At 51.1% G+C, this 143,172-nt stretch overlaps 1 protein-coding gene and 1 long non-coding RNA gene across 3 annotated transcripts; one reads left to right on the top strand and one right to left on the bottom strand.

Annotated features, from left to right (window-relative positions):
- The first annotated feature begins 50,654 nt into the window (after positions 1 to 50,654).
- CASTOR2 (cytosolic arginine sensor for mTORC1 subunit 2) lies at positions 50,655 to 114,493 on the top strand. The gene is made up of 9 exons (XM_004439512.3): positions 50,655 to 50,989; positions 89,654 to 89,724; positions 100,715 to 100,908; positions 101,596 to 101,728; positions 102,281 to 102,404; positions 103,519 to 103,629; positions 104,131 to 104,213; positions 108,432 to 108,526; positions 108,607 to 114,493. Exons 1-9 carry the CDS (start codon positions 50,877 to 50,879, stop codon positions 108,670 to 108,672), a joined length of 990 nt encoding a protein of 329 aa, XP_004439569.1. The 5' UTR covers positions 50,655 to 50,876; the 3' UTR covers positions 108,673 to 114,493.
- Positions 114,494 to 120,905: 6,412 nt separating this feature from the next.
- Positions 120,906 to 136,401, bottom strand: LOC147913645 (uncharacterized). Of its 2 annotated transcripts, none has more exons than XR_015548574.1 (3): positions 136,053 to 136,401; positions 134,300 to 134,384; positions 120,906 to 121,936 (listed from the first exon to the last, which is right to left on the bottom strand). It is a non-coding gene; the product is annotated as an uncharacterized LOC147913645 (long non-coding RNA). The 2 variants fall into 2 exon arrangements; XR_015548575.1 differs by lacking the exon at positions 120,906 to 121,936 and adding an exon at positions 130,343 to 130,505.
- Positions 136,402 to 143,172: the final 6,771 nt, after the last annotated feature.

Consider the following 143,172-nt stretch of genomic DNA (forward strand, 5'->3'; position numbering starts at 1 on the left):
TTATGGTCTGAATGTTTGTGCCCCCCCAAAATTCATACTGAATTTGAAGTTTGATTTGAGTTGAAGCCCTAACCCCCAGGGTGATAGTCTTTGGAGGTGGGGCCTTTGGGAGGTGATTAGGGTCAGACAAGGTCATGAGGGTGGAGCCCCTATGATGGGATCAGTGCCCTCATGAGAAGAGACACCGCAGAGCTTGCTTCCCTCTCCTCTCTGCCACGTGAGGACACAAACCAGGAAACAGGCCCTCATCAGCCACCGAATCTGCTGGGGCCTTGATCTTGGGCTTCTGGCCTCCAGAACTGCAAGAAGTAAATTTCTGTCATTTAAGTGACTCATTCTATGGTATTTGTGATAGCAGCCCATACAGACTAAGACAGGGGAAAAAACATTGTTTTAAAAATCAATATATGCAAACTCGAAACCACGGTTGTGTGCAGGGAGATAGATGAGATGGGGGCCCCATCCCCCTACTCGCTTTCCCGTGCCCGGCTCTGTGCCTGGGCTAGGCTGTGGGACAGAAGAGACAGAGCCCCTTCTGGAGACCCAGGGTGGGGAGAGGCAGCTATGTGAGAAATATGTCACATGGGGAGCAGGCGAGCACTGCAGGCCCAGAGAGGGGCACAGAGGGCTTCGTGGAGGAGGAGACACGTGAGCCACACCTGAGATCTCCTCCGAGGCCAAGGAGAGGAGGCTCAGAAACAGTGTGTGCAGAAGCACCTGGACATGAGGGAGCCCAGGTCAGCAGGGGCTGGGACAGGGGCGGAGTCCCTCACAGCTGGGACCTGGGCCCAGGGAAGGGAGTGACAGTGGCCCTGCCTCTTGAATAGTGAGATGATCTGAGAAGCACACGCACACCAGTTGGTAGCAGCAGATCTGATCCACCTTCCCAATGGCGTGGAGATGTGGTCAAGCGCAGCAGGGGTCCTCCAGACCCCACGGCCCAGGTTCAAGTCCAGACCCCCACACGTAGTACTGAATGTAGGTACTAACCTCTGTGTGCTGGAGTTTTCCCATCTGTAAACTGGGGATAATAATGGAACTTACCTCCCAAACTTGCTTCAATGATTAAATGAGACATACCTACAATACATAGTACTTCAATGAAGTGCGATTAAAATCACTTTAATTAAATGACATATTTTAATAACAATGCCAGCACATAGTAAGCAAGAGCTCAGTAAACGAGAGTTACTGTTATTGAGGCAGGGACCATGCTGAGCATTTCCATGTTTCACTTCATTTCATCCTCATAAGAACCCTATGGGGGGTCACCATTATTATCCTCATTTCACAGAGAGGAAACTGAGGCAGAGTGAATCCCACGTGCAGAGGTTCAGAGATGTGGAATCCATTAGGAAGAGTTGAGTGTGAGGCAGAGAAGCCCCAGCCTAAGCTTAAGCAACAGGGACACAATGTAAGAAGTCTAGAGGTGGGTGATTTCAGAGTGGGTGGAGCCAATTGGTGATGTCATCGATGGCCCAGGATCTTCCCGTCTGCCCTCTCAGCTTGGGGCTTTTTGTCTTTAGACACTTCATCTCGTGGTTCCAAGATGGCTGCCACAGCTCCAAACATCACATCCTCACACAACCAAGTTAGAAGCAGGAAGCAGGAGACAGTTGGACACTGATAGAGCTGTCCTCACACGACTTTCTCCTTTTATTAGGAAAGAAAATGCTTTTCTAGAAGCCCCAGCCAATTTTCTCTGACATTGGCCAGAACTGTATCAAAAGCCCAAACTTAGACCAATCACTGGTAAAGAGGAATGGGATTACCATGGTTGATTTAGAACAATCACAAATCATCTCTTGGGCTTGAAGGAGGGTTCCAGTTCCCTGAGCACATCTGTGGCCCACCCTATACCTGAAGACGGGGTCGGGAGGTGGGGCAGAGGGCCTACCACAGATGGGAACAGACCAGCACATCTGCGGAACTAAAGTGGTTACAGCAGTGAGCGAGGGATGGGAGGAAGAGGCTGGGCATGGGAGAGCACGATTGTGAAGGTCCCTGGGGGCCTGCAGACTCGTGTAACCCTGGAGGGTGGGGGGTCGACAGAGGAAAGAAACTTGCCCAATCAGAGTCCAGCGTGCTCCTAACCCAGCAGCTCCCCCTCCCCCATGAATCCTCTGCTCCAGCCAACCTGGTTCACTGTGTCCCCTGCACACCCAGTCCTCACTCCCTCACTCACCTCCCTCCCCACCTGGACCACCTTCCTATCTCAGGTTCACCTCCCACAGAGGCCTCGCCAGACCACCCGACCCTCTCCGATCTGCCCCATCTTGTCTTCCCAGCCCTACCCCCTTGAAGGGGGGTCCTCATCTGCCACCCACCCTGATGCAGTGCTGCCACTGAGAATCTGAGAAGGGGCAGACAGAGCCCCCACCCCTGTGAACCCTGCAACCTGAAGGGGAGGGGAACAGGGGCATGGATAACCACAGTGCATTCAGGAAAGTGAGTGCATGGAGATGTGTGCACAGCAATGGGCCATCTAGGGGCTCAAGATGGGCTTCAGAGAAGAAGGTTTTGAAGAGTTTATAGGAGTTCACTGGGGGCCTCCTGGACCAGAGACTCCCATTCCATTCATTCATTCAATGAACATTTACTGGGAGCCTACTATGTGGCAGGCACTGTCCTGGGCACTAGAAATGACACGGTGAACAAAACAGACCACAACCTCCACCCTCATGGATGTGACATTCTATTGGGGTGGTGGGGGAGGGGGGCTTACCAACAAGTCAACATAGTTAATAAATGAATAAATGATACAGTGTGGGAGAAGGTAACAAGTGCTTCCATTAGTTTCCTAGGGCTGCCATAACAAATGACCACAAACTGAGTGCCTTAAAACAGCAGAAATGTATCCTCTCACAGTTCTAGAGGACAGAAGTCAAAATCAATGTGTCCGCAGAGCCGCGCTCCCTCGGAAGGCTCTAGAAGAGAATCCCTTGCCTCTTCCCCTGGTGGCTCCCGGTGGTCCTTGGCTGGTGGCTGCATCTCTCCCATCTCTGCCTCTGTCTACACGGGCCTTCTGCTCTTCTTCCTGTGGGTCTCTCCTCTGGGTGTCCCTTATGTGGGTGTCCGGTGACACTTGCCATTGGATATAGGCCCCTCTCAGATCATCCTGGATGATCTCATCTCAAGATCCTTAACTTAATTACATATGCAAATATCCTCTTTCCAAATAAGGTCACAGTCACATGCTCTAGGGGTTAGGATGTAGACATATGCTTTGGGGGGTTAAACCCACTACAGTGTTATAAGGAAAAAAACAAAACATGATAAAGGGAACCAAGGGTTTGAGGGAGAGGCTGGAATTTTAATGGGGGGTCCAGGTGGACCTCATTGATGAAAGCAACAGTTGTCCACAGACTTGATGAGAGAAGAGGGTAAACCATGCCGATACCTGGGGAAAAGCTCTCCAGAGAGACAGGCCAGTGCAAAGGCCCTGAGGCAGAGAATGTCAAGGGTCTTTCAGGAACAGGGAGAAGGTCCATAAGACCAGAGCAGAGTGAGCACAGGGGCAGAGAAGTAAAGTCAAAGAATAGTGGCGGGGTGGCCCTGCCAGCCATGAGAAGGACTTTGGCTTTTACTCTGAGAGAAATGGGGAGCCACCAGAGGGCTCAAACCCAGCTTTCTCCTGACTCAGCCCTCCAAGGCCATGTCCTGGCCCAGGTGGGCAACAGACTGCCTGGGTCCCCCAACTAAGCTACTCACGTATATACCAAAGGATGCCATGGCATGAAATTCATGGGCAATCTCTGGGGAATTTCCACCTTTCAACTCAACCCAGGGAGGCACAATCTTTTAACCTATGCATGCCTCACATTTTGGGTCAGGCAGAGTCCTGTATGGCCATGGAGGCAACTGAGTGCAGCCCTCCCGCCTGCACTGAGAGCCCTGGGAGTGAGGGCGGGTGAGCACCTCCTGTGTCCCAGACATTTCCACATATACTACTGAATTTAACCCTCACAACAACTCTCTAGGGAGGAACTATTAGCCCTATTTCATAGATGTGGAAACTGAGACTCAGAAACAGGAAATGATCTTGTGGGGGCTTTAAAATATGGCTGCAAATTCTTTGCCACTCCTCTCATCAAGAGGTGGGGCCCATGTCCCCTCCCATTGATTCTGGGACGATCTTAGTAGCAGGACGTTCCTTTGAGTAGGGTGGAAGTGATGCTAGCTTTCTAGAACATTCACGCTGCAGCCCTGAGCTGCCATGTAGACAGCGACTGCCCTGAGGCCACTGAGCTGCGAGGAAGCCCAAACTGACCCTGCTGATGTGCCTACGTGAAGAGACATCCCCAGCCACCCGACCTCCTGCTCCTGCCCCCTCCCATCCCCTCACCCCTCCAGCCCCCACCTGCCTGGAACAGCACAAGAGACTCCTCACGCCCAGAACTACCCAGCCCAGCATGTCCGGAATCCCTGACCCATAGAAACCACGCCATGCACTAAGTTTGGGGTGACCCATTTTATGCCAGTACATTGAGGTGTTGGTTTGAGCAGCAATAGACAACAGAACACCCCTCAAGGTCACACAGTGGGCAAGATGCGATTTGAACTTCACTCCACACTGCTGGTCGCATTCACAAGCAGGGGAGGAGAAATCCCTCTTTGAAATCCCAGAAAGAAGTTTCACATCGTCATGGATCATGGGATCACATGCCTCAGAGAGAAAACCCCTGTCAGGCAAGGAGAGGAGGAAAGGAGAAAAGGTCAGCGGTAGGACAAAGAGGAGTGGGCACAGGATGCGCGGTGAGCGCCGGTTCCTCGGGGCGAGCCGCCGGGAACGGCTATGTGGCTTTGGAATAAAAAGTAGGTTAATAAGGCTGATAAAAGCGAGGCGGGTCTGAAGGCACTACACCGTGAAGGATGGCGGCTTTAATGAGGAGAGGGGTTGGGAGGGAGGCGGGGGAGAGAAACCCTGCGGTCAGGCCCCAGGTTCCGGGTCAGCGTCCATGCTGCCATCGTCTTGGGAGGAAACTATGGCGGGTTCAAGGTCTTTGACCCGTGTGTTAATGATCCGTGCCTTCTGTTGGGAAAGGAGCCACATGCTGCCAGGGCAATGGCAGAGGGGTGGCAGGCCTAATTGGGAGGAGGGGACAGAGCCAGGCCTGCAGGCTGTACCTCGACAAAAGGCACATTGATCACTCTCCACCACAAAGGAGAGTCCCATGAGACTAAACCTGCTGAGGGGCTCAGGAGTTCATGAGATCCCCATTAAGCCAGCCCCACGGAGGCCAAGGGAGGGACAAGAGAGGCCAAGAAGCCCCTCGGCATGCTGCAGCCTGCCCCTCTGCTCACCCCTAACCTCGGCTTTCTCTCTTCTTTGGGTCTCAGACTCAGCCTTTCTGAGGGGCCGGGGCTGGCCAGCAGGAATAATGTTCTCTGCAAGTCCAAGCAGGTATAGTCAGTCCTGAACAGGCCAGTGCCTGTGGACTCCACCCTACACTCCAGTCTTGGACTCAGCATAGGGCAGGGGGCTTTCCCATTGGTCTAGCATCTGTATTAGTTTCCTGTTGCTGCCTTAACGGATTACCACAAACTTTGTGACTCAAAACACACACATTAGAATTTAAAGCAGATATTCAAACAAACGCTTGCCCCCAAATGTTAGTAGCAGCACTGTTCGCAATAGCCAAAAGGTAGAAACAACCCAGACGGCCATCAACCAGATTAACAAAATGTGGTGTATCCAGACAACGGAATATTATTCAGCCATAAAAGGAGTGAAGTACTGATACATGCCACAATGTGGATGAACCTCGAAAACACTACGCTTAGTGAAAGAAGCCAGACGTAAAAGATCACAGATTGTATGATTCCTTTTATAGGAAATGTCCAGAACAGGTAAATCCATAGAGACAGAAAGCAGGTCGGTGGTTGCCAGGGGCTGAGGGGAAAGGGGAGTGGCGGCTTCCTTTTGGGCTGATGAAAATGTTCTGGAGCTAGATAGAGTTAGTGGTTGCACAACATGGTGAATGTGCTGAATGCCACTGCATTGTACACTTGAACATGGCTAAATTTACGTTCCATGAATTTTACCTCAATATAAGTAAATAAATTCTTTATTTTTTATCTTGGCATTCTGGAGGCCAGAAATCCAAAATCAGTCCCATTGGACCAAAGTCAAGGTGCTGGCAGGGCTGGTTCCTTCTGGAGGCTCTAGGGGAGAATCTGTTTCCTTGTCTTTTCCGGCTTCTAGATTCCCCGTCTGCATTCTTTGGCTGGGGGCCCCTTTCTTTCTTTGTCTTCAAATCCGCAGTCTGCCAATCTCTGTCTCCACTTCACATCACTTTCTCTTGACTTTGACCCTCCTGCTTCCCTCTTACAAGGACCCTTGTGATTACACTGGACCCACTTGGATAATCCTGGATAATCTCCCCAACTCAAGATTCTTAACTTAATCACATCTGCAAATCCCTCTGCCATGTAAGTGACAATCACAAATTGCAGGGATTAGGAGGTGGTTATCTTTAGGAGGCCATTATTCTGCCAACCATGGGATCAGAGTCTTGTTTCCTTGCTGTTGACAGATCCCTCAGTAGCGGGACCCTGTCCGTCTTTCGGCATCAGCCTGTGTCAGCTTTGTCCCAGCCAGCAGCCCGGCCCCTCCTCCTGAGGCACCAGCGGGGCAAGGTGGGAGTCAGCCAGGTGAGCAGCAAGGAGGGCTTCAGACCGGAGGCTGGGCGCATGGGAGGCTGGCAGTGGGAGTTGGCTGCTGGCAGCACTGTGCTGATAAACCAGCTTTAGGAGGAAAGCCCTGATGGCTAGTGTGCCAAGGTGTAATTACTCCCACCATGGCCAATTGCGTGCTACCAGCACAACGTCACTGCACGCAGCATCGGGAAGAGATGTGCATCATCATGGGCCATCGGAGTGGCTGCCACCCACCACTGCCCACAGGGATATAAGGTTGGCCAAGTCCAGCTGAAGAGACACAAGTGAAATGGGGAAGTCAAAGCCAAGGACCTGAGGCAAGCGACGGGGTTTGGACACAAAGCCAGATCACCATCAGAGAACAGAGCAAGCCGTGCTCACGGGATGTCTCATCCAAGGAGGCTCACAGGCATTTACATTCTTGGATCTGTCTACTGAAGAGGACAGACTTACTCTTCTGATTGTTCTTTAGACCCCAAAACTACACCACTGAACTTATGAGTTCTCTATACAGCCATGTGCCACTTGACAGGAATACATTCTAAGAAATGCGTCGTTAGGCAATCTCGCCACTGTGTGACCATCATAGAGTGTACTTACACAAATCTGATAGTTAGCCCACTACACACCTAGGCTATACAGTACTAAGCTTATGGGACCACTGTCTTTTATGTGGTCCGTTATTGACCAAAACGTCATTAGGCAGTGCGTGACTGTAGTTCCTTTCTGAGGATAGGAGTGGAGTTGAGTTAAGGCATCTTTGACCTACTGTATTAGTTTGCTCGTACTGCCATAACAATATACCACAGACTGGGTGGTTTAAACAACCGAAATCAATTTTCTAAGATCTGGAGGCCAAAGTCCAAGTCAGGGTACCAACAGGGTTGGTTTCTCCTGAGGCCTCTCTCCTTGGCTTGCAGATGGCCGTCTTCTCGCTGTGTCCTCACATGGTTGTCCCTCTGTGTGCACACATGTCTGGGTCCTAATCTCTTCTTATACGGACACCAGTCATATTGCCTTAGGGCCCACCCTAATGACTTCATTTTAACTTAATCACCTCTTTAAATGCCCTATCTCCAAATTCAGTCACATTCTAAGGTATTGGGGGTTAGGACTTCTACGTATGAATTTGGGGGGACCGTGACAGATGCTTACAATGGGCTTGATGCTGTGACTATTACCAAAGCCACTCTGAGACTGCCCTATCGGCCCCTCCCTCCTACATCCTTGTGCTCTCTCCTGCCACCTGTTCAGTGGGCTTCACTCCCTCCCCTCTCCTTCCTTCCAAGAATCAAAGCAAAGGGTGGCCCTCAGAGGGGCCCACATCGGGTTTAACTGAGTCTAGAGGGTGGCTCGGAGCTAGATCAGGACCAGGAGACTTGTTCAGTTTTGGGATATGGTCTGGGGTTGAGAGACCACAAACAAGGAGGTCTGTCCACGGGTGAAGCCAGGGTGGGGGGCCCATGGTGAGAATTTGCTGATTGTGTAATCAGTGTTAGGACCTGGCAACTGACAGGAGGAAGTCACTGCCTTTGCTTTTACCATTTGCTCCATTACTGGACACCAGTGTAGGGGACCTGAATTCTTCTTTGAGCAGGATGAGCCTTGGGGCCAACTCTGAGCCTTGGTTTACCCATATGAAAACAGGCCAGTGCAGGCCCCTGTCCCTTATCCAAAATGTCAGGGCCCAGTGTGTTTCAGAACTCAAATATTTTTGATTTTAGAAAGATGATACAGTATATGTACCCTATGTTACATAGTACATATGTCTAGAGTTGTCTCCCGCAATCTAATACATTGACAGTCCTGCAGTAAAGTGGATGAATATTCACATTATCCGTATTATTAGGGATACATAAAGACTAATTAGCCTCACATCAGCCCCACTCAGGTTTTACAGCCAAATCCATAAGAAGAAACACTGCGTTTAAAGAGCTCTTTGGATTTCAGAATTGAAAAGTAATTTTAGACCTATAACTTATATTTTGGAGGATTGCTTAGAGAGTCAATAAAAAATGAGAGTGGGGAGAGGGAAGTTCAAATAAAACTTGCTAGAAGACAAAGGAAGCCTCTCTGTGCAGCCGCTATGGAAAATGGTATGGAGGTTCCTCAAAAAATTAAAAATAGAACTGACATATGATCCAGCAATTCCACTTCTGGGAATTAAAACAGGATCTTGAAGAGATATCTGCACCCCCATGTTCATTGCAGCATTATTTAAAACAGCCAAGATGTAGAAACAACCTAAGTGTCCATCGACAGATGAATGGATAAAGAAGATGTGGTATATACATGCAATGGAATATTATTCAGCCATGAGAAAGAAGGAAATCCTGCCATTTGCAACAGCATGGATGGACCTTGAGGGCGTTGCGCTAAGTGAGATACGTCAGACAGAGAAAGACAAACACTGCTTGGTATCACTTATATGTGGAATCTAAAAAAAAAAAAAATGTCAAACTCACAGAAGCAGAGAGCAGAAAAGTGGTTGCCAGGGGCTGGGGGTGGCAGAAATGGGGAGAGGTTGGTAAAAGGGAATAAACTTTCAGTTGTAAGATGAATAAGGTCTGAGGATCGAATGTGTGACATGGTGACTATAGTTGATAAAACTCTATTGTACAATTGAAATTTGCTAAGAGAACAGAACTTAAATGTTCTCAACAACAAAAAAGATAAATATGTGACGTGATGGATGTGTTAATTAACTAGAGGGGTGGATCCTTTTGCAATGTATATGTGCATCAAATCACCACGATGTACACTTCAAATACCTCACAATTTTATTTGTCAGTTATATCCCAATTAAGCTTAAAAAGAGTCTGTTGCTTCTGTCCCCCTCTAGCTCAGAGGTGGGTTCTGGGGACCATTTGCTGACTCCCGTGTCTCCAGTCCCTCCCTAGGAGCCTCCCTATGGCCCACCTGGCACCTGCCATGGAGGCTGCAGACTCAGGAGGTCTGGCCAGCAATGTGGGGTCACAGGGCCCTGCTCACCAAGGCCACTGCCCTCCTGTGTGCTGGCCCCTGGACACAGTCAGCCAGAAAGACACCTCCTCTGCCTCCATCTCCCACAAGGCCTTTCTTTCCCTATCAGGGTGGCTGAGCCCCTCTCCCGCCACCTCTCAACCAGCTGGTCAGAGTCTGGGCATAGGCCTGGCCACGGAGGAGCTGCCTGAGGCCCAGGAGCCCAATGAACCTGCAAGTCAAACACGGAGATGCAGTTAGACCTAAGCCCGAAGCCCAGGCAGATCAGGCAGAATCGGCTGCTGCCAATCCCTTACCTCCTGAGCCACCCTGGGGACAGACTGGGGGCAACGCTGATTGGATTCTACTGTGAGGACCTTAGGACAAATCAGCTAATACCCTATATCCAGGCTGTTTGGTACGTTGCTTCTAAAAATAAACAAGCCAACAATGGGTAATTAATTGGACTTCATTAAAAGTTAGAGAGGGTGGAAATTTTTTGATTTCTACTTAGAGTCTGCTTTATACACTTAAAAGAGCTGCATGGGGGGCCGGCCCTGTGGTGTAGCAGTTGGGTGCGCGCGCTCCGCTGCTGGCAGCCCGGGTTCAGATCCCGGGCGTGCACCAATGCACCGCTTGTCAGGCCATGCTGTGGCGGCGTCCCATATAAAGTGGAGGAAGATGGGCACGGATGTTAGCCCAGGGCCGCTCTTCCTCAGCAGAAAGAGGATGACTGGCATGGATGTTAGCTCAGGGCTGATCTTCCTCACAAAAAAAAAAAAAAAAGGCTGCATGGTCTTGGGCAAGTTCTTTACTTCTCTTGCCTCTCTTTGCTCACCTATATAATGGGGGCAATGATGCTCCCCCTCCCCTGGACATGTGCGAGGATTAAGGGAAACTGAATGTGAAGGACAAACACGCTCAGCACCCACCACCGTTGCAGCTGTTATCCCCAAAGCCCTGTGCAGCCAGGGCCGGCCCTCCTTCCTGCAACCCCTGCCCCACCACCCCACTCCTACCCCTCTTTGTGGGAGCCTCAACAGCCTCCTTTTGGGGCTCTGCAATCACCAAGCTCTTTCCGACCTCAAAGCCTTTACACAGCCTCTCCCCAGCTTCTTCATGTCGCCCAGGTCTCTACTCAAATGTTCCCCCATCTGTGAGGTCCTCCCTGACCCCACCTCGATTAGCATCCCCACCATGGTCACCCCCACTCCCTGGCGATGAGTTGTGAGCCTGACGCAGCCTAGAGCTGACCCACCATGAAACTAATCAGGTAGGATTTTTTGTGCACGACTTCAGGCAGACATCATCAGGACCGAGGTCAAAGGGCGGGGGACAGGGGGCTGGAATACACACCAGGAGTCAGCAAATTTTTTCCATAAAGAGCAGAATAGTAAATACTTTAGGCTTTATGGGCCATATGGTCTCTGCCACGACTATTCTACTCTGCTATTGAAGTGCAAAAGCAACCACAGAGGATGGGGAAGAAAGGAGCATGCCTGTGCACTAACAGCACTTTATTTACAAAAACAGACAGTGGGCTGGGCTCAGCCCACATGCAACAGCTTGCCACCCCTGACATAGATATTTAGTGGAGGAATTAGTTCATCCCCAAGAACAGGATTCCCAGGATCCAAGTATGTGAAGAAACAATGGAAAAAGAGGGAGGAAGGACATACGGAATCAGAAGATCTAAATGTGCTTTAATATGCATTCAGTAGCGTGCCAGGGGCCTGCTCACAAGCATTTCCACTTGGTCTGCTGGACAATTTCTTTTATGGAAACCTAAATCTGATTTTAGAATTATGTTAGAATTTAACAGGAAGACAGGATTCAATTTACAGATATTTATTTTACAGCAGACTTTGTAAAGAGCCATCACAGAGTTGAACTTCCAAGCACCTTCAGAATCAATCAGGGCTTGAATTCCTCCTCTATAATTCCTCTAAGTGATTGGCCTGCCTGTGCTTGAACATCTAGTGACAGGAAACTTGTGTCCTGGCAGAGCAGTCCATCACACAGTCGGATGCTTTCATAGTGACAAAGTGGTCCCTGTCACTGAACCTTCTCCCCACACCTCTTATAGATTGACCCTAGTTTGATGCTCGGCTGCCTGTGTTTTTCGGCATGATAAAGGAATGTCTTCAAGGACTGAAAGACCATCTCCTATTACCCAAAATGTTATTCCTCCCTGTTACAAACATCTCGACAGCAACAAGCAAGCCCTGGCTCCCTGGCCTGAACTGACCTTTTGGTGGCTAGCTGCTTGAATAACCATTTCATGTCCTTGCAGTGGGCTCACCAATATCAGTTAAATTCACGTGGATGACTAAAGCAGACACTGAGAAATTCTTTAGCCCTTCCATAAAGGGGATCAATGATGAATATTTCCAAATTCCTGCCTAGAAATTATATGAGCTGTCCAGTAAAGCAGCAAGATTAGTGTTTCCAGAAGCATTTGTGCAGAGGCAGGAGAAGCATCAGTCAAGGGGTGGTGCACAGGGCATTCCTATGCTGAGTAAGAAGTTTGTATTAGTCTGTATTACTTATTTACAGCCGGGTAACAAAGTGCTCCGAAACTTAGCAGCTTAACCAACAATAAACATCGATTATCTCTCGTAGTTTCTGGAGCACAAGAATTTGAAAATGGCTTGGGTGGGAGTTTCTGGCATGAAGTTGCAATCAAGTTGTCAGCTGGGCCTGGCATCACCCAAAAGCTTGACTAGGGCCAGAGGATCTGCCTGGCAAGTTGGTGCTGGGTATTGGCAAAAGGCCTTGGCTTCTCCCCACATGGACCTTTCCACAAGACAGTTTGAGAGTCTTCATGACACAGCAGCTGGCTTCACCCAGAGTAAGTATTTGAGAGAGGCCAACACGAAAACGCCAATGTTTTTTACTGACCCAGCCTCAGAAATTATACCACTGTCACTTTCATAATACTCTATTGTCACACAGGCCAGCCATGATCCAGTGTGGGTGAAACTGCACCAGGACATGAAGACTTCCAGTTTCCAGTCCAGCATTTAAGGAGCTTGGAAGTCATCACTCCCCTCCACACGAAAAAAAGGCTGACCAAACTGAAAATCCACAACTCGTCTTGATCCATCCGAGAACTCAAGTCACAGGGCAAATTGCTGCCTCCAAAATTGGAGAGACAGGCAGGTGAATACAGAGAATCACAACTTACCACAACGGTAGCCCAGGAGCAGAAACTTCCGCATGAACCATTGCCAGGGTAGGAACACCTAAACTGTAGCTGACAAATTGCTGGAGGGCTAGTACGGGCAAGTCTGAGAGTTTTGTAAGTTTTACCACCTGGAGCCCAACCAGCTTCTCACGGTGAAGAGTGGAAGAGTGCTCAAGCCTCATGCTCCCAGCACCAGGAGGCAGAAAGTGGCCATTTTGAAATACAGCCAGAGCATTCTGTTCTTCTTAACAAGGACTGCCCTCAAGAGAATATTTTACTAGAGCCTAAATGGCGGGGGGGAAGGGAAATACCTAATTCCAGCCTCCTCCAGCCTTCCATGTGGAGGAAAAGAAATACTCAACTCCAGCCCCCTCTAGACTTCCTGTCTCACCTAAGGGGGGAGGGGTAGTATTGAGAAACACCTGTGAAGGTCACAGCCTGGGGCACAGTCTCACTAGAAGACTGAGACCCAATCATAGGACTATAGAATGCTTCCTCTCCCCCAACACCGCACCACCACATCCTGTATAATAACAGGGAAATACAACTGAAAGAGCTGCATATCTCAGACCTTATTAAGAAGATATCTCTAGAGAATCTCAAAGACAACGGGGGAGACAAAAACGAGGACATCAGAGGAAATTTCTGCCTCTGACACCTACAGCTAGAGCAAACAGTAAACAGAGCCTAAGTCCTGGCCAGATAAGCAGAAAACCTCACACTAAAGGCCTATTTACTCCAGTTCCTTTTACCCAGTACCTCTAAATTATGAGGCATACTAAAACAACAAACAAAACCCAGTATGAAAAGACAGCAAGCATCGGAACAAGAAACAGATATGGCAGAGATGTTGGGATTTAAAACTCAAGGTAATCACTAAAAAAAGAAGTCAAATTGATACAAAAAGAACTGAGAATAAATGCATTCACATAAAATGCTCAATTAAAATCAGAGTGTCAGAAAAAGAATGGAACACACACAAAAAAGAAACAAAGAATAAGGGCAATGCCTAGAAAACAATAATAAATGTGGTAGATCACTTTAAACATTACTTTCAAGATCTATGGTCTAAATATACCAATTTAAACCAGAGACTGTCAGAGTGGAACAATGAAAAATAAGAAAAGAAAAGAAAAAAAATGACCCAACTATATACTGTCTATAAGAAATCCACTTCAAGTATAAAGACGCAGATAGATTAAAAATAAAGGGAAGACTACCCAATGTAATCTATAGAGTAAACGCAAACTTTATCAAAATCTCGACAATATTTTTTACAGAAATAGAAAAATCCATCCTAAAATTCATATGGAATCTCAAGGGGCTCTGATTAGACAAAATGATCTTTAAAAAGACAAACAAATTTGGAGGTCTTACATTTCCTGATTTCAAAACTTACTACAAAGCTACACTAATCAAAACAGTGTGGCACTGGCATAAGGACAGACATATAAACCAATGGAACAGAATAGAGAGCCCAGAAATAAGTCCTCACAGACATGGTCAAATGATTTAGACAAATATGCCAAGACCGTTCAACAGGAAAACAATAGTCTTTTCAACAAATGGTGCTGGGAAAACTGGATCTCCACATGCAAAAGAATAAAGCTGGACCCTTACCTTACAACACATATAAAAATTAACTCAAAATGGATCAAAGACCTAAACGTAAGACCAAAAACTGTAAAACTCTTAGAAGAAAACATAGGAGGAAAACTTCATAATATTGGATTTAGCAATCTTTATTGGATATGACATCAAAAGCAAAGGCAACAAAAGAAAAAATAGATAAACTGGACTACATCAAAATTAAAAACTTTTATGCATCGAGGGACACAATCAACAGAGTAAAAAGGCAACTAATAGAATGGAAGAAAATGTTTGCAAATCATATATCTGATAAGAGATTGAGATTCAGAAGACATAAATAACTCCTACAACTCAACAACAAAAATACAAACAACACAATTAAAAAATAGGCATAGGACTTGAAAAGACATTTCTCCAAAGAAAATATACAAAAGGCCAACAAGCACATGAAAAGATGCTCACCATCACTATTCATTAAGCAAATGTAAATCAAAACCACAATGAGATATCACTTCACGTCCATTAGGATGGCTACTATCAAAAAAAATAGAAAATAATAAATGTTGGCAAGTATGTGAGAAATTGGAACTCTTGTGCACTGTTTTAGGGAACGTAAAATGGTGCAGCAAGTATGGAGAACGGTATGGTAGTCCCTCAAAAAATTTAAAGTAGAATTACCATATAATCCAGCAATTCTACTTCTGTGTATATACCCAAAACAATTGAAAACAGAGTCTCGAAGAGATACTTGTACATTCTTGTTCATAGCAGCATTATTTACAACAGCCAAAGGTGGAAGCAACCCAAGTGTCCATCTACAGATGAACAGATAAACAAAATGTTGTATGTACATACAGTGCAATATTATTCAGCCTTAAAAAGGAAGGAAATTCTGACACATGCTATAACATGGATGAACCTTGAGGATATTATGCTAAGTGAAATAAGCCAGTCACAAAAAGCCAAATACTGTATGATTCCACTTATATGAAGTACCTAGAGTAGTCAAATTTATAAAGACAGAAAGTTGCATGGTGGTTGCAAAAGGCTAGAAATAGAGGGGGAATGTGGAGATGTTGTCTAATGGGTATGGAGTTTCAGTTTTGCATGATGAAAAGAGTTCTGGAGATTGATTGCACAACAATATAAATATACATAACACTAGCAAACTGTACACATAAAAATTATTAAGATGGGGGCCAGCCCGGTGGCGCAAGTGGTTAAGTGTGCGCGCTCCACTGCCAGCAGCTGGGGTTTGGATCCTGGGCGCGCACCGAGGCACTGCTTGTCAAGCCATGCTGTGGTGGTGTCCCATATAAAGTGGAGGAAGATGGGCATGGATGTTAGCCCAGGGCCGGTCTTCCTCAGCAAAAAGAGGAGGATTGGCAGATGTTAGCTCAGGGCCAATCTTCCTCACAAAAAAAAAAAAAAAGTATTAAGATTGTAATTTCATGTTATGTGTATTTTATCACAATTAAAAATTTTTTAAGTAATAAATTTTAAAAGTAAAGGGATGGAGAAAGATACACCATGCTAACACTAATCAAAAGAAAGCTGAAGTGGCTACGTTAATTTCAGATAAAGCAGACTGCAGAGCAGGGAAAATTATCAGGGATAAGGAGGAGCATTATATGATGATAAAGAGGTCAAGTCTCCAAGAAACCATAACAATTCTTAACGTGTTTGCACCTAACAGCAGAGCATTGAAATATGTGAGGCAAAAATTAATAGAACTTTAAGGAGAAATGGATGAATCCACTATCATAGTTGGAGACTTTAAGACCCTTCTGTCAGTAATTGACAGATCCAACAAGCAGAAAATCAGAAAAGACAGAGTTGAATTAAACAGCACCATCAATCAACTAGATCTAATTGACATCTATAGAATATTTCATCCAACAAAGGGAGAATATACAGTCTTCTCAGCTCATATGAAACATTCACCAAGGTAGACTGTATTCTGAGCCATAAAACACACCTTAACAAATTTAGAAGAATAGAAACCATACAAAGTACGCTTTCAGACCACAATGGAATTATACTAGAAATCAGTAACAGAAAAATAGCTGGAACCCCCAAAATATTTGGGTATAAAACAACACATTTCTAAATAGCACATGGGTCAAAGAGAAAGTGTCAAAAAAATTTAAAAATATCTTGAAGCAAATATCTTGAAAATAAAAATACAACTATCAAAATTTGTGGGATGCAGCAAAAGCAGTGCTTAGCAGGAAATTTATAGCATTGAATGCATACATGAGAAAAGAAGAAAGGTCTAAAATCAATAATCTAAGCTATCACCTTAGGAAACTAGAAAAAGAAGAACAAATTAAACCCAAAGAAAGCAGAAGAAAAGAAACAATAAAAATTAGAGCAGAAATCTATGAAATTGAAAAGAAGAAATCAACAGAGAAAATCAATGAAACCAAAAGTTGCTTCTTTGAAATGACCAATAAAATTGATGGACTTCTAGCCAGGTTAACTAAGTAAAAGAGAGAAGCACAAGTTACTAATAATGAAATGAAAGAGGGGCCATCCATCACTGCTGATCCCATGGGCATTAAAAAGATAAGAAAGGAGGGGGCCGGCCCGGTGGTGCAAGCGGTTAAGTGCACAGGCTCCACTGCGGCTGCCCAGGGTTCGCCAGTTCAGATCCCGGGCATGCACCGACGCACCACTTGTTAAGCCGTGCTGTGACGGCGTCCCATATAAAGTAGAGGAAGATGGGCATGGATGTTAGCCCAGGGCCAGTCTTCCTTAGCAAAAAAAGAGGAGGATTGGCATCAGATGTTAGCGCAGGGCTGGTCTTCCTCACAAAAAAAAAAAAAAAGATAATAAAGGAATATTATGAACAACTCTATGCCCACAGATTTGATACCCTAGATGAAGTGGACCTATTCCTTGAAAGATACAATCTATCAAAATTCACACGAAGAGAAATATATAATCTGAAGAAGCCCATATCTATTAAATAAGTTGAATCAATAAATAATAACTTTCCAAAACAGAAAGCACAAGGCCCAGATGGGTTCACTGGTGAATTCTACCAAACATTTAAGGAGGAAATTATGCCAATTCTCTACAATCTCTTCCAGAAAATAGAAGCAGAAAAAAATACTTCCTAATGCATTCTATGAGGCCAGTATTATCCTAATACCAAAATCAGACAAAGACATTACAAGAGAGGAAAACTACAGACCAATATATCTCATGAACATAAATGCAAAAATCCTCAACAAAATATTAGCAAATCAAATCCAACAACATATAAAAAGAAGTATACATCATGACAAAGTGTGATTTATTCCCAGTCTGCAAAGGCTGGTTCAACATTTAAAAGTCAATTACTGTAATCCATCACATTGACAGGTGAAAGAAGAAAAATCATACGATCATATCGATAGATGCAGAAAAAACATTTGACAAAATCCAAAATCCATTCATGATAAAAACTCAGCAAACTAGAAATAGGGAGAACTTCAACTTGACAAAGAATATCTACAAAAAACCTACAGTTAACGTCATACTCAATGGTAAGACTAGATGCTTTCCCACTAAGATCAGGAACAAGGCAAGGACATCCCCTTTCACCACTCCTATTCAACATTGTACTGGAAGTTCTAGTTAATGCTATAAGACACAAAAAGAAAATAAAGGGCCAGCACCATGGCTTAGCAGTTAAGTGCGTGCACTCCGCTGCTGGCGGCCCAGGTCCGGATCCCAGGCACGCACCAACACACCGCTTCTCCGGCCATGCTGAGGCCGCATCCCACATACAGCAACTAGAAGGATGTGTGGCTATGACGTACTACTATCTACTGGTGACTTGGGGGGAAAAAAATAGAGTAGAATAAAATTATCCTTTCAAAAAAAAAAGATAGATAGATTGGGAAGTAAGAAATAAAACTGTCTTTGTTTACAGATGACGTGATTGTCTATGTATAAAATCCCAAAGAATCAACAAAAATCTGCTGGAACTAATAAGCTACTATAGCAAGGTTGCAGAAAACAAAGTTAATATACAAAAGTCAACTGCTTTCTTTTATACCAGCAATCAACAATAGTATTTAAATTGTTTTAATTGAAATTGAAAACACAATACCATTTACAGTGGCACCACAAAAAAGGTACTTAAGTATAAATTTAACAAAATACGTACAAGATCTATCTGAGGAAAACTACAACTCTGATGAATGAAATCAAAGAAGATCTAAGTAAATGGAGAGATATCCCATGTTCATGGATAGGAAGACTCAATATTGCCAAGATGTCAGTTCTTCCCAAATTGATGTATAAATTCAATGCAATCCCAATTAAAATCCCAGCCAGTTATTTTATGTATATCAACAAATTGATTCCAAAGTTTATATGGAGATGCAAACTACCCAGAATGGCCAACACAGTATTGACGGAGAAGAAAAAAGTTGGAGGACTGACACTACCTGATTTCAAGATTTACTATAAAGCTAAAGTAATCAAGATAGTGTGGTATTGATAAAAGAATAGACAAACGGATCAATGGAACAGAACAGAGAGCCCAGAAATAGACCCACACAAATATAGCCAACTAATCTTTAACAAAGGAGCAAAGGCAATTCAATGGAGAAAGGATAGTCTTTTCAACAAATGGTGATGGAACAACTCAACATCCATGGGCAAAAAAATTAATTTAGAGACAGACCTTATTCCTTTCACAAAAATTAACTCAAAATGGTTCATAGACCTAAATGTAAAATGCCAAGCTACAAAACTTCTAGAAGATAACATAAGAGAAAATCTAGATGACCTTGATTTTGGTGAGGACTTTTTATAAAACAAAAGCATGATCCATAAAGAAAAATTGATAAGCTGGACTTCATTAAAATTAAAAACTTCTGCTCTGGGAAAGACACTGTCAAGAGAATAAGAAGGTAAACCACCGACTGGGAGAAAATATTTATAAAACACGTATCTGATAAAGGGCTGGTATCCAAAATATACAAAGAACTCTTAAAATTCAACAATAAGAAATGAAAAACCCAATTAAAAAATATGCAAAAGATCTGAACAGACACCTCATCAAAGAAGTTATACAGCTGGCAAATAAACGTATGAAAACATGCTCCCCATCATATGTCATCAGGGACTTGCAAGTTAAAATAGCAATGAGATACCATCACATAACTATGAGAATGGTGAAAATCCAAAACACTGACAATACCAAAGGATGTGGAGCAATAGGAACTCTCATTCATTGCTAATGGGAATGCAAAATGGTACAGCCACTTGGAAGACAGTTTGGCCATTTCTTACAAAACTAAATTTACTCTTACCATAGCATATGACCCAACAATCATGCTCCTTAATATTTACTCAAACGAGCTGAAAACTTATGTCCACACAAAAACCTGCACATGGATGTTTATAGCAGCTTTATTCATAATTGACAAAACTTGGAAGCAACCAAGATGTCCTTCAGAAGGTGAATGGATAAACTGTGGTGTATCCAGACAATGGAAAATTATTCAGCACTAAAAAGATATGAACTATTAAGCCATGAAAAGACATGGAGGAACCTTAAATGCACATCACTAAGTGAAAGAAGCCAATCTGAAAAAGCTACATACCGTATGATTCCATCTATATAATTCTGGAAAAGACAAAACTATGGAGACAGTAAAAAGACCAGTGGTTTCCAGGGGTTGGCAGGGAGGGAGGGATGAATAGGCAGAGCACAAAGGATTTTTAGGGCAGTGAAACTATTCTGTGTGATACTGTAATGGTAGAAACATGTCATTATACATTTGGCCAAACTCATAGAATGTACAACACCAAGAGTGAACTGTAATGTAAACTATAGACTTTGGGTGACAAGGATGTGTCAATGTAGATTCATCGATTATAACAAATGTACCACTCTGGGGTGGGATTGATAGTGGGGAAGGCTGTCGTGTGTGGGCATAGTAGATATATGGGCACACTCTGTACTTTCCCATCAATTTTTCTCTGAACCTAAAACTGCCCTAAAAAATAAAGTCTATTTTTTTTATGGAACACTGAGTTTGGGCAAACAAGAGGGGTAGAGGACGGAATGAGGAGGATATATGTCATTTGTGGCTGCCCAAAATATTTTGAACACCTTCGCCATGATTTGAACACTGCGATCCCCAGGTTGAATCACTAGAACTACATTTCCCAGCCTGCCTTCCCATCAGGGGACATGTGAGTTACACTCTGCCCCTCAGAGACAAACAGGTTAAACTGAGCAGAAAATGAATTAGGTGAAGAAACAGATGGGTCATGAAATGTTCCTTTTGCTGCGCTGCAGAGGCTGCACGGTCAAGGTCATTGGCAGGGGCATCAGACTCGTGGCCATGGCAGAGACGGGATGGTGTAGAGTCAGCAGCAATAGCAGCTCCCTTCTGGACCAGTCTGCTGTTCTGGAACTTGTTCTGAAAACCCAGTGTAGAGCTTGTTCTCAATCCCTTCCAAAGATTCTATGAGCTCTCTACTGTTTTGTAATAAATCTCTTCCTGCATAAAACTAGCTAGGGTGAATTCTGTTGTCTGCAACTAAGAAAACTGACCGATATATGTAGGTTTTGTTCCAAATATTTTGCTATTAAAATTAATTAAAAATAAATAGAGAAAGACAAATACCATATGATCTCTCTTATATGTGAACTCTAAAACAAAAAAAAAAAAAACAAAAAAATGCTCCTAGATACAGAGAACTGATTGGTGACTGCCAGAGGTGGAGGGGCAGGGGTAGGAAAAATGGGTGAACTGTTTTGTTTTGGGTTTTCTTTTTTTAGTTTAAATAAATTGAATAAAAAAATTAAATGAATACAATATGTTTATCTATAAATCTTTGTCCACATTTCTGATTATTTCCTGGAATTACTATGAATTACTATGAATTCCAGGAAATAGGCTATGAACGTTTTTCGGTTATTGATCTGCAATGTCAAATGGCTTCCCAGATTGTTGAAACCAGTTTATATTCCTGTCAGCGATGTACAAACGGCATTTCACTCTCACTTCTGCCAGAATTGTGTGTTTTCGTTGTCATAGCACGAGAGTGCGGGAAGCTATGGGGCTCAGAGCTGAGCCAGAGAAGAATCCATCTTTGATTCCTCCAGCTCTCAGAGAACGGTCCAACCAGCTCAGAGCCTCTGGGCTATCAGGACTCAGGCGATGCCAAGGTCTCTGCTCTGAGCTCGGTCACAGTCCAAGGAACGAAGGCCCAGGTGGCAGATTTGGGGTTGAAGGGGGTTCCCGTCAAGGAGTTCTAGGTTCTTGAATCAGCACCTGGGGAGTGGCCAGCTCCTCTTGGTCTCACTTCCTGAGCGTGGTTTTTTTCCTCTACTACTTAAACTCAAATGCTGTGTTTCAGAAAGATCACCGTTCTGCTTCTCCACTTGGGAGGTTGCATGGCTTCTTTTTTGCTAAAAGACAAAAACAAAAATAACCTGAACACATAAAGAAAAAAAAAATCCAGACTGTGAAATCAGACGGTTGTGGGTTTGCATCCAAACCCACTGAAAACGAGCTGTGTGATCTTGAGCAAGTCTCTTAACCTCTCTGAGATTCAGTTGCCTCTTCTTTAAAACAGGGGATTCTCACACCTACCACTCAGGGCTGGCCCAGGAGCAAAGGTGGTCACGTCTGCTCAGAACCTGGCACAGTGCCCAGTACACAGATACCCACAACAGATGATCCTTTCCTTTTCTCTCAAGTCTCCCAACAACATTCAGTTCCTCCACCTTGTCTTGGGGTCACTACTACGGATGGCAGGGGGCGGTGAGTTCTGTTCTTCCTAACTTCCGCTTCCTGGGAGTTCCTGGAGGAGTGTGGGACTCGAGGCCCAGGCTGGGCCTGTGTACGCCCGCTGGATGCTTCCATGCTGCTATTTGCACAGAATGCCTTGTGCAAATGGTACACAGCCTGGACCAGGGGATTCTCCCTGCAGCCAGCCCTGGCGGGCAAGCAGGGTCAGATCAACTAGCTCTCCTGGGCCCCTAGTTCTCAGTTCCCATTGGGAAGCTCAGAGGGTCTTTGCAGAGGAGCCCCTTACTGTGCATGGCATGGGCGAGGGTCCCCTCTAGAATTGCTGAGGTACGTGAATGAAGCAGACTCCTGGGCAGTACATGTGGGCAGATTCCGAGACTTGATTTTTTTGTCAGAGTATATTTGATATTAGCTAGGAATTTGCCTCAATTTAATGTACTTTTATCACTTTAAAAATTACAATCCTTGCAAGTTATAAACAATGTCTCAAGGCATTGTGAAGTGGGCCATAAACCCAAGGCCTTGCCTTTGTCTGAGCAAGCTCCTCCTGACAGAGGTGGTCGCCCTGTTCTGATGGAGGCGGTGGGGCAGGCCTTTGACCTCCCTCATGGGGACACAACTGCCTGGGATCAATAGGGGGCAAACTGCAGAGGGGGGAGCTGAATTAAGCTCCCCTCCCCAAGCCCAGTCTTCCCAAACCTGTTACTTTAATGATGCTTTTGCTTCAAGTAACAGAACATCCAACTCAGAAGGGCTTAAACAATGAGGAGTTGTTATTTCCCATAACAAGAAGTCCAACAGTAGGCAGTTCTAGGGTTATTTCAGTGGTTTAATGATGTCATCAGGGACCCAGGCACTTTCTGTCTTTTCTCTCTGCCACACTCAGTGTCACTGCTGGTGTTTGTCCTTAAGGTCACCAGATGGCTGCCACTGCTCCAGACTTCACACACAGGCACAACAGTGTCCACTGAAAAGAAGGAAAGGCCTTGCTTCCTGCACATCTCTGTTTTTTTCTGCCCCTCCCCATTGTGTGTTTCTCTTCAATCACACCCCTCTTCTTCCCCCTCAGGAATAATCACCATCCTGTCTTCATGATAATCTTTTCCTTGCTTTTCTTTATAATTTTACCATCTATGCCATTTACGTATGCATTCCTGAATAACATCATTTTGTCTCGCCTGTTTTTGACCTTGATATGCATGAAACCATATTGTATACAGTAGTCCCCCTATATCTACAGGGGATACGTTCCAAAACCCCCAGTGGATGCCTGAAATCACAGATAGTACTGAATTCTATATATACTACATTTTTTCCTATACATACATACCTATGATAAGGTTTAATTTATAAATTAGGCACAGGAAGAGATTCACAACAATAATAATAAAATACAGCAATGATAACAATATGCTGTAATAAAAGTTACCATAGTTCTTAGCAACCTCAGTGTACAAATTTTTGTCTTTCCATATTAAGTCAAGAACTTTCACTTTTTCACTTAAAGGAAGCACTTTATGGCTTCTCTTTGGCATGTCCGAATTGCCAGCATCACTACTCTTGGCTTTGGGGTCATTATTAAGTAAAATAAAGGTGACTTGAACACAAGCACTGTGATACTGCAACAGCCGATCTGATAACCGAGATGGCTACTAAGTGATCAACGGGCAGGTGGCGTCCACAGTGTGGATCCACTGCACAAAGGGATGAGTCATGTGTGGGAGGGACAGAGTGGAACAGTGCAAGATTTCATCACACTATTCAGAACTGCATGCACCTTAAAACTTATGAATTGTTTATTTCTGGAATTTTCCATTTAATATTTTTGAACTGCAGTTGACCACAGGTAACTGAAACCATGCAAAGCAAAGCCACAGATAAGGGGGGACTACTTTATACTCTTTTGTGTCTTACTGCTTTTTCTCATCATTATGTTTGTGAAATTCATATATACTGTTGCATGTAGCAATGGTTTGTTCTTTTTCATTCCATGGGAAGAATATACCACAATGCGTTTGCCCATTCTCCTGCTGATGGACACTTGGGCCCTTCTGGAGTCACTGTGAACAACATTGTCACGAACATCCCTGTGACCCGCACAGGCATTTCTTTAGAACATGCACCAGGAGTGGAGTTGCTGGGTCGCAGGGTCCGTGTCGGGCCAGCTCCAGCACTGGTCTCTCTAGTGTCAACTCCCATTCCCACCAGCACAGAGGAGATTCCCTTGCTCCACATCTTTGCCGACACTTAGTACTGATGAGACTGATCTTCCTGAAAATGTGCATCAGATCATGTTACTCTTCCGCTCCAAGTCCATTTTACTTGGAACAAAATTCAAACAATTTACTCTGGTCCTCAGGGCCCCCAGCGCCCACCTGTCACTGCTAAAGAGGAGCTTACACTCTACTCTGCTCCAGCCACACCAGCCTTGTTTATGTTCCCAAAATTACTGAGTTCAAATCAGCATATGGGTGGGAATGGAACAGATGAGTCTGGAGAAGGGGGCTGGGCCAGGCTCAGGAGCTGCACCAGGAACCCACAGAATGTCCACTACGCAGACACTGCCCCAGACACTCCACTCATCTCTCAAGAAGTCATAGGCCCCTTGCCCCTTGAAGTGTGGGCATCTCCCTGTCATGGGTTCTATGAATTTTCCTGACAGTAAGGCCCCTAAACCTAAGTCAACACATCACCAGCAACAGAGACCAGTCCTAACTCCAATGCTGGCGGATAATCTGCTGCTCAGAGAAGAAAAGAGCAACAGGGAATCATTGAGCTTATTGACGAACCAGAGTGAAAAGAGAGAAGAATAAACACGCAGGGAGGACATTTTGAAAGTAGAACCAAAGCATAATAACCCCACCGGCCATTCTTTCAGAACATGTCAGACCTGAGCGCCCAAATCCCAGGGTCCTGGGAAGCGGCGTTTGTCACCCCTCTGCGAGTCCACCTTGCCGGGGGAGGAATGTGAAGGGCTCTGCGTTTTCTGACCAGAGCTGAAGTACTAACAGTAAATTGGGTTACTAAGTAAAATTTTGTCTTGATGAGGACCCTGACTTGGAAATAGCATCCTCTCCATAGGGTTTCGTCTGACAGAGAATGGTGAGCCATCCTCAACGTCAACTGAAATCAGTGGAAATCTGAGAAGAAATTGGCCAAACATCAAGTTGGGGGCTGGAAGAGGCAGCAGGAAGAGGCAGCAGGAAGCAGAAACTTCTTTTCCTGGTGCCCTGGCCATGCTGAAGCAGATGCAGATGAGTTAGGATAGGCCACTAAACCCACTACAGAACTGATACAGAAGGTGTGGCAGCTTGCGTTTTCCAAAGGTGGCCACAGGGCTCTCTCCCATTCCATATGGCCTTCCTCAATCTGGCCTTGCCACTTCTCCATCAAGAGGTGGGGTCCAGGTCCCCTCCCCTTGAATCTCGGCAGGCTTGTGACTGCTTCAACAAATAGAGTATGGCGGAAGTAACTGAGACTCTCCAAGGTTTAGTCAGAAAGAGCCATGCAGCTTCCACCTGGCTTTCTTGGGAAAGCTAGCTACTCTGTAAGAAATCAACCACCCAGAGACTGCCACCCTGGAGAGGCCACGTGGAGCAGCTGACAGCCAATCAACATCAACTGCCAGCCTCCCCAGTGCGCCATCTTGGAGGGCCGGCCCCCTAGTGTCTTCAGATGACTGCATTCCCAGCCAGCAGAAACCTCAACCAAGTGGGAGACCCCAAGCAAGCGCTGCTCAGCTGAGCCCTTTCTCAATTCCTGACCTACAAAAGAGACAGCAAAATAAAAGTTATTTTAAGCTGTTCCATTTGGGGGTAATTCGTTATGCAGCGGTAATAACCAGAACCAGAAGGAGAGGATGGGAAAGTAGAGTTGGAGGGAGAGGGGCACAAAGGAGGGAGTGTTGGCCACCTTCCGTGGAGGACACTGAAGAAGGAGGAGATGAAGATGAAGGGAAAGAAGACAAAGATGATGGGGAGGTGGAGGAGAGAGAGGAAGTTGGATAAAACTTTGCCAGAGTCCAATCTTCCTTTTGTGGTTGGCTGTTCTAATTTTCTCCTGGCCCCGACAACAAGGGGATGGGCTGTTCTTTTCTTTTATATTTAGTCACCTGGCACTTCCTCCATCTCTCGTCTGACCTCTTCACACCTTAATACACAATTTACTTGTGACCAGGAGTTGAGGGGGTGTGTTTTCTGTTCCAAGTACCTTTTTAAATAAACAAAACCTTTATAGATTCCACACACCTCTGTGCTCGACGGGAAAAAGACAATTGTCTGCTCTCCTGGCCTTGCTGGCCTCTGGAGGCTGCCAGGTACCTGCGGGGAGGCAGGCAGAACCCCAGCCTTCTTCCTTCTTTCCTCGCCACTGTATCCATGTGAATGTGGACGACAAGCCAACACCAACACGTATTATCTCTACTCTTTCTGTGTAAAACAAAAACAAAAAAAGTAGGATTGCAGTAGGTCAGCAAAGCGTGGTTTGAGATGTTTGGGAGAGTTAAGTGGGCACTTTGACAATATAGCTTCTCCTTGGGTGATGCTTAACAGATGTTCTTGCCATTCAAACTGTCACTTTAAAAATAAAGTCCTCTCCTAATGATGACTGGAGTCCTGCCACCTGACAGAGAATCAGCAGAACCTAAAGGATCTCATTTGGAAATGACATTCTGTATTGGGATTTTTGTCCTGTTTTATTTTTAAATTTTCTTTTTATGACATGTCTATGGTTTGCTTTAAAACCTGCCAGCCAACAAAAAGAGAGGAGGGGGAGAACAGATGAAGCGAGATTGGCAACATGGTGATCATTATTCAAGTGGGTGATGGGTCCGTGGGGGTTCATTGTACTATTTGCTTCACTTTTGCAAATGCTTAACATCTTTCCATTATAAAACGTTCATTGTTTTTCTTTTGGTTTCACTGGAAAGGCAAAAAGATGTTCCATTTTCAATGTTAAGATGTGCAAGTTGCCTTGTTACAATAAAACCAAACGTGTATACAAAGATTTTGATGCCTCGCTCTCAGAACAGATTATATTTCAGACCTTCCTGGTAGGAGTCCCTTGCTAAATATATTGTCAAACCTAGTGTCTCTAAATCAAGCACAGTTCCGCCCTATGCACCTTGCAGGGCCATATGGATTGATCTAATACAACCTCTCAGGGGGTGTAATTCACCAGCAATTATGTCATTAATACGCACAACTCTGCTCAGCATTCAGTCCTAGATTTTTGTATTTAATTTGTATCTCATATTGTTTGTTTCAAAAATGGGCCGCCACATCCACAGAGATGCTAAGATCTACCACCAGCAGATGGATCTTCGGTGCACTAATGCCCGGGGACAATCAGGGTGTTTGCTGGCAGGCCTTCCTCTGTAAACCGTGTCCAAGGAGATCAAGAGGCTCTCAAGAGCGTGAAGTCAGTGTTTGTGGAAAGAATTTGGGTAGAGAGTACTTTTTTTCTTTACTTAGGTGCCAGCTGTCAAGCAAGCAGAAAGCAAAGCCAAATGGAATCCATCCCTGTGACCCGGCTGAGGTGATGGCTCTGCTTGGTCTGCCAAATGCCATTGTGCATACATGAAATGCTTTCAGAAAGATGCTACCAAGGGCATAAGCTTTGCAAGCTGTAAAATTGAGTAGCTGAGGTTCAATGCCACTCGAGGTCAATGCACGTTAGAGATGCACATTAACACCAGTTGGTTGAAGACTGTCGTGGGCTGAGTTGTATCTCCTCAAATTTTGTATGTTGAAGCCCTAAACCCCAGGACCTTAGGACGGAATGGTGTTTGGAGACGGGGCCTTTTTTTTTTTTTTTTTTTTATTATTTATTTTTTCCCCCAAAGCCCCAGTAGACAGTTGTATGTCATAGCTGCACATCCCTCTAGTTGCTGTATGTGGGACGCGGCCTCAGCACAGCCAGAGAAGCAGTGCGTCAGTGCGCACCCGGGATCCGAACCTGGGCCGCCAGCAGCAGCGTGTGCGCACTTAACCGCTAAGCCATGGGGCCGGCCCGATGGGGCCTTTAAAGAGGGGATTAGGTTACAATGAGGTCCTTAGGGTGGACCCTAACCCAATATGACTGGTGTCCTTATAAGAACAGGAAATTCGGACACCCTTAGACAGGCACAGAGACAAGACCATGTGAGGACACAGGGAGAAGACGGCCACCTACAAGCCAAGGAGAGAGGCCTCAGAAGGATCCAACCCTGCCAACACCTTGATCTTGGACTTCCAGCCTCCAGAATTCTGAGAAAACAAATTTCCGTTATTTAAGCCCCCTAGTCTGTGGCTCTGTTATGGCAGCCTGAGCAGACTAACACAAATGCAAAGCCTTTTGACATATAAAACTAAACAAACACGGACTATATCAAACGTTTTTACAGTACTGAAAATATTTTTTCTAGTAATCTGCTAATGTAACAAATTACATTGATAAACTTCTCAAACCACATTTGCATCCTTGGAATAAACCCTACTTGCTAAAAGTGAATTATTTTTGATATATTGCTAAATTTTATTTGTTGGTATTAGAAATTCTGCATCTCTATGTATATGTGACACTGGTATGTATTTTTCTTTTTTGATACCACATCAAGTTTTGCTGTTTAAGTTACTATGACTTCACATAATAAATTGGGGTGCTGTTCCTCATTTTCTTTGTCTTGGAATAACTTAAGTAACCAAAATTATGTGTTATTTAAAGCTTAAATAAAGCTTTCTCACAAAGCCGAAAAAAAAAAAAAAAACACTTAATAAACAGGACTAGTCCACCAAGAGGCAAAATAACATAACAAAATCTGCTTAAATGGATAGAATGGAATTTCTCTACATGAGTAGGAAATTTTGGAAATATCGGAAAATTTTGAAAATAAAGGAAAGGGAATCATTTCATCCAATAAAGGAAATTAAGATTTAAAAAAAAAAATGGACAGCAAACACACTCTTGCTGTAGCACTTAATGGTGCCCTGGGATTTTCCACATCCCTTATCACTGTCTGAATTACCTTATTTATTTATTGAACCTTTTCTGTCTCCATGACAGCAAGGACCTTGCCTGTCTTGTCCACTGTTGAAGTCCCAGCAACTAAACAGGCAATAAGTTGGCTCTCAATAAATATTTGTCTAAGGAATGAACCAGGCCAGGGTTACTCTCAAAGTCTGTGCTGTCTTGAAGCCACTAGCCACATGCCCCTATTTACATTCAGATTAATTAAAATGTTTCTAAAAACTGGCCACCCTTCAAGTGCTCAAGAGAGCCTGGGCCACGTGCACTCGAGTGGCCAGCACATTGGGCAGCACAGACACAGAACATTTCCATCACTGCAGAAAGTTCTACCAGGCAGCGCTGCTCTCTGTGGGGGTCACGGCAGCAGAGTCTCTCAGAGTTGGGTGGGAGGCAGAGAGATGGAGCACGCAGTTATTAACACCAGGAACCATCACCGCCCCCTTTCACGGGGCACTTGCTATACCCCGCGGAGTGGGTTAGATGTGTTAGAAATGTTAGCACTGTCCCTTCCAACAACTCTGCCGGGCAGGTAACATCACCCCTATTAACAGTCAGGAAACTGAGTCTTCAGTGGTATAGGCTCCTAGCGAATGACCAAGGGACAGGGATGGTCCCTGGGGTCAGGGCTGGCAGGAGTTGGAGGGGGCATCAGGGGCCCAGCCAAGCTGGCTAGATCTCAGGGAGGAACAGCTCCAGTGAGGGTCTGGCACATGAGATGGGAAATTAAAGCAGGAGCTGCCCTCTGTAGCTGGGGGCACTTGACGAGGGAAGGGGGGCCTTATGTAAGTGGGCCCAGAGGTGCCCAGGGCTCCCCCACCCACTGGGTACCAGGCCTGAGGCCATGAGACCAATGCAACCGCAATGTGGAGGCGCAGAGGCTGCTGGTCCATGCTCTGCCCCGGCCAGGACTGGGCCTAGCACCCCCTGCCCCTTTGTGGGGAGGTGTCGGTGACCCTGACTGCAAAGGGCTGAGGGACATTAGAGATAACAGAATGGCCAGGGTGCCAGGGCACCCAGGAGACCCCAGGGTACCAATGCCTGGGCCATTCATGGCCTGCTCCACGCTTCGTGGCTGGTTTGTAGGGTGTCTGGGGCAGGCAGCCTCTTGGGGGGAGAGCAGGGAGGGTGCCTGGGCTCCACGCACCCAGGGCCTCAGTGTCCCTAAAGTGGAGGGCCTCCATTGATGGTGGAGCCACTCTGCTCTGGACAGGAAGCCCCTGGCCTTGAAGGCACAATCTGGGTTGTCACCCAAAGCAGCCAAGGGGCCGGAGGGGCCAAGAATGAAACAACCCCCCAGGAACCCCTCAGTCAGCCTGCAGAGGCATCAGCAGTCCACTACTGGACCTCCCAGACAGACCGAGCTCTGACTCTAGCACCTCCCCCTCCCTTGAAGCAGCCCCTGTGGACGCAACCCCCCCCCCGCCTTCTCCTGGGCCCTGGGAAGCCATACACAGAGGCAGAAGCCATTTATGTGCCAGACAAGACCACTATCAGGGGACTGCAAATCCACCAGAGGTGTGACATGTCTGTTTTTAGAATAAGGATGTCACATCAGCAGGACCCAGTGGCCAGAGATGGAGAGGTGTGCAACGTGAAGGAGAGCACCATCTGTCTCAGAGCCTCAGGTCTGCTGCCCAGGCATCTAGGGCACATCTGCACAGCACAGAGGGCTGCCCACCCTCCCCAGTGGAAGGAGGCTGCTCCACACCCAGCACTGCTGGGGCCCTCTGCATGTGTAAGTCACAGTGTGCTCACAACAAGGCTACAGGCATTGTCCCCGCTTTGCAGATGGTGAAACAGGAGCTCCAGCTTCTAGTCTAGGTGGAGAGGGTGTCCCAGACTCCCCAGTCCAGGGCCCAGGATACAGCAGCTGCAGCCAATGAAGCCCATTGGCTGAGGGTTTTCTCTAGCCTCCGAGTCTGCTCTGCTCGACTGGGACAGGGGCGAATGCTGGGGAATGAAAGGCCCCCCCGGGGCTGCCCTTCGCAGGTGACTGAGGGAGTTGATGCATAAACACCTCAGCAACCTCACCCCGCAGCTGGGACAGCTCCAGTTCCCTGCGTCTACACTGTTTCTCAGAGGTCCCCACCAGGTTTGGCTCAGCTGCCAGCGGCAACTTGCTTAATAACGGCCCTCTATTGGCTCCCTTCCTTTCCCTGTCTCGCATCTCCCCGCCCCTCCCTGGGTTTCTGGGACCAATTGCACTTGAATCCTTGTCTCAGGGCCTGCTTCTGAGGGAACTCAAACTAACAGAGAAAAAGAGGAGAAACCTGAGAACTGCGGGGGGCCACCTGTGGCCACCTCGTTGTACAGCCTGCGTGGAGGTGGTCCAGGGCTGGGGAAGCCTGGCTCAAGCAGGCTGGCGGGGATGTCCAAGCTGGCCATTGTGGGGTGTGGCCCAGCAGCAGAGTCTCCAGGGAGGGAAGCTGCTCGAATTGGTGCTGGCACAGGATTCTATTCCGGGCAGCCTGCCTGGATTAGAGCAGGACCTGAAGACATGGAATCAGAAAGGGGTCTGAGAATGGGGTCTGGCAAGGCCTGGGCAGCTAGGCCAGGGCTTGGGACGGAGGTATAACCACAGGGTTCATCCCAGCTGAGGCAGAAGCCCAGAAGGATCGACTCAACACATCCAGTGGGTCAGAGGAGAGGCTAGTGCTGGGTAGAGACAGGATTCATGGGGCCCACAGGACACCGGACCCACTCAAGACCCCACCCTGGGAGCCATTCTGAAATGGCTCAAGCAAAAGGCAGGTGAATTCTGTGCAGGAGGGTCTCACCTGGACAAGGGTAAGCAAGACAAGGGCTCATGCCCAAACCTCTGTCCCCTCCTAGTGGCAGCTGGGCCCTGGACTCCCTCACCACCACCAGCCTACCCCCATGCAATCCATCACCACCCAGCTTGTGTCCTAAATATCTCTCCATCCATCCTCTCTCTCCATCCCCACTGCACCTCACTGGTCCCGGCCACCACCATTCTCTCACCCAGGCTGCAATAGCCTCCAGGCTGGTCTCCCCACTCCTGCTCTTGCTTGCTCCTATTCTCTGCTCCACAAGGCAGCCAGAAAGATCTGCCAATGGATCAAGTATTTTCTTGGCTTAAAGAGGGGAAGGGGGGAGGGTGGAGGGTGAAAGGGATAATTCGGTACATGTGTGTGGTGATGGGTTGTAATTAGTATTTTGGTGGTGAACATGATGTAGTCCATGCAGAAATAGAAGTACAATGATGTACACCTGAAATTTTTGCAATGTTATAAACCAATGTTACTGCAATAAAATATTTTAAGTGTAAAAAAAAAAAAAAGAAATTTACTTGATTGGAAATAATGTCCAATTTGAGAATGAAAGTGACTGATAACTGAATGTTTATGAAAATGTTTTTGTTTGAATCACTATGCTGTATACCCGAAACTAATATAATACTATGTGTTAATTATACCTCAATAAAAAAATGTTTTTGATAAAAAAAAAAAAAAAAAAAAAAGGCTTCTGGTAGCTTCCAGTTTCTGATATGCCCTTGCTCTGCATGTCGTGTACTTTCTCTTCTTGGGAGCTTTATAAACCCTGCTCCCTCTGCCTGGAGGACTGCCCCCTACCACACATTTCTCTGTTCCTAAATGACATCTTGGCACCCTTCAGATCTCGACTCATACACCACTTTCTGAGTGCAACCTTCCATGGACCCCCATTCAGATCACCGTTCTGTTACCAAAGGTATTCTGACCACCAGGAGTGTACCAAGAACCAAAGGGATAAAATACACAAAGGAGCAGTTAGGAGAACTGGAGGAGAGATGGAGGGACTGCAACTTATGTCTAACAGAAGTTCCAGAAAAAGAGAAAGGAGGAAACAATGGAGAAGCAATACATAATGGTACATCAATGAGAATTTTTGAGAGCTAAAGAGTGACATGAGACCTCAAATCAAAAATACGCTCCAAGAATAGACAGCATGACTAAGCCACATAAAATTAAGGAGAAGAGGAAATCTTTAAAATTATTGAAAATTAAGCATAACCACCAAAAAAAGAGAAATATAATCTCAACCTTCCAAACCAGCATAGTTTTCTACTTCAAAATATGTGTGTATATATGTGTGGGTGTATACATCTGTGGTCAATAGAAGACAAAAAGGGAAAAAAATTAATTAAAAAACATACAATGAGGTGGGATAAGTCCAAATATATTATTAATCACAATATATGCCATTTGAACAATGCAAATAATAAGTTTAATCATATATACAATATATATCTAATGCTCCACCCAACAAATTGAGAATACTCATAACTTTCACACACACATTAAAAATTTATCATGTGTTAGGTCATAAAGAGAGTTTTGACAAATTTCAAAAAAAAGTATACCATACAGACCACATTCTCTGACCACAATTCAATTAAAATGGGACTCAAGAATAAACAGATTTTTTAAAATTTTGGAAATCTAAAAATTCATCCTAAATACCTCCTCGGTAAAATAGGAAATTGTACTTAAAATTACAAATGTTTTGTAACTAAATGACATTTGAAGTAGCAATTTTATAATGCAACCAAAATAGTTTTTAGAGGTAAATGTGTAGCCTTATATTCATGTATTTAAAAATCAAGAAAGATTAAAAATAAATGTTATATGATCAAATAAAGGAGCTGGAAAAAGGACACCAGAGAAAACCTAAAGAAAGTACAAAGATGGAAATAATAAAGATAGATCAGAAATAAAGAGCTAGAAAACAAAGAAGAAAAAGAAAGGAATTAAAAAAAAAAAAAAAGTATAGCGGAGACTGCTCTTGCCTTGATTTCCACTCTCTTTCTCCTACAATGTGATAGAATCTTTAGGAGGTGCATGGCCACTCAGCAAACTTTCCAGCCAGACGTGAAACATGGAAGTGTGTGCACGTGCTGCTTGCAAACTCTGGGTCATGCCTTTATAATGAAGTAGTGCACTCCCCCTTCCCCTTTCCCTCTTCCACCTGGCTGGAATGTAGGCAGGATGGCAGAGCATGCTGAGGATGGTGGAACACTAAAATAGAAAGAGCCTGGGCCCCCAGTGGCCTCCACAAAAGTTGGGACATTTTATGTGAGATAGCGTATTCATTGCTAGGACTACCATAACAAAATACCACGGACTGGGTGCCTGAATGTGAGAAATTAATTTCCTCACCATTCTGGAGGCTGGAAGTCCAAGGTGTTGGTAGGGTTGGCTTCTTCTGAGCCCTCTCTCCTTGGCTTCCAGATGGCCCCCTTCCCGCTGTGTCTTCACATGGTCTTCTCTCTGGGCGTGCACATGCCTGATGTCTCTCTATGCACCCAAATTCCCTCTTCTTATAAGGATGCCAGTCAGATTAGATTAGGGCCCAACCATTATAATGGCCTCATTTTAATTCAATTACTTCTTTAAAGGCCCTATCTCCAAATACAGTCACATTCTAAGGTACTGGGGGTTAGGCCTTCAACACGTGAATTTGGTGGGGGGGACACAATTCAGCCCATAACAGGTAATAATAAATGCATGACTTGTTTAAGTTATTAATAATTTTAGGTGCCTGTTATAGCAGTCAGATTTATATCCTATCAAATACAAAATCAAAAGCTGGTGTTTTAGAAAATGAAAAAAAAAAAAAGATAAAAAGACTACTAGTTAACCTAAGCAAGAAAAAAAAAAGGAAGGACATAAATAAGCAATACAAGGAATGAAAAGGGGGCTATTTATTCAAACAGTAACTACACTAGCAAATATGTTTAATCAATTCAGAAGTTGGCCTCCACCATCCCAAGCCCAAATAAGTTTAGAGGCAAATTTTCCCCAAATGCTGAGGACCAGAAAATATACACTTTTTACAAAAATGTTTCAGAGGATAGAAAAAGAATGAAAGCTACCTATTTCACTTTCTGAGGCCCGTATAACCTTGATAGCAAAACCAGACAAGGATAATTTTAAAAAAGGAAATTATAGATCCATTATACACTTATGAACATATATATTTTTAAATGTTAAACAAAATATCAGCAAATTTAATTTAGCAGTAAATTTAATTTAACAGTGAAAAAAATTATATAATAATTGTTGCTGGCCAGGTGGGGTTTATCTCATGAATAATGAGTAAATCTATCAATGTAATATGCCACATTACAGGATTAAAGAACAAAAAGAGCATATTACCATCTCAATAGCTCCAGGAAAAGCATTTGCTAAAATTCTATACTCATTTACACTGTTAAAAAGTTAAAAAAAAAAAAAAAAGCAATCTAGAAATAGAATATAATGTCCTTGATACGATAACGAGTATTTGTTCAAAACTTACTGCAAATATTATATTTTAGGGTAAAATTTTAGAGACAATTCAATTAAACTCAGAGTAATAAGGGATGCTTCCTTTCAGCATTACACTAAAGTACCTAGCCAACACAAGTAAAAGGAATAAAAGACATTAACTGAAAAAGAAAAGTGTATCTGGAGAAAGTATGATTGTCTGCATAGAAAATCCAACAGAATCTATTCACAAACTTGTAATCAGCAAGATTGCTATACATGAGATTGACATATAAAAATCAATAACAGTACCTACCACTAATAACTAGAATATACTATTTTTAACAATTCCATTTATCATAGCCAAAAATTTTAAAAAGGAAATTAAAAACCACAAATAAAAAACTACAAACTAAATCCAGCAAAAGTTGTGCAAGACCTTTATGATGCAAATTACAAAACATTATTAAGAGACTCAAAAGAATACCTGAGTAAATAAAGAAATACATACCACATTCACAGACAGGAAGATTCAATATCATGAAGGTGCCAAGTCTACCCAAATTTATCTATAAATTAAACAGAATTTCAAAAAAATATCCATAAGGGTCTTTTGGGAACTTGACAAGATGCTTCTAAAATATGTATAGAAGAGGAAAGGGCCAAGAATAGTCCTAGACAGATTTATTAGATAGAAAAGTGTATTACATTATATAACTAAGATGGTGTTGTATAGATGTAAGGATAGCAAGTAGACCAATAAAATAGAATAGAGAGCCCAAAAGTGTATATACATCAGTGGGGGCAGGGTGGACTCTTCAAATGGTGTAAGGCTATACATATGGAAAAAATAAAATCAGATCTCTATATTACATCATACAAAAAAATCAATTCCAAGTGAACTAAAGACTTAGATATGAAAAGCAAAAGTTTTAAAAGTTTACAGGAGAGCCAGCGCTCTCCTAGTGGTTAAAGTTCGGCGCTGTCACCACTTAGGCTGGCTGGGTTCGTTTTCTGGTCACGAAACCACATCGTCCGTCTGTCACTTGCCATGCTGTGGTGGCGGCTCCCATAGAAGAACTAGAATGAGTTACAACTAGGATATACAACCATGCACTGGGGCTTTGGGTAGGGAAAAAAAAAAAAGAAGAAAAAGATTGGCAACAGATGTTAGCTCAGGGCGACTCTTTCCCTACAAACAAACAAACAAAAGTTTACAGGAAAACATCCTTTATGAACTTGAGGTAGAGAAAGATTTCTTAGAAAGGACACAAAAAGCATGAACCATAAAGAAAAAAAGTAATAAATTCAATCACATTAAAATTACAAATTTCTATCAACAAAAGATACTCTTAAAATTGTTAAAAGACAATCCACAGACTGAAAAGATATTTGCTACCCATACAAGGGACTATAACTAGAAAAAGGTTGGGGGAAAAAAACCTTCATATAAATCGAGAAGAAAAAGACTATAAAAAATAGAAATAAGTAAAAAAAAAAACCAGACAAAGAATATGAAGAGGCAAGTCACAGAAGCAAAAACCCAAATGACCAAAAAACATATGAATCAACCTCACTGGTAATTGGGGAAATTGCAAAATCAAACAACAATGAGACACCACTTTACATTCATCAGCTATGCAGAAGTTAAAGTCTGATAACATCAGTCATAGGCGGAGATGGAGAGAAATGAAATTCTCACTGCCTGTTGGTAGAGTGTCGGTTACTACAAGCCCTTGGAGAGCAAAGTGAAGATGCTCACTACCTTTGACCCACCTATTCCATTGACTATTCTAGGTAAATTTCCTAGAGAGAAATCTCAGCACCTGCTCTCCAGAATACATTTACAGGAATGTTTATGGCAACATTGTTTCAAACAGAAGGAAAAAAAACAGACACAAGGTAAATATCCACCAGCAGAAAAATGGATAAACAAATTAAGGTGTAGTATATAAGTGATATGATGTGGCAGTTAAAATGAATGAACAAGAGCTACATGTATCATTATTATACACCTTGTGTCAACTTGTATAAATCTTAAAATTCACTAATGGTGAGCAAAAAAAGGCAAGCTGCAGAAGGATACATACAGTATGATACACTTATCTAAAATGTTTTTGGGTTCAATTTTTTTAGTCTAATTTATTGAGAGATAATTTGCATACAGAAAAATTTACTCTTCTTCTTGTACAGTTCTGTCAGTTGTGGCAAACGCATACAGTTGTGCAGTCACCATCACAATCAAGTTATAGAACAGTTCATGACCCTCCAAAATTCCTTAGTGCCCCTTTATAGGCAGCAAATCCCTTCCCCCCACTCCTAACTCCCACAATCATACCGTTGTAGCCTTTTGAGTCTGGCTTCATCCAGGTAGCATAATGCTTTGAGATTCATCTCTATTATTGAGTGTATCAACAATTTTTTATTGCTGAATAGTATTCCATTGTATGGATGTGCTAATTTATTTATCCATTCACCAGTTACACTGCATTTGGGTCGTTTCCAGTTTGGGGCAATTACCTGCTGTAAACATCTGTGGACTGGTTTTTGTCAGAACGTAAGTTTTCATTTCTCCTGGGTAAACACCTAGGAGTGGGATTTCTGAGTCATAAGTTAAGTGTATACTTACTGTTGTAAGAAACTGCCAAACCATTTTCCAAATTTTCTGTACAATGTTGTATGAGGGTTTTAGTGGCTCTGCATCCTCACCAGCTCTTGGTATTGTCAAGGTTGTCTGTTTCTTTCTTTGCTTTTAAAATCATTGTAATGTGTCTAGTGGTATCTCATTGTGTTTTTAATTTGCATTTCTCTAATAGCTAATGTTGCTAAGCATCCTTTCATGTGCTTATTTTGCCATCCATGTGTCTTCTTGGCTGCAGGGCTGTTCAAATTTTTGACCATTTCTAATAGGGTTTTTTTTTATTATTGAGTTTCAAGGATTCTTTATATTATGGATACAAGTTCTTTATCACATGTGTTTTGCAAATATTTTCTCCCAGTCTATAGCTTGTCTTTCCATTTTCAAAAGAGTCTTTAGAAAATCAGATGTTTTTAATTTTAATGAAATCTAATTTAGCATATTTTTGTTTTATAGCTCATGGATATAGAAGCTATATCTAAGAAACTTTTCCCTAACCTAAGGTCACAAAGATTTTCTCTTATGTTTCCTTCCCGGAGTATTTTAATTTTAGGTTTTGCATTTAGGTCTGTGATCCATTTTGAGATAATTTTTGTATAAGTCGTGAGGTATAGGTAGTCAAGGTTCTTTTCTTTCTTTCTTACTTTTTTTTTAATATAGATGTCCAGTTGTTCCACCACCATTTCTTGAAATGACTCCCCTTTCTTCATTGAATTGCCTTTACATCTTTGTCAAAAATCAACTGACCATATATGTGTGAGTCTATTTCCGGTTTTCAAAGTTTCAGAACATGAAAAACAGGATAGGGCTTTACTTGTTAGGAAGAAAGGAAGAGAAATTTAGATAGATAAAATTTTTTATTTTATTTTATTTTATTGAGGTCATATTTGCTTATAACTGTGTGAATTTCAGGTGTACATTACTATATTTCTGTTTCTGTATAGACTGCATCATGTTCACCACGAATAGTCTGGTTTTTATCTGTCACCATACATATCTGGCCCTTTATCCCTTTCACCTTCCCTCCCACCCCCTTCCCCTCTGGTAACCACTAATCTGTTCTCTTAATCCATGTGTTTGTTTACCTTCCACATATGAGTGAAATCATACGGTGTTTGTCTTTCTCTGTCTGACTTATTTTGCTTAGCATAATACTCTCAAGGTCCATCCATGATGTTGTAAATGGCACGATTTTGTCTTTTTTATGGCTGAATAGTATTCCATTGTGTGTATATACATCTTGTTTATCCATTCATCTGTTGATGGACACTTGAGTTGCTTCCACGTCTTGGCTATTGTGAATAATGCTGCCATGAACATATGGACGCATAAATCTGTTTGAATTGTTGATTTCATGTTCTTTGGATAAACACCCAGTAGTGGGATAGCTGGATCACATTGTAGTTCTATTTTTAATTTTTTCAAAATATTTTAGCCAGTGACAACTACACCAGTGAGGTTCCCCAGGAAACAGACTCAGAGATGGAGTTTAGCATGCAGAATGCTAATTAGAAAGTACTCTTGAGATCAACACCTGTGGTTAGGAAGGAAGCAAGAGCCAGCAGAAGGAGAAGGTGTGCCCCAATGACCTCAGAGGGAGCACTAGGGCTGGAAGGGCCCTTCACAGTTGTCCAATATGGCTAGACCTTCAAACAGTGGGGCCACAAATCCATGGAAGGTGGTCTGAGCAATGAGCCTTTGCTGTCAATCACAGTAGGGGTATGCTTTGGGTTTTAATTTGCATCTCCCTGCTTATAATAAGATTGACCCCCCTTTCACATTGTTATTGACCATTTGAATGTATAGTCTGTGAGGGGGTGATGAAGTGGCTTGGGGCCTTATTGAGATGCAACAGGACCCCTCTGGAGTATCAACCTCTGCACACAGCACAGGGAAGCAGCCTCCAGGGCAGTGGAAAGTCCAAATCTTGATCTTCCATTTCACAGCTGTATGCCCAGGGGAGAGTGATTCAACTTCCCTGAACATCAGTTTCCTTCTCATAAAATAACTGAGATTTTGACTAGAAATGGAGGATAAGAAGTAAGGGAAGGAGATGTCCTGGCTTTAATCTAAACTCTGGTCCTTTGGATTTAAGGATGCCCAGTCAATTCCAAAGGACCAGTGAAGTTGCCCCCGTGGGTCAGTTTGCGAGAGGGACCCACGAGCTTCCCAGGAAGAGATTCATCCTAAGGGAAGAGAAATGTAAGGCCCATGTGGACGGAGCCAAATCAGTGCCTCAGGCTGGCCCTGGGCTCAGCCCCATGGATCCATGTCAGAGTCCCGGGAAAGGAGAATGCAAGAGAAAACTCTAAGAACCGTGTATCAGTGGTCTATTGCAGTGAAATGAACCATGCCAAACTTAGTGGCTTCAACAACAACAAATATTTATTTTACCCACAAATCTGTAGTTTGGGCAAGGCTCAGAGGGGACAGCTCATCTCTGCTCCACGCAGCATTGGCTAGGGTGGCTGACTGAGGCTGGACGATCCACTTTTCAAGATGGCGCACTCACATGGCTGGAAGGCAAGTGCAGGCTGTAGGCGGGGAACCTCAGATCCTCCCCATGTGCTGTTTGGGCTTCCTCATAGCATCGTGGCTGGGTTCCATGAGCAAGCATCCCAAGAAAACCAGTGGAAGCTACATCACTCTTTATGACCCATTGTGTCACTTCTGCTATAGTCACAGTCCATCTAGACTCAAGGAGAGAGAGGAGCGTCAAAGTCACAAAGACCATGTGGGATGGGAGATGTTTTGGGAAAATACAGTCTGCTGCAAGCCCTTTCCCTAAAACCTCTGCACAATTCTGAGAGCTGACGTGGCACATTTTGTAGCTGTGTGACCACAGACAGCGAGGCTGGAGCGATAAGTGGGGAGAAGAAACTCCTGAGATGGGGGCAGCCCAGAGGCCTGGGCTGTGGCCAAGCCAGCCTTCATGCAGCAGAGGCCCTCGGCCTTCCAAGGAGTCGGGGCCACAGAGGAGCAAGGAGACTCCAGCTACAGCACATGTGCCTTGGGCTCAGCAGAGAGTTTGACATCGACCACAGGAGGAGGGAAATGGTGATACCACATGGTGGGAGAATGTTTGTAGGCACAAGTGAGACATGCCCTGGGGCTCCTGGAACTAAATAGCAGAAACTTTGAAAGGCATAGAGGTCCCATTATAGCAGGAAGGAAATAAGCCAGAGGAATACTTTTATTACCACTGACGTAACCCTGTTTCTCTCCCCAGACTGGAGAAAGGTAACTTACAAGAGATAATGTATATCATGTGCCTATCACATAGCTTAACACACGGTAGGACCTCAGCAAACGCTCTTGTGAACTGTCTGGTATGTTCCCCACCCATAACGAGCCTTGATTATTCTATAGGAGGAGGGCTAGGCTTGAGGTTCTCTTTGGAGTCTACCACCCAGTGAGCGTTGTGGCTGATCGCCAGCAGATAACGCATATGCAGCTGATACAAAGGTCTCCACACCTCCCATCAGGACTGAGATCTGGCACTGCAGCATTAAATGTCTAGGCTCCATGCGAAGGAAGAGGGAGCTCCCATCAGGGCCAGGACCATGGCGACCAGAACAGGGTCAGGACCGAGAGACAAGCTGGACGAGGCAAGGCACTTTCCCAGAGAGGATGAGAGAACACTGTATTAGTTTCCTAGGGCTGCTGTAACAAACAACCACAAATTTTGTGACTTAAAACAACAGAAATTTATTCTCTCACAGGTCTGGAGGGTAGAAATACAAACTCGGTATTACTGGGCTGAAATCAAGGTGTCATCAGGGCTGCACTCCCTCCGGAAGCTCCAGGAGAGAATCCTGGTGGCTGGATTCTGATGGCCGCTGGCATTCCTTGGCTTGTGGTCACATCACTTCAGCCTCTGCGTCTGTGGTCATATCACCTTCTCCTCTTCTGTCTGGGTCAAATCTTTTTTGTAAAGATATTGTGATTACATCAGGCCCACCTGGATAATTCTAGCTAATCTCCCCATCTCAAGAGCCTTAATTTAATCACATCTGCAAAGATCCTTTTTTCCATATAAAGTAACATTTACAGGTTCCAGGGATTAGGACTGGGATATCTTTGGGAGCCATTATCAGCTCGCCACAGCACAGACACCGACGTGAGTCTGAGTGATGCTCAAGAGGAGCAGGTTACAGAGCTACGTGTGCAGAGTGAGGGGAGGAGGGATGTCCACAGGGACTAATCTGGGGTCAGGAACCGAGGAGACAAGAGTAGGTCAGGAAGTCCATCTGAGACAGGGCCAACAGTGCGAGTGCTGGGCTGAGGGGCCCCTGTAGGTGGTCCCCCCAGGCCAGAGCAGGAAGCAGAGGGCAAAGGCCAGAATCCTACCATAAGGGAGTGTGGTAAGTGAGGGAAGGCCACTGAGGCAGTGGGGGAGGTAGGGCCAGCCATTCACACATACTGACCCTTGGGCCAATTGGAAAACATCCTTTTCTCAGGTTGCTTTACTTCCATCCTTGGAAAACTATCATAATATCCTGGCTTTGAAACAGCAAGCAACTTGACTGCTGTTTGGGGAAAGTATTATAATAAACACAAATCTAATGGTGCCCCTTAGATGTACCTAGAGCCTGTACCACGATACGCGTTGCATAATATGCATGTCCAATAGGAGGTGAGAACGAGGGACAGTGAGCTCAAGGAGCTCCCGAGTCCAAATGGGAGCTTGAAAGAGGCTTTGGCAAGGTGCAGAGAAGACTCCGATGCTGCCCATGGCTGGGTTTTTACACCCATCCACCCATCATCTATTTGCCTGAGTGGGCTGGCTTTACTGAACGGTCGGGACGGGATGGGCAGATGAGCAGGAGGGGAAGGCCTTGCAGGCTGTTTTATTTGGTGCTGATGGTGAGATTCCAGTGCAGAGCCACGGATCCAAAAGACCCCAGGACCAGCAGCAAGTACGATCTCCTCTGAGAACTTTGGGCCTCAGGGCTCCATTTCACTACACAGTGACAACTGCTATTTATTGATCATCTGCCACATGCCAGGTACTGCCCTCTTAGCGATATCATCTCTAATACTTACATCGGTGTTATCCTCTGCATTCTACAGATGATGAAACTGGGGCTTCGAGAGAGTAAGTGACTAGCTTGGGGACACACAGGAAGGAAACTGCAAGATTGGGATGTACCCAGGCTGCCTGGTACTCCCACCAGGAGATAGGCAGCTCCACTGAGAAGGCCATCAACAGCATGCTGGGCCTCCTAAGCCTGGTCCAGCCTTCCATCTCCTCGGGCTTGGGGCATGGACGACGCCTGACACGCTCACACTGTTTGGGAGTTGAACAGTAAATTAAAGGGCTTCATTATCTCATTTGAGAGTGGAATAAAACCCTTCGGAAAGGCTGGTGCATGAACTGCAATCAACTTCTGAAAGATTCTCCATTGCTGGAAGGAACATGCCCTGATAAATTGCTCTTTCCACCGAGGCTAATGTCTCATGGGCGAACCCAGCAGTGTCCACTGCTGATGTTTCTGTGTCTTCACAGAGGATTTTAAAGAGACCAGATTGCTTCCTAAGAGAGCAAATCATCTTTGCAATGTCCAGAAAGGTGCCCTGGGTACAGCCCCCTCTCCTATGACCTGCTGAGAAGGAACTCTGGGGTTGCATCAGATCTAGGGTCATTCAGGCCCCCCAGGACACCCGACTCCCCCATTGCCAGTCACCACACATGCCTTGTGAGTCACTCCACAAGCTTTGAATGAACACCACTGCAGGGAAGGCCACACGTCGTCCCAGCCCCGCCCTCCCTGGGCTTACAATCCAAACCTGGCTGTGTATCACATCCACAGGACTCAGTTACCATTTTCCCATCTCAATGATGTAATGATCAGCATCTCACCACCTTCCTGGGAGGCAGCCATCCAGAGACTTGCATTTAGTGATCATGAAATTGAGGCAAAATTTACAAAAATCACACCTTCAGAATCTCAGGCCCTGGTCCTCTCCAGAATCAGTTCCCAGGGTATTAAAGAGCTGCAGTAGGGCTGGCCTGAGGGACAGGCAAAGTAATAACAGCAACCATTCACACCCATTGCACACTTCCCATGGGTCAGGCCTGTCACCCCGAATCCTTACAACAACCCCAACTTACAAATGAGGAAATTGAGGCATGTGAGTGTGAGTGGCAGGGACGTGGAGGCCCCTCAGCCTCTATCTTCCACCGTGTCAACCTTCTGGTTCTTAGAGGCTACACAGGCTGGTCCTCAGTCATGGATTATGACAAGAAATAAAAGAAAAAATGCTGAAAGCATAGGCTGAGGGTCTGTAGGAAGCGGAAGGAGGCAGGAAGAGGGTATTGAAGGAAATGATCCAAGATGGAGAGAGAGAGAACAGGGAAAGACTTGGTGGCCTCTTGTCCTGCCCGAGCCCTGCCCAGGGACAGCACAAGAAAGGGGATGGGCTTGGGGCCGGCCCGGCGGTGCAGCAGTTAAGTGCGAGCTCTCCACTTTGGCGGCCTGGGGTTTGCAGGTTCGGATCCTGGGTGCGCACCTGGGCGGATTGTCAAGCCATGTTGTGGCAGCGTCCCATACAAAGTAGAGGAAGATGGGCACAGATGTTAGCCCAGGGCTGATATTCCTCAGCAAAAAGAGGAGGATTGGCATCAGATGTTAGCTCAGGGCTGATCTTCCTCACCAAAAAAAAAAAAAAAAAAAAAAAGAAAGGGGATGGGGCTCCCCCAGTCACCGTGACACCTAATGTTCACTCATTTATTCAACTAATGCACGTTCCTTAAGTTCTTCTGTGTGGTCAGCCTGGCGTGGGGCCTTGAGAGACCCAAGAAAAGCTGTGTCCACAGGCTCCTCCCCCCAGCCTCAGTCTCCCCATCTGTAGAATGGGCATATGAATCCCTACCTCTCTAGAGGATCAGATGCGACAATACAGGCATCATGGAGAAGCCCTGGACCCACCCATTTCCTTCTATTCCTCCTTCACTGAGGGGAGCCAGGAGCTGGAAGGAGTAGAGAGTAGGAGCCACAGAGAGGGCCCGCCCTCAAGGACAGACTGCCAAATGCATGTCACCCATGCATTCGTTCATTTATTCATTCGACAAATATTTACTGAGTGTCTACCGTGCACCAGGAACAGTGCTGGATGCTTTCCCAAAGGCATTCTTCCATTTAATCCCCCCAACGCACACAAGCATGCACACCCTATGACAGAGGCACCATTATGCCCATTTTACAGATAAGGAAACCGAAGGAGAGGAAGAAGACCCAACTGGCCAGCACAGAAAGGAATAGAAGCCAAATTCAGACCGGGTCTGGCTCTCTAGGATGCATGCTGGTCGGCTGGCCAGCTAGTTGGTTTCTCACATCCCACACTCTCTACCGCAGTGGGGCTGAGCAGCACCTAGTGTCTGTGTCTGCAGCACAGAGGCTGCCTCTGGCCCCTGGGGGCTCCTGGCTGGACAGGCCTGGGAGCACTGGAGAAGGAAGACCTTGTCCCCGAGATAAAGATAATGGCTGGTAGGGATTAAGCTGTGACTGTTTCCATGTATCCAGTCCACTGTACTTTGGGGACCAGGAATCCTTTCCTGTGGGGGTGCAGGGGAGCATGTTGGAGGGGCATCTCTAGCAAAGAATCAGAGAAATCTCTTCTTCCTCCAGCCCTGTGGAAAAGTGTGGGAAAGAGAGGTGGCTGAGGCCTGGGCTCCCTCAGAACAGGCCAAAGGGGCATGCATTTCATCGGGCTCTTGCCCTGCTCAAGAACGCTCAACGACTCCCCAGGGCCCTCGGCTTTGCTTGTCAAACTCAGAGGAGGAGATTCAAGGTCAGCTCACCTAGGGACTAGAGACGGATCCAGAAAGAACCTGAGCCCCAGAAAAAGACCGCTCTTGACCAAATAGTGTTCTCCTGACCCTCTCCAACCTCTTCTTTTTTCCACTTCCACCCCGTCTGAGCAGCCCATGCTGATAAAGCCCACGCTAGGCCTTAGCCAGGCAGACTGAGAAGTCCTGCCTGTCTTTGGGTGCTGCTTTCTTGGGTCCAGAGACTCCAGGCTTAAGTGAAAAGGGGTCACCGGAGTCCACACCCCACACCCCACTCAGCCACAGTGGGGTGAAGGGGGCCTGGAGAGCCAATAAAGAACAGAGGCCCAGGCTCCTTGGAGCAGCACAGGGCCTGGCCTGGGCATTTTTGCCAAATGCCCCCACTAATTCTGACACCAATCACGTTTGAGAACCACTGCTCTAGGGCAGTGCTGTCTGATAAAAATATAATGCAAGCCACATGTTATTTTGAATTTAAGAAAGTAAAAAGAAACAGATGAAATTAATTTTAATAATATATTCTATTTAACCCAATATCTAAAATATTATCATTGCAACATGTAATCAACATAACAAATTATTAACGAGATGTTTTACATTCTTTTTTCTATACTAAGCCTTTAAAAGCCAGGCTGTATTTGACATTTCTAGCACATCTCTATTCGGATGCTTAATATTCATCCACAACACTTGATCTGTATTTAGATTTCATAGATTCCATAACCAACTGTTTCAAAGTAGTGTGACCACCTCGTCCCAGTTTGCCCAAAACCGAGGCTTGGTTTTAAAACTGCAAGTCCCACATCCCAAAAACCTCAGTCCCAGGAAAGCCAGGATAGTTGGTCACCCTATTCCAAACATACTTGCACGTTTTCCAATAACTGAGTCGAGTATCAGTTTTTAAATTTAAATTAATTAAAACAAAGAAAATTAAAACTTCAATTTCTCATGGCACTAGCGACAATTCCAGTGCTCAGTAGCCATGTTTGGATAATGGCTACCATATTGGAGAGCGTGGGTCCAGGAGCCAGGAAGCCCCTTTCTCTGTACGTAAGACCAACTGTGGCGGATCTGGGCCCCGTTTTCTTAAGAGACCTGCGGTTTCCTCACAGCCCCTAAAGGGCATCAAGCAGAGGAATTATGGGGGTAGGGACACAGCTTAGAGCAGCTACCCTGGCAACATGAGGAGGGGTGGAATGGGCATTAGGAGGCCACTGTAACCATCTAGGGCAGGATGCTGTGAGCTGACATGGGAGCATGATGGGCAAGATGGAGAATGAGACTGGATTACAGAGATGTGCAATATATAAAATCATTAAGACTTGGTGATTGGTTAGATATGGGGGGGGCGGGGGCAGGAAGCAAGAACTAGCATTCTAGAATGATTCCTTGGTCAACTTTCACCATCCTCCCAACCCCAACCAGGTTGATTCCAAGGTATTCTAGTAACCTATTGCTGCTTAACAGACCACTCCAAAATGTAGTGGTATAAGACAACAATAATTATTTTACTCTTATCTGTCATGGTTCTAGAGGCTGATTGGGCTCAGCAGAGTGGTTCTTGATCAGGTCTCTCACGCATTCGTGTCCGACAAAGGCTGGGGCAGGAGTCATCTTGAAGGCTTCCTCACCATATCTGGAGGTTGATGCAGGCTGTCAGCTGGAACCTCAGCTGGGACTGTTGGCTGGAAAACTACCATGAGCTGAATTGTGTCTAGCCCCTCACCCCAAATTCATATGTTGAAGCCCTAATCTCCAGTACTGCAGAATGTGACTGTATTCTGGGACAGGGCCTTTAAAGAGGTAATTAAGTTAAAATGAGGTTATTAGGGTGGACCCTAATGTGATATGACTGGTGTCCTTATAAGACAAGGATATTAGGACACAGATACACACACAGAGGAAAGACTGTGTGAGGACACACAGAGAAGGTGGCCATCTACAAGCCAAAGAGAGAGGTCTCAGAAGGAAGCAACCCTGCTGACACCTTAATCTCGGACTTCTAGCCTCCGGAATCGTGAGACAATAAACTTCTGTTGTTTAAGCCACCCAGTCTGTGGTACTTTGTTACACAGCCCTCGCTGACCAATATAAACGCCTCGCTGTGGTCTGTCCACGTGGCCCACGCTTCCTCACAGCACAGCAGATGGGTTCCAAGGGCAAGCATCTCAAGAGGACCAGGTGGAAGCAATGTCAGCTGTTATGACTTAGTTTCAGAAGCAAGGGGGTGTCAGGGGGTGTCATTTCCTCCGTAGTCACAGGCCGGCTTGAATTGAGGGAACATATACCTATCTCCCAATGGGACGATTGTCAATGTCATGTTTTGAGAAGAGCGTGTAGAATGACAGATCTTGTTGCGGCCACAAATACAATGTGCCACACCAGGTTGGTAACTCGAGGGATTGGGGACGGTGTCGTTAACCAAGACAGGGATCACGGGCAGAAGAGGACAAGGTCTGAGTGGGTTGGACGATGAGGAAAGGTTTGAACAGGTTGGGTTGCCCAAGCCTGTGAACATTTAGGTGGATGTAGCCAATCATTAGGAAGTTAGTTATGTGATCAGGTCCTGGGGAACATGTTCTGTCTAAAATGAAAGTTTCCCCGGGCCAGCCCAGTGGCGCAAGCGGTTAAGTGTGCGAGCTCGGCTGCGGCAGCCCATGGTTCGCCGGCCCGGATCCCGGGTGCGCACTGACGCACTGCTTGTCGAGCCATGCTGTGGCGGCGTCCCATACAAAGTAGAGGAAGATGGGCACAGATGTTAGCTCAGGGCCAATCTTCCTCAGCAAAAAGAGGATGATTGGCATCAGATGTTAGCTCAGGGCTAATATTCCTCACAAAAAAAAAATAAAAAAAAGAAAGTTTCCCAAAACACAGAAAAGATAATAATGACCTACATATAATATATATTTATAATATATATAATAATAACGTGCAAAGCTCTATGCCATTTTCCATTCAATTTTTTTTCCCCCAAAGCTCCAGTAGATAGCTGTATGTCATAGCTCCACATCCTTCTAGTTGCTGTATGTGGGACGCGGCCTCAGCATGGCCGGAGAAACGGTGCGTTGGTGCACGCCCGGGATCCAAACCAGAGCTGCCAGCAGCAGAGCACGTTCACCTAACCGCTAAGCCACTGGGCCGGCCCTCAATTTTTTTTTTTAATGCTCGTCATGCCCTGCTAAATTGATTTCACCATCCACTCAAGGGTCATGGCCTGCAGATTGAAAAATATTGACTTGCCCATCCAGAGCAGAAGTCAGAAAACTGGCCAAATCCTGCCTTTAGCCTTGCTTGTTTGGTTTCACCTGTTGGTTGTTTCCTGAAAATTGAATTGTATGCCTTCAGACAGGGCTCCTTTCCCTTGTACCATGTCCAACGGTCAGATACCCACCTGCTTCACACATCTGTTACTTGCCTGGCCTCTAAATGCATTTCTGTTTGGGCTGCATTTCTCCAGCTTCTAAAGGAATAGATTATGCATTTATGCATTCCATGCATGTTGACTGTGTGTCTCTCACACGTCAGTCACGTTGCAGGCACTGGGAATACAGCAGAGAGCAGACAAAAATCACTGCCTTCATGGAGTGGAGATTCTAGAAGATTCTAGAAGAGGGACACAGACAAGCCGAAAAACAAGAAGAAGAAATATATTCTTTATTAGAAGGTGATAAATTCTTTAGTGAAAATAAAGAGGAAGGAGATAGGCATGCTCTAAGATCTACCAGATTGCAGGCTTCACACCCCTTTGTGGAAACGAGGAAGCCTAATATGTTCCTACCTAACAGAGGCGCGCTGGGAGAGCACAGCCAGAATTTTCCTCAAAAGAGAGTCCCAGCCTGCCCCAGTAGGTGAACCTGACCCATCACAGCCCCAGATTACTCTACCAAAGGGCGAAGCACCAGTAACTTTAACCTAGAACATGTCAAAACCAGTCAGCCATTAAGGGGGCATTGTTTCGGGACACTGTCACGGGCACATCGGCCCTGGGGTCGGCAGCCCTTCAGATGGATTTCAGGCTTCTCCTTAACGCGGCCTTCGCAGTCCCTATCACTCCTGTCCCGCGGGATAAACGGCCACCTCATTAGCTCTGCACACATGACCCCTCTCGACCGCACTCCTGGTTACTGCGCCTGCCTTATCTCTTGCCTCTCCTCCCTCACATTTTCCGCTCCAACAAAGCCAAACACAGCACCGTGGGCGCTTTCACGCTTCTGTGCCTTTGGACACGCTGTTCCTTCTGCCTGGAAGGCCGCTGGCCTCCATCCCCGCGCGCCCCCTCCCCCTCCTCGGAGAGCTCCCATTCATCCTTCAGAACCCAGCCTGGATGTCCCCTCCTCCAGGAAACCCCCGTAGGCCCCTCGGCCCCATCTCTGTCCCCAGCACCCATCTCTGTTTCGCTTCTCTGCACGATAATTACCGATTTCTCCAAATCTCTCCCCTCCCAGACTCGGGCCTCCTCCAGAGCTAGAGTTGTGCTGGCTGCTGGCTTTGCACCTCAAAGCGCCTAGTCCCCAGATCTGAGCGACAGAGCTTGCACCGAGGCTCAGGCTGGCTCGAAAGGCCCCCATTTCTGCGCTCCGCCTCCCCCGTGGGCCTGCGGGGGCCCGCGCCCGTGCATTTCCCGTGCACGGGGCTCGCGCGGCTGCCCAGCCCCTGACATCAGTAGCCGGCGGCGCCCGGGCCGCTCGCGACTACAAGTCCCGGCACGCCCCGCCGTGGCCGCGCATGCCCAGTGGGCCGGCGTTTGAGTGGCAAGTTGTTTGTTACAGCGAACACCAGCTGCTCTCCGCGCCGGGCGCCGTGTGCCGCTGCTCCGCCAGCGCTGCCGCCCTCGCCCACCGCCCGCCCGCCGCCCGCGGCCCCTCGCGGCTTGGCGGGCTCCCCTTTGTCCGCCTCGGCCCGCCCGGCGCCGAGCTCCCGGTCCCCGGGCCGGCTGCCCGCAGCGCTCGGTGCTGGCTGGGCGCGCAGGGGGCGGGGGCCGCGGCTCGCCCCCCGCCGATGAGCCGCCGTGGAGCGCGGGCGGACGATGGAACTCCACATCCTGGAGCACCGGCTGCAAGTTGCCAGCGTCGCCAAGGAGAGTATCCCGCTCTTCACCTACGGCCTGATCAAACTTGCCTTCCTGTCCTCCAAGACCAGGTGAGCGCGCGGGGACGCGGCGCCGGCCGGGGAGAGACAAAGAGGCGCACCCGGGCGGCTGTCCTCGCCACCGCCGCTCGGAAAACAACTTCGAGCCGCGGGGAGCGCCCCCGCCCCGCCGCTCGCCTTGTTTTTGACAAAGCCACTCAATGTGCCCTCGAACGGGGTCCTTCAGCCCCGACCCCCCCCTCCGATGCACCCCCGCCGCTGTCTCCCCTTATCTCAGCCCCCTCCCTCCTATCTCCTCCCCGAGATCCGGAGGGCCGGGGAGACTGCAGTGACGAATCCGTGAATGAATGAACGAACGAATGAATGAATGAAAAACAGGTGTGGGGACGCGGCCGTGGAAAAAACAAACTAACACCCCACCATCCCCCAATCCCTCGGTTGGGCTGGCCCCCGTCGCCAAGGCGGAGGGAGGGGTTCTGCTGAGCGCGGCTACCCAGAGCAGAAAATCATAAAATCATTAGTGGGTGTTTATCTCAAGGTGCCTGCGAGGATTGCGGACGGCGGGGGAGGCTGGGGGCGGGCAGGGGAGGGGCTGGGGGTGAGGGTCGCGGTGGTTCTTTCTCCTCCGGGTCCGGGAGGTGGGGCGGGGGGGGGCGGGTTGCTGAACCCTGGAAGGGGGAGGAGCAGGCCTGTTTATGGCTCTGCCTTGAGGCCGGGCTTGGATGCTGCAGGGGGAAAAATAGTTGAAGGCCTTGGGAGGTTGGAAAAAAAAAAATCAAGTTGGATTTTCCCATTTCCAGGTAAGGATCTGACTTTGTGAGCCCCGGTAAGGGCTTGGATTAGGGTGTTTTTTTAAGGAGCCCAAGCCCAGTGAAGTGTGAGTGCAATCTAGTGCTGTAACTTAAATCCCGTGTTTGTCCACCATTGTGACTGTTCGAAGGGATGAAGTAGTTGCTGGTTGGGTTTTTCAGGGGCTGGGGCCGCCGTGGTTTTCCCTCCTCCGAAAATGAATGAATAAATTACAGGTCAAGGTTAACGTTAAAATGATGGGCCCTTAGGCTGCCCCCTTGGGCCCTGAGCTCTGGGGATGCAGGGAGATAATTCAATCCGAGGCTCTTATCTGCCTGTTAAAGTTCTTGCCTGGAAATCTCACTTTGATGTGTGTGTCTGAGCGGGCAGCTCGGTCCCACCATTGTTTGTGAGACCTAGCGAGATCTGCCAGTGGCATCTTGTTTACTTTCTTCTCTGGCTGCTTGGTGGGGTATGGAGGATTGAAATCTTTGCCTTTGCTGGGCCTTGGCTCCTTTGATTGAAAAGGTAATTATTAAACAGGTCATTTGAAAACAAAAGCCAACAGCTCGGATGCTCAACCCCCCCCCGCCCTCACAGGCCCCTCTGGCTGTTGACATCCTGTGCCCATCCTGCATCTACCTGCCCTCTGCCCCCCACCCGCTAGCCTGTCTTGAGATTCCAAGGCTGGAGGTAAGAGAAAACGGCCTTGTTTTTCCAACCCTTGGCCCTCAGCCCCAGGCAGCCCCCTGAATGATTTCTCGGCTACCATTCAAACCAGGATGATGACTCAGGCTGCGGCTGTGCGGGGCCTGGGTGCTGGGATGGGGGGGCATTTGGGGGCTTCTTAAAAGGCAGCAAAGGGTGACTCCCTCTGCCCCTTTCCGTTTATGGAGGGACTGGCCCTCTTCCTGCCCCCACCCCAGAATCCAGTTTGGAGGGCTCATAGACAGGCATGTCTTGGGGGTGAGCCCCTGCTGACCTGTCGGACCAGCAAAAGTCTACCCCTCAGTGGGTCGAACTTAACTCCCTCTGTGCAGGAGGCAGCTGGTCTGAGGCCCAGGTGACCAGTCCAGTCTCAAGATGACTCAGAGGTCAAAGGTTGTCTCCATGTCTCCAGGGTCTGGCTGTAGGAAGTGCTTGAGCACATTTGGCAGAAGGCTGAAGGCCTGCCTCTCCGCACTCTGGGCCAGGACACTGGCTTCAGGTTGTAGCTAGCCCCCTCCTTGCCTGTGTGACCGTGGCAAGGTCCCTTTCCTCCTCTGGCCCTCAGTTTGTCCATCTCTAAAATGGAGACAGCACCGCTTGGCCCGCTGGTTTTCACAGAGCTGCTGTGTGTAGCAGGGAGTGGCTGTGGACAATGGCTTTTTAGCAAGCAAAAGAGCTAGTAGGATGTGGATATAGTCTTTAAGCTATTTTTAATAATCAGTCATCCAGGTAGAACTTTGGTGCTGTTTGATTCTTCCATCAGGACCTGCCCCCAAGTGGTGGCCTGTAGACCTGTCATTTTGCCCACCCCACCCCCAACCTAAGTTTAGCCCAAACTAGTGCAGCATCCCCCACCCCAGCCATCTCAGTGCTGCCTGTTTACAGGTTTTCAATCGCTCCCTGCAGGGGGGATCCTTGGCATGGCATTTGAGGTCTTTTGGGATCTGGATCCCGAATCCTCATCTTTAGTCACTCCCTGGCAAATACTCTTTGTTGTTAGCGCTGTCGAGTGGATTCTGACTCCTAGCGACCCTGTGTACAGCAGACGGAACGCTGCCCCGTCTTTTTGAGCTATGCTCTCACCTTCCGGCGCTATATCAGACAATGCTCCGCTGTTATTGGGTTTTCATGGCCAATTTTTCTGGAAGTGGGTGCGCAGGTCCTTCTTCCTAGTCTGTCTTAGTCTGGAAGCTCTGCTGAAACCTGTCCACCATGGAGTACCCTGTGGGTATTTGAAATATCGGTGGCATAGCTTTCAGTGTCACAGCAACACACAGCCACCACAGTATGATAACTCATGACGAGTGGTGTGGCTCCCTGACCGGGAAAAAAAACCCGGGTCGCAGTGGTGAGGGCGCCGAATCTGACCACTAGACCACCAGGGCTGGCTGGCAAAAACTCTGGTGACCCACAGTTTACTTTATCCTTCTCTTCACACCTCCATGCTTTAATGCTCGTGCGTCTCCCATCTCTGCCTGGAACCCCACCTCCCCCCCAGGAAATCTCTGTTCAACCCTCCAGATCTAGTGGAACTTCCCTGAACCCCACTTCCCTCCACCGCCAGCAGGCTTAGTCACTTCCTCCCTCTTGTGTCTACCTGGGTGGGTGCTTGGGGAGGGGTATGGCATTGATAGATACCCATTCTGTGTGCAGGTGCCCCTGGGTCCAAGAGATGTTGAAGTACCCTGCCCCTCTCTCTTTGAAGCCCAGAGTCTGGTGAGAGAGAAGGAAGAGGCGATCACAATACAGCAGGGTTGAGTCAGGGAAGAGGAGTCTAGTAGGGTAGCTGAGGGGTCTGGGGGACTGCCTGAGGGAGCCTGGGAGGCTTCCTGCAGGAGGTGGCATTCGACCTTAGGGCTTTAAAATAGGAATTAGCTAGGTGGGAAAGGGAATCCTGGTCCCAGATCCTGTGTCTACCATGGTACGATTCGGAATTAGGTTTTACACCTGCTTTGCAGGGAAGGAATCAAAAGCTCAAATGTTAAGTGACTTGCTCAAGGTCATGCAGTAAGTGGTACAGCTGGGATTTGAATCTCCATCTTTCTGGCTTAAACTCAGAGAGGTTTGCTATCACAGGTTGCAGAAGACGCCCATGTTCACCAGTTATGGCCAGTCCTTCTCTTGGCTGCGTGCTGTTCTAAAGGCTTTAGGAGCACAGAGTGGAGCCTGTGGGCTTTCTGTATGTCCTCCGCCTGCCTTTGTGGGCCTTTTCCTCTGCCAGCAATGCTTGTCCCTCACCACCTCCCATCTAGACTTACTGCATCCTCACCTTAACCTTTTGTCACTTCGCAACTTTTGTCCATAGCAGTATATCATTTGCTTGTCTCATTCTCCCACCTGGATTATAAACCTTACTCTCAGGAAGCTTTTGTGTATCTTTTTATACACCCCCCATCCCCCTAGATAATAAAGCTCTCTTTGTTTCACCGTCTATTACAGAGAGGTGAGGACAGTGGGTTTGGAGCAGTAAAATGGGTTCCTCCAGGTCACAGAGCTGGGAAGAAACAGAAGTGGGATTTGAACCAGCTCCTTTCTTGGCTGTGCTTAGCACACTGCTTTGTAGGCGCTTAGTAACTGCCTGTTTGATGGATGTCCGACTCATGCAGGGAGTGACCCAGATTTCAGCTGGAGTCTCTGACGAGTGCCCTGGGGGCTGGAAGAGGCTAGGCAGGCAGAATCACACCTGGAGAAGCCTGGCCAGGGACCCTGCCCCGGCTCTCCGGGCAGCATGTGGGTGTGGCTGGAATAGGGGGCAGCAAGCCAGCTGAGTGCACTTATTCTAGGCACAAAGCTGGAGGGTGAGACCCTGGGTGAGCGTCCTCTCCGCCCTTGTGCTAAACCTGAGGTTCTGGGCCCGCTGCAGCCCACCCACCTCTCTCTCCAGCCTCATCTCTCATGGCTCCCACCCACGCAGATTATTTCTCACGTGTGCACACACGCGCACACACACACACACACACCCTGTGATGTCTCCAACCTCAGGCCTTTGTTCTGTCTGCCTGGAATGTTACTCCTTGCCCTACCCCCTTTGTATGCTCATTCTTCTAGATTCCATTAAAGCCTCACCTCCTCCAGGAAGTCTTCCGTGAGTGCACAGCTGAGCTCAGACTCTTCTCTGGTATGATGGGCTTAATCTTATTTTTTTTTATTTTTTTATTTTTTTTGTGAGGAAGATCAGCCCTGAGCTAACATCCATGCTAATCCTCCTCTTTTTGCTGAGGAAGACCGGCTCTGAGCTAACATCTATTGCTAATCCTCCTCCTTTTTTTTTTCCCCAAAGCCCCAGTAGATAGTTGCATGTCATAGTTGCACATCCTTCTAGTTGCTGTATGTGGGACGTGGCCTCAGCATGGCCAGAGAAGCGGTGCGTCGGTGCACGCCGGGGATCCGAACCCAGGCCGCCAGTAGCGGAGCGTGCAGCGCACACTTAACTGCTAAGCCACGGGCCGGCCCTAATGGGCTTAATCTTAAGAAGATTAAGTGTGTCCTTAAGAAGATGAAATGTGACCAACCATGGACTATCAGCAGGATGTTTTGGGCTGCAAATAGCAAAAAGCCATGACTTAGTTGGTGTCAACAATCAGAAGTTTGAACTTTGCATGATAAGAGGTTATGAGTCGGGCTAGTCTGTGGTTGGTTGACTTGAAGGCTTGATGATGTCATCAAAGACCGAGGTCTTCCTGTCTTTCTATTTATTTGGCTGTCTGTGGCATGATGCTGTGGCTCTCTGACTACTGGCTGGGGCAGGTCCAGGCATTATGGGCAGTGGGGAGGAAGTCCAGGGGAGAGAAAGGGTTGCTGCCTCCCCGGTGTCTGTGAGAAGACCTTTCCAGGAACACACCCCTCTCCTGGACAGACTTCCTCATCACATTGATCAGGATTGGGTCACATGAGCGTGCCTACACCAGTCACTGGCACAGGGAATGAGACCATCATGGACCAATCAGGACTCACGGCTGCAGCTGGGGCCTGCCACCTGGGGGCTTGTAGCCACGGGGAGGGGGAGGCTAGTGTGGCTCTTCTGGGACTCGGATTTCCTCTCTGTGACCCCATAACACAAAACGGAACAGTTGCAGTCATGTGTCACATAATGACGGGCGACATATACAACAGTGGTCCTATCAGATTAGTACCACATAGTCTAGGTGTGTAGTGGGCTGTACCGCCTATGTTTGTGTAAGTACTCTCTGTGATGTTTGCCCAACGACGAAATCATCTAACAATACATTTTTCAGAACGTGTCCCCGTCATTAAGCGATGCATGACTCTAATAAGTATAAAGTAAAAACAGTGATGACAACTCCAAGTCGAGGCTGTAATGTGACACAGCTGGGATTTAAACCCAAGAAGTCTGGCCGTGGAACCTGTCCTGATGACCATTTGGCCAGGCATAAAGCACACCGGTTTGGACGCCTCATCCCCAGGAACCGCTTAGCAGAGGTATCACTGAGAGGCCATAGCAGGGCGAGGAGGGGGGGGCAGGGGCAAAATCCTTATCCTGAAATGCATTCAGGTGGCAGGAAGCTGCAGCATGCTCTTTTTGCCCGTGAAATGCTCTTATCTGCATTCTATCCTAGAAAGTCCATCTCGTTTGATTGGCAAATACATCACCTAGGAGAGTCTGCAGTGAGCACGTATCCACAGAAACCCATGCTGCCCACCTGGGCCAGATCCGCTGTCCGCAGGTCTCGGGTACATTTTGGCCTGCATGTGTTCATTCGTGTCGCTGCCTGAGGGCGATCTTGCCAACAAGCCACAGTGAGCGTTAAAGACGCAAGAGGCATTTATGGGAGAAAAGTTCAAAATTGCAAAAAGTCCATCCAAAGCCCTTGTTTTCCTGAGTGCCTTGGGCTCAGGCCACTGTTTGATTGCAGTTTAGGGAAAGGCAGTCTGGCAGGGGAGTCAGAGCCCTGGGACCCAGCATTTCAGGGGGGATCCTAGCACTGCTACATCCTGGCAGTGTGACCTTGTGCAGGTTGCTTGACCTCTCTGTGCTGTCAGTTTCTTACCTTTAAAGCAGGGATAACGATCCTGTCTACTGCCTAGGTAGTTGTGAGGGCTTCAGGAGACAAAGCATGACAAGCACTTCAAATAGTGCCTGGTCCGCTGTAAGCTGTGCTAAGCGCTAGCTGAGAGAAAATGCCCTGGTTAAGCTGTCCAGCGCCAATCTGTGGGGGCAGAGTTTAAAAGTCCAGGGTTCGGAGACTCCCTATGCACACACAATCACACTCTGATTCTAGGAAGTGGAGATTCTGTCACTGTCCTCCAGGAACCTAGCCAAGGACACCAGTCATTTAGGGCCTCTGAAAGGGGCAGCCAAAATCCTGTAGGACCCCAGAGCTGCAAGCAAGGAAGGCTTCCTAGAGGAGGCGGCACCATTTGAGCTGAGGCTGGGTAGAATGGGAAGATGTCAGGAGGTGGAGGTGCTGGGGACGAAGGAAGACAGGCTGGCAGGGAGCAGGAGTGGGTGGGCACAGGTGGGTCAGGGGAGGGGTGCGGGTTGAGAGACCACAGGATGGGCCCCAGAGCCATTTCCCACGCCTGCCCGGGACAGTCATGGCCTGCTGCTGCCCCAGAGGAAGAGGCTGGCTCAACCCCAGCTCCCAGGCACCGGGTATGGAAGGCACAGGGTCGTCCTCGGCCTGCCCCACATCCAGCTGCTCAGCGTGGTCCACGCCTCCTCACCCATGCCCACTGCATCTGCGGTGGCCCGTCCTCGTCATCTCTCCGCTGAATTATCCAAACAACCTCCCCACCGCTCCGTCTGCGTCCAGGGCGGTGCAAATTGTTAGCACAGCCAGAGCCGTCTGGGCAGGAGCAAAGGCCTGGAGGCTGGAACAAGAAAGGTATATGCAGAGTGCAGGCTGTGACTTGTGGCTGGTGTGACCACAGCTTGGGGTTGGTGCAAATTGGTAGGTTTTGTTCATGCAGAAACCCTGCAACATGCACCTGCCACGTGTAGGGCCCAGTGGGAAACACAAAAGGGGCTGCTTTCTGTCCAGTGGGAAGAAAAGATGTGCTTTCCACTAAAGGGAGAGAGTGAGAGGCCAGAGGCCCAGGGAGAGGGGACAGCTGGTGCTACAGGGGCTGAGTGGAGGCCCTGTGGCCCAACCACAGGTTGGTGCTGGGGTGGATGTCATGGTTCACTCGGAATCCCTGACCGCATCTTGGCCTTGCTCAAAACCCTCCTCAGACTGCCCCCTGCCCCTGGTTCACTCTCCTTGCCTGGCATTGTGAATACTCCTTGATCTGACTTCTTCTGTCCCCTCTGGCTTTGTCCTTTGTCTATACCACACATGCCCTATTTTTAGAGTAACTGTGGTAGTTTTTAAATGTCCCAAATTCTTTGACACTCTTCTCTTCAAAAGCTAGAGCTCCCCACCTTTAAGTGGGGTCTGGATTAGTGACTTGCTTCTAATGAGTAGAAGGTAACAGAAGTGGTGCTGTAAGGCTTCTGAGGCTAGGGCATAAAAGGGTAGCTTCTGCCTGGCGCACACTCCGCTCTGTTTCTCTCTTGGATCCCTTGCTCTGTGCGAGGCCAGCCGCCATGTTGTGAGGACACTCAAGCAGCCTTTGGAAAGGCCCACCACAGTGGAGAGGAAATGAGGCCTCCCACCAACAGCCAGCCTGTGAGTGCGGCCTCCCGCCCCAGGCAAGCCTTCAGTGACTGCAGCCCCAGCCTTAACTGTGAACTCACAAGAGATCCTCAGCCAGAAGGGTCCAGTTGAGCCCCTGCCAAATTCCTAACCCATAGAACTGTGAGAGATAGAAAAGTGTGTTGTTGTTTCAAGCCACTGAGTTTTCAGGCAATTTGTTATGCAATAGATAACTAATACAGTGACTATGTAGTTTATCATCCAAATGGGGACACTTATGAGAATAACAGGGAACACAAAAAAGAATTACCCAGAACAACAGGGCAGACCAGAAAGTGGGATAGCCCTAGCTTTAGTCCAGCCAGACAGCTCTCACAAGTCCTTAAACCTAACACAGCCTCTTCCTGGAGTCGGCTCAAGCACCACCTCCTCCAGGAAGCCACCCTGGGCTGGGCGAGTGGCTTCCTGGCATCCCCTGTGCCTCAGGGTGTAGGTTGGAAGGGCTGGTCTCCCTCTGTCCTCACCCCAGGTGCATGTCCAGGCCTCAGGACATGTGCTCCACGGCACTGAGTCATCGCCTGGGGTCCAGAGAGGCACCTGTAAAGGACTGAATTGGTCTCTTCTGAGCCTGCACATGGCTGGCATGTTTTTTTCTTAGAACAGACCTCTGGTATGAGGAACCAGCCTGAGTAAACCAGCCCAGTCCCGCCCGTGCTGGAACAGTCGGATTCTGGTTGTGCCTGTGCTGCTCTTGAGCACAAGTAGACAGGCCCTCTGAGATCTCCAGCAGCTGGCAGTAAACCCAAACCGTTAGCCACTCGGTTTGTTGTGAGTATATTAAATTAAAACTTCTAAGGGGAAACTCACCTCTAGATGCCTTACACTCATCCTTGCCTTAAATATAATATGTTGGACATACTCTGACCTCTGAGATCTATGCTTAAAAGCTTGGGGTCTTATCTGTCCACCCATGTTCATAGCAGCAGCATTCACAATAGCCCAAAGCTGGAAGCAACCCAGGTGTCCTTCAGCAGATGAATGGATAAGCAAAATGTGATCTCTGCATACAATGGAATATTATTCAGCCTTAAAAAGGCACGAAGTTCTGACACATCCCACAACGTGGATGAACCTTGAGGACGTTATGCCAGGTGAAATAAGCCAGTCATAGAAAGGACAAGTTCTGTATGATTCCACTTACATGAGGTCCCTGGAGTAGTCAAATTCGTGGAGACAGAAAGTCGAATGGTGGGTGCCAGGGGGTGGGGGAGGAGAATGGGGAGTTAGTGTTTCATGGGGCTAGAGTTTCAGTTTTGCGAGATGAAAAGAGTTCTGCATATTGGTTGCACAATAATGTGAAGGTACTTACTACTGAACTGTACACCTAGAAATGGTGAAAATGGTAAATTTTATATTATGTATGTTTCAAGAAAATTAAAAAAAGAGAGATAGGAGACTGGCGAGTGTGCAGAAGCAAAGGGCATTGTGGCCAGTGGATGGTGGATCTAGGCCGAGGGAAAGAGCCAACACCTAGGGAGACAGCTGCTCTGAGCATGTTCTGTATTAACTCATTTAATCCTCACACAAGCCTTATCATGTTGGTACAGTTACTGGTCCCATTTCACAGATGAGGAAACTGAGGCACTAAATGGTTCAGTTCCCTTGCCCAAGATCACAGAAACCAGTAAGTGAAGAGTAGGGTGTTTGTTTGTTTTTTTGTGAGGAAGATCAGCCCTGAGCTAACATCCAATGCCAATCCTCCTCTTTTTTGCTGAGGAAGATTGGCCCCGGGCTAACATCCATGCCCATCTTCCGCTTCTTTATATGAGACGCCACCACAGCATGGCTTGACAAGCAGTACGTCAGTCTGCGCCCGGGATCCAAACCTGCGAACCCCGGGCTGCCAAAGTGGAGTGCGTGAACTCAACCACTATGCCGCCAGGCTGGCCCTGAGTAGGATTTTTTTTATGACAGCTTTATTGAGATATAATTCTCTTAAACTACCCTTTAGTAGCTTCTAGTATATTCACAGAGTTGTGCAACCATCACAACTAATTCCAAAACATGTTCATCACCCCAAAAGAAACCATGTCCATTACTCAGTCATTGCCTGTTCTCCAGCTCACCCCCAGCCCCTGGCAACACTAACTGACTTTCTGTCTCTGTAGATTTGCCTGTTCTGGACATTTCATATAAATGGAGTCAGACAACATGTGGTTCTTTGCGACTGACTACTTTCACTTAGCATGATGTTTTCAAGGTTCATCCGTGTTGTAATATGTAACATGAGTTGTTAGGAGCCTCATGTGTCAGTGTGTCATTCCTTTTTATGACTGAGTAATATTCCGTTGTATGGATGGACCACATTTTGTTTCTTTATCCATTAAGGGATGTTTCCACAGTTTAGCGATTATGAATAACACTGCTGTGAGCATCTATGCACAAGTGTTTGTGTGAGTGTGTGTTTTCATGTCTCTTGGGTGTATATCTAGGAGTGGAATTGCTAAGGTCGTAGGGTAACTCTGTATTTAACCTTTGGAAGAAGAGCCGGGCTGTTTTCTACAGCGGCTGCACCACTGAACATCCCTGAGGAGCAGGGATTGGAACCCAGGGTCCCTGGCTGCAGAGTCCATGTTCTTAAACAAGCACGCTAGCTTAGTGTGGTAGGAGCCTGGAGGCCCTTCCCAGCTGGGTGACCACAGTCTAGGCTACTGAACCTCTTGGAGACTCGGTTTCTTTGTGGGCAAACAGCATTATGGGAAATGAGAGCCTGGATAAAGCCCCCGGCCCGTGTCAGCTTCGCCTCATCGTCCTCCTGGTACCAAGCTTGAGGGAATTTGGTGTCATCTAAGCAGGCACACCTGTGTGAGTGGAGGTGAGGAAGTGTCACGTGTGGGCTCTGGTGGTTCTTGGGGCCCTCGGAGACAGCGCCCATGGACCTCATGTTTCTCCTCATCTTGAATGGGTGGTCGCTGCAGTGGTGGGCTCCGGGAGTGTTAAGTCGGCGTTGGGGTGGCCACACCTGGAAGCCCTGGTGGGGTGTCAGCAGTGGAGGGCGGGCTCCGTCGCTGACCCAGACTGGGCTGTGGCCACGTGACCTGAGCTGAGGCTGCCGGAGGTGAAGAGGGCAGGAGGGAGGGTCAGGCCAGGCCCCCTCTCCTCCTGTACAGCCCGCACCCTGGGCACGAGCTAGGTGCTTGGTTTCAAGGTAGGGTTAACTTCCCTCCGCTGAAACCAGGCTGCCCCTCCTGGACACCACCTGGACTTTCCTCCCCACCCTCAGGGCCTCTACCCCAGGCCTGTCTTCCTTTTGACCCTCCCACCCCACGATTTACTCCATTTCTTGAGCAGGAAAGGCAGTGGGTGGAAATTTGTTCTCGAAGTTCAATCTTTTTCCTTTAGATCTCAAAAGTCACCAATGCAGTGACCTATGTTATGACAGATTTAGAACAAACACGGCTTAACCTTGGAGATCTTTTCTGAGAGCCTACTAGGCGCCAGGCCACAGTGGGGCTTTCCATCATTTACACTCACCATGGCTCTGTGGGAAGGAGGGGTTGACCCCCAGCCGGCAGGAGGCAGCTGCTATGTAAGCCGTGGATGTGTAGCAGATTGGGGTTCAGGGCGGCTCCCCACTCCCAGCCCTTCTCCACCTGTGCCCACCTCTGCTCATTCCTGCTGCTAACTCTGGTCTTGTGCTGAGGGCCGTTGCTCAGGGGATGTGCGCATAATTGTCAAGAAAATGTGTTTTTGGGGCCGGCCTGGTGGCGCAAGCGGTTAAGTGCGCGCGCTCTGCTGTGGTGGCCCGGGGTTCGCCGGTTCGGATCCCGGACGTGCACCAACGCACCGCTTGGCAAACAATGCTGTGGCGGCGTCCCATGTAAAGTGGAGGAAGATGGGCACGGATGTTAGCCCAGGGCCAGTCTTCCTCAGCAAAAAGAGGAGGATTGGCAGATGTTAGCTCAGGGCCGATCTTCCTCAAAAAAAAAAAAAAAGAAAATGTGTTTTTATTTATTTATTTTATAATTTTATTTATTTATTTTTCCCCCCAAAGCCCCAGTAGATAGTTGTATGTCATAGCTGCACATCCTTCTAGTTGCTGTATGTGGGACGCGGCCTCAGCATGGCCGGAGAAGCGGTGCGTCGGTGCGCGCCCGGGATCTGAACCCGGGCCGCCAGCAGCGGAGCGGCCGCACTTAACCGCTAAGCCACGGGGCCGGCCCAAGAAAATGTGTTTTTAATCCAAAGTCCACCACTTACCAGTTCTGTGACCTTGTTAGGAGCCTCAAAGGGTGCTCAGTTTCTTCGTCTTTAATAAACCGATGTGACCTCAATAAAATAAAATAAAAAATGGGCGTTGTAATATCGACCTGTTTGGGTTGTGTTGAGGACTCAATGGGAAATTTCACGTCGAGGTCTTGGGTGTCTGTCTGACACACAGTGAGCTGGTTATTTGTATGAATTCGACGGATATTTATTGAAGTTGACGTTATTTACCGAAGTGCACTGGGCTGGACTGCAAGTGTCAGTGAGGGGCAGTGGTGGCCTCTGCCCCCACAACGATGACAGTCTGTTCTTCGGAATTATTGGAAGGGCCGATCTGACAGTTGCAAGATGGATTGACTTATTCTGGGTTTTGTTTGACAAGGGGAGTGTTTTCAGATTGGCCGAGCAGTGGGGACTGACATGGACTGGCCCACTGGCCCGAGGGCCCGGGGAGAGGAGGCCAGCAGGGGAGGAGGCAGCTATAGGGACACAGGCCCCAGAAGCTTGGGGGCCAGGCAAGTGGCCCACCATAAAAGCAGCTTGTCAGAGCCAAGAGCTCTGGTGTCTTCCAGTCGGCCTTTTAAAGGCGTGAGCTTCTGCTCCCAGCAAGGTCTTGGGAACCGTTCTCTGCCCCACGCACTGGGCCACTGTGCCTGGCTGACGCTCGAACACCCCAGCCTTGGCATGTCCCAAATGGTACTCATCATCTCCCGTCCAGACCTGCTCCACCCTCCTCTGTGTCCCCACATCCATCCGTCTCCCCCACATCCAGCCCGTCTTCTGGCCCTTTCTCTAATCCCCCCTCCTCTGCCCGCTGACTGCTTCCTCCATCCCCCTCCACTCAAGCCCCCTCACCTGACCCTGGCCCTCAGGAGGAGGGTCTTGTCCCCTCTAGGCCTCTTGCTCAGCAGAGGGGCAGCTTTGGTTTGCACAGAAATCTACTCCCTTCTTGCACACGTCTGAACTGTTCTGAGATGGGGTCCAGGCCCCGAGCGTAGCCCCCGAGGCCCTGCCCTCTGGACTCAGGCCCCCCGCCTCCCTAAGCCCCTGCCTTCTTCTCTTCTTTCCTGGTTCATTCTTGCTACCCATCCCCCTGCAGTGCCCGTGACCCTCTTTTCTGACCAGGACAGCCTCCAGATGTCCCTGCCATCTGAGTTCGGTGTCCTGGGCTGCCATGTGCGAGCTGTGTAGCCTCGGCTGGTCCCTTCCTGTCTCTGAGCCCTGCGGTCCTCGTCTATAAGACGGGTCAGCGATAGTGCCAGGCCGCCACGTTTCATGCAGCCTGGAATGTTTGGCCTCAGTGAGAACAGGTGTCGCCAAAAGCCAAGCCTGACAAGAGTGGGGGGCCGTGTTTGCAGTCTCAGGTGGGCTTGAGCAACAGGGCTCTTACATGCTCCTCATTCCCAGGAGTCCCCGCGGGGCCTGGCCCTTCTCTGTGGTCTTCAGGGCACAGAGAGGATGTCCATACTGTGCTTTCTGAGGGAGAGTTTAAATGTGGCATCAAAGGCCTCAGGATGGGTACAGAGTTGTCACCCCAGCTTTGTGAAGCGATGCAGGGTGAGCCCCAGAAGTAGGGAGAAACCCCATCCCAGACCCATTCTTCTCAGGGGTTAGGATTTGGAGCCTGGAGTCGCATCTGGAACATTGACATGGGGCCGGGTGGTGGAGTTCTGGGGGTCCTTGACTCTCCCCCCCTTAACTGCCTTGGGGACATGGGGGCAGGGCTCGCAGGGGCAAGAGTTGCCCCCCAGCCCTCCCAGCCAGGAGCTGGGATTCATTTCTGAGCTCTGATTCATTTCTCCCCATCCCACGGTGTGGCCCCGGGCAGGTGCAGCTCTGGTGGGTGGGGGGGGACCCCATGGGGAACTGCCGGGGAGAACTCATTTGCACCCACCCAGGCTGGACCCCCAAGCTGAGCAGTCCTTTTGCGATGGGTCATCCATGCAGAGTATCACGTTGGGAGTAGGGAGACTGGAGGTGTTCCAAGGGTCACCTGTAAATGATAAGGCACCATATCGGCCCCTCGAGCCTGGCCTCCGAGGGGCCCCAGTGGGCAGCCCAGATAAGGAGAACCTGCGCTTGAAGGCAGTGAAACCGCATTTCTTTTTTTCATCTGCTCTTTTCTCAGTACTCTTCAGAGTTCAGAGGAATTCTATTCAGATCCCCCCCCAGCTTCCGTTGGCCCACCCCCTCCCCCAGCTCTGAGGTCCACATTAGCCCAGTTCAGCTGCCCGGAGTTGTCAGTTTCTGCTGGAAAACGGAGAAGGCAATGGCACCCATGTCCCAGGGCTGAGCCGAGGGGGTGGTGAGGTCAGACAGATAAAGGGCAGAGTCCTTGCCTGGTCCCGGGTCCCAGCGCAGTGAGGGCTGCGGGGCTGGGAGACGATGGAGATGCTGAGATTCCGCGGTATCCACCTGTACCGCGGGCTGCACTTGGTATACAGTTGTGCTGCTAAAATGTCCTGTGAAAAATCCAACCACTAGAAAATTGCCCCGTCTTAATGCCCCAAGAAGCGCTGTTCTCAAAGCCCAGGACCCCTGATTCTTCCTGTAGAATAAAGGTTCTAGCACCACCCAACTCCCCACACACGTGTCTGTCTCATGAGGGCAGGTTCCCAGCCTCGTCCCCTCTCTGACCAAGGTCAGGGGCAGGTCAAGGAGGGGCCCAAGGGAGCAGTTCAGGTGAGCGTCTAGGCCGGGAAGCCTGTGCCCCTAGCCTCCCAAGGGCTTGTCCGTCACGCCAGGGGGGAATCAGGCACATTGGACGGGGGCTGGAGGAGACAGAGGCTGCACGGTGGAGAAGGTTCTTTCTTTCTGTCTGTGGTTTCCTTACACCTAGTGTGGGCCCTTGCCCCTCGAGGCTTCCTTCTTCCCCACCAGTTCACAAGTGTGTTTTGACGCCTACTCCATGCTGAGTGCTGGTTCCGTGAGGACTCGGACCCCGACCCTGCACTGGTAGACAGCATGGTGGGGGAGACAGCTCTGAAGCTCTTGATCATGCTGTCGTCTGGTGAAAAGAAAGCCCTCAAGGCACAGGGGAGCTTGAGGTACAGAGGAGGAGGTACCGTTGAGTCTGGGCGGGTTAGGGAGGGCTTCCAGGAGAGGTGGCATTGAGCCAGGCTTGCAGCATTAAGGTAGAGAAGGGACTTCCCAGAAGGAAGAACAGCATGTGCAGAAGCACAGAGGCCTGGCCCGTGTGGCTCAGGGTGTGGTGGAGCAGCGTGGGGGCTGGGAGAGTGGCTCTGTGATGAGGGAGAGCCCAAGGGCTCTGTCCAGGCTGCTCGGACGGGATCTGGGTGCCGACCTAATCCCAGGGCCAGAGAAGGGTCAAAGGGGAGGGGAGGGCAGGCAAGGAAGAGGACAGCTGGGGGAAGGGCCCGGAGAAGTAGCCCAGTGGAAAAAGGACTGCGAGAGAATGGGGTGTGGAAACCCGAGACTAGCAAAGTTCCACTTCTGGGTGTATGTCCCAAGGAATTGAAAGCAGGGTCTCAAACAGGTATTCGCACACCCGTGTTCATAGCAGCACTATTCACAATAGCTAAAACATGTAAGCAGCCCAAGTGTCCATCGACGGATGAATGGATAAGCAAAATGTGGTATATACTTAAAATGAAATATTATTCAGCCTTAAAAAAGAAGGAGATTCTGACATGTGCTACAACGTGGATGAACCTTGAGGGCATTATGCTAAATGAAATAAGGCAGTCACAAATAAACAAATGTTGAATGATTCCACGTATATGAAGTACTTAGAGTAATGCGATTCACAGAGACAGAAAGTAGCATGGTGGGTGTCAGGGGCTGGGGGAGGGGAGAATGGGGAGTTACTGTTCCATAGGTGTAGAGTTTCAGTTTTACGAGATGAAAAGAGTTATGGGGATGGATGGTGGTGATGGCTGCACAATGATGTGAATGTATTTAATGTCACTGAACTGTACACTTAAAAATGGTTAAGATGGTGAATTTTATATTGTGTGTATTTCAATCCAATAAAATACACACTGAGCAATGACAACAAATCCAGGCTAGCAAGGATGAGAAGAAAGGCAAGGGGTGGGGTTGCTGTGGGGAGAGGATCGTCAGTGAGAAACAGCGTATGTCCTGGAGTCTTGACAGATCGGAGTTTGAATCCTCGCTGTGCCACCTGTCTTAGTCTGCTTGGGCTGCAATAACAAATACTACAGATTGGGCAGCTTAAACAACAAGAGTTTTTTTCTCACAGTTCTGGAGGCTGGCAAGTCCAAGATCGTGGTGCCAACTGGTTCACGTCCTGGTGAGGGCTCTCTTCCTGGCTTGCAGACGGCTGCCTTCTCCCTGGTTCTCACTTCATCTTTCCTCGGTGGATGCGCACGGAGCGAGAAAGCAAATGAGATCTCTCTCTGTTCCTCTTATAAGGGCACTAATCCCATCATGGGGGCCCCATCCTCATGACCTCATCTAAACCTAATCACCTCCCAAAGGCCCCACCTCCAGATACCATCACATTGGGCATTAGGGCCTCAGCATGTGAATTTGGGGGGTACACAGACAGTCGATAACACCACCTTTGGAGGGCTGTTTCACTTCAGTAAGTCTTAATTTTCTTATCTGGAAAATGGGGGTGGTGCTGCTGACCCCATGGTATTGTGGGAATCTCCTTTGCTCACGTGTGTCCAGTGCCCGGCATCTAGGAGATGCTCAGCAGGCGTCGGCCATCACCAGAGAGGCTTCCCTAAGCATCTGCCAGACTCCATAACCCTCAGGTGCCACCGGGTGGTGTGGGGCTCTGGGAGATGCACAGGCTGTGGTTTGGGGCCTCTCCGACTGGGCCTTACGCTCTGGTCTTGAAGCCGGGGGCCTGAGTGCAGGCCAGGTCTCAGCAAGGCTTCTGTGGGCTGTTTGTCTTCACATTGCATCTGGAGATCTTGGGAAACCTCCCCCATCATCACTTACCCACCCCTGCAGGGCCCAGGCTTACTAGTGGGGTGACCCAGCAGCTTCCAGCAGCTTCTACTGGGAGCCCTGCATGGAGAAAATGCAGAGTGCCAGAGTCAGCTTTAGGATGACAGATCACCAGGGTCAGAGCCCATGTCCCCCCACATAGAGGGTTACAGATAGGTAAGAGAGGCTGCACCCGGGCCTGGGAGAGCCCCGTCATCCTCTGGTTCTCCTCCGTTCTCCTGGCATCAGGCTCTGGCTGGGATGTCCCCCAGCCCTGGGCAGGAAGGAGGAGAGGATTGGTGACTGCCAGGGTCACGGTGCTGGTAAACAGCAGGGCTGGCGTTTGACCCCAGGACTGTCTGGCTCCCGACACCATGCCCCTGCCACCCCTCCTTCCTTCACCTTCTCAGCACACCCCGCTCCACTCAGTCCTGCTGCCTCCTGCAGGAAGGCCTCCTTGCCTCTCTGTTTCGTTTTTCTCATTTTTAATTTTTGGATAGGTAATAAATTCACAATTTATTAGAATTCCAAAGATACACAAAGGTATCCCACCCCTGTTCCTCAGCCACCCAGTCCCCACCCCCACAGCCAATGAAATTCGGGGGGATTCTTGGTGACATTTCCCTCGCTATCTGAAAGTTTGCTTTACACCACTTCACTTTTAGGAAAGACCTACATTAGTACCTCTTGTTGCTAACTGAAAGAAATCCGAAGAGGATTTTCACTTTTCCGAGAAAAAGCGAAAAGAGCGTTCAGCATTGCTTTTGCAGCGAACTGCTGTAGGGGCAGCATGCATCCCGAGCAGCAAGAGGGCCGCCACCAAGCTCCTTCCCCGGGAACTGCCCTCAGCATCTGGGCGTCAGGCCGCCGTGGCTTTGAACTGGGTCTGTGAGCGTCTGTGCTTTGTCTCAGTTTATTTTGGGTGGTTATTTTTTGGGTCTGGGAACACTTAAAAAATTTCCCACAGAAATTAATGGTAATTGCTTCTTCGAGCTACACCATTTTGGCTTACAAGAAGTTTCATAGGGTCGCCCTACTTTCGGGTAGCCGGGGAAACTTATGCCAATTTGCTTTTTTTTTTTTTTTTTTTTAATACTTAAATTGGTATTAAGCCGTGCTCACTGTTCCTGTTCCGCACTGTGGCCTTTTCAGCTGACATTCATCCTAGCAGTAGTTCGTGTCCTTCATTTTAATGGCTGCACAGTTTTCCAGGGAACAGGTGACTGTCATATCTCCTACCTGTCTCCCAATGATGGACATTTGTTCCCAAGCTTTGTTGTTTTGATTTACAGTTAATGCTGTAACATACAACTTGGCGCACAGATGTCATTTTGCACACGTGGGGATATGCTGGGGGGGAATGCCTAGGAGCAGAACCCCAGGTCAGAGTGTATGTGTGTCTGGAGAGTCCTCCCACGGGGCCTCCAGAGGGGGGTTCCGGTTTCCACTCCCATCGGGGTGTTGGGGCCTGCTTCCCACAGCCCCACCCCCCAGCGTGTCATCAGACAGCCTGATGGGTGAAAGGACACCTTTATGCCCCCTTCCATTCTGGGGGTGCATGTGTGTTGGTGCACACGTGTGCAGGCCCTGAGGCATTTGGCTGTCTTCTTGTTTGAGGCTCTTTGTCACCGTTCATCTTACCTCTCCAGCCAGCTGGCAGGTCCCCTGTGGTCTGCACGGGTCTTAGGGGTCATCCACCTCCAGAGCACCCAGCCTGTGGTCGGCCCACCATGGCTAAGGCCCTGAATTTATTTGCTCTCGTATCTGGTATTTGCTCATCTGTATGGCCAGCTGCCCCTCCGTCCCCCCACGTGCAGGTGAAGGCAGCTGTCTGCCAGGCCCTGGGGCCTAGGTAGCCAGACCCACCCTCACCCGTCCCCGGTGTGCCCAGCCCTCAAAGCTGGGCCCCTGCCCCAGGGGCTGCCCCCTCCCAGGTCCAGAGCTCTCTCTCCTCCATGAATGTTGGACACTGTCCGAGGTCTGAGCACCCCACCTTCCCACCCTCCTGCTGAGCATGGCTGATTGGGAGGGTCCAGCCTTGGGGGCCAGCTGGGCCTGAGCAGCATCTTCCCCAGGGCCTGCAGGCCAGCCGGAGCATGGAGTTCACAGCTGTCCCAGAGATAAAGTGTGCCAGACCCCATAAATACACCCTCTGGCCCATGAGACCCTCTGAGGGCTCTGAAAGAGGCTTCTCCCTGCTGCCAAAGAGGATCACCCTGGACGTCACCCACCTCCTGTGTGGGCAGAGGACGTTGGCACCACAGAGGCCCTGCTGACCCCTCTCCCCTTACCACTCATGTGCGGCACATTCTATCCACTTACCAGCTCCCGGCCTTTGGCAGGGTATCGACCTCTCAGAGCCTCAGTTTCTTCATCTGCCAAATGGGGTGATGACACTGACTTGGGCAGCTCATCAGAATTGCATTTTTGCATTGTTATGTTCTGATGACTTTCTCTCTCTTTTTCTTTTTTCTCCCTTCCTTTCTCTGTCTCGATGCCTTGGGCAACATCGGACATGGCCTTGGGGATGTTGGCAGCAGCCAAGGGAGAATTCTAATAAAAGTGCAATATTTGGCCCAAAGCCCGTGGAAGGCCCTTGGGGTCTGGACCTCCTCACAGAGGGCAGGGCCGGTCAGCCCTGGACTGTCACCAGGCTGCTCCGGGCAGCTTGGAGAGGTGATGACAGATGTAAACAAAACGCCCGGCCCTCCAGGAGCTGTTGGTGGAAGGTGGGTTGTGAGGGGCTGAACCGGCCCCTGAGGGTTTGTGTAGATTTGATGCCCCAGTCTGGGCAATGCATGTTGCCACCAGCCGGGAGCACAGGGCAATGCAGCAGCTCTGGTGGGGGGTTTGCACCGTGTTTCGGCCATGGCTTGACCCCCACGCCAGGTGTCTGAATACTTTGGGAGGAGCAGGTGCTGGTGACCCCAGTCCGGTTAATAAGCAAAGTCCTGCTGCTGCTGACCAAGCTCACCCTGGCCTGGGGGAGCCTGGGCACATTGAGGACAGCAGACTGATGGCTTCTCTGCAGCCAGACAGGGAGGGGCAGGGCTGGAGGCTGGGGGCAGTGTGGTCTGTTGCTGCCTTTCCTGCCCCAGCCCTGAGGTCTGGGACAGCACCGCTTGGGTCTCCCCTGCCCTTCCTGGTGGAGAAGGACAGTGCATGAATACCCAGTTCTCAGCCGCTCTGGGCTGGATGGAGCCTGACATCTTAGTTCAGCTCTTTTATTTCATGGATTTGGACCTGAGTCCCCAAAGGAAAGGGCTTGCCGGGGTACACGGCAGTCGCACTGATCCCCCGGGGTGCAGACAGGCCCGGGGAGCCAGGCTGCTGGTCTGCTCAGGCTGTTCCGAGGCCCAGCACCAAGGCCCTGCGGGTGGTGTTCACTAACAGGTGAGTCAGGATGCCTGTGGACATAGACCTGTGGTACCTGAGAGGCAGAGGGGCATGGGGGGGCATGGACCCTGCTGTGTTACCCCTCGCCTGCATGCTGTCTGTGTGGGGCCCTTCTCTGGGAGGTGCTGCCTTCTCTCTCAGTCCTTGCTGTTCTTGGGGCCTAGCATAGAGGCCCCATAAAAGGGTCCCCTTCTGGGAACCTTCCGAGCCCTCCGCCTCCCACCTCTGTTAGCCTTGGACGTGGCTATTGATACCCCTCTCCTTTCCTTCAGCTTGGGAACGTTCTATACAGTTTTTCACGGGCTTATATTTATTTCAGCCCTCTTCCGTCATCGCTGGTCTTTCATCCAGTTGCTTGAGTGTCTCTTCTCAGTAGCCTATGACATGTTTAAGGATGCTGTGGACTGAATGGTTGTGTCCTCCTAAACTCATATGCTGCAGCCCCAACCCCTGTGGGACTGTATTTGGAGATCGGGCATTTAGGAGATAATTAAGGTTAAATGAAATCAAGGGTGGGGCCCTGCTCCAATAAGATTAGTGTCCTTCTGAGAAGAGATACCCGAGAGCTCGCTCACTGTCTCTCCGTGTGGGCACAGAAGGAAGGCTGTATGAGGACGTGCCAAGAAGGCAGCTGTCTGCAAGCCCGGAAGAGAGCCCTCTCCAGAAACCCTGCCAGCACTCTGATCTACTTCCAGCCTCCAGAACTACGAGAAGATAAATTTCTGTTGTTTAAGTGCCCCAGTGTCTGGTACTTTGTTCTGGTAGGCCTGGCTGACTAAGAGAAGGTAAGGAGCTGCCTTGTCTTCCGTGTCCCCCACGCCACCCCAGCCCTCCTGGGCCTGGAGAGTGAGGACCAGGGGAGGGAGCCCAGACTCTGGGCTTGTTCAGCCTGTTCCTCCTGCTGATGAGACTGTGTCCCGAGCCTCAGTGTGCCCATCTTGCTAATGGGAGGGTGAGGAGAGGCCAGGTCAGGTTCTCGGAGGCACAATAGCTGTGTTCTTGCCCCTTCTTCCTGGCTCAGGGTCAAGCTCATTGAAAATGCTCACTGTCAGTGCTAAACAGTTCCTCCCTCGAGCTAAGCAAAGGACATGGGGACGTCTCCTGGGGGAAAGTAGTGGTGATGTGGGCATCACACTCTGACCCCACCTCCTGCCAGCGGCTAGTCCTTCACTCTTGAGGACCTCAGTGAGGTTCCCGACGTCGTGGAGCTCGACATGGAATCTGAGCCTAGAGTGGCCCCAGTGCCCACCGTGGCTTGGGGGTTAACCACGGCGGGGGCGGGACCTGGAGCTCAGGCCAGGGAGGGTCCATGGGCTTTGTTTCAGGCAGACGCTGCTTACATTTGAGCGAGCGATGGATCGACAAGTTCTAGAACTGTCTTGTCCAAGTCGGTAGCCTTGAGCCACATGTGGCTATTTAAACGTAAATTAATTAAGATCAAATCAAATAAAAAATTCAATATTTTAGCCACATTAGCCACATTTCAAAGGGCTTAATAGCCACGTGTGACTAGTGGCTACCCAACTGGACACGGTGGTGTAGACCATTTCCATCATTCCAGGAAGCTCTCCTAGACAGCACTGTTCTGGAAGGTTGGTTTGGGCTCCGAAAGGGAGAATGCCAGGTTCATTTTGGCAGTGGCCGTCCTGACTCAGGGTCGGGTGGAGTGGGGTCACATCTGGCCGTGTTTGCCGTCCCAGGAGGCAATGCTGGGGGTGTACCCGGTGGGCCTCTAGACGAAGCAGTCAGGGGTGGTGTGCTGTGGTGTGGTTTGGCCTGCGCTGGCTGGGCTGCAGGAATTGGCTCCATTCTGGAATTTCAGGGCTCCATCCTGATGTCCCAGCCCCTCACAGACTTAGCTCTTCTTCAGCTTTCAGCTCAGGCTCCACCCCCTCCAGGATTCCGTCCCTGAGCCGCTGACCCCCCAACACTCCCCAGGTACCCTTCTCGGCTTATTCCTGCGTCACCCCTGTTGTGTAAACACATCATCCCATCTGCACCCCCGGGAAGCACAGCCCCAGGCCCGTGGAACCGTGGTAGACAGGACAGTGGCTTCACAGAGCTGGAGCCACAATTCTACCACAGCAGACCGTGTGTTCTGACTTGGAGACTAACAAGGTGCCAGGCCAAAGCACAGGGAGGTACAGGACCTGCCCAGGATCACCCAGCTTGCTGGGAGTGGGGCCGAGAGTCAAGGCTCATGCTCCTTCCTGACTCCCAGCTGAAGGCTCTTCCAGGAGGGTGACGGGCGGCCCGATGTTCTGGGCAGGGCTGAACAGGCCAGGCCTGACGTGCTGCTGCCCAGGCGTGGGCACCAGGGAATTCCAGAAGGAGTCAGGCCGCAGCCCAGTTGGAGCAGCAAGCTGCTGGGACTCCCAGGTTGGTGTCCAGGGCTGGCAGATGTCACAGGCCCCTCTGTTTTACGTTTTGCCTGACCCCACCTCAGGCAGCCCAGGAGCTCAGAGGAGGCCTGCTCCAGCCCCCTCGGTGCTCCAGGTGCCAACCCCACAAGTGGTCCCACACGCTGACTCCCCTTGCCATCCAGGAAATTGCCCCTAAAACCCAAGACACCTGAGAACTTCTGGGGTCTGGGAACGGAAAACGAAGCACTTGAAGGCCAGACATGTTTTCTTTGGCCTGCCCAGTGTGTTTTTAAAAATTACACCAACGTTTAAACATGGAGAGAGAGCACAAAAATCTGGGTTTCCATCTTTTCATGAAAAATTGAAAGATTTTGCAACCCAGGGCCCACATGGTAACAGTTTATCAGAGCTGAGTGGCCCCCCCTTTCAGCCAAGAGGGAGCCCCCCGGGCAGCCTCAGTCCCTTGCACCCCCTGGTGTCCCTCCACACTGAGACCAGGGACTGGGCCCGTTGTCATCACGCTGTTACCGGCCTGTTTCTTGGGTACAGAAAAAATACTGTTCTTTCCCAAAAGTGCAAGGAAGAAAAATAGACCGAGAAGCCACATGTTTTTGGTGCAAGTGAAGAACATTCCTGGGTGTTTAATGTGCAAGAGATGTCTTACTCCTGGTTCTCTTCACCCGAGTCTCTTAGCTGCCTGCCCCTTGCAGGCCTTTGAGCTGTAACCCCTGTTCTAGACATTTCCAAGCTCTTCCTTGATTGAGGTCCTGCCATCCTCCCTCCCACTCCCTTGTGTTTCCTGTCCCTGGGACCCCTGCAGAAACACCAGCATGTCTGTGTCCGACTCCCTGTCTTTAGGGGGCTTGGGCAGATGCTGCTGATTTGGTAACGACAGTGGCATCTGGGCACACCTCCTCCTGGCTCCGCTGACCCTCCTTCTAGGCTCCTGTCTCGGGGGGAAGGGGGCTGGGGGCTGTCTCAGTGCTGGTCTGACATGGCCAAACTCATGGACTTTAGTTTCTGGGTCCTGTATCCCAACATCCGTTGGGGTCCCCTCTGTGGGCCACAGCGGATGGAGCCTGAGCCCTGCTCCCCACACCTGAGAGAAGATGGGACCCAAGCAGGAGCACAGAGGGGTGTGCAGAGATGGAACAGCAGGATCCTCCGTGAGAGGCAGGAATGGCTCTTCTCCATGCAGCCAAAGTGAGCTGCCTAAACCACACCCGATCTGTCATCACCCACCCTCAAACATCTCAAAGCCTTTTTTTTAATGGACCTCAGGTGCACAGAATTTGATTACTCATCATCCTTGGTTCGTGACATACTTATTGATCCTGCTTTTACTTTACGTTTGTGTATTGTTTGAAGAATGGTACCCCCCACTGTGGCCATGACATTGATGGTGACTGCCACCCACCCACGCTTATCTTTCCCTTGACTTTATGAACGGTTTTGTCCCGCATGTATGTATAACAAGGGTGTGTGGCTGTGTGTCATCTTCTGGGACTGGCTTTCCTCCACTCAACGTTGTACTACAAAGTGTGGAAGATGTTTGACGTTTTCGTGGCTGTAGATGGTTCAGCCACACCGCCATAGAATATTTCTCTTCCTTGAGTTAGGAGGTCTCTTCTTCAGGGGTCTCTCGTGTGTGCTCTTTCCTCTGCCTGGATGTCTTCCTCCAGGCCTCAAGCTTACACATCCCTCCCTGAGCCCGTCCCGGGCACCCCGCATCCCTCCCCAAGCCCACCTGGGCACCCCATGCAAAGGAGGCCCATGCTGCTCCCTATCCAGAACCCTCCTTGATTCAGCTCTTACTGCAGTCAAGCTTTGATAACGCTTTGTGTGCTTCTCTTTGGGGTCCCTTCCCCATCTCAGCGTCTCAGCAGGGACTCAGCCTCTGCACAGGGTGCTTGAACACCGGCCAGAGGACCCACCCCATAGAGAGGGCAGGGCTCAGGCAGCCTTGGTGGGCTGAGGTATGCAGAGGAGTTCTGTGGGGCAAGCTTGAGCTGCTTTGGTGGAATTAACGGGAATTTGGGGCATAGGAAGCCAGCCAGATTTTTTTTTTTTAATAAGGATGTTCATAGCCAAACTGGCTATTCATGATAGCGAAAAACTGGAAACAACGAAATGTCGTTAACAAGACAAAGGATAAATAAAAATATATTCTAATACATTATCAATGTATAGAAACACACATATATATTCAGCAATGAAAACAACTACAAGCTACATAGAATAAAGCAGATTAATCTCAAAAACAATACATTGAACAAAAGAAACCAGACACAAAACAGCGCGCGCTGTATGATCTCACGGCTCTGAGGCACGTAAAGCAGACTGGATCTATGGATGGATGACGGCAGAAGCCAGGGCAGGAGTGGCTCTTGTTGGTCAGAGGGCCTGATGAGACAGGGACAGAGAAGGCTTTCTGCCGTGATTGGAATGTTCAATATCTCGATTGGGGTGGTGATTAAATGAGGAGGTGGTTAAATTTGTCAGAATTAGTCTAACTGTACACCTAAAATATATACATTTTATTACAGTAAATTATGCCACAGCAAAAAAAAGTTTTGGGTAAAAAAGTAAATCTTATCTATAAGAAATTCTGATCCAAGCCCAGATTGACCTCAGTAAAAGCATTTCTCTCCTAAAACGACGAGTGCCATTCTGGGGCGGCTGCTCGGCACTGGCCTGGTGAGGCGGGTATCGCCAGGGGATGTTTTAGAATCCTTTCTCCTCATCCGTCTTCAGATCACCTCCTCACCGCCTCTGCCCCCTCAAACCTTTGTTTGGGGACCCCTGAGGCCCACCCTGGGGTGTGAGCCACATGGCCACCTCCAGGCAGACCACTCAGCATATCTGCTCGATGGAGGCATGGAGAAGACCCAAGGAGGGGGAAGGCAGGCAAGAACTTGTACCTTCACCTCCACCCCGCCACCCCCCAGGACTTTTCTTCTCTGATAGTGAAGTAGCAGCCGCATGGGGTGTGCACGGATCACACGTGTGCAGCTCAGTGAATTCCCGCAGGCTGCCCGCACCTGGGACCAGCACGCAAGCAAGCCCCGGAAGAGGAGCTTCCCAGGATTGCAGAAGTCTCCCCACTCCCCTCGTCCAGGCACCACTCCCCTCTCCTGCCTGCTGTCCCGGCTTCTGTTCCCTCCATGTGATTCTGCCTACTTTTGGTGTCCACACTGGGACAGTCCTAGGCAAACCAAGGCGATTGGTCTCCCTGGTCCTCTCCCTGCCGCTGTCGTGGTGGATGGGCATTGCTTGTGCCCAGTTGATACACGCCACCCTGGGTGCCGACAGTCCCCTTAGGAAGGACTTAGGAAGCGACTTGCTCCAAGAGGCTAGCGGGCGTTCTCAGTGTTGTCTTCCTCCTTCCTGCAGCCAGCGGGGTGGTCACCTCCGTTTGCTAACTCAGGTTGCTGAGGGCCCCAGGCTTGGAGTAATGGTCACAGAAGTGGAATACATGCGGACAGCAGTGGCGGTGTCTCCCATGTCTCAGAGGGCCCAGAAATGCCGTCCCCACAGCAGCCTTGGGCAGTCTGCAGACGTGAAGACAGCAGAGCAAGTGCTCTGCTTGGCGGCCCCAGGAGGGGCAAGCAGAGGCTCCTTAAATGAACACTGCTCTGCAGTTAGTGCTCGCCCAGGGTGGGCTGCCGGGACGTGGCGGCGGATTCACCATGCTGAAGCTCCTGGTTAGGCAGCTTGCCGGTGGCCTCTCCTGGCCAGGAAGGCCCAGGCATCCAGCGAGGGAGGCTGCCCCCCACCTCTGGTTTTCCACCTTGAGCTACAGGCCCACTGAGTCCTTTTGAGAGCCCACCAGGTGAGTTCAATGTGCAGCCGAGGTTGAGAAGCAGCGCTTTGAGCAATAAAGAGCTGGGGTTTATGCCCCATTTTTGCCTGTAAGCCGTTCCCACTGTGGGAAGAGGTGATGGTCCTACTGGGCTCCTTCCCTGTCATTTTCACAGCTGGAGTGAACATCCATGGTGGAATTAAGACTAGACGGTGTCAGTTAAAAGGAGGGCACGTGGATAGAGCTTTCTAGAAATAAGCTACCCCAGAATGGAATAAATTGCCTCAAAAAGGAGTGAGCCCCCTCTCCCTAGGGGTATGCAAACAGATGCTGGGTCACCATCTCTCCAGGCTTCCACACTGAAGGAGGCACCACACAGTGGCTTTTGCAGCTCAATTCCGGGCCTCCCTGTCCTCTGCCTCCCTGTCTGGGTGATTCCAGGAAGGTCCCCCCTTTGTGGTTTTAATGGTGAACCTGTGGTAAACTGTTCCACAAATAAACAAACCCTCGCATTTCTCTTCCCTCTGCAATTTATCTGGTTCATAAATCTGAAATCTCAGAGTGGGTTTGCTAGACGAGTTTACCTGGAAATGGCCCTCCCCCTCCCCCTCCCGGTTTAAGGTTCGTTGCCAGAACAGTGCTCTGACCGGCTGGGGCTCGTCCCCTGGATGCCCGAGGAGAGGCCCATGTGAGGGCCTCGCTCTGCTGGGTTAGGAATCCGAGAGTAAACAGATCGAGTTTCCAGTGTCAGCCGGCCATCCATAACAGGCGCCCACAGCAATTGAAAATGAGAATGTTCTCTGAGATGACTCAGCCTCTCGGCCCCAGGGCAGGGGCAGTCCCGGGCCTTGGCTTTGCCCTGGAGGCTGGCTGTCGGCCAAGCCCAGGGGGAACAGCAGTGGGTTTTTAGAGTTCAGCGACTGGTGAGCAATTACGTCTCATCCCGTCAGGGTGAGGGCATGTGCTGCAGTCTCGGTTATCTGACAGGTTGCTGTCCTCAGTTTCCTCATCTATGAAATGAGGATTGACAGTTCCTTTCCCAGAGGGCGGATGTGAGAAATACATCCAAGACAGTTGCGGCCGGTGTAGGCTGAGAAGTGCAAGTCTGAAGCTTGGGATAGCAAGTCTGGGCCACAGTGGCTGGAACCCTGTGAGTGAGAGAACTGGGAGGAGTGTGTAATGTAAGGTCCCCTCGAGAGCCATCTGCACTGGAGAGGAGACGTCACTACAGGAAACAAAAGAAGAGTGTCAGTGTCAGAAGTTGGAGGAGCCGCCATGTGGTCGATTCCAGTGTCCAGGGGAAGGCATTGGCCGGCCATGTGAAGTCCGCCCAATAGGTCAAGGGCAGGAGGGCGTGAGGGAAGCGGCTGTCAGGGTTGGCTGGTGGAGGTCGTGGGTGAGCTGAGCAGGATCCGGTGGAGGGTTGAGGCTGGGCAGTGTCTGAAGGGTTGGTGGAGACCAGCTGGAGGCCTGATTGGTGGTGGAGGGGAGGGAAGAAGGTGGTGGCCTGAGGAGAGGAGATGAGGGAGATTTTTTTTTAGGATGGAGGAGACTTGATCCTGTGTGTCACTGAGATGAGGAAGCCAAGTATGAGACAGACTCCTGAGACAGAGGCGCCCGTGGGAATGGAGCAAGAGAAACGGGGCTGCCTCCGCTGTATTGTTTTCCTGAGGCCAGAGAGAAGGGACGAGATGGATGAAAACACAGAGACATTTTGAGAGGGGCCCCTCACCGACTGGCCAATTTCTTAGGAAATTGGGGGTGTAGGTTGGGGTGCCGAGCGTGCCAGATGTGGGAGAGGCTCAGGAGAGGGAGCGTTGAGCTGACCCAGTGAGGAGGATGGGCAGGACCCAGGCCCTGGGGGGATTTCCGAGCTGGAGGTCATTGCTGAGGAGCACGGTGGTGGACAGGGGTCATCTAAGGATGGGGTCAGGCAAGGGAGCCGCCCAGGACACCCTGCCCCAGAGCCAACAGCAGACAGTGCAGAATTGGAGCGGCCTCAGAGATGAGAGAGGCGTGTTGACCCAGGAACCTGGGGCACCCTCGGAGTTGCCGGGCAACAGGACAACAGCTCCAAGCAGGACCCCGGTTTGGCTCCAAAGTCCTGCGATAGCAGGCGCTCTGGAGACTGTTGATTCCCAGTTAATAGTGTCAGGGACTGGGCGGCGGGGGGCAAGGACTACGGATTGCTTTAGGGTCGAGGATTTTGATTATGGTTTTCAGTGCGCTGACAAAAAGCTGTTTGCATCCTTGGAAGGTTAGGAGGTTGTGTGTCTGTGTGTCCTCAGCTGCAGTCTGAGGATCGGGGCAAGTGGAATAGGCTTCCAGTTATGTCAGGAGACAACTGTCAGGGCTGTTATCCACACTGAAAGGACAGAAAGGAACTGGTGCAGTTCGGGCACCTGTGTGTGCTTGGTGCTCTCATCTACAAAGGGATGTGACCTCTTACCCCGGCCCTGCGGCCGGCGGGGCTATGCACCTCTAGGAGTGGGGAGACAGGCCCAGGGACTGTGTAGCTATCTCAGGCCGCAGGGCTGAAGCCATCACTGGGACCGTCTGCAGAGCATGCTCTTTCCAGAGCATTCACCTGTTACCTGCAGCGCCATCAGAGGGTCATGGGTGATGGGGACCAAGAGAATAGAGGCTGGGCTGTGGGGACCAAGTTGGGGAATGAGGATACACCTGTGGAGCCAAAGTGAGCCCCGAATCCCTGACCCTCCAAGGCTGAATTGAATGACCTGGAGGAAGGAAGGAGTCCTGCCCATTTATCCCAGGACTCGTGCCTGATGCTGGCGCCCGGACCCCTCTCTGGCCACCTCCTCCAGGTGGCTCTCTAGCTGCGTTTCCTACACGCTTTTGCGGGCTGGCGGCCTGCCCTGGCTCAGTTCTGTGGCTGGGTCTTCCACGCCCTTCTGCCAGCCCCCAGGCCCGTTCTCCTGCTGCCTGAACTGCTGCCTGATCCAGGTTCCCCGGGAACAGCATTCGCCTTCAGGACGTGCCTGCAGCCCCAGTGGACCTCAGCTCAGGTTCATAAGACTTACCTGTCCTCCGTCCTTGCACGGCCGCCTTTATTCATTTATCTAACGAATTCATGTTAATAACGTAATCAGCACGTGCAAAGCCAGAGCAGAAGTAGACTCTGGACAATACATTTGACCAAGGGTCCCCGGTCCCGTCCCGCATTTATATTATACCTGAATATAATGGAGTTACATCGCAACTACATATAGTCTTGAAAGTGTATTTTTTGTTTTGTGCCTGCTTTTAACTCTATAAAAAGAGTACCGTGCTGTACATACTATTTGGGGACTTATGTTTCCATCTACTGGGACATTGCTGAGATTCATAGCTTTGCAGGTGACTGTAGATTCTTCCTCTGGACTGCTGGGTAACATTCTGTCCTTATTCCCTCCTCTCCCGGTGATGGGCATCCGGGCTGTAGCCAGGTGTTTGTTACTGAGAACAGGCTGTGACGAATTCTCTTGTCCGCGTCTCCTGTTACACATGTGTGAGAGGGCGGAGAGCTCGCAGGGAAAGAGCTGAGTCACAGGGACGATGCTGTAGGCCACACCTGCCCCCACCTTAGAGACCGCACGGCACAGTGGATCCAAGGCACTAAGTGCCTTAACCTAACTAAGCATCAGTTTTCCAATCTGTGAAATGGGAATAATTCCTATACTACTGCCCATTCATTCAGTTACCACTGATTATGCACAGACCCTGTGGGGACTTACAGGAGGCATGGGGGCTCTGGATGAGAAAGACTCGGCCCGTCTCCCAGGAGCAGGTATCTCTATAGAGACAGACCTGGACGTAAATAGTCTTGGCATGGCAATGGATATCATCATTGCTGGGGAGGTGATGGCTGGTGGCGTGAGGGTGCACTGAGAAGGAGGGCCTGCCTGGGAGAGCTGGGCTGGGCTCGTCGGCTCCTGCTCAAGACTGACTGTACTCCTCGTAAGGGTGCGGGTCGGGGCTACAAGGAATGGGGAGACCCACAATTAGGCAGAGGTCACTTAACACCACAGAAGCCCAGAGCCTGCAAGCAGAAGGTGAGCCCCCGTCTGCAAGGCCCGAGCACTCTCCAGACAGGAATGCTGGGGCACGGCCAGTTGCCCCTGGGTTCCCGGGCCAGCTCCCGGGCTTTCTGCATCAAGTGAACACTCATGTGCTCAGGCGGGGTCCACAGCCTTTCATGTATGCTCAGAGCCTCCTCAAAGCCTGGAGCACCCGGCGAGGGAGGTGTTTTCAATCCTCTTCCACAGATAGGAACCCAGGGCGAATTGAGGACCAGTAAGTTGTTCCAGCCTCATCTCCGGGGGGTGGTAAAGCCAAGATCTACACTTGGGCCTTTTCCATCTCAGTTCCCCCAAGGGAGAAAGGAACCCAGCAGGCAGTGCCTCATACGTGCCCTGCGCTTTGGTACATGTTCATGAAGAAGAGACTGGCCTTGCCCAGGCTGTGGTCCTGCCCTGGCATGAGCCTCTCACCCCGCCCGGCTGCCCCAGGCCACTGGGACGGGCCCAAGAAAGCTGTTGAGCAGCTCTCCATGGTTTGTGCTTCGGCCTTCAGGGCGGGGCCAGGGCAGCCCCCCAGCCCCAGGTTCCGCACCTTCCCCAGGTCTCCACGGAGGAAGGGACCGGAGCAGTCTGGTGGGTTCAGAGGTGAGTCAACTCTGCCGATTCAGGGCCCCGCCTCTGCGCACTGACCTCCCTCCAGATGCTGGCGCCTGGATGCCTCTCTGGCCACCTCCGAGGCCACCTCCACCATGAGGAAGACTGTGGCTCCCTGCCTGGCCTCGTGTTTCTCACCAACCTCGCCTCCCTAATTTGTTGAGTATTATTTCCTGGCCACAAATGGACCCACGCCCACCACCGCCAGCCTGGGCCAAGCCACCGCCAGCTGTCGCCAGCCTCCTTGAAGAAGAGGAGCGTCCTCACTGGTCTTGTGGCCCTGCCCAGTCATTACAGTGGCCACGGGGCATCATCCCTCCCCGCCCTGTACCTCTGACATCATTGCCTTCATTCCCCTCCCCCACTTGGCCACTCTGGGCTGTTAGTCCACAGGCGCCCACCTCAGGGCTTTGCACAGTCCCCTCGCTCTGACCTCCCTGGGACAACAGTGTGCCCACTCTTCCTCCTCCTACAGGTCTTGTGGGATCTTCCCTTGCCTGCTCAATTATTTTTTTATTGTGGTCAGATACAATTAACAAAATTTACTATTTTAACCATTTTTAAGTGCACAGTTCAGTGGCATTAAGTACATTCACGTTGGTCTGTAGCCATCGCCACCATCCATCTCCAGAACTTCTTCATCATCTCGAACTGAAACTCTGCACCCATTGGACAGTTGCTCCCCGTTTCCCCCTCCCCCACCCCCTGGCAACCACTCCCTGCTCTGTTTTAAATGGCAAACCCCTATTCTGCCCGCCCCTGCCCCTTCCCCACCTTTTCATTTGCTGTGGCACGTACCACCATCTGACACACTATCTTTGTTCCCCCCACGTAAACGCTAATTGTCCAGTTATTTAAGGTGTGTCCCCAGCATCTGAAATGCTGCTTGACATATAAAGTCACTTTGCAATTTTGTTTGTGGAATGACTGAATGATCTATTCACTGCGTTAGGCTGTTGCCTGGGTCTCGGTGGCTTTATCCAGACCCTACTGATTCCTTCTGTCCTACCCACCCTGTTTTTGCAGTCCTGCCTGTGTGTCACCCTGGAATTTTCTGAGGCTGTTAGCCGCACTGTCTGATTCTTCCGGGCACCTGGGACATAAGTAGGTTTTTTTCTGTCTTAACAGAAAAGGAAACTCCTCTTCAGGGTTGCTCTTCACATCACAGAACCTATACAGGGCTTTTTTTCTCACTAAAACTTGAAACAGCAGCCTCTCGTTGTTAAGATGATAGACGAGAAATGTGACTAACAAGAGACCCCTGTGGAAGACCCAGGAGGAACAGGTGAAGAGGCCGAGCTGGTTAGGAGAGCGGAGCCCGACACATGCCGTCTGCCTGGTTTTCCTTTGGGAAGAAAAGCCCCCTGAGCGCGGGAGGCCAGCACCACGAGCAGCCCCGAAGCGCTTCTGTCGCTCGATGTGTGTTGTCAATGTGTGTTGTCAAAGGCTCCTGTGCTCCCCTGCGGAGAAGCACCAGCTAGGGGGCAGGGGCGGGGGCGGTGGTCCCCGGAGCGGGGCAGAGCCAGCCCCGCCCTCTCCTCACTGTGACCTGCTGCAGAGGAAGGTGTGGCCAGACCTCCCTCGCTCCAGACTGGACTGGCTGCACTTCCGGGGGAGCACCCCTGCTCTCCAGGCTGGTGCAGACCTTCAGAACCGGCTGGCGGACGTTCAGGGGCCCTGCTTGCAGGAAGGAACAAGGATGGTTGTAATCAGGTGCCTGGAATATGCCGGATGCCTGTTCTCTGTCCTGTTTGCAGGGCCCATCCCGTGTGTCCAGGGTGGGCTCACTCCAGAGCCCGGCGGGCCAGGCTCTCACTGCAAAGGTCTGGACTTGTTCTGTGGCAAGCAGTGGTGACCTCTGCAGGGTCTGGCTGACAGAGGGCACTATGACCCTGCAGGAAGCAGACTTCAGTCCCAGACGGGGTCTGGCCCACAGGGCTAGCTCCCACCTCCCGGAGACCCAGGCCCTCTGCACGCCACGTACAGGCAGTCTTCGCTGAGCCCTGACTGAGCAGGAGTGTCTTTTGATGTCTAGGGTGCTGGTTGGAGCCCCTACCCAATGGCGATTCGTCAGACCACCTCCCTGGCTCCCCGACCTGGATGGTCCCTGTGCTCACGTGTCCTAGATGTCTGTGCAGGTTCCTGAGGTCTCTGGGGTGTGTCAGGGGGCCGGGACCAGGCGGGCTCAAGCCCAAGGCTGCGGGTTTGGCTCCCACACGGACTCACTGGGAATTTCAGGCCAAGTCAGTCTCCCCGTCATAAACCATCGTCCCTTCCCTGGCTGCCTGGTGGGAGCGGGGCTACAGGGACGGTGAATGGAGACTTTTCAGCCAAAGCCTGTTGCTTGGGGTCAGTGTGTCAGAACCAGGTGTTTTAAAGACTCGGAGACTCAGCACTGCACGGACCCTTGGAGGTGGCTTAGTCCATCCTCCCCATTGAGACAGCATCGCCCCTGCAGCCCGCCTGCCGGGGGCTCAGCCCTGCGGAGAACTGACAACTCACTGCCTCCTGCCAGCCCCCTTGTCTCTGCGTCCAGCTGCCATTTAAGCTTTTCTTTACTGGGAACACAGGCTGGCCTCCCCGTGGCCTCCCCTTCAGCTGCCTCTGCCCTCCAAGAAGAATAAATAGCCAACGTATTGAGTGTTTACCGTAGTCACACCCGGTATTCACTTACTTATTCTTTAGCAACAACCCTGTGAAATAGACACTATTATTATCCCCGTTATACACATGAGGAAACTGAGGCACAGAGATGTTGAGTAACTTGCCTAAGGTCACACAGCCATGAGCAGCAGCACTGCATCCATCACATGGTCCACAACAGCCCTTTGGAGGTTTAAGGGTAGTGGCTGGAATCTTCCTCCAGGCCGAAAAGGGCACAGTCTAGAGTCCTCTCAGTGCCCCTAGGCATGCTCCTTGTTGACTGTGAGGCTCTGGACAGACTCGGGTTTCCTGGCGTGGCCTGCCTTCATCCAGTACCCATGCTCTGTTCCCAGTGCCCAGGGGCGCATTGGTGCTCCTGTCAGGAGCTAGCATGATTCTTGGGGTGTGTTCTGAACCACAGTGAGCCAGGACTCTCCCCAGAGCTGCTGTTCCCCAGTCTCCCTCCCCCATTGCCCAGGGCTCTGGAGTTTTGTGTTCCATCTACCTGATGGCTCCTGCAGGACCCGCCAAGTGACCTGCACATACAGACCCACACATACGTTGCATGGGTTGTGCACTACCCAACTCTAAGGGCACTCTTCAGATAGCCTGTGAGATGAATGAGCCTCCGCCAGAGTGTGGCGCTCCCCCAGCCCAGCTGCCTGGGCAGCACGTGTGTCTTGGATTCTGATCGGAGCTGGTTGGGGTTTTCCCTGCCTTTGAAAGGTATTTTCCAGACAGACTCGATGGTTCTGGAATCATCTCCCCATGCGTTGTTTTGCTGGCCAGGCCCCTTGAGGTGCACCCTGCTGTAGGGCCAGCAGGGTTCCCTGTGTCGTGCACTGCCCAAGCTGGAGCTGGATGGGAGCGAGTCCACTTGAGCCTGTCCCTCGCTGTGCAGGGGAGTGAGGCAGCCCAGGGCTCGCCACCCCCTGGTGCCACGTTGGGACTGGAACCCAGGTCCCCTGACTCCAGGCCCGCAGTCTCTTCCCGTGACCCAGGCTGCTCTCTCCCCCTGTTGTTTCCCCTGGTCTTTAGAACCACGAGGGCATCTTGAGGGCAAGCTGTTCTCCTCCTCGGAGCAGCAGCTGGGTAATTGCTGGGTCTGGGTCCTCTCTCTGGCTCCTCATAGACAAAGTCCGGAGAGGCCACAGACAGCAGGGCCAGCATCTCGCCATGACTCAGGAGAGAGCGCGGAGTTGGGCTGGAGGCTTTAGTGTCTCCCGGAGAAGGGGTGAGTCAAAGCATTGCCGCACTAGGGCAGGCAGGGCTTGTCCTGATCAGGGCTTCTCTGGCTTTGGAGGTAAGTGTGTGGCCACAGTTACTCCTTTGCTCAGCAGACAATGAGTGTTGATTCTATGCTCAGCCAGTGTTGGGTACTAGGTGTGTGTACAGAGAACCCTCAGTGCTTGCCTCTGAGAGCTTATGGTCTCCTGGGGGATGTAGACCCTTAAAGTATTCTTTGTAATGGATTGTGAAAAGCACTCAGGACTGTCATGTGCAGTTGTATAGGTTGTGCACTGTCCAAATCTCAGGGCATACTTTACATAGACTGTGAGATGAATGAACTCTCCCCTAGAGTTGTGATGCATCACCAGCCCAGCCGTCCGCGGTGGCCTGAAAGTCCTCTTGTAGACATAGTGCGAGGCAGTAGGCTGTCAAGGGAAGACCACCTCTAAGGTGGGAGGTGAGGGAGAAGAGGTGGCTGGTGCTGGTCAGAAAAGGTTTTACCCCAGAGAAGATGCTTATGCTGGGTCTTGAGGGATAAGCAGCAAGTCTCCAGCGAAAGAAGAGGGAAGGGTGTGTCGGACAGTGGAAAGAACGTTTGCCAACTTTTGGCAGCATGAGGCTGGGGAGGCAGGCCAAGGGCAGGGGAGCGAGACGAGGTGGGAGGCTGGGACAGTCTTCTGGGGAAGAGTTCCCGTGGAGGGCAGCAATGGAGAGAGGGAAGACAGATGTCAGTGACTGGGGAGGTGAGATGAGGGGGGGCTTGGAGACGTGCACCACGTCTTGGGGTGACGGAGGGCAGGAGAGCCTGGGGCTGGCTCCCGCGCTCAGTGACCAGAGCAGTAGGCGCACGTCCCTCCAGCTGCCCTGCCTTCCTGGAGGCCTGCCCCACCAACGTGCACATTCCAAGATGATGTCCAACAGCTGGCAGCACCTCAGAGGTTCTCGACCCTGGGAGACGGGTCACATCGACGACATATTTATACCCTGTCTACACAGAGGCCGCTGCTGCCTTCTGCTGGTGCTTATGCTCTCCAGGGTCATTTATAGGATCTATTTCTGGAGCGTCCTCACAGCCCAGAGGGCACAGGGGCAAGTGCCGCCTCTGCTGTCACAGGGCTCTCTCAGAGGTCTGGGTGGCCACCCTCCCACCCAGTGAGTACCTACCTGCTCACGGCAATCTGGAGACTGGGGGGCTTCCGAGGCTCTCTGAGTCATGGGGGTCCCTGAGAAGGAGCTAGGCCAGAGCAGTGATTGCCACTTGCTAAGGTGATAATTTGCCGTTGTCCCCAAGCAATTAGAGATTTCATTTGTCCAGGCAATGGTTGCAAATTGGATATGAGACAGGTGGGGACAGAGATGTAATTCGAAAACCAAAGGAGGGAATTTGAAGAGTGTGCGCTGTTGGTTGGACAGAATGTCGGAGGGGAGGAGAACACCACCTTGCTTACGACCCAAGCACGAGCATTGTCTTTAAAGTCGGGTTCACTGGGGCCTAATTTACATAGAGGGAAATTGACCCTTTTTAGCATACAAGCTGTTTGAGTTTTGACAAATGTGTATGATCTTAGAACCACCACCACCACCACCAAGAGACCAAACCCTTGCATCACCCCAGAAGGTTCCGCAGTGCCCCTCTGAAGTCAGCCCCTGTCCAACCCCTGACAACCACGACTCTTTTCTGCCTTACAGTTTTGCCTCTTCTGGTATGTCGTGTAAATGGAAACACATAGTAGGTAACCTTTTGAGTCTGGCTTCTTTAACTTAGCAAAATGCATTTGAGATTCATCCACATTGTTGCACGCATCAGTAAGTCATTCCTTCTCACTGCTGCCCGGTATTCCGTGGTGTGGATGTGCTGCGGTCTATCCATTCTCCACTTGACAGGTGGACACTTGGGTTATTTCCATTTGGGGGTGATTAGAAATAAAGGCTGGAAACATTTGCACACAGGTCTTGGTGTGGTCATGTTTTCATTTCTCTTGAGTAATTACCCAGGATTGCCGAGTCGTATGGTCGGTGAATGTTTCACTTTATAAGAAACTGCCCAACTGTTTTCAAATGGCTGTGCCGTTCTACATTCCTGCTGGTTCCAGTTGCTCTCATTCCTTGTGAAAATTTTAAAGAATAAAGTAAAAAGGGTTCCGCAGAGGTTCTATTGATAAGGCTTCGGTGTTACGGGGCGGCTGATAGGAGAGGAGGGCCAGGAGGAGAGAGATCCGAGGGTGGCCCTGCCGCCGCCATCCCTGCGAGGCTGCATTCGCTGCGAGACTCCCTCTCCAGTGTGGTCTGTGTGGAGGTGATCTTCAGCCCTGGCCAGGGTGCTCCCTGGCCACCTCCTGCTGCGGCTGCCCGTGGTGGGTGGGTTGTACGCACTGGGCCAGAGCCCATGCTGGGCCTCGCGCTTGGGAGCTGCGACAGCGGATAAATGAGCGCGGGGGTCTCCTGCTTGCCCTGCTTGTCCACGCTGTCTCTCCCTGTAGCTGCTCCCAGGGTTCTGGGGCCATTCTGGCCATGGGGTACTGGGAGACAGGCACCCGGTGACGGAAAGCCTTGAAGCCAGCCCGAGGGCTGCCTGGACACGGAGCCCTGTGGGTCTGCCAGGCCCCAAGAGCATGTGTGCTCATGGCTGAGACCAGCAGGGAGAGATACAGAGGGACAGTGACGGCCAGACCCTGGCTTTGGGCAATCGATGGTCTCCTTTAGGGGGAAAGTGACCCACATACACTCCAGGCTAAACAGTATCACCAAAGGGGACATGTGGCCGTTCAGGGATCCATGCCCCCAAAATGACACTGACAGCCACACTCTTCTCTTGTTCAAGGAAGAAAAGTACGCTAAATCCTGGCCTGTCAGTTGGGTGATGTGAGTTAGGCCTTAAATGACAATGGGAGCTCTTGAGTTGGTGAGGAGAGGGGCCAGGACCATGGGGGGCAGTGACGGAAGCGTAGAGGTCGGAATGTGGGGGGCCCACGGAAGAGACAGTTCATCTGCATGATCCCTGCAGAGCCACCCTTCAGCCACTTCCTCCCCCTGAGAAAAGGGGGGTTCTAAGACCCTTGGGCCTGTATGGGACCCTAGAGGCTGGCTGGCTCAGGGGTCCCCAAAGATTGGGGGGCACAGAGGGGACTTTGAGACCTCCTGAGTCAGAACTGGGGGCGAGCTGAGGGAGAGACAAGCAGCTTACCCAAGGTTACCCTGCAGCCTTGGGTCCGAGCTCTCGGTAAACTGAGTCTTCTCCCCCTGGGTCATGGTGGGCAGCTGCCCTAGGGTCTTGGCTGGGACTAATACGGGACTAACACGATATCCTGTCTGTCTGTCCATCCCCCCAGGTGCAAGTTCTTCAGTCTGACCGAGACGCCGGAGGATTACACCATCATCGTGGATGAGGAGGGGTTCCTGGGTAAGTGCTGCTCTCACCCAGGGCTTGGCTGGCCTGTGGGCTGCAGTCAGTGCTGGCTGCCCGCCTCCTTATTTCTGCCCGCCCCGGCTGGTCAGTTAGAAAGTCGGCAGAGAGTCTGTTTCCTTCCCTCTTGTGTCCTGGCTGATCCCCCCTTTCTGCTTGTGAGGCTGCCCCGGGAAGGTTCCCAGAGTTACAAGGGTCAGTAAGACCCAGGGCTTACCCAGCTGAGAACTAAAGCAGCCAAGAGGAAAGGGGCATGTTTATTGAGCCTCCTGGGAGTGTCCTCAGTCCTTGTTCCCACTGGAGCCACCCCAGTTACCTTCCTGTCATGATTTTCCTTTACCTGGTTTCCATTTTTTTGAATTGAGATATGATTCACCCACCATGAAATTCACTGTTCTAAAGAGTACAGCTCAGTGGTTTGGATATCCACAAGGTCGTGCAGCTGTCACCGCTCTCCGATTCCAGAACATTTTCTTCACCCCGAAAAGAAACCCCGTCACCCGTTAGCAGTCACTCCCCTCCCCCTCCCCCTCCCCCACATCCTTTTAGCTGTATTATTAAAGTCGATCGTGTCTGTCCTGCTCTAAAGTGATGGTGACCGTTCACTGGCACTGACCGTTCACTGGTGCTGACCGGTACGCACTCGTCAATGAGGAGCTGAGGGGGGGTCACGTGCCCTCCCAGCAAAGCTGGTGCTCACTCTGAACCACTAAGTGCCCTTCTTCAAAACCTACGGAGAATGCGACATATTCCATGTTCGTAAAGATCCTAGTCCTGCCCCAGAGATGACTACTGGTAACTGGTTCGTGTTTTTCTTTCCGACTTTTTTCTGTGCGCAGGTTGTCTCTCTGTAAATTACTTACGATCATATTATATGTAGAAATGTTTTCACTTAACATCACAACTAAAAATGTCCTGTGATATTCTGGCCTTTCACGGCGGCCCTGCTTTCCTGCCTGTGCTCTGTGGTTAGGATTGAAGCTGTTTTCATTGTCCTTCAATGATAAATTTATAAGCTCCTTAAATATATAGCATTTATTCTTATTCAGGCTGATTCCTAAAATGAGGTCTGAGAAATGGCGTTAGGGGGTCAGAAGTCGACTGTTGTATGTTCTCAATTCTTGTTGCTGGAGCAACAATATTGACCCTCTGCTGGTGAGAAGTGCAGCCCGGGAGGAAGCGGCTTCCCCAGCTACGATCTGTCACCCTCACAGGCACCTGCTCCAGGGCACCAGGCCTGTATGGGGGGCTGGGCCTGGCCCCCCACATCTCAAGGGGCACAGTGTCCCTCTCAGCCTCCCAGGGGGCAGGGGCGTGGCTGGAGCAGGGGCAGGGCAGGCCCTGTGGGAGGCCCCGGCCCGTCATCGAAGGCACCCACCTAGTCATTCACTCACTCACTCATGCGTTCATGCTGCAGACATTTTTTGAGCACGAGAGCCACAGACAGGAACTTCCGCCTTAACCACAAAGCACAGTCCCGTGAAGATGCTGCCTGGGCCACCCAAACACATGTTCATTTTCTCATGGGCACTCATGCCTTTACCCAGAACTGCTGCGAATCACGGCACCTCAGATATAGAAGGAACACCCCAGAGTATCTACTTTCTGGGAATAGATATTCTCTCTAACCCGCCTCCCAAGACGAGACTAGCTCTCTGCTTCTCGAGGCAGCAAATGAGAGAACAGCATGAGCAGAGAGAGAGGGAGGCTGCGGGACCCCGTGAGCCGGTTTTGCAGGCCCCGGAAGGCCATGTTTGCAGGAATTGTCAGTAACCAGGGAGATGTCCTGTATGGAGGGGCTGGTTCTTCTGAGCCAGCCCCAGGGGTTGCAGGAGGCAGTATTTACTGAGCATCTCCCCAGGCCCTGGAGATGCACCGGAATGAGAGATATCCCTTCTGACCCCATGAGCCTCAGGGCCTGCCGGATAATTACACCATTAATGGTTGAGTTGCCATTGTGGTTGGTGCTATGCCAGGAGGGTATGGGGTGCTGAGAGAGCCTGTCACAGCGATGCCTGCTCCGCAGGAGACCCCATAGTAGAGGCCCTGGAAATAGGAAGCAAGACCAGAGAGTTGAGCCGTATTCATGAGTCAACATAGAATGACAGTTCCCCAGCCCTGAGTTTGCTTCTGTTCTCGGACACTGTGCTACGCACTAGAAACAACTCTTCTTATCCTCATCTTATCCACGAGGAAACTGAAGCACAGAAATGTTATCTCACCAGCCCCAGGCCTCACAGTGGGTGTCATTTATGGATCCTTCCCTGGGCCAGGCCCTGGGCAGGGCAGAGCAGACCAGGAGGCACAGGGATCCAGCCCGGGCCCCTAAGAGACTTACGGACCCTGAGGTTCCCTGGCACCGTTAACAGTGACCTGGGCCTCTTGGAATGGTCTGCCTGCCTCTCCCTGAACTTTCCTATGGGCAGGAACAGAGCTGATGACAAAGGGGTCGTCAACTCAGTCTTCAGTCCAGGGAAGGTGCGACATGGGCAAGCAGGTTTAAATTGTTAGCCCAGCAGGGGCTGAGAGCAGGGTCCCAGCTTCTGGGTGTCCTCAGCTCTGGGACTCCTGGGGAATGGTCTCTCTCTCTTCCAGGCTGCGATTCCTGGTCAGCAAACCGGGCTGTTGCATACACGTCATTGCCCGAGAAAAAACTGTGTCGTTTATTTGAGTGGTAAGTGTCTCTCACGCTTGTGCTGTGGGAGCCACAGGGGGAGAGTGTACAGAAGAAGACCCCCTCACCCACTCTGTTCTTACGTTAGCCGGAGCTCAGCAGAGATGCATCCTGTCATGGGGCCATTCCAGTGGCCTGAAGGAGAAAGAGTAGAGACCCGTTTTACAAGTGAAAAAACTGACATTAACATGCCCAGAGTCGCTGTGAATGAGGGGCGATTTGAAGCAGGAAATGCCCTCAGGGGGGTTCCAGCTGAAAGGAGGGGAAAGTGCTGCTGAGAAGTGTGGTTGCCAGCGGCCCAAGGTCAGGAGCCCCTGAGAAGGGAGGTGGGCCAGCGTGTGGCCCGGGCAGTCTGGGAGGGCTCTGAGAGGGCAGGATTTGGAGTAGGGATGGGGGGTGGGCCAGCGTGTGGCCCGGGCAGTCTGGGAGGGCTCTGAGAGGGCAGGATTTGGAGTAGGGATGGGGGGTGGGCCAGCGTGTGGCCCGGGCAGTCTGGGAGGGCTCTCAGAGGGCAGGATTTAGAGTAGGGATGGGGGGTGGGCCAGCATGTGGCCCGGGCAGTCTGGGAGGGCTCTCAGAGGGCAGGATTTGGAGCAGAGATGGGGGGTGGGCCAGCATGTGGCCCGGGCAGTCTGGGAGGGCTCTGAGAGGGCAGGATTTGGAGTGGGGGTGTGGGCTGCAGCGAGAGGGGGTGATGCTGAGTCCACCCTCTGGCCTCAGCTCTGGGGTTTCTCTTAGGACACTCCTCATCAGAAAGAGAGTAAGGTCTTGTGGCTGCCCCGGTGGGCCCGGGGAGGGATGTTGGCTCTGCCGTGCTTATGAAGGATGACGCCCCGTCTCCCAGGGCTGCAAACGTTGTTTCTCCCTGAAGGTCCCCCTTGGCCACTGTGAACCTCAGCTGGGGCACCTTGGTTATTGTTCACTGGTGATACCGCCAGCATGAAGCTTTCCTAGTTAGAAACCAGCAGCTGTCCGCAGCTCACTGGTCCGTGGGGGGCTGGACCTCTCCTGGGAGGGTGGAGCAGTGGTCATGACATTAACCCGATAGCTCCTTGTTTAATGTGGAATTTTAGAAGTTCTTGGCTCAAATGGACGCTGTATGTCTGAGTGGCAAACAGAAGGGGTGTGCATGTGTGTATTTGATCTTTTACATATTTCATGAGCACTTACGGTGTGCAATGCTAGGTGTTTTGGGCGACCCAAAATAATAAGAGCAGCAGCCCCTGCCCTGCCCTCTGGATAGTGGGCAGAACCTTAGGTTTGCAGGTAGAGGGGCCCACTGCTACTCGGGGCCCCATCACTGGCCCCCACCCATCACAGTCCCCTTGTGTGTGCCAGTGTGGTCCATGCACACTCGGAGCAGGGCATGCTCAGTGGGCCGTGACTGGTCAAAAGGTGGAGGGAGGAAGGTGTTGAGAAGTGACTCCTGGCCTCCCCTGAGCTAAGCTGGGAAGAGCCAGGTTCAGATCCAGGCTCTGCTACCTGCACTTCTCGTGATTCTCGGCAAGTTGGTCGGCAACCCGAGTCCCCCACGGGCTCGTCCCTGACACAGGATGGCCTCCCTCCTCTCAGGTCTGTAAGGTGTGTGTGTGGCCGTGTGATGCACATGTGCTCAGTAAGCCCCAGGGAGTCGCCATGTCCACCAGGACAGACAGTGCAGTGCCCGTCAGAGCTCCTGGCGTCTCCTTCTGAGCTCTAAACTCATAATTTTCCATTACAGTAAGCCAAGGGGCAAAGTGGTGCCCCCAGTGGGGGTCACCTCTACGTGAGGTCCAGACCAATGAAGGAGCCCACGTCCTGGCCGGGGCCAGTTCTTACTGCCCCTTTGAGCACTAATGGGGGACCAGGCAGACCCACGTTTGGAGTGTCTCCCCCATTGTGTAAAATAACAGCCTGGCATATAAAACTCCTGGAAGAAAATATAGGCAGTACACTATTTGACATCAGTCATAAAGGGATCCATGTCTACTCAGACAAGAGAAACAAAAGAAAAAATAAACAAGTGGGACTTCATCAGATTAAAGACCTTCTACAAGGCAAATGAAACCAGGATCAAAATGAATAGACAACCCACCAGCTGGGAGAAAATATTTGCAAATCATATATCCGAGAAGGGGTTAATCTCCATATTGTATAAAGAACTCACACAAGTGAACAACAAAAAAACAAACAACCCAATCAGAAAATGGGCAAAGGATATGAACAGATACTTTCCCAAGAAAGATATACAGATGGCCAATAGGCATATGGAAAGATGTTCAACATGACTAAGCATCAGGGAAATGCAAATCCAAACTATACTAACGTATCACCTTACCCCCATTAGAATGGCTATAATCACCAAGACAAAAAACAACAAATGTTGGAGAGGATGTGGAGAAAAGGGAACCCTCATTGACTGCTGATGGGAATGCAAACTGGTACCGCCTCTATGGAAAACAGTATGGAGATTCCTCAAAAAATTAAAAGTAGAAATATCCTATGATCCAGCTATCCCACTACTGGGTATCTACCCAACGAACCTGAAATCAACAATCCAAAGAGGCTTATGCACCCCTATGTTCATTGCAGCATTATCCACTATAGCCAAGGAGTGGAAGCAACCTAAGTGTCCCTCGACTGATGATTGGATAAAGAAGGTGTGGTATATATATACCATGGAATACTACTCAGCCATAAAAAAAGACAAAATCGTCCCATTTGCAACAATGTGGATGGACCTGGAGGGCATTAAGCGAAATAAGCCAGAGAAAGACCAACACCGCGTGATTTCACTCATATGTGGAATATAAACCAACACGTGGACAGAGAGAACAGTTTGGTGGTTACCAGGGGCAAGGGGGGTGAGGGGTGGGCACAAAGGGTGAAGGGAGGCATTTATATGGGGATTGACAAACAATAATGTACGACTAAAATTTCACAATATTATAAACTATTAAGACATCCATAAAAAAAATAATAATAACAGCCTGGAGCTGAGATTGCATTTCCTGGGGTGGGGAGAGGCAGGAGGGCAGCGAGGGAGAAGGGGGGGGTGCCCTGAGGACGGGGTGCCTGCTGGCGGGTGTGCCCCCTGGAGAGTCCTGGTCATTCTCGAGACACTCCAACTCCCGCCTGCCCCCCTCCCTCCCTCGGCCTCCCCAGGGCTGCCTTGTGGCCAGGTTCTCCTGCAAGAGCCCCACAGTCTGTACCCCGGGTGTGGGTGTTTGCAGCCTGTGTGTGCATTTTATCTTCCTCTTCCCCTCAGTTTCATCTCGTGCTCACTTCCCCGTATCAGGGAACCTTCAAAAGCGTGATTCCCGATGCTCTTTATATGACAGTTTTCACACCTGCACGACAGGTGAGGGCCTACAATAAACACCCGATTCCCCGACCTGGAACTAGACGTACTGGTTGTTGACCTCTGAAGAGGACTGTTTTCACTCTCCCTCCGTAAACACGCGCGCGTTGATTGTTGACTGAACTGATGAAGCCGAGACCTCAGGTCAGTCACCTCTCAATACCTGACCTTTCCTTAGCTCAGAACAAGAGCCCTCTCCACTCATCACACCCACAGGATGAGGCATTAATTCCATCATATATAAACATATGTTTTATACTCTCATGTCCTCAAGTTTCCAAAAATGGATTTTACAGCTGGAAAACATGTTTTTTAAACGGCTGTGTGGTGTCCTGTCGTAAATGACCTGTGGTCCTCTACGTGGCCCTGTCGTTGGCCCTTCAGGCAGCTCCTAGGTCTTCATTTTAAATCCATTTGGGGTGAAAGCTCTTGCCTATGAATCTTTCTTTGCCCCACATGTCACTACTCCTTTACAGTGAAATTGCACATTTTTAAAACCTGATATGTTTTACCCAGCTGCCACCAGAAGCGGCAGGACCGTCAACAGTGTACCAACAGAAAGGCGCTGGCATCTGGCAAGCGCTCGACGCCAGGCTCATAGCCAAGCGCTTGGTGGGGATTCTCTCATTTAATGCTCCAGCCGCTTCTGGAGGCAATCCTGAGTTCCTCCTTCCACGTTTGAAAACTAAGAAACCGAGGGGCACTGACTTTGCCCAAGGTCACACAGCGAGGATTTAACCCCCCCTCATGACCCCAGGACTCTTGACCTTGCTGCGGACAGGGAAGGAGAAGCCTGAGAAATGCAGGCTCTGTGCAGGGGACGTGGCCACGTAGCACAGGTAACTGCAGGTCCTGTGGCCAGCACAGGGGACTCCTGGGGAGGTGGGGGTACAGTGAGGGGGGCTGCACCCAGCAATAGAGCCGCCCAACTTTGTGGGTAGGGGCTGGTGAGACACTGTCACCTCCTCGACCAGGGAGCGTCCTCAGCTCCGAGAGGCTATTTTTAGGGTCTCAGATGGTGGGCAGTGACAGAAATAGTCCATTTCAGTCTTGGAGTGATCCACTTTTACTCTAGGGAAGGGCAAGCTTGTTGTCTCCTGGCCAGCCTCCCGGGGGCTCATCCACACGGCCCCAAAGGGACACCTCTGGCACCCCGAGCCTTGGCCCAGGGTGAGGATGGGGCCCAGACAGACCTTCCTTCTCCGCGTTTGGGGTCCCTGGGGTGAGAAGCAGTGAACGCCATGGAGTCCAGCTGCCTTTGCCGCTCTGACAAAGCTCACCCTTCTGGAAACCTTGGACGTGTGACCACTGGTCTGGAGCTGACCACCCTCTCGGCCCAGGCCTGCCACTTGAAGAACCTCAGTGGGTTCTGTCCAGGGCGGAGAGCCAGGAGCAGCAGACCCCGAGGCCGGGAGCAGGGCAGGCGGACCCATCCCTGGTGACTGGCTGCACAGACTGGCCAGCAATTGGATTGACCTGAAGTTCTCCAGGCAGCACCGGCCTGTGGGCTGCTCGCCATCCCCCCGCAAGACCCCCACTTCCTGTCGGCCTCAGGCCTGGGCCTCTCCCGGGGACCACTCCACAACATGTCCAAACCGCTGGAACAGAGCCTTGGTGACACTGGCACCCCAAAATGCACGCGCCCCAGCTCTTCCCTGACTCGCAGGGGAGGCGTCTTCCCCACTGTGTTGGCAACAGCCTTCCAGCAGCCTCCACTGGAGAGCACGGAGCCAGGACTGGAGTTTGTCCCTCTCCAAGCCCAAAACCCATGTCCCTTCCCCGCCATAGCCCACGTGCTCCTGAGGACCCCTGCTGCTAAAGATCAGGCCCTACTGGAGTGTGGAACTTGCCCAGTGGGGCAGAGGAGGGTCCACCTGCCGGGCGAAGGCCTGGCGGGGCCCATGAGACCCTGTGAGGGTGAACACCCAGGTCTGAGCTCCCCGACACCGTGACTTTACAGTTCTGAAGCTGAGCCCTGCATGAGGGGTTTCCTGGACACCTGCAGCGGGCTGGTGGCCAAGGCGGGTCTGAAGGGCATTCCACGGTGTCAGGATGAGCCACCCCTTCCATTTGCTGCACCGTGACCTCAAGTCTGTCAGCTTCCCTGTCTGGGCCTCAGGTTCCTGCTCTGAGATGGGAGAGGGACTGACTTCTCAGAGCCGGTTGTGCGTCTGTAAGCAGATGGACAGCGTTTTGCTCTGTCCCCTCGATGCACTGAGACTTCAGAGAAGGTGGCAGCATCTGGGCGTGGCCTCTGTGGGAATGGCCCTGGCTCCCCCTGGGCCCTTTGCCCCATCCTGGGAGTCGGACGTGGGAGCACAGGATGATGTCAAAGGCCACCCCGACCCGGGTCTGGCAGTGAGCCTGCGCTGGGTGTGGGGGGAGCAGAGAAGGTAGAGGGTGGGAGCAGTGGGGCCTGGGCAGAGGAGAGAGGCAGGGCTGGCCACCACTGTCCCTCCTCCATTCGGCCGGTGCCTCCGTGAGCCAGGCACTGAGAATAGCAGAGGACAAAGCTGACTGAGGCCACTGCCCCAGTGGAGCTGACGTGCTAGTGGGGCCGATTGTGGCCTTGCACTGCCCAGTACAGTAGCCACTCACCACGCACAACTGTTGGAATTTAAATGAATTAAAATTAAATAAAACTTAAAATTTTATTTCTTCTGGGGCCGGCCCGGTGGCATAGTGGTTAAGTTCTCATGCTCCGCTTCAGCGGTCTGGGGCTCGCAATTTCAGATTCTGGGCGCAGACAGATGCACCACTTGTCAAGCCATGCTGTGGCGGCGTCCCATATAAAGTAGAGGAGGATGGGCATGGATGTTAGCCCAGGGCCAATCTTCCTCAGCAAAAAAAAAAAAAAAAAAAAAGAAATATTTCTTCTGTAGCACTAGCCACATTTCAAGTGCTCCGTACCCACATGGGGTGAGTGGCTACTGTCTTGGACAGCGCAGGTGTGGACCACCCCCATCACTGCAGGAAGCTCTCTCGGACAGTGCTGGACAGCGCTGGTTTAGACCGATGCCAGGACTTTGGCTTTTACTCCGAAGGACGTGGAAGCCACTGGGTGGTTTTGAGTTACAGGGAACTTGGAATAGGGAGGCAGAGGGCGAGTTCACAAAAGCTGACGTGGTCCTATTATGTTCGCATGCGGCGACATAGACAACCCTTCTGGAATTTTCCCAAGAAGGCTTTAGGGGTCCTGCCCTAATGAAAAGGGGCATTTTTAAAATTTCATCATTAAATATATTAAAATGGTGCTTCCGGGATTCGTGACTCACGCCTGGCACACAGGACCACAGGAAGCGTAGAAGTTGACCATCCGACAAGGCTGGACCATCAGGGCACCATGGCTCTTGGTGGCTCCTGGGCTGTGTCTGCTTAGGACGGCAGGACAGGGGGTCACAACACTGCCCCCAGGACGTCCCCTCCACGGCCAGATCCAGGCCCTTAGAATTCCAGAGCTGACCTGGGACTGCCGGTTCTGGGGAGCCTGTTTCCTCTGCTGGTCCTGAGGCTGAGAAATCTCCTCTCTGACACCCCGGGTCATAGGTGGAGAGAGAGACGCTGAAGCCTGAGACTCAAGGCCTTTTAAAGCTTTCCTCCTCCTCTCCCTCCCAAACCTTTCCCCTTTCTGGGAAGCCGCCTGCCTCTCTAGCCAGCCTGGCCGAGGACTAGCCCTTCTCAGCCAGCAGGACCAATGGGCTCACCAGGCTGTGGTTGCCATGGCGACCCGAGCTGGGCGGGTAGGAGCCTGGGTGGGGCCTCAGGAGCCATCTTCCTTGAGTCCAGTGCAGCCTTCCCTTGGGCATCATCATCATCATCGTCATCATCATCATCATCATCATCGTCATCATCGCAGCCCCCTTAACTCACCAGCATCTGGGCCCCTCTTCTTAGCCCCCGCCTTTGTTGGAGACCTGGCCCTTCTTCCAGTTTGGTGCCCAGGACAGAGCATGAGGGTTTGTTTGTAAGTCAGACAGGGTTTGAGCCCTGGCTCTGTTATTCCCTAGTGATCTTGGGCAGATCCTCGGCCCTCACCGAGCTCTGGTGTCACGTGTGCAGTGGGAATGACAGGCCCAGCACGGGGTGGGGTTGAGTAGGCACCTCTGGTGCACGGGGAGACCTGTGTGCAGCCTGTGCTCGGCTCTGTGGCTGTGTGTCCATGGAGACGTGTGCACACGTGTGTACCCATGTCCCATGCGCAGGCTCCCCTGGGTGCCCTCTCTGCAGCATGGGGCAGAAAGGATGATCTGAGTATTTGGATTCCGGGTCTTCGTGAGCTAGTCAAGGAAACTCGGCGATTGCTGCCACTCTGAACCTCCCCCATCCCGCCCCTGACAGTGCCAACCTCCAGGACCTCTGGGCTCTCAGAAGGGACTTGGGTGACAGTCACTACCCAGCCAAAGGTGGCGTCCACGGCCCTCCTGGAGCCCTGTGTTCTCCCAGAGAGGCCCAAAGTGCAGGTCTGGTTGAAGCAGGGAGAGAAATCCCAGGGCTCCCCACCCTGTCTTCTCCTGGCCTCCTTTCCACTCCCAGCCCCCTGAGAGGCTCCTGGGAACCCAGTTTGAAAACCACGGGGCCTGTTCCACTGGTATGAGGTGGTGATGGCAGCACCCGACACCCAGAAGGATAGTGAGAACTGGAAATAAGAGAATCGTTACTGACTGCTGAGAACCCATCATTTCACGGCTGAGGCCCAACACAGATAAACACTTGTCCCCGTGGGACCCGCCCTGCTGAGCCACCTGGCATGTGTGAAGTCCTGTGAGGGCCGTCCCTGCTCAGTCCTCCCGGCACAGGACCTTTGAGGCTGATCCTGTCCTCCTCTGACAGACGAGGGCACTGAGGCCCAGGGGGCGGGGCTGGCTGAGGTCACACAGCCGGCCCTGAGCCTCGGTCCCCACCTCCGCGGCCTGCCCTGCCCTGGGGACCTGGGGCTCCTCAGTCACAGACCTGCCTTCCGTGTGCCCCTGCAGAGCTGCCGTCCTCGGAGCACCTGAGTGTGGCGGACGCCACCTGGCTGGCCCTCAATGTGGTGTCAGGCGGCGGCAGCTTCTCCAGCTCCCAGCCCATCGGCGTGACCAAGATCGCCAAGTCGGTCATCGCCCCACTGGCCGACCAGAACATCTCCGTGTTCATGCTCTCCACCTACCAGACCGACTTCATCCTGGTGAGCTGCCGCCCGCGCACCAGGGCCCTGGGCGACGTGGACACCCCCTCCGACGTGCTCTGCAAAGTTCTGTGGCCCCTGTGCTGTGATCAGCTCAGAGAGAGGTCAAGGGTACCTCGGGGTCATCAGTTGAGTGTCAGCATGGCCCAGGCTGGGCTCCAGGTCTCTGCCCAGCCCCACCCGCCACCTGCCTTTTGCATGGGCCATGCTTGGTCTGACCTGGAGGCCAGGCAGTGGGGGCCTGTGTGCGTGGGGTGCCCTCCCAGCCAGATGCCTGGCTGCCCACTCTTCCCCCTCTCCTGGAGTGGCAAGTATATCTGGCCCCGGGGCCAGCAGCCTGGCCACCATGTCATTCATTCTCTTCTCCCATGGGGCGGGGCCCCCTTCGAGAGCGTTGGCCTGGGGAGGGGCAAGGACGTGTCTGGGCACAGCACTCAAGAAGGTAGAGTGGGGCGTGGACCTGCACCCCTGGCCCTCGGTGCAGCGTCTTCTTCCGTCTGCGTCATCCCTGCGCTTCTGGGGAGGCGCACGCCCCGGTCCCAGGCTGCGTCCCCCATAGGACAGTGGGGACAAGCACAGGACAGGCTGGTTCCGGGGGCAGGATCTCAGAGTGCAGGGGTCAGTACCCCCAGGCCCACTCCACTCAGCGATCACGGAACACTCGTGGCCTTGACTCCCTGTCCCCAGGTGCGTGAGCGTGACCTGCCCTTCGTCACCCACACCTTGTCGTCAGAGTTCACCATCCTGCGGGTCGTCAATGGCGAGACGGTGGCAGCCGAGAACCTCGGCATCACCAATGGCTTTGTGAAGCCCAAGATGGGTGAGTTGGGGGCAGGGGGTCTGTGCAGGGGGGACCTCAAGATGGTTCCAGGTCCAGCCCCTGGGCAGCCCCATTCTCAGAGCGTTAATTGAGTGCCAGGCATAACATGGTACCGCAGTCCTGGTCAGACCCTGCTCCCAAGGTCTAGCAAGGGCGGTGGACGTGGAAACAGCCAGTGATGGCCAGAGGCCACTTCTGACTCCGCCCAGGGAATCAGGGCAGGCCACCCAGAGGCAGTGACTCGAGCTGAAGCTTGGAGCACAAGTAGGTGCTAAGCCAAGTGGTGAAGGTTGGGAAGGGCATTCCATGTAGACAGCTCAGCATGTGCAAAGGCCCAGGGACCTGGGGATGAGTCTGGAGAGTCTGGAGAGTCAGGAGAGCTATAGGTGGTAGTGGAGGCTGGAGGAGTGACAGGAGCCAGGGCTCGCAGGGCCTGCAGCGGGACCTCCTTGGAGCAGCTGCCAGCTGACCTGCCCCGCTTCCTGGACTGCTTCCTGCCCCACACTGCGACTCTGCTCCTGCCTCAGCACCCCTGTCTCTGTGTTCTCACAGTCCAGAGGCCCGTCATCCACCCGCTGTCCAGCCCGAGCAACAGGTTCTGTGTCACCAGCCTGGACCCCGACACGCTGCCCACCGTTGCCACACTCCTCATGGATGTCATGTTCTACTCCAACGGGTAGGGCCCCCTTGGGTGTGAGGGGCTGCAGGGTGGGCCGAAGGGACACATGGCTCTGCCTAGGAGCCCCAGTCTGAGGGGGGAGACACAGACCTGCCCCGGGAGCTAGTCTGAGAGGGGAGACACAGACCTGCCCCGGGAGCTAGTCTGAGGAGCGAGACGCAGACCTGCCCCGGGAGCTAGTCTGAGGAGGGAGACGCAGACCTGCCCCGGGAGCTAGTCTGAGGAGGGAGACGCAGACCTGCCCCGGGAGCTAGTCTGAGAGGGGAGACGCAGACCTGCCCCGGGAGCTAGTCTGAGAGGGGAGACGCAGACCTGCCCCGGGAGCTAGTCTGAGAGGGGAGACGCAGACCTGCCCCGGGAGCTAGTCTGGGGGGAGACGCAGACCTGCCCCGGGAACTAGTCTGGGGGGAGACGCAGACCTGCCCCGGGAGCTAGTCGAGGGGGAGACGCAGACCTGCCCCGGGAGCTAGTCTAAGGGGGGAAGACATGGCTTTACCCCAAAGCCCCATTCTGAGAGGGGAGACATCCTTTTCTGCAGGGATGGGGACCCCCAAAAGTTGGTGAAGCCCCCGATGCACATGTAGCTGTCATAAACACCTGCTGTCCCCTGAGCTCTGAGAGCAAGCCCAGTCAGGTGAAGAGTCGGGAACTCGGGGTTTTTTCATTCGGTGGTTGACAGGGTTTGCATTTTTCTTCAGAGGAGATTTTAAGTTTAGGCCAATACCAAATGGGGTGGGGCCAGGAGCCACCAAGCAGGCAGTGACCACAGACTTTGCCCTGAGACGTGGGCCAACACAGGGACAGAGAAACCCTGCCCAGGAAGGGGCAAGTGTGGCCTGCACTGAGGGCCGGCTGGGTCTCCAGCACTGTGAAGTGCGGTGCTCACCTCTGTGAATGCCGTGGAATCATCCACATCTCATAGATGAGGCAACTCGGGCAGGGGACACTGGCTCAGGCTCACCCAGCAAGGCAGGATCAGAGCCAGGACTTGGCCCTGGCTTTCCCGGGCTGGTGCTCTGCCAGACACCTCATGCTGAGGCCAATGGGCAGAGCAGGGGGGCCGGGTGGGGGTCAGGGTACAGCGGGGGCCTCACCAGCTCCCCGCGCCCAGAGTGAAGGACCCCATGGCTGCCGGCGACGACTGCGAGCACATCCGCTTCTTCTCCTTCTCCCTCATTGAGGGCTACATCTCCCTGGTGATGGACGTGCAGACCCAGCAGAGGTGAGCCGGGCTGGGGTGGAGCCTGGACCCAGGGTGGGCTGGCTCCCTGGTGCACACGTCCCCCACGTTGTCCCTAATCAGAGCTCACCACAGCCCTTCGTCGGGGGTGATCTGGCCTCGCCTCAGATGACAGGCAGCTGAGAGAGACGCAGGCCCCAGGTCATCTGAGTGCTGTGTGTCTCTCCGCCCTCTCTCTGCAGTTGGGCAGGGGCCTCTTGAACAGCCTTAGCAAAGGGGACATTGTTCCAAAGCCCAGGCCCAGCCTTGCCTTCATGTCCCCCGACCCCCCAATGAGGAGGGTGCAGAGAGAGTGGCCGAGGGCTCCAAAGGGGTCCTTGGGCCCCTGAGCTGGGGCTTGCCCTGTAGCCAGTGGAGTCTAGCTGGCCAGCCACCCCCAGCTCTGGCCCTGCGTCCGTGCCCCAAGGGCAGGGAAGGTTCCAGGGAGGGCTGGCCCAGGGACCACAATTGGCCTCTGGGATTTTTCTCTTGCTCCCTTTTCAGGTTTCCTAGTAATCTGTTGTTCACGAGTGCATCTGGAGAGCTCTGGAAGATGGTGCGGATTGGAGGGCAGCCCCTGGGATTTGGTGAGCCCCATGGGGTTCAACACTGGGGGCAGGGGCCGGCACATGCACTCACCCCATCCTCCCGGGTCACGCAGCCTGTGCGCCTGTACCCCGTGGTACAGATGAGGAGACGGAGGTCCCCACTGCCCGCGGTCCCTTGATCAGCGAGTGACAGGAGGCACAGGCCTCCGGAGGAGGGAGGAGCAGCTTCAAGCAAAGCACTCGTATTTTCCCTGCACTAGATGATTAGTACTGGCTGATTATTAGAGCATCGGGGGCACGATAAAAATTGAAGAGGAAAACATTCCTCAGTCCCACTGCTCACTGTCATGACTGGTTGTTCTGAATGTGGAGACTCGAATGAGCCTCCTTCTCGTGAAGCAGTGTGATGGCTGAACCTCTCACAGTGACACTCCCACATCCCAGCGCCTCACCCGAAACCTCGCCTTTTCTGCCGCGGGAAGAAGTGTGCTCTCCTCCGTGAGCACAAGGGCCTGATGGCACAGGAGAACGTGCACAATGATGCGCTGAGACTCAGCCCTGCCCTGGGTTCCACGACTGTCCAGACAGTGTCTTCGGTAGACAGTTTTCTCCCAGAAGCATTTTCCCCAGGGCCCCAGGTCTCGGCCCTGCAGTTCGAGGGGCCACGTGGCCCCAGTCTCTAGCGCCGGGTGTGGGCTGCGGGCCCCATTGTGAGTGACTGCAGCGAGCCGCTGGGGATGGAGCTTTGTCTGATTAGAAATGATTTCTTTAGGGTGGACTTGTTAGACCCAAGAGCTCAAACCCAGAAGAGGCTCCTGGGAAATCACAGGGTGGTTGTTTCCGGGGAGCATCCTCAACAAGCCCTAGTGGGGTCAGTGAACCCTGTGTCCCATAGACAGAGCGCGGAATGTTCCGGATGAAGCCCAGACTGCTCCAGGGGCCGGCAGGTCAGCTCTGGGGGCTCTGCCCCTGGGCCAGGACATGGAGATGGCAGGGCATTTTGACCTGGGGTTAGGGGTCGGCCAGGGAGCCAGGTTCTGCCGCCTGCTGTGCCTTTCTCTGGACAAGCTCGCAGATGGACAGTAACTAGCAGGGCCAGACCATGCCCCCAACTCTGCTCATGTCCCAAAGCCAGAGCCCTCCTGGGGGCAGGACAGTGGGCTTCCCTCTGGAGTGCTAGGAAATGTACACTGAAGGCTCCTGGTCTGACCCTGGGGCCCAGCCTGTCTCAGAGCCTCCTTCTCCATGGGCGTAGCATCTCGCCCGCCCACATTCACTGCCCTGTGCAGGCTGGGGGGATGTGGAGACTCTTAGGCTGGAGGAGCTCGCCAGTGAGGGAGGCTGAAGGACACCAGTGTGCCCTCGGGCAGCTTGCTTAACCTCTGGGCCTCAGTTTCCTAATCTGTAAAATAAGGACAATGAGACGCTGCCTCAGGGTAGGTCTGAGCACTTGGTGAGGTGTCAGTTAGAATGAGTGCTCAGCAAGCAGCAGTTACTGTCACTGTCACATGTCAGGACCAGATGTCACATGTCATCACCTGGCTGATGGGGAGGAGAGGGCAGTACCAGCAGAGGGAGGTGTGACATGGTGGCGCCTCTCCATAGCACCAGGTGGCATCAGGCAGCTGGGCCCAGGGTGCAGAGTCCAAAGGTAGAAATGGTGAGCGAGGAACCTGGCCAGGTCAAGGTCATCACAGGCAGAGGGCGGGGCCTGAGGCCAGACCAGGGGGTCCCGCACCTTTTCTTCCTGAAGGTGGAGGGGACCAGCAGAGCTTGGGCAGGCGAGGGGAGCAGCCAGGGGTCGCTGGGAGGAGACTCAGGCAAGAGGCAGAAAGACTTGCATATCTGCTTATCTATTTATCCCGGGCTTTTACCAAGATACACACAGTATAACAACACACTAGTCCCCACTTGTCCTCAGGGATACGTTCCAAGACCCCCAGTGGATGCTGAAATCGCAGATAGTACCGAACCCTATACATCCGTGTGTTTTCCTACACATACATACCTGTGATAAAGTTTAATTTATAAATTAGGCACAGTAAGAGATGCACAACATCCACTAATAATACAAAGAACAATTATAGCAATATACTGTAATAGAAGTTACTGTAGATCTTGCCAATCTCAGTATATAATGTTTTTCTTTCCTTATTAAGTCGAGAACTTTCACCTTTTCACTTAAAGGACACGCTTTACGGCTTCTCTGGCATATCTGAATTGCCAGCATCACTACTCTTGCACTTTGGGGCCATTATTGAGTAAAATAAGGGCGACTTGCACACCAGCACCGCGATACCGCGACAGTGGATCTGATAACCGAGACAGCTGCCAAGTGACTAACGGGCGGGGAGCGTGTACAGTGTGGATCCGCTGGACAAAGGGATCCACGGGCTGGAGCGGGCCGGAGCAAGAGTTACTCATCACGCTACTCAGAATGGTGCACAATTTAAAACTTATGAATTGTTTATTGCTGGAATTCTCCACTTAATATTTTTGGATCTCGATTGACCGTGGGTAACTAAAACTTCGGAAAGTGCACCGCAAATATGGGGGGATGACTGTATTACAAAACAAGACAGTCAAGATGAAGGGGAAATACAGGTGGGTGAGTAGAGGAAAGCCGAATCGTCTCTCCGTTGGCAAACATGGCACGTTGCTGTAGGGCTGCTATGTCTGAGTGGCCTCACGGGCGTGCGACAAGGGGAAACGTGTGTAAGAAGCACCACTGTCAGCCTAGCAGGCAACAGCTGGCTCTGCCTGCCCGGACAGTGAGGGTTTTAGAGCCATGCTGATCGCTATAAATAGCACTGCAAGAGAAAGAACTTGTTGAGAATCTGAAAGATTCTAAACCAGTGGATTCCATGTGTTGTTGACCGTGGTTTGGAGGAAATACGTTTTACGTCACCACTCACCACACACATACGAAGACAACTCAAACTCCAGTTTCACAAAACTACTCACTCTAGCCCTGTGCTGTGCCATATGGCATTTCCTTTCCATTTTTAAAGGCTAGTCACCAGCCTTCTAAATTCGTGTCACTAATGGGTCACAACCCCGCAGTGTGCAAGTCACCATTCTAGACCCTCATCTCCGACCCACCCCTTTTATAGGAATAGTTGTGTCTAGCTAAAGCATCTTAGGACACAACCAGTCTCCACCACATAGCAGCACAGACGGTCACCGGAAGTGCAGGCACAAGGCCTGCACAGCCACCAAAGGGGCCGCGGGTCCAGCCAGGAACCCCGGCAGACGGAGCAGAAAGCAAGATCACCGCACGGGTCCAGGGGTGGGCTGATAAGAGCAGGACCAGGGTCGGAGACTGAAGGAGAGGAGGGGATGCTGGGGGTAGAGATGATGGGGGTGGAGGAAGAGTGGAGTCCAGGTTGATTCCCAGGCTGCAGCCTCAGAATCCCGTGGGGAGCTGGTGATCAGAGCTGGACTCGCCCACTGTCAGGGACAGTGTTGGCAAAATGCATCATCGCTGAAATCAGAACAGTGGCTTTGAGGGAAACAACCCACGGGATTGTGTTGGTGGAGAAGAGTGGTCCTCAGATCCTGGAGGTCTTCCTGTAGGAGGAAGCCTTAAATGGTGCCTTCACATCAGGGAGGAAGCTGGGAGTGAGGGGAGGACCAGCCCCAGGCAACCCCAAGGCCACTTTATTGGCTGAAGTTTTGGGGGAGCCAGAAAGCACACTGCTTTAGAGGTCTAGATGGAGAAGGAAGCCCCGTTCCAGGCCCCCCCAAATGCATGACACTGCCTTTAGGACGGGCAGAGGCCGTTATCTGCTGGGGACTCCAGTGAGGAAACCGAGGCTCAGAGGAAGTGTCTTGGCCACAGTCATCTGGCGAGAAAAGGGTCAGAGGGTAACAGAAAAGAGGGCCTGAACCCGTGTTTTCCCGTTGCCCACGCGGCCTCCAGCGCCGTCTTAGAGAATTTGAAAGATGGCAGGGAAGGTGGATCGTGTCTGCGAGGCACAGAAACAGGCAGAGGGTGATCCGAGTTGAACAGAACTGGGTTCTGTGGAGCCTGCGGACAGAGAGCTGGCAAGGGGATCAGAGAAGGCTCCTGGGTGGAGGGGAGGGGTGGGAATTCTGTGGGAAGATTGTGGGTGCAGGGAGGCACTGCCAGCAGAAGGAGGGGAAAGGCTGGGAACCAAGGAGGGCTGGGCGTGCACTGGCCAAGGGTGCAGTGGCGGGCACCCTGGGTGGCGGGGCCTCGAGGAGTCTGAGCATGGTCCCTGCCTCTGTCCCCAGATGAGTGTGGCATCGTGGCCCAGATCTCCGAGCCCTTGGCTGCCGCAGACATCCCCGCCTACTACATCAGCACGTTCAAGTTTGACCATGCCCTGGTGAGTATCCAGCATGTCCCCAGGGCTGGGAAGCTGCCTCCAGGGGCTGACGGGTGTCCGCCACCTCCTGCCCCTTGCAGGTCCCGGAAGAAAACATCAACGGTGTCATCAGCGCCCTGAAAGTCAGCCAAGCAGAGAAGCATTAGAAGGACCTCTTCTGCCCTCCCCTTCTGCCCCCCAGGCCTTGGCCTGGCCCCCACCCCGAAGATGATTCTTGCAGTATTTCTCAACAGACTGGAAAACTGACCCCGGGGCTCCCAAAGAAGGAGCCTCTGGGAGATGCCCTGGATTGCTGACCCCGCCAGGCCTGGGGCCCACGCCAAGGCCTCCCGGTGCCCTCCTGCCTTCCCGGAGCCCCCAGACCCTCCAGAGAACCCCCTGTCTCCTCCTCCCACCCCCACCCCAGAAAATGATGTCTGAGACCCAGGGAGCTCATGAACTGACCCCCCTTCTCATCCCACCTCGCCCACAGCTGGGGGCAGATGCTGAAGGAAGCTGGCACCTCCTACAAGACACAGGGGTACTGGTTCTCTTGTCATCTTGTGGGGCTTGCTGAGCAGGGCTGAGTTCATGGAGCCTGGGAAGGCCCCCGTGAGGGCAGGGGCTGGACACTGGTCGCTGGTCTCTGGTTCCATCAGCTCGGGGCTGGTTCCCACAGAGTGGAGGCCAGTGGGTGGCTCTTGGGTCATGTGCTGGTGAGGCTCTGATGGAGCCTGGGTGGGTCCTGAGCTGGGGAGGACCCGAGCCACCCAGAACCTCACCTGCCAATCACAGGGCCTGCGCCCTGACTCCCAGCAAGACTGCCAGGGGGCCCTGTCCAGACCGTCCCCACCACAAGCGCTCACTCCTGGAGGGGGAGGCGGGTCCCAGGAGACCCACCAGCCTGGGGCAGTCCTGTCCCCTCTGGTTTCCCTGGACCCTACTCCGGCAGGCAGAGCCTCAGTTTCCCCCAAGTGGGGGCATCCCCAGCGTCCTGGGCCTGGGGTTTCTTAGGTCACCCCCACCTCCCCAGCAGTTGACCAGCACAGGGCTCCCCCATTGTCACACCTCCTCCCCTCCCCCACTTTTAGGGGACATGGAAGGCCTCTGCCCCCAACTCACCTGCCTGCCTGCCCCTCAGTCTGGGGACTGGCATTCATGAGTACTTGACCTGGGAGGCAGCTTATCTGAGCCTTAATAGAGAAAACCATACCTTGTTTTAGTTTCTTATTTAATGTACTTGTGCCCAGGCTGCAGTGGGCAGCGTTTTCAGGGGTCGGGGCCTACTGAGTTCTGTGAGGCGGCCCCAGAGGCTCAGCGTCACCTGGCTGGTGCCCTGTGGCTCCAGGGACAAGTGCGAGAATCAGGAGCTGTTGTGGGGGTCTTGGCCGTCTCTTAGGAGCAGGAAGCTGGGAGCAGATGTCTGCTACCAGACGGGGGTCCCCAGGGCACCCTCCACAGGGCTGCCCAGCCAGCCCCACTGGCGGGTGCCCAGGCAGCTGTGATTCTATCTGAGCATCAGAGGAGACCCAAGGGCCATGGGGAGGTAGACGGCCAGGGGGTGGAGGCTGACCAGGGAGAATGGGGTGAGCCCCTGGGCCTCCTCCCCAGCGGGGGCTGCTTTCTGAACAAGCAGGACCTGGGGGCCTGCTGAGGCTCGTGCCCTCCCTGGCGCCCTTTCTCAGGCAGCAGCTGACTGTGCTTGCCCGAGAAGCCCAGAGGAGAAGGGACGTTCTCTCGGTCTGGTGAAGGGCTTGTGTGATCGCCACTCCCCCCTCTCTGAGCTGTGTGGGACCCTCCGAGCCCTGGAAGCCCACCAGACGGAGGAGCTGTGTGTCTGGGTCCGTGCAGATACTCAGGGCCCGAGCACTGATTAGGAACCCAGTTTTTTGTTTTTTAAAGTTAATTCATTTTGCACAAAACTCCAAAACCACCAAAACATGTCAATTGTTTGCTGGTTCCAAAACTGGGGTGGCCCAGTGGGCAGGGCAGCCCTTGAAGCCCTGAGTCCCCTTTCTGTTCCTGAAAGTCCTTGACTTTCTGTGACGCACCTCTCCAGATTCCTTTCTGTCAGTTCCCCAAATCTGTCACTTCTCCACCATTCCTCCCTGCTGAGCAAGTGTGTCGGCCGCGTGACCCCGGAAACGCGTCCTCCCCAGACCCTCTAGGACGTATTTCTTGTACACACATATAAATACCTGTGTTTTATGTTGAATATAGATATATACTGTAAATAGCATATATACTTGAGCAATATATATGTTAATATATACTGTGTGAGCACGCACATGCGTGTGTGCGCAGTATGTGGACACAGACCCCACTGTGTGTGTGCGTGTGTGTGGGCTCCTCCACCCGTCTGTGTCTGCCGTGCACACAGGCACGTTTTGAGCCACCGTATATTTTTAATTCAAGTATATAGGCAATACAATGATGAGAGAAGCCGGCTGGCTGCCTCCACCCTGACTTGAGAGACAGACAAAACCAGCAGCCCAGGAGCTGAGCCCCAGGGCAGGGGTCGAGGGTCCCTATCCCCTCCTTCCCCAGTTTCCCTGGAAAGGTGGATTCAGCCCCTTCTTGCACCCCTTTTCCTTGGCCAAGGGCCCTGAGCACCCTTTTATCTGGGGGCAGTGGTCCAGAGGGAGGAGTGGCCAGAATTTCTTGCTTTTGAACAGAACACACCCCTTCCGAGTGCTGTCAGCCCAAAGTCCTGGGCCAGCGGGATGGTCACCCTCCGGCTTGCCATCCAGGGTCTGCTCCCCTCCTCGCGTGGCTGTCTTCATGCTGATGGCTTACTTGATTTTTTTTTTCACCTGCAAACTTAGAAACCTCAGGTTCTTTTCCAGGTCTCCTCCAGGGGACTGGACCTGTGCCCTTGATGTGTCCAGGGAGGGGTTGGGTTGAGGGCTTGGCTCTTCAGCCCTGGCAGGTGACCCGGGGGCGTTATGTTCACATTCCCTGTCCTCCTGCTGTATGAAGAGGCTGGGCGCATCCTCTCAGTGTCTGTAGGTGCCCGTGAGGAGCAGAGTCAGTGGTTTGGTCTCCACAGCAATTTGGGGAGAAGAGTGAGTGGTTTTACCAGGAGCCAGCTGCTCCCTGTCGTCTCCAGGTTTGCTGGGTGTGGGGGTCTTCAGACCCCAGGCTCCACTTGGAGGGATGGTGTGAAGCTCAGTGGGGCTGACGTGGCCCAGACCCACCAGACAGTCAGCCTGAGGAAGATGCCCCGCAGGGGCTGAGGATCTCCGGGCACTGACTGGGGAGGCAGGTGGCACAGGAGGGAAATGGGGCTCCTGGGTCAGGCTGCCAAAAGGTAGGGTGAGCGGACACTCAGAGCCACCACCTGGGCTCCCATGTGTGTCTTTGCCTCCGTGCCTTTCCCTGGTGAGAAAAGCTCAAACCCTCTACACCACCCTCGCCCCGCCCTGCCCCATCCAGAGTGGTGAGGGCTCCAGGAGAGGAGAGTGAGGGGCAGGGGGAGCCCTGACCACCCCTTTTCCCTCCCCCACCAAGTAGAAAACTCTACTTTGGCTCAACACTCAGCATTGGCGCCTCTGATTCCAAAAAGCCCCTTTCTCCTCAGCCCCTAGTCATGACCCACGAGAGAGATGGGCAGTGCCAGCTCTGCACCTCCTTCCTCCCCAGGGGTCTCCAAAGCCCCCAAGAGGTGCTGCCCATGCACTGCCCTTGGCCCAGGGCACTCATCCAAGATGGAGAGGTGTGCAGGACTCTACTCCCGAAGATTCAGGGGGTTCAGAGCCCCCCAAGCACCAGCATTCTCCCCCTCCCACCAACCCCAGGCCCCAGGCCCCTGGAGGGAAGGAAGGGAGCCAGGTGACCCAGAGCTGCCCACTGTCGCTTCCCCCACAAGGCAGCATGGCCTCGGGAACCAGTGTGGTGTCCAGAAGAAGATGCATGGTGTAGTAGGGTTTGTCCCCTCTGAGGGGACAGAGGAGGCCATGGAGGTCAGGAGGGAAGGCTCTGGGGAGATAGGAAGGGCCAGGCCCCCACCCCACGCCAAGGCACCATTTGCCTGATCATCAAAGATGAACCTGCCCACCCACCACCAGCCCCTCCTGTGAGTATTTCCCAGGAAGACCTTTAGGAGTCTCACAGCTACCCTGGGCCACCTCTCTGAGCCTCTGGATCTGGATGTGGAGACAAGTAGGGCCCTTGCCGGCCCCAGCTAAGAGAGGGGAGCTTGAGGAGCTCCCATATGAGAGCAGAGCACTCCAGCCCCGTGACTGAGGAATTTTTGATTCCACTCTCTGAGTGGACACTGGGCAGGGGTAGGAAGAAACACCCCCAATGTATCTGTGCACACTGTATGCCAGGGCAGGGAGCAGCCAGTCACTGTTGTCACATCCACAGAGAAATGAAGTTGGTGTGGCTTCGTGAGTGGAACCTGGGGGCGGATGATGGAGTCTCCCAGCAGTGGAAAGACATGAGCTTTGGCCTTTCAGGTTCCTAGATACTGTGCTGAGGGAGGGGCAGCAGCCCTCCATTCACAGAAGCCTCCTGGGAGGGGAGAAACCAGGGTGGTGTATGGTGGTCGGCCCAGCAGAGGGCAGGCTTGGGAAGAGTGGCAGGGCTGTCCTGAGGGGAATGGAGCCCTGCTGTAGGAGAGACCTTTTCCTACCTCTCAGAGCTCATCCAGCTCTTTTCTTTCTTTCATTTTCAAATTAGAGGCAGCAAAAGGACAAGCTTAACTGTTTCTCATCCCCTTTCCATACCTTCAGTTTTGATGTCCACCCCTCCTATGACTCCTGCTCTCTTGGGAAGGTAAAGGCAGGAGCTGGTGGCTGAGGCAGCCTCTGGCCTCGAGGCAGGCGGCACCAGGAGTGGCTGGAGTGGAGGTAGGAGCCTGCGGCCCAGCCCCTGGCATCTGTGGGCAGCCTGGTGGTGAGGGAGTTTGTGGCTCTTGCTTCAAGGAGGTGGGAGGCTGTGAGAGTCAGGAGTGCAAGGTGGCCCCTGCCCTGGGGTCAGGACAGTGTTCTGTGCACGGCCCACATGTGTTCACACACACAGGTAAGTGTGAGCATGTGCCGTGTCATCCACATTAGTGTGTGTGTGAGCACACGTGTGCAGAGCCCAAATCCTAGCTGGGGGACTGGCTCATCGAGTATTTTGAGGCCTCGGTAGCACTCTTACCAGGGGGCCACATGTGGAGTTGATGGTGGTGTGGCAGGCCTTGCATGCAGGACTGCCCCAGCCTACTAGACTGTGTAAATCTGCTCTGTGGAGGGGACAGAGGTGTCCCCAGCAGGGGCTCTGCTGTGCAGTGTGAGGCCTGGCAGTCCATGCAGCCCAAAGGGGCTAGACCTGCTGAGCCGGCTCTTCAGAAGCATCCAGTCCTGAGGATACTGTTCACAGGGAGAGGTTTTGGGTGCTGGTGGCCCCTCGCCTACTGGGGCTCGTCCCTGAAGAGGGTCCAGGAAAGTTGGAGAAGGGGTGGGAAGGGGGGATGCAAAACAGGCCAAATTTAAGTCCCAAGTCACAGGCCAAGCCCAGTGAATGTCCCTGTCCCCTGCCTCAGTTTACCTATTCAGGAAATGGTCCAGAAAGAACTGAGCAGGACTGGCTCCAAAACTGGGGTAGGCGAGTAACACACAAAATCCCAAGACCCCTCCTGCTCTATGCCAAAATCATTTCCGTTATCCTGAGATGGGGTGAGTGGATGTTAGGGCTTCACTGGGATCCTGGGGGGCTATGCCCTGCCCAGGGCCTCGTCTTTGGGAGTCTGGCCCTCACCTGGCCTGCCCCAGGTCACCAGCAGTAGCAGTGGCACATCTGTCCCCAGGTCTGGAGAGGGGAAAAGGGGGCAGCCCAACACCATGCGGGGGGCCCTCACGCTTTCTTTCTTTCTTGATGAAACACGAAACCCTCGAAATTTATGTACTGTATGACAGAGAGAAAAAAGTACCTAATGTTCCCCCAAAAAGACAGTATATTTTATACTTTGTAAAGTGTTAATTAAAATGGAGAAAAATATGTTTGCTGAGGGCGTCTGATTTTGTGCTGTTCCAGGGCCACATGATGAGATGTGGCTCCATTCCATGGTCGAGGAACACTGCCAGGGGCTGGGAGGAAGGCAGAACAACCTCCCCGTCCACACCCAGCGGCTGAGAGAGGACACATCCCCAGAGCGAGAGGGGCTGTATTAGTTACCTGATGCAGGGTAACAAGTTGCCCCAAACTCAATGGATTAAGATGATTGTTTACGTGTCATGGTTTCTGTGGGTTAGGAATTCGGGAGCAGTTTGAGCAGGCGCCTCAGGGTCCCTCAGGAGGCTGCGATCATCTGAAGTCCTGGCTGGGACTGGAGGATCTACTTCCCAGGTGGTTTACTCACAGGGCTGGCAAGTTGGGCTCAGCTGTTGGCAAGGAACCTGTTCCTCTCCACATGGGTCTCCCAATGGGGCTGCTTGAGTGTCCTCACAGTATGGTGCCTGGCTTCCCCCAGAGCAAGGGATTCAAGGGCCAGTGTAGGAACCAAAATGGTTTTTGGCCCCGAACCTCAGAATTCACACGCCTCTGCCTCCACCATACTCTGTCACCATACAGCCCCGCTCTGATTTGGCACAGGAGGAGAACACACAAGGGTGTGAAACCAAGAAGGCAGGGTCACTGGTGCCATCTTGGAGACCAGCTACTGTGCCCACCCTTCCTTCCAAATCTCTGGCAGAGGCGGGCCAGGGGGTGAGGGGGCCTGTGGAGCAGGACAGGGCCTTGCTGGTGCATGGGGAGGATCCGGGGCTGGATCCCGGGCCACAGGGCCTCTGGCCCAAGCCTGGAGCCCTGTGGGTGGCACACCCCCAGCAAGATCCTTGGTGCTAGAAGCCCAGGAGCTGATGCCTCCCGACAAGATAGCCTGGGGGCAGGAGGGAGGGCTCCATGCCCAGTGTCTCTCCCATAAGGGCTCTGGCATTTGGTTCCTGCCCTTTTGGCAGGTAGGCACTGGGGATGCCCAGGCAGTACAGAGGTCTTGGACCTTGGACACCCTTCACTGCCCCTCTCTGACGTTTTCCTTGGAGGGCCGGTGTTAGCAGGGCAGGGCTGAAGACCTGAGCCTGCGCTGAACCCCACCAACCCCCATACCCACCCGCCTCACCCCTGCCCACAGAAAAAGTGGACCTGGTGATTGAAGGGAGTGACAGTGGGGCTGAAGCTCTCTTACCACCCTGAGCCCAAGAAAGTTCTGGATGCTGGGAATGCTTTTCCTTCTGGGGTCTTCATACTACGCCCCCCTCATTCCTTCAGATACCCCATTGGAGCCAGGACATCCATGGGGACTTGATATCCCCCAAACTCTCAAAAGTTACAAAGGCCTCCAGAGCCCGACCTCTCTTTCCCACCACTCACAGTCACTGTCACTCGGGCGGTGCTGGACCTTGTGCCATGTGCTGGGGACCCCGAGGAACCTGCTGTGGCCCCTGCACCTGAGTCTCTCTAGGAGGTGAGAAGACAGGGGAAGGATCTATTCCAGGGAGTGTAGGGCCAGGCTAGACCACAAAGGTGTGCTGTGCCCAGGGATAGGGAATGACCACTGTCCAGCCGTAGGGGGCAGACCAAGAAGCCAGGACATTAGGGTTGAGCTTGGTAATATGGGGACCCAGCAGAGGGAGGAGCAAAGTCGTAGAGTGCCAGAGGGAACCTTGGCTGGAATGGAGGAGTGCGGCAGGGGAGGGATGAGTGGATGGGGAAGGTAGGGGATGAGGCTGAAATGCAAGGTGGGTGCTCAGGTCCGCCAGGGGCCTCACCCTCCTATAGGCCATGGGGAGCCACTGATGACTTCCACGCAGGGGACCAAACTTAGCATCTGAGTGGGAGTCTGTGTTATGAAGAGGGCTGATAGGAGCAGGAAAGGGGGACTGCAAGTGTCCTGGCCTCAGTTCTCAGGAGGAGGCCCCTGGCTGGTTCTAGTGTCGTCCCTGTGCAGAGTTGGGGTGGTGGGGGCAGTGGAGTATCAGGGGACCGGCAGATGTCCAGCCAGCCCTCAGAACCATGACTGTGCCCCTCGCCCAACCAGGGCATAATATCTCGTGGAGCAGGTCTGGCTGCTTGTGGCAGGTTCTCACCACAGCTCACATTCGGATCCCCAGGGGGGTTACCCATGCCAGGACTCCACCCCCAAGAGTCTGATTCAGTTTCTCTTGGATAAAATATCGGTGTAAAACGTCCCCCACCATCTCTCAAAAGGTAATAAAAGAACCCGGCCACAGACGGAAACAGCAGCCTCTGTGGTCACTTTGCCCCCCCAGGTTTTATCCTGTGAAGTTTGGTTTGGGGGGCGGGGGGCTCATGATGGTGAAAACGAGCTCTCCAAAGGGAATGTGTGGGATGAGATTGTGGGGGTGGTTGCACCACATAGACAATACGCTAAAACCACTGAATTGTACACTTTAAAATGGTCTTACATCATGTGACTCACATGTCAATGTTTTAAAAATATCGATGTGGTAGAAAAAGCAACAGGAATGGACGCTGGGCGTGAAGGATGGCCAAGAAAGAATGTGAGTTATTCTGACATTCTTGAGGGTTAGAGGAAGTCCCTATCAACATGGTGGAGGCAGCACAGAGAAGGAGGAGGAGGACGGAGGCAAGAACCCGGAGCTCCCACCTCGCAAAGGTTGATGGGGGAGCATCTCATTTGAGCTGTTTTTCCAGGAGCTCTGGACCTGAGCTGACCCAGCGGGAAGCTGTGCAGCATCAGCGAGACCCAGGCCCATCTGCCACCCTGATGAGCATGGGGCACCGGGAGGGTCCTGATGTCCAGGGAGAACCTCGGAGAAGCAGGCAGAGCCTCTGAGGAGCCTGTAGGGAACAGCCCGAGTTGTCTTCAGGGAAATCAATACTCGGTGTCTTGGACTCAAGATCACCGAGCATGTCGTAGATTACGTGGTAAAAGTGTCCAAACTTAAAAAATTAAATGCAGGCCCCAGTGATCCCACTCCTTAGGTATACACTCGAAAAAACTGAGAACATGTTCACACAGACACTTGTATGCGAATGATCCAGAAAATAAAACGCTGGGCCAATGTAAAACTCGTACATGAAGTTCTGGCATTATTCATAACAGCCAAAAAGTGGAACCACTCAAATGTCCAGCAGCTGTTGAATACGGTACATCAAAACAATCAATCAGTAACCTCCCAGATGATTCTATCATACAGGCAAGGTTGAGAAGCTCAGGGTGAGGGGTTGAATCTGCCCAAAGGAATCCCCTCATGAACACGGCCTCCTTCGGCTGCTCTGGGGGCAGGCGGCCTCATCTTGATTTCCTAGTTTGAGGCCAGACTCATGAGAGGCAGCCTGCCCCCAGATGCGCCAGCTGGAACGAATGCATGCTTCTCACCACCGCATCCCCAGCACCTGGCGGCTCCTGGCGTACCGTCGGTCAGGAACAGGGACCCAATCAGGCCTTTGCTTCATCTTCAGTGTTCTCTCGCTGTAATGAGGGCGGATGACTTAGCTGTGGAACAGCTTCTGGTCATGAGCCTGAGCCTGTTCAGTTTCCGTCTCTGAGGGTGGACTCACAGGGGTCATTTTTCTGATGGGCACAGATTCCTGTGGTTTTCTCTGGTCTCCTGGAAATTCAGCTGGCACCACGCTACCAGAGCGACAGCAACACCAAGTTTCTCTGCTCCTGAAGGGCAGCGCCCCCCACCAGCTACATCCCACCTGTTTGCCTCCCTAGCAAGACGGTGGACTCCTGGTTTGAGGAGGTGAGCACACTCTCTGGATTTTTCCTTTTATACTTAACTGCTCAGCCTGCCCTCAGTGTGGCCCCTGAGAAAAGCACAGCGAGAGGGACTCCAAGCACTGTCTCCAGCTCAAGCTCAATCTGGGCTGCTCCTTGTGAAATATCAAGGTTTGTGTGGAAGAAAGTCTGGGTTTCTTGGTCGCCACAGCATGAGCGTCTGAGGGTAGCTGGGTGATGCACCATGGGAGAGAGAAAGGCAAGTGTGGGGTCCTTTGGGGAGGGGATACATTCCTGGGGCTCAACCACGGGGCAGGGCAGACCCCAGGACAATGGCTACCTCACAGAGCCACCCCAGTGCTGAGGCCGCCAAGGCCATCTGAAGTGGTCTGTGGGAACGTCAGGCTGCACGGTAGGCCGAGGCACCTGAGCAGCTCCCATGCAGCCCCTGCGGGGAGAACGACCCTCAGAAGGTGTGAGTAACTCTGCTGCTGGTCAGGAGGTGCTGGGACCTGAGCGTAATGTACGAGAGAAGAGTGTGGATCTTCAGAAACGCAGCTCAAGTGTCTACCCTGTGCCAGGTGCTCAACGAGACTGTCACCTGCTGTGCCAAGTCAGAGCACTCTTCCTGCCACGTGGTTCTCAGCGTCTGACTGTCACATGAACACAGTGAGTGCACAGTAGGTGTTTCCTGACCTCCTGAAAATGTGAGCCAACCACATATTCAAGAAACAAGCGTGGTCAGGACAGGACTCTCCTGAGTGAGTCAGGGGCGGACCTGACGAGAACGGCAGGCCACGTGTCTTTTTTTTGTGAGGAAGATCAGCCCTGAGCTAACATCTGCCAATTCTCCTCTTTTTGCTGAGGAAGACTGGCCCTGGGCTAAGATCCATGCCCATCTTCCTCCACTTTATATGGGACGCCGCCACAACATGGCTTAACAAGCAGTGCATCGGTGCGCGCCCAGGATCCGAACCAGCGAACCCCGGGCCGCCGCAGCAGAGCGCGCGCACTTAACCGCTTGTGCCACCGGGCCGGCCCCCAGGCCAAGTGTCTTTTATTCACTGATGTCAGGGTCTGCGTGCCAGCAAGTGCCCCTTCCCCAGAAATCATCATGGAGTGGTAGCCTGCACGTCCGGCGGGGGCTCAGGGGACGGAAGACAGAGACCCAGGCCCAGGGAACGACTGTCCACAGAGGGAGCGGTGGTGGCCACCGTGTGAGGAGAGTCCCTCCACCTTCTCAGGCTGTGCCTGCCACTCGGGCTCTGCACTGGCCTCGGCTACCGACCCCAATATAGGTGGAAGGACAGAGTCTGAGTGTAAGAAGACAGGACGGACAGGTGACACGTCGGAGTGGCCCGTGGTCACTGCATTCAGGGTGTCCTCACACACTTGCTGAAGTGACAGGAGCCCGGAGCCTGCAAACCCTGACTTTTCACAGGAAAAAAGGATAAATTATAGCAACGAAGCTAATGGTGAACGAAGCTAATGGTGCAGACAGTTTCTGTGTCTGTGGGTGTTAAACGCTGGGAGGGGCTGGGAACGAGGGACAGAAGCTGAGAAGGGACACGAGCACAGAGGACAACTGTCGAAAGGGCCTGGTGTGTGGCAGATGAGCTCTGACCAGGGCACCCCATCACCCACACAGAGCAAAGCCCCGCCACCCAGCTGGGCAGACCGGGCCCGACGGGAAGACACGGTTTTAAGACAAATCCAAGGACGCCCTGTACTAACCCCTGGTGGCCGTGTCCGAGGTGCAGTACTCTCTGGATCAGAATCTTGGCTGCCACTGGGCTGGGAGGCTTAAAAACCATTCCCACCTTCACCAGAGCTGCTCCCTCACCGTCACCTACCATCCTGGACACCACTGTGGGGGCCCAGGCCCGTCCTATGGGGAGCCACCCCCCACCCCCATAAATCAGAACCTGCTTTAAGGTGGTATTTCACAGAGGACGGATTACTGTTCTTCACCCTGTGGCGACGTGGTCGTTGACCCAACCAGGAGTTTCAGGAAGGAAAGGGACAAATTGTTTTCAATTTCTACCTCAAGCTTCGGGAAAAGCTTGGCTGTAATAAACAGAAGAACTGGTCCCCACAGAGAAGTGGAGCTAGCATGAGCCCAGATGAGGGGTCCCGGGGCTGCTCCCCCAGATACCAGCTGACTGTTCCCAATCCTCAGTCCCAGCAAGGCCATCTGCCCAGTGACCATCCCACTCTACACTGCATCTGGCCCGCCCTCGCCCGTCCACTTCGCCTGCTTTATTTTTCTCCACAGCCCACGTGACCATCCAGGGGCCTTGGCACTTTGCTTGTTTAGAGTCTGTATCTCCTCCTAGAACGTCAGCTCCACGACACATGCTTACAGGCGGTTTTGTCACCATGTGGCCCAGTGATAAACAGGACCTGGCACATGAAGGGCACACAGGAAGGATTTGATGAGTGAACGAACAGAAGGAAGAGGGTGCAGGCCGGCAGGGACAGAGACCCCAGTTTGTGGCATGATTCCCAGGGATGTTTGTACTTCCTCATTTGCTCCCAATTGAACTGTGGGAATAGACTCTGTTCAGAAAAGAGTTTTCAAGTAGGACTGTCTTCTCAAGTATTTTTCACTGGCTTCTAGTCGCCTCTTTATCAAAAAGCATTGTTTTTGAAAGCTAATCTCTGAATGATGACGTAAAATAAAAAGACCTCTGTAGTTCTCAAAAAGGCAGAAAATAGACTTTATTCCAAAAGAGAATTTTAAAATTGTGTTTAAAGAAAAAGATGAGTTACGTTACTAACTCAAATGTTTTTCACAAATTCCAAATCTTTCTTCTCTCCAGTCAAGCCTCTGCAGGATGTGCTCTGAGCCCTCAGCCCACAAGAATTTGGCCTCAATCTTCTTCCTGCGGGGGCTTCTCAACTCTTCCAAGCCAGGCAGTGAGAATGGTTACAAGGCTGGTGACACCCATGGGCCCAGGGGTACTGGGCTGGCGCCCACTGGTATTCCCAGGGAGAACCCCAGTCCAGGGATTTCTGTGTGTGTCCCAGCAGCGAGCTGGCCGTGGGCAGCTGACAGGAAATGGCTGAGCGGGCAGGGGGATCTGAATGAAAACCCCAGACCGAAACCAGCCCGCCTCCCTCATTTCGGCCAGGCCCTGCACTGATGCCCACACACAGCCTGCCCAGACGCCAACCGAGAGCTCTGCCGTGGTCAGAGGGGGCCACAGAAGCTCCCCTGACACTAAATTCCGTCAGGCCACCTTTGAAGATCCACCAAAACGGCATGCTATGAGAGCTAAGCTTTCCTAAGACCAAGTTCTCAGGCCAGACGTGACACCAGAGGCTGGCATGTGTTCCGTGGAAAGAGCCGAGACGTGTGAGTTAGCCTCGCCTTGCCAGGACCACACAGCCCTGGGACTCATCTCACTGGAGCTTGGCCCATTAAAGGCAGCCGTCCCGTGCTGAATTCAGCAGGTCTCCTCCTTAGCTGGAGAAGGGCCCACGTCCCGGGACTTCTAGTATGTTCCTACTGAGGGCTTTAGGAGACTGCGTCACACTTCACGAAGGGCCTGATCCTCTCTGACCCCCATCAAGAGCCCCGGCTGGCAGCCTCTGCTAAGCAGTCCAAGTGGTTCTGAGGCCAGGGCCGGGCTCAAGTGGGTCAGGTAGGAGATTCAGATGAACGACTTGGCCAGAGTCACCACGTGATCCACACCACACGCCACATCCACAGGCTCTCCTGGCACCGTCACCTGAAAAACACGACCCAGCACACCGTGAGGGGAAATGGCTGGCTGGGAGGCAGATGGGCTCAGAGGCCCAGCTGGGCCTGATCCGGGCTCTGCCTGTTGGTAGATGACTCACCCTCTCTGACTTGGGTCCCTCCCCTGGGAATGGGCATGCTTATACCTACCTTGCAGGTCTGCTGAGAGGAGTCAATGCCATCACCATGGAAAGGGCCATCCCAACTCCCCACCCCGTCACCGGCAGACATGACAGTTCACGCCCACCCCTCTAAGGGGCTGCTCTAGGCTCGAGCACAGACCCCAAGTGCACCATCCCGGGACCTGCAGAGCCCACAGAGGCTACTCCCCTCTGTGCGTGACCCCGCCAGAGTCAACACCTGCTCTCGAGCCAGCTGTTCAGTGACCTTCCGGGGGTCACCACCATGTCCACTGGAGCAGCTCCAGAAACCCCTTCTCCTGCCTTCAGGGTCCACTCTGGGAACGAGGACCCTGGCCTCACCCTCTTTCCACCAGCTCCAGCTCCAGACTCAGGCAGGCTGTTCCCCGAGCCCCGTGCAGCCTCGAGGAGGGGTGTTTACTGTGTCTCAGAAGGTGCCAATGCCTGCTGCCCGTCTCGCCAGCACCACCCACCTACGCTGACGACACTCTGTCACAGGAGGCCCAACTCTCGAGGTAACGAGCACACAGCCCTCGTGCAGATGTGCAGGCTCCGGGCTGTATGCCTTTAAATGACTCGCAGTGTTGCACAGCCTGGCCTTGGAAACGGACTCCCCAACCAGCTCCGGGTGTGTCCACGACTCGAGGGTCTCCATGTGCACACAGCCACGCCAGCTCCCCAGGAAAGGGCACTTTCCTTCTCTTGTTGTGCTACTATTCTTATTATTGCTGTTACTGTTATTCTGGATAGGTAATACATTCACATGGCTACAATATAAAATGACATTCAGTGAAGAAGAATAAACAGGTATTAAATACCTTTAGTATCACCCCTGTCACCATCTGCCCCATTCCCCACCTTCCCTCTGAACTGGAAACTACCTTTAACTGGTTTCTGTTGTCCTTCCAGAGGTTCTTGATGCAAAAAGACGCAAATGCAAGTAGTCATGCGTCGCTTCACCATGAGGACACGTTCAGAGAAACGAGTCGTTAGGTGATTTCGCCTTGTGAACATCGCAGAGCGTCCTCACACAAAGCTAGATGGTATGGCCCACTACACACCCGGGCTGTGCGGCACTAATCTCATGGGACCACCGTCCTGTGTGTGGTCCCTCGTCGACTGAAACGTCCTCATGTGGTGAATGACCATAGAGTGTTTCCTCAGGTGGCAATTTTTAAGACAGTGCACCTGCCCCACTCACTCCTCAGACCCTTGCCTGGATGCTGAAGCTGCATCCGAATTCTGCCTCCCTTCCTGGCGGCAGCGCTCAGCCGGGCAGTGTGACAGCTGGAAAGGGGACCTGTAATAGCCTGTGGAGTTGACTGAGCTAAATGGGGAAAAGGCCTAATCCAGATTTAGACCCGGCCTAAAAGCCCAGACGTAGCAGGCGCTGACCCCGGAGCTTGGCGCCTTTGGGGTTGGGAGAAGAGTCCATTAAGGACTCCTGGTCACAAGGTAAATGGATGTTAGTGACCAATCTGTGCCACCTGCCCCGCCATCCCTAAACAAACATCTTCAGCAAAACCTATTAAAGCAATCACTCAACAAACAAGCAGCAGTGCCCCAAGTTCAAGTTCAAGGCAAAGGCATGTAGGAGCAGAAAGTGCTCCAGGCTGGCCATGGAAGCAAAGAAACATGTCGCCTCTGTGGTGACGGGGCCCAAATGAGCTCTTAGCAACCTCCCCAGGCCATCAGAGCACATGGTATTGACCTTCCCAGGGAAAGGGCCCCTCTCCACGCTCCTCTGTAGCCAAGCTGCTGACTTGAGCACCAATGTCTTGCTCCCCCAGTGGCCACTAGAGCCCAAAGCAGAGTAAACCACTTGGCCTTGGTTTCCTCGCCAGGAGAATGGTCTCGGCTGAGGCTGGCCTCCGGAGTGCGGGCCTGGCCTCTGAGAGCCCTCTCTGGGGACAGCGGGCAGCTCCCCTGGGGAGCAGTCCCTCACTGCCTCACAGTCTCTGAACTGAGCCCAAGAGAAGACTGCTCTCAGCCATGTTTTATTTCTGTCCTTGTCAAGGTTCAAAGGAGTTTCTATTCTAAACCAATTTATACTCACATTACTGCAAAGGTAAATAGTTCCAAAACGAGGAGCACACTTAGCCTGAGTGAGTCCTAAAATCTGGAGCAGAATCAGTTTCGAGCCTCTCTCTCCACGATGACAAGTGTCTAAAGCACACCCCCACCAGGGGAAAGACAGAGGAAGGCTGAGAGCCAGCACTGAAGCGGGGCTGGGACCCCCGGCCAGACTCACTGCTCCTGCACTTGGCTGCATCAGAAACGTCCTTCATGGCACCAAGAGGCCAGGTTGACAAAGGGACAGAGCTCAGCCTGCAGGGAGGCCACGCCCCAGAGCGCTCGACTTCCACAGGCACCTCTCCTGGGATGTCGGACCCGCCCAGGCTGTGGCCACTGAGGCGCCAAAGAAGAAAGAGGCCGGAAGTCAGAGGGTTTCCCAGCTTGTGCTCCGGGGCCCAACCTGGTCCTGCCCAGAGGGGCGCACGGGGAGGGGGGGCACAGTCTGCAGGCAGAGCCCCAAGTTCACATCGCAGCCCAACCCCGAGGGGCTGGGAGACGCAGCAGCCCCTCCGACTCCTGGAGTCAGTGTCCACAGGTGCCGGCTGTGGGGAGAGCCGACCTTCACAGGGGGTTTGCAGGGTGAGAGAGAAGACCACAGAGCGCCCAGCTCCCCGCACAGCTCTCTGCCCCTCAGAAAGTCTGTGCTGTTTGTCTGAGGACAGAGGGCACCGCCCGGGGGAATGTCATTCAGAAATGTCCCCTAGCAGCCTGTTCGCACGCCTGCAGTGCTGCCCTTTAGTCACAGGATCCTGTAAAGACCAGGTAACACCTGGTCAGTGTGTCCCTACCTCTTCCTTCTCTCCACCACCAGGGACCCTGAATCTCCAGCTCAGGCCCTCACAAAGGAGGGGACTATGGTGGAGACGCCACCATCTCCAAGTCAGGCACGTCTGAGTCTGAATCTTGGCTCTGCTTCTGACTAGATGTGTGACCTTGAAGAAACCACTGAACCTCTCTGAGCTCTGAGCATCAATGTGTAGCAGGAAAACATTCCATGAAGCTTCTGGAAGGGGAGGTGTGAATCAGGTGGCTCAGAGGTCACTTTCTGGCCCTACACGCTGTCAGAAAAGCCCAGGATCTGTGAGTCTAAGAATAACTAGTTATACCATTGTAGGAGCTACAAAGAGGCTTTATTCTTTTTCTTTTCTTTCTTGCAATACTTTCTTTTTTTTTTTTTTGTTGAGGAAGATGCACCCTGAACTAACACCTGTGCCAATCTGCCTCTATTTTGTATGTGGGTCGCTGCCATGGAACGGCCACTGACAAATGGTGTAGGTCCATGACCGGGAACCGAACCCGGGCCACCAAAACAGAGCGCACTGAACTTAACCACTAGGCCACGGTGTCGGCCCCTCAGAATACTTTTTGAATGATGTAACATACCCCCCACTGCAGATTAATAAGAAAATACAGTTTTTAAAAGAATAAAAATCACCTGCAATTAAAAACAGTGAGCACAACAGGACAGACTGGAGTGAAGTCCAACTACCAACAACAGACTCGTCTCATCTTTAAGAAACCCAACCTAGTTGACCCCTGACCTGGTTCCTGCCCCCATCTCTCCCAGAGCCCCGGCCTCGCACCTTCAAGCTTGTACAGAGCGGAAGGGCCAGGCCGTCGGCCCTCAGTACCATTCTGTCAAGCCCTGGCCTGCACCCATCCTCCCCACCCCAATCACAAGGTGACAGGGAATAAAGGAGCTCTGCAAACACTGAGGTCTCAACAAACGTGTGGGGGAGGATGCCGGAGTGGCCAGAAAGCAGCCATCACAGGAACAGAATGGAGCGTCCTCTCCCTGACGGCATGGGCACAGGAAGGCCGTTCCCACAGGGACGGAAGGGGTCATGAAGGGGGCTCTGTTCTGAAGGGCAAGCGGCGTCAGGCCCCAGCAGCCTGCTGCCTCCAGCTCCACAACAGAGGCCCACGCTTGGCCCGGCCATTTCTACAGGGAAAATGCTCTCCAATTTCAAATCTTATCTCATGGCTGATCTTCGCTCTAATGTGGAGGAAATGAAAGCAGGTGGGAGCCCTAGCCACAGCGGTCATTCATCCAAACCCAGTGGCTTCACTGTGTCCCCAGCTTCCCCTCAGAAAGAAGCCCTCTTGGTGGGGTGACGAGAGGCCATGAGGAGCCACCAAGACAACAAGCGGGACGTCTCCATTACCGATGTTCACGTCACCTGAGCTGCTGTCCACTGTCCTCCCACTGACTCTCCATCCCCACACGTCATGGGATTTCCAGGCTCAGTGAACAAGCGAGCGAGTGTCAACCGGCTTGGGAACAAGTCTGCGTCACAACCATGTTCTTTCTAACAAGTTTAAAGTCTCCATTTTGACCTGTTCCTTAGAGACCTCACCTACCGTTTTTATACGGGAGGCAGGGCCTGCCAAGGTCACAGGGAACCAGGAGAGCCAGCAGCTGGGGGAAGGGCCCATGGAAACAGCCCCTAAAACACCAAAGTTCCTGGAAACATTCTGCAGTGAGTTTTTGAAAAATAAATCCTTATTGTATTTAAATTATACATTTCTTTTGCATTTTTACAAGTGTTTTTTAAAGATGCTTTACACAATTTCAAAAGACATTATTAAAATCCAGGCTGCAAAGGAAATACTTAGGCCTGTGTGTGCACACGGTCGCGTGCGCGCACACACGCTCTCTCCGCAGTCTGTCTCTGGAGGGAACATGAGAACCAGAACCGGTGGTGCCTCTGGGACAAGAGACGGGAGACTTAGTTTACATAAGACACTTTGTACCAAGTACGTATGTTCTGTATTCAAAAAAACAAATAGCTGTTTTTTAGAACTGACTTAGTAAACACCAGTAAGATAAACTACAATTTAAGAAAAAACCTTTCTCCCCTTTAATTCTGAAGTGAGCCTTTTTGTCTAATTGCACCTCCCCCTATGAAAAGCCTTATTTTTCACTTTGGTGCCTGCGGTAACGCACTGTAAATATTCAACATCCTGCTTTCTTTCAAATGCACCTTAAAACATTCCTCCACGTGGGCCTCTGCAAACAGCTCCAGTCACACCAGCTTTGTCATTTCAACTCTCTCCCTCTTGGCAGCCTCTCTGGCCCTCGTGGAGCCCAGCCTGCAGCTTGCTCCTCTCTGAGGCCTGGCAGGCCTGTTTCTCCGCTCCACGTGCCCACCCACAGGCCCTGATGAGGCCTCTTCCGGGGCACCGTGGGACTGGAACCCTTGGTCAGGCTGTCCCCTCCTTGGGCAGGCTGCTCACTCACAGCCCCAGGAAGGAGCTCAGGGCAGGGAGCCTGCAGCCTGAGAAGCTGGTGCTGGGCGCTCGCTCTGGCTCCTCACCACTACCCGGTCTCTCCTGATGCCCTGGCAGAGCGTGCGCTGGGGCAGGAGGAGGCCAGCTGGGACCTGGGAGGGGAAGCAGCGCCCAGGGACCTGGTCCTGGCCCAGCCGCACACTGGACGCTGCTGCCACATCAGGTAGTCTGCTCTGTGGGCACGCACTCACGCCCGTCCAGTCCAGCCTTACGCTCCATGGCAAATACCGGTCTTCCGGGCAACCGATTCCCACGCACCCTCGGATGTTCTGGCCTCACACAAACAGCTCTCCGTTGCATAGAAAGGAAAAGGGTGGCTTGGCTGGGCTAGGCCAGGGGCAAGTTACCAGGAAGAGGAGGGTCATGAGAATAGGCTTTCTAGAACCAGGTACGAACAGAGCCCAATGTTAAACTTCAATTTCTACCAGGCATTAACGCCTCCTTTTGAAGGGAAAAGTATACTATCCCCAAACCAAAGACATGTCCAAGCCCAGAATGACGCTGTGTCCAGCACATGGAGATGAGCACACACACGGAGCTGTAGGCCCAGGAGGCTCCTGGACACGGCCCACTCTGCTCGCTCCTTATGTACGCCCCTCACCCACAGTCATGGCCCACTCTGCTCGCCCCTTATGTACGCCCCTCACCCACAGTCATGGCCCACTCTGCTCGCCCCTTATACACACCCCTCACCCACAGTCACGTCCGACCACACCCTGCCCTCCACACCTCCTGAAGTCTGAGCACCCTCCAGTCCTGGTCATGCCCTGATAGAGGGAGACCTCCATCCGTCATTCCTTGTCTGGGTTTCCACATCTCGGGAGCATTTGGTCAAGGGACACAGGGTGACTGGGCACCTCTTTGGGCCGGGTCGATGTCTGTGTGCTGGGAGCTGGGACGGGACAGTGAGTGAACACGTACGGTTCCTGTCCTCATGGGGCAGCAGCTAGTCAAACAGTTAGAAAGAAACAAATGATCAAACCAATATATACGTGTTTACAAACTGTAAAAACTTCCATGAAGGACAAGAACAGACAGAGTGTCCTAGAGGACAGTCCAGGAGATGGAATCTAGACCGGGCTCTGGGAATGCCCACCTCCAGGACGGGGCCCCAGACCTGGTGGGGGAGCCTCCCGCTACCCAGCCTTCGGTCCCGACTTCCGTCCACATCAGCTCTGGGCACTCCTTGGCCAGAGAGGAGTGGGCCCACAGAGGCCCCATTGCACCACCCCCATTTGGGAAGCAGAAGTAGAAGACAAGACGTAGAGAAGCCAGGACTAAAATAATCCGGGCTGATAAATAGGGAATCCCTTTGTTATGAGCTGTAAGAGCCCCTCTGGTCTGACCATCACGCTGGGGCCTCCACCCATGTATTTTACGTGTTTAACAGAACAATTCAGTCTGGCCTCCAAAATGTTAGCAGACCTCAGGGGAAACCAACCAAGTCCAACTCCCACTGACCACATGCAAACGCTGGGCACATAGACGGGGGAGAAACCCAAGCTCTGATGCTCCCTCTACTGAGGACAGTCACTGGCACCTGGAGGGCGGCTGTGGGGTCTTGGGGGAAATCTAGAAAGGGATTTCATTTCAGTGTGACCCAAAACGTCCACATGGCATGACAGCAAATAGAAAACAGTCTACTCTAGTTGAATACTTTGCACATTTCCTATGGATGTCTAAGGATGTGACTCTGCACAGTTTAAGCCTTAGAACATTCTGGAAAATAGGTCATTGACAGCTCCAGAATGAGTTCATAATGACTCTTATTTTCTAAATCAAAATAGCTTTAGAAGAGTCTGGCGCCCTCGAGTCATTAGCAAATGGAAGTGCTGACTCCGAGTGACGGTGCTGAGGGATTACCCCAGTCATCACTGCGACCGAGGGTGCTGTGCACACAGTCACCCCCCCACAGTCCACGCCACAGCCCATGTGTGTTACAGGCCTGAGATCTGAACATCAGACAACAACTGAAGGGCAGTCAGGACTCTGGGTCGAGGGGGGCCTCTGGACAGTCCTCACAGTAGCGTGGGGCCACAGAACACAAATGAGGATGACCCGACTCATTGTCCCGGCCCAGACGCCTAAAGAGAAAACAATGACTCACCAGAGATGAGTAATTGAGATTTACAAATTAACATTTTTCAGTTGCAAGGAAATAGCGAACTGACTTGAGGATCCCCACAAAATGAAATTAATTTAGTTCAGTCTTACCCATCAGGTCAACTAAAGAGCAGCAGACTGACCTGACAGTCCCTGGTGGAACAGGAGAGGCAATCAAGGAAAGTGCACATCCGAGGGCGGGAGGCACCTGGGTGTCTGATGGCTTGGTAACTGGGCAAACCTTCGAGAACAGCTCCATTCCAGCCTTGCCTTTGATCATTCTCTCCCAGCACCTTGGAGAAATCGGGCATATTTCCCTCCACAAAACCCCAGGGCGTCTGACAAAGCGGCGTCCTGCCACCCCTAGTTCTTGCGGCAGGTCAGGGTTTGGGCTTGGCCAGGAGCGGGATGAGCCCCACACTTTCATTTCCCAATGGCCCTCCCGGGGAGTCACCAAACTTCTGCTGGTTTCCCCAGCACCCTGACATTCTCGAGGGTCCACCTCCTAACACTGACTGGCGTCCTCTTGAGAAAATTCACTTTCACGTGAGCCCAACCACAAACCAAAGGAACCAAAAACAAAACTCCAGGATGAAAAAAGACACACATTATACAACTTCAAGCCAAACAACGTCTGGATGAGCCACTCTCTGTAATTATCCACCCGGGGCGCCCCTCCACTGGATGGATGGACACTGAGAGCTGCCCACGGCTTGGGGTGAACCCAAGAGAGTGCAGCTCAGCCTGTCTCTGGGGCCACACGGGCTTGGCCACTTACTGGTAAGGGCAGCAAAGTGGCTGAGTCCACAGCGAATGGGGAAACCTGGACTTCTGGGTTGAACTCCATCAAGCTGAAGAGAGTGGGTGCAATCATTTCCGGAAGAGCAGTTTCCACTAGGTTTGGTCCGTTGCCAAGAATTCCGTAGCCTCAGACAAAAACATGTCCTTCTACATGACAGTAAAAACAGAGGTCAGTAAGTCAAACCAAGTGCAGCCCTCCTCACCAGAAATTCAAACTGCACCGCCGGGATGCTTTAGATCCACAGGGATTGTTTTCTCCTCCTTGATTGGCAAAAACGTTAATGACACTTGGAAAAGAATCAGTTTCTTTTCTCCTCTTTTAAATGCTTACTCTTGGTGTATGTCAAGCAAACTAACCAGGCTCAGAATACAAACTTCCCACACCTGGAGGGCAGCCTGGAGGGGCCCAGTCCACAAATCACCCAGAAACCCCATGTGAACACAGGAGAGCCTCAGAAGGGCAGTTGTCCCCCTACTAACAGCTCTAAGTTTCACACTGACCAGGAGAGCAAGCCAAGTACAAAACAACTTCTGGCCAGATGCCTAAAACTCTCAGAAATGATGTTTTGCTTATAAAAAGTGGAATACTCATCAGTGGTGCCAGATGTTTCAAACCAGGGGCATGGACCTCAGCGTCAAAACCCTAAGGCTCTTCTCCCTCTGTCTCTGTTTCTTGGTGCAGCCTCTCTGGAGAAGGCAGGGTCGGAGTCTCTGGCCCAGCCGACGGGAGGGGGAGAAAGCAGTTCCTTCTCCACTCCAGAGGTTTACTACAGAATTACTAAGCTCTGGGCTGGCTATTTGTCTACAGAGAAACCAGGGCTACTATCGTTCTGTCAGGAACGTCACCCTCACCCTCTACTAACTGAACTCACTCTAACTAGGTCGTCCCACAGCCACGTTCCCTCCCTCAGGCTGAGATCTGCGCCTGTGAATCCAGCAGACACGGATCCTTCCCCATCGACCCCCCTACAGCTTCCCAATGACCTGCCTGCAAGAGGCTCTCACCATTTCATACAGCACAGCCCGTGCCCCCACACGCCACGTGCTTAACCGTCCCCACTCCTGAGAAGAGCAAGTACCGGGGGACATTCACTCGAGTCACAGGAAGGGTCCATTACTGTTAGGAAGACAAACCAGTGAGAACTTGGACGGACTCTGGTGAATGGACAGAGCAGATAAGTGCCAGGTCATTCATTCACTCGACAAATATGTCCCAAACAGCAAACATACGCTAAACATCTACCTGGTGATGGGAACATGAGGGGAAGGAAGAGACCGGGTCCCTCTCTCTGAGTTCAGTCTAGTGGAGGAGGCAGAGGTCAGCCAAAATTAACACCCAATTAATCTGTGCTGACTGCAGGGAGGGCAGGACAGGGGCCTCCGTGAGGGAACGTCAGGGAGCCTGATGTAGTTCATGGGCAGGAGCAGTCGGGAGGCTTCACTCTATCCACGCAGTCTGAGGGATGAGTGGGAGTGTGGAGGGGAGGGGAGAGCACGGTATTCCACGTAGGGAGACAGCACCTGCACAGGGAGGGAGGGGCCATGGCCCACTGAGGGAGTTTAAACAAGGGCCGAGTGGATGAAGCCAGGGGACGAGGGGGAATATTTGCAGGACGCCCGTGGGGAGCAGGGAGGGCAGGTCATGCAGGATGCTGTAGACCACGGAAGGGTTTGGTCTTCATTCTAAGCACAACGGTGAGCCGGTAAGGGTTCTAAGTAGGGAAGGGACATGATTCCTAGAGGGGAAGGTGAGTGGACGTGGCAAACAGTGGAGAAGGAGCAGGTGGGGGACGAGCAGGGGTTCACTTTTGGACCCACTGAACTCACAGCGCTTAGAGACGGCCAAGGGCAAACGTCAAGTGGCACTGAGAGATGTCTGCACCTCCGAACAGCAGGCTGGGCCTCACCTGCTTAGCTTTCCAGCAGGATTTGATCTTGGTGCCTCTGCTGAGGGATAACTTTGGAAAACAGATTCTAAGTGCTTTGGTGAAGACAGCGGCACACCAACGGTCCCTAAGTTGACTCAAAAGGAAAAGAGGGGTTTACTGATCCAGAAAGTGTACACCTAGGTGAGCGAGGCTGGCAGAGCTGGGGCCTGGCCTCTGCTGCCTGACTCGCAGAGAGCTTCTTTACCTAACTGTGCTCTGGCAAGGGCCACTGGAAAGAAATCACTGTTGTCACTGACAGGGGAAGGCTCAGGCCACAGTCAAGATCATGGTTGTGGCGGGCTACTTCTAAAATGGCCCCTAGTGATCCCCGTCTCCTGCTGTTCACACCCACGTGTACTCCCCACCCTTGTGTGGGGGCTGGACCTAGTGACTTGCTTCTCACAAGCAGAAGGCCAGCAAAAGTGAAGGGAGGTCACTGCCCAGATTAAATGAGAGAACACTGGCTTCTGTCTCACTGGCACTCCGTCTTACCCTCTCATTTGGTCACTCTGATGGAGCCAGCTGCCATGTTGGGAGCTGCCACATGGAGAAGCCTACATGGCAAGGAACCGAGGAAGGCTTGGCCAGCAACCATTTGCTGGACAACTACCAGCAAGGAATTGGGGCCCCTGCATCCTGCCAACAACCATTGGTGTTGCTCCTGGAAGCAGAGCCTTCCCAGTGGAACCCTACGATGACTGCAGCCTTTGAGAGAATCAGAGCCAAAGACCCAGCTAAGCCCCCCCAGATGCCTCACCCACAAAATTCAAGTGGTACTTCTACCCACTGCTGCTGGCAGTATCAACTGGTAAAACTTCTGGAAAGCAATTTAACAATACATTCTGACAACAATAAAAATATCCTACTCCTTTGACACTCCTGGGATTTATCTTCGAGCAATAATCCAAACGAAAGAAAAAGTCACGTATGCACACAAGATAAATGTCATAATATCTCCAACGGCCACTGCACTCCGCCTCCAAAGAAGTATGCCACCTGACAACAGGGAAATGCTTAAGTAATTATTTAATAAAATGGTTAAATGAATAATTAATTATGATAAATTAAGTTGACGCTGTATCATACAAATATTAAAAACTATAACTGTGAAAACATTATCACCATGGAAAAATGCTTTATGTAAGTATAAATGATAAAACAAGCATATAAAACCACACCTACGCTGTGATTACTGTATACAAATGTGCACACATGGGGGCCGGCCCGGTGGTGGAGTGGTTAAGGGTGCACGCTCTGTTGCGGTGACCCGGGACTCCCAGGTACGGATCCCGGGCGTGCACCGATGCACCACTTGTCAAGCCATGCTGTGGCAGCGTCCCATGTGGAATAGAGGAAGATGGGCACAGATGTTAGCCCAGGGGCAATCTTCCTGAGAAAAAAGAGGAGGATTGGCATCGGATGGTAGCTCAGGGCGAATCTTCCTCACCAGAAATAAAAATAACAAAGAAAGAAAAGAAAAAAAAATGTGCACATATGAACGAGGACTGGAAGAACACACTAGACAATGAAGAAAGGTGATTTCATGTGCTGGTAGGATTACTGAGGATTTACACAAGATCCAATCTTATTTTGAATGGCCCTCCCTTCAGACAAATATCAGACACAAAAAGGTTAAATATACAAGCTTCAGAAAGTTTCTCAATCATTCCTCCCTGCACTAATCACATTCTTCTCAAATCAGTGAAAATCAAGCTCCTTTTAGGGGACACTTGTTTTCTCTTTGAAAGCCTCACACAGTTTCCTGTCTCTGCTGAGAGAAAGGCTCACAGCTCCTCTGCTGAGGGGTGGCTCTAATCCTCCACCCAATCCTTTATCCGTTCCTTTCCATGGGAGCCAGGGGTGAGGCAACTGGGAAGGGACAAACAGAACAGTGGCCCCAGGAAGTGATAAGAGAGGTAAGAGTCAAATGAAGGCAGGTGGTTTTAGCCCATGAGAGCCGCACCGCTCACAGCTCCATACTGCACCATCCCAAGGGGGTGTAAGGTCCACTACCTGTTTGCCCAGCTGCGCCCCATCCACCAGAATAGACTTCTCCTTTATCCGTTAGGAACAGACTATGGTCCTGACCACAGGCGACCTATCAGACGAACAGAGGGAAGGCTGATGAGAAGAAATCCTTGGAAGCCCAGTGTCCCGCTCAAGGGACCCAAAGAACTGGAGCATTCCCTACCGCCCTGGAGCCCCGAGGGTGCCGGGCCCAGGCAGGCTCCACACGGCCTCCACTTCTTAATCTTTCTCACTCCACTGCAGCCTGGTTTCTGCCTGCCCCCCCACTGACGCGGCTCTTTCTAAAGGAAAGGGCCAGATGTCCTGAAGAGAAGACCCAAGAGCTCCTCCATCCCAGTCCATCCCTGAGGAACCACTCCCTCCTCCACAAGCCTTTCTCTTCCCCATCCCTCTCTTCTGCCTCTCCAGTAGCTTCCAATCTTGCTCCCGAGCTCAGCCATACTCCTTACCCTTCAGTGTTGGAATCCTTCTCCAAGGTCTGTCTTCTGCCCTCTTCTCTCCTCCTCTTCACACTCCCCTGGGAGGCTGCATCCATTCCAAGGCTTTCCCTGTCACCTCTACACTGTTATCTCCAGTCCCGACAACTCTACTTAGTTTCAGACCTGTTTTTCTAACTGCCTAATGAAAAGCACCATTTACTAAATGCTTATTATGCCAGGCACTGTGCTAAGTCAATAACCAAGAACACCTAATAAGAAACCGAACCTCAGAGAAGGTTGGTAACTTGCCCAAAGTCATCCAGTTAATATGTGGGGAATCAGGGACTTGAATTCGCATCCATGGGACTTTCAAGTCTGTGCAAGAAGCACTATACTGCAAACTTAAAAGCAAATTCACTCTCTACCTCCTCCTCGCTTCTCTCTCCCACTCAACCCAAGCCTGCTCCTCCTCTAGGACTCCCCCATCTAGGTTGAGCACATCAGCAGTCACTCATTTGCCTGTAGAGTCAGGCTCCACTCCTTCTAGCTCACTCCCTGCACATCTTATCAAGCCCCAAATCTGGTCAATCCTACTTACATGTCTCTGCACATGTCCCTTCTCCCCACGCCTTCCCAAGTGGCCTTCATCATCTCCTCCCCCAACTCTACAAAACCCTGCATCGCTCACTCTCCACCTGTCTTCCAGCCTATGCCACAGCACTCCCCTGTAAGCATACCAAACTCCAGCCACTCCACGTGCTCTCAGCAGTTAAAGTCTCCACCCGCCCCCTCCCCTCTGCCATGAAACCTTTCCCACCACCCATCCCCGGCCTATCTGGTAGATTCCTCTGCCACCTCCTCCACGATGCCTTCTCTCCCTTCCATTCCATCCCCGGAAGACTTAACGACTCCCCTTTTGGTACTCTTATAGCACTTTCTGTATGCATTCATTTATGTATTTAAGTATTGATTATAGATATCTACCATGTGCCAGGAACTGCCCCAAACATGGGAATAAATGGTGAACAAGATAAAGCCAGCCTGGAACACACACAGAGCCTGGGCACACTCAGGTACAGCTAGTTTTTTCAACTTGTCTCTCCCACTAGAGTGTTTTCCCCCCAAACCTTATTCAACTTGGAACCCCATGTTCCAGTACTGAACATCCTGGCCTACAGTAGCCAGGGTATAATTTGTATAAAATAATTTATTAATTCAGAAAATCACCCTAACAAATTTCCCATCACCCCACTCAAGTTTCCCCCTTTCAAAAGTGCCCCAGGGGGCAGAATGAGTGGCTCTCAGCCCACGCCTCTTACCTGGACCACCTGTCCATCGAAGGCCTGCGTTCTATGGACTTTGTGACTTCCACTAATGGCTGAGGGCAATCTGGGGAGAAGCAAAACATATGGTCATGGTAAGCACTGTGGAGTTCTGGCCTCTCCTCTGTCATTCCTCACTGGCAGCCCCATACACACACATAGTAACTGTTAGGGAAACTCTCTAGGTCAAAAAGAAGGCAGAGTTAGACACAGGTGCGAAGGTAAAATAATACAAACTAAATCGCTTGGTGATTTTAATATGCTGCCAGAGCTGAGACTGGTGTTTAAACCCACCAGCATAACGCGAGGAACTAGAGGGAAATTTTTTTAAAGACCAACAGAAATAGAACTGAAACAGAGGAATTTTTGAAGTTAATCAATTTGGCTAAAAATAAAGAAGGAATCCAAAGAAGGTCCAGCCATCCCAATCAATGCTCATGCACCTGCCCTCCCACCAGGCTGATGCACGGAGCTCCCCCTGAGATGGAACAACACCCTCCACAGCTCTCCGTGGAGCGCTCACTGCTCCTCTCAGGAATGAGGAACCTTGCTTGGTACTGTTCTGTGGCTCTATCACACAGTAATCACTCCAGAGATGTTTAATGCTCAACACAACTTGGGGAGGGGTAGTCCTTGTGGGAATTCACCTGTAAGGTTCATTTTCCACCACCTTCCTTCCACATTGTCCGTAATAGCTGTTTCCCAGGCTGAAGACTAAAGAATACCACCACCAATGAAATCAGTTCTACAGGTTTGGGGAATCTGAGAATGTCAGGACTGGAAGGGGGTCTGGAAAGTGGTCCTAATCCAACTGCTCACCCAACTGCCACTGGGTTTCCTTCTCCAATATTTCCAGCCAGTGCAGGCACACCTCCAGGCATGCTGGGGTGCAGACATGCTGCAACAGGCTGGGCCACCTATACTTTCCCTCTGCTTCCCCTCTGGGCCCTCGTTCTGCCTCTCAGGAATTCCATGAGAGGCCAGCACCTCCTGTGAAAGGCCTCAGCAACCCCATTTTTTGGACCTGTCACCAGGCTGCCCTCAAGGCCAAGTCCCCTCTGAAAAGAGTTCCTAAACACCACCTTCGCCTTTTCCTACAAAGCACCCTAGCCAGAAAATGAAATGTGATGAATTTCGTCAAGTTGGCCTTCTCTGGAATAACCGCTTTTTTGGAGAAGGTCGGGGTTACCCAGGAGCCTGGAGTCTGAAAGCCCCACGTCTTGGAGGAAGTGTTAGCAAACAGGCTTCTCTCAGTACCATAGAAAAAGCCGTTTACACACGTAGCCCAGCTCAGTGACTTCACAACAAAGGCAGGCCTTGATGAGGCTGCCTGGTGTGCGCTGTCATGTTTATAAATACCTGAGATTTCCCAAGAACCACAGAGAGCAGAGAACAGAAAAGAGTCAGCAAGGTCTGCCCAACACAGTCTCTTGAGCCATGCTCCTGATTTGCTCGGGAAATGCCAACAGCTTCACAATCAGATGTGGCTCAATCAAATGGGCCACTTCAGGCCCTATGGCAAGAAAGTGGTCCCCCCACCCTCCATCAATCTTGAACAGGTCAATTCACGTCCTTCACCGTCTTGTCAGGACGAGAGTGGGCTCTGCCGCAGGAGACCTGTAGCACCTGTGTCTCCTGAGGTCTGTCCAGAGGCAGTGGGACGGGTGAGAGCTCCAAAACACACGCGTCTCCCCTCGCTGAAACAAACACAACCAGGGCCAGTGCACTGACGCAGAGTCAGAGCACTTCTAACATGACAGATGACACTGCCCCACCCCCACATTGTTACACAGTGAGATCGGAACGACTTACTCAAGCCACATAAGTTAGTAGCACAGCAAGGACCAGAACTCTGGTCCCCAAGTCCAACCCACTGCACCACACTGCCTCCATGACACACGGGGTTACTGAAAAGCATCCTTAGTCTTCTTAAAGAAAGCTCTTCCCATGTCATTTCACACCATTTGAATTTTTCAGGAACGTAAAAGCAATAGCCACTTTCTGCAACAGCCACTAGGATTTCTCAGTACGGTGAAGAACACCACATATTATATGACACCACTTCTAATAAAAGGAAGCAAAAAGAATACATTTGTAGATGCATTTGCTTGCACATGCATTACATCTCTCCAGAAGGATAAACTGGAAACTGTTAACACAGGTTGTCGACAGGGAGAAAAATCATGATGCTGGGAGGACAGAGGTAGAAAGCAGGCTCTTCATCATATGTTCTATGGCGCCATTAGGATTCTGAATTATGCAAATATGTTATCTATTCAAAATAGAAAATTTTAATTTTTAAATGAGCAAGTAAGGGGGAATGTTGTCTAGAAGTCACTCTAAAGAAGAAATTTGAGGCCGGCCCGGTGGTGCAAGTGGTTAAGTGTGCGCGCTGCGCTTCGGCAGCCCGGGGTTCATTGGCTTGATCCTGGGCAGGCACTGACGCGTCGCTTGTCAGGCCATGCTGTGTTGGCGTCCCATATAAAGCAGAAGAAGATGGGCACAGATGTTAGCTCAGGGCCATCTTCCTCAGCAAAAAGGAGGAGGATCGGCATCAGATGTTAGCTCAGGGCTGATCTACCTCACAAAAAAAAAATAAAATAAATAAAAAATAAAAGATTTAAAGAAGAAACTTATTGTTCTTTATAATCCTACTGGAGAGGCAAGATTGGTCCACGTAGGGAATTCCTCTGACAGGTTTTAAACAATGAACTTTTGACTATTTACAGTGGAGGCTGGAGTTGAGGAGAAGATCTGCGAACGCACTGGTTCTCAACATACTCCTCACTAATGACCCCCTATCTTCTTTTATGATCCCCATCTTTAAAAACATTTCATCTACCAAATAAATGGCATTATGACTGTTATAATAATACACTTGTCCATTCATATTCATCAGTGACTGATATAATTTGCAGACAGAGCTTTTGATCTGTATGAAATAACTGGTTTATCACAATGAGATGATGTGATTCTAGGCAAAATCAAAGAAAATGGACAATGTTGTTAGCTCATATTAGTAGCTGAAAATATGAAGTACTTTAAAATACTGACAAGTGATTCACATCCCCCATTACTATCTGCATGGACCCCTAAGGGCCTGGGAAAAGTTAATATATAACATTGAAAGGGAAACTGGCTCTAGGTCCAACTACCTATTGACAGGAAATACAGAGGACAGAGGATCATGTCAACCAGCACCACAGGGATGCATTCAACAAACTGAAGACTGGAAAATTCTATAGAATAAACAATGAGATTTCTTCGTTAAATACATTTCAAGGAAAAAAGATTCAAACAGACTTAAAAGACTATAAAAGTCTTCTCAACCACTTGCAATGTCTAGACCTTATCCAGCTTTTGATTCAAATAAATTTTTAAAAATAAAATAAAAATCTATTGACACTTATAAGACAACTGTCAGTTTGAACACTGACAAACTATTTGATATTAAGGGATTACATTGTTAATTATTTTTAGGTGTGATGCTATACTTACCACTCTTTTCAGTCCTTATTTTTTTAGATATGTACTGAAATATTTATGAATGAAATCAATTTTCTTATGATTTGCTCTAAATTTGCTGAGGGAGAACATGGGGGAAATGCGTAAAACAAGATCGTCATGAGCTGACGATGGCGGAAGCTGGTGATGGCCCATGCGATGCATTATACTATTCCATCCACTTCTGCGTATGTCTACAATCATTCTTAACAAAAGGTAAAAAGAAATGTCATTTGGCATCGTACAGCCAATAAAGACTTCAATACTAAGGGTAAAAGGATTCTGATATGAAATTCAGTGAAAAAAGGCAGAAAACAAAATATACACTGTGATCAAAATTCTATAAACAGACATTTGCATACAAATGAGGGAAGTGGGAAAAAAATGAAAAGAAAGATTTGTCCAGTATGTATTTCTGGGTAATTCCCCTTTATTTTAAAAAAATGTTTCATATTGTCCTCATAATATTGATTGACTAGTGTCTACTTTTGAAAATATCATAAATCATTTCTAACATTTTATAATCCAATTTCAAATATCTGGAATAAAGCCTCCATCTTAAGGCTTTCATTGAATTTTTTCCCCAGACCACATTCTAGGCACTGTAGAGTGTCTCAGGATATCTCAAGCTAGGAAACAAAGGTCATCACTCTGGGGCCAAAAAATAACATCCCTACTTATCAGCAAAGGACCTTTACCAAACAGGCTGAAAATAATCTAGTCCAGATAATTCCAAACAATGTGCCTTTCAAGACTCCATCTATGTTGTTGTTACAGTTTGCTTTATGTCATCAGATTCTTGAAAATCAGAGGGAGCTTCCTCAGCGAATCACAGCAGAAAAAGCCAAGGGGAGAGCCTCAATTTTCTCTTTTCGGCTCCTGTGAAATCCAAACTGAGAATCTCTGTTGAGTTCCATCCACCAAACTTTCGTCCCATCCTTAGTTTTAGAGGACAGCAGTGTGAATCCATGGCCACAGGCGGCAGGTGAAATCTGAAAAAGAGTTCCCATAAAGCATTCACTGATCTGGGACGTCCAGTTTTTCCAGCAATAAATGGCAGCTTGTTTACCCATTCCAAGAACACACACTATTAACACAGCAACCAACACTTATGGAATGTTTGCTACATGCTAAGTGTTTGAGATGCACTATCTCATTTCATCTTCACACTCACCCAAGGATCTAGTTATCAGATCCTCCCCATTCACCAAGACACAGTCTCACAAAGCAGTAAAGTTGAACATTACCTTAGTTTGAATCTTGGCAACACCAGAGGGTCTACAGCTGGTAGACCCTGACCAGCTGTGTGACCTGACACAGACTGCTTGACTTCTCTGTGTCTGTTACCCTCTATGTGAACTGGAGTTGAGAATAATATCTCTCTTATTGGGTTGCTGTCAGGACTAAATGAGTTAATAGAGCTAAATCCCCTACAGTGAATAGTACCTGACTTAACGTGTAAGAGCGACAGTATGTACTCACTATCATTACTGGTGGTAGTAAGAGGAGTAGTCGATAGAGGAGAAAATCGAGGCTCCTAGAGATTAAGTAACTTGCCTAATACAGTCACGTGGCTAAGAAGTGGAGGCTGTCTGATTCCAGAATGCACCCTCTTGACCCTGATGCTGCACCGTGACGTTCTCAAAGCCCTGACGAAGAAGCATTCATACCACAGCCACAGCGACAGTGACACATTCACAGCCAAGTGACTCTGTTGGGTGTTTCACCCAAATGCGATGTGATGTTATCAATCCTCACTTTCACGGGCCACGTGAGAAAACTGAGGATTCGGTAGGGCTGAAGCCAAAGGCAGCCTGGCTTTAGAATCGGTTCCTTTTCCATAAAACCCAGAGTGAGCACCTTCCCGGGTGGCCTGGGATAGGCCTAGTTTACACCTGATGTCCCAACGTTCACTCTCGAACAAACTGGACGACAAATTCTATGGTCATCCAAATGATGCCCGACTGTCTCTTGGCTGTTTACAGTTCAGCACAGGCCTCTGTAGTCAATCTCAGAGACTATATATAAACCTAATCCTTAGGAAAAGCCAGCTGACCAATAATGAACAAATGTGAAGAATTTTCTTGGCAGGGGTGCCGGCCCTGTGGACTAGTTCCCAGTGGGTGAGTTCGGCGCGCTCTGCTAGGGCGGCCTGGGTTCGGTTCCAGGATGCAAACGTATACCACTTGTCGGTGGCCAGGCTGGGGCTGCGACCCACATAGGAAATAGAGGATGATTGGCACATGTGTTAGCTCAGGGTGACACTTCCTCAGCAAAAAAATAAGATTTTTTTTTAATTCCATCATTTCTGGAAGAAAGCTAGCTAAGTATTTCCTTTAAACTTGGCTTGTTGGTGACTTGTTTAATCAAGTCATCCCAAAGTGACATATCCCTCCTTTTGCCCTGTGATATTTTCTCTCCTCACATTCACAGGGAACATATACACATGCTTCCTTGTGTGAGTCAAAAAGGTCAGTTCCCTGGCCTTTGGGAACGGCTTGGGTCCACAGAAATGACCCACTGGGGAGGCAGGAGCCAGCCCCTGACCACACGGCAGGAAACAGAAAAGAAGCGAGTCCACAGAGGACGCCCAGCACTCTATGCTTTCTCTCATTGCTTGTGGTAGCTGTTGATTCAACATTCAACAAATACTTGGTGAGCACCTACTGTGTTATTAAATCTGCTAGTATGAGAAAAGGCTTCGAACAACACCTGACACAGAGTCAGCATTCAGTAAAGTGTGTTATAATAATGTGCCAGCATAGCACTTCCAACTACGGTGGAGTGAAGAGGTTAGCGAAGCTCTCACCAAAAAAGAACTACAAAGATGGACAAAATGGTCCAAAAATGGACCACTTCACGGCCTGAGAAATCAATAAAACACAAAGAAACTGAGGAATTATTCACAGAAGACTGCAAGAACTACAGGTAAGAATAGCCGGAGTCTTCAGACTTCTTGTCTTGTGCTGTTCCGTCCGCCCCAGCTCAGTTAGCACAGAAGTTTGAACAGGGCAGGGCTGGCCATGAAAACCTTCAGCTTTGTTGCCAGAAAGCACAGACTTACATTGGATGCTGAAACTGGAGGGTTCAAACTCAGGCCCAGTGGCAAACTAGTAGGAAACAAACAGGGAAAATGCACAACTTGACGAGCCTGATTGCAATCCTGATTGGGGCAAGAGGAGAGGCAGACCAGCCAGAAATTTGATGGGAAGATCCTAGAAAGGAGAGAGTGACAGAAGGCTCTGCACACACCCACACCAACTGGGAAACAGCACGAATGGACAGATGAGATCTGAGCACCAGTGCAAAGCAAAGATGAGGAGACTGGAAAACAGGCTGAATTTTGATGAGGTCCCAACCTACCCACAGAACCAAAGGTAGAGGGTAGAAACCTTACAAGCTCAAAGTGTTTGAGCACAACCTCTGCCCAAATCATTGCCCGACCACAAAGGTATGCACACGGGGGGAAACCCTCAGGAAGTCAGGCTAAAAAAATAAGAGAGAGGGGGACAAAACAGAAACCGAGCAAAGATGTCAGTGGCCACACACAGCAGAGGAGACTGAGGCTATAGATCAAGTCCATAAAAATTAAAAAAAAAAAAATTTCAGCATG

Source organism: Ceratotherium simum, chromosome 26 (genome assembly GCF_057802395.1).
Source record: "Ceratotherium simum simum isolate JZ-2026a chromosome 26, ASM5780239v1, whole genome shotgun sequence".
In the NCBI taxonomy this organism is placed as follows: Eukaryota; Metazoa; Chordata; class Mammalia; order Perissodactyla; family Rhinocerotidae; genus Ceratotherium; species Ceratotherium simum.

Bases quoted from the DNA above. Each gene is read 5' to 3' on its own strand.
- CASTOR2 (XM_004439512.3), top strand. From the start codon at position 50,877: ATGGAACTCCACATCCTGGAGCACCGGCTGCAAGTTGCCAGCGTCGCC. The intron at 101,729-102,280 runs GTGAGTTGGGGG...GTGTTCTCACAG, and splicing joins CTTTGTGAAGCCCAAGATGG to TCCAGAGGCCCGTCATCCAC. The intron at 108,527-108,606 runs GTGAGTATCCAG...TGCCCCTTGCAG, and splicing joins TCAAGTTTGACCATGCCCTG to GTCCCGGAAGAAAACATCAA.